The 142,700-nt window shown below is 32.4% G+C and overlaps 14 protein-coding genes, 1 long non-coding RNA gene and 2 pseudogenes across 34 annotated transcripts; 8 read left to right on the plus strand and 9 right to left on the minus strand.

Annotated features, from left to right (window-relative positions):
* Positions 1–8,359: 8,359 nt before the first annotated feature.
* On the plus strand, positions 8,360–12,432 carry LOC123225869. Its single transcript, XM_044650180.1, has 3 exons — positions 8,360–9,226; positions 10,407–11,179; positions 12,063–12,432. Exons 1-3 carry the CDS (start codon positions 8,516–8,518, stop codon positions 12,241–12,243), a joined length of 1,665 nt encoding a protein of 554 aa, XP_044506115.1. The 5' UTR covers positions 8,360–8,515; the 3' UTR covers positions 12,244–12,432.
* A 5,747-nt stretch (positions 12,433–18,179) lies between these two features.
* Positions 18,180–20,130, plus strand: LOC123226391 (vicilin-like seed storage protein At2g28490). The gene is made up of 5 exons (XM_044650903.1): positions 18,180–18,536; positions 18,644–18,825; positions 18,904–18,984; positions 19,079–19,474; positions 19,556–20,130. Exons 1-5 carry the CDS (start codon positions 18,182–18,184, stop codon positions 20,036–20,038), a joined length of 1,497 nt encoding a protein of 498 aa, XP_044506838.1. The 5' UTR covers positions 18,180–18,181; the 3' UTR covers positions 20,039–20,130.
* Positions 20,131–21,622: 1,492 nt separating this feature from the next.
* LOC123225906 (elongation factor 1-alpha-like) lies at positions 21,623–23,924 on the minus strand. The gene is made up of 3 exons (XM_044650266.1): positions 23,773–23,924; positions 22,858–23,332; positions 21,623–22,773 (listed from the first exon to the last, which is right to left on the minus strand). Exons 2-3 carry the CDS (start codon positions 23,317–23,319, stop codon positions 21,892–21,894), a joined length of 1,344 nt encoding a protein of 447 aa, XP_044506201.1. The 5' UTR covers positions 23,320–23,332; positions 23,773–23,924; the 3' UTR covers positions 21,623–21,891.
* Positions 23,925–25,333: 1,409 nt separating this feature from the next.
* On the plus strand, positions 25,334–28,907 carry LOC123225909 (protein disulfide-isomerase 5-1-like). The gene is made up of 5 exons (XM_044650268.1): positions 25,334–25,597; positions 25,973–26,031; positions 26,134–26,309; positions 28,276–28,381; positions 28,602–28,907. The coding sequence occupies exons 1-4, from the start codon at positions 25,472–25,474 to the stop codon at positions 28,368–28,370; spliced, it is 456 nt and encodes a 151-aa protein (XP_044506203.1). The 5' UTR covers positions 25,334–25,471; the 3' UTR covers positions 28,371–28,381; positions 28,602–28,907.
* A 297-nt stretch (positions 28,908–29,204) lies between these two features.
* Positions 29,205–31,609, minus strand: LOC123225907 (elongation factor 1-alpha-like). The gene is made up of 3 exons (XM_044650267.1): positions 31,455–31,609; positions 30,444–30,926; positions 29,205–30,323 (listed from the first exon to the last, which is right to left on the minus strand). Exons 2-3 carry the CDS (start codon positions 30,903–30,905, stop codon positions 29,442–29,444), a joined length of 1,344 nt encoding a protein of 447 aa, XP_044506202.1. The 5' UTR covers positions 30,906–30,926; positions 31,455–31,609; the 3' UTR covers positions 29,205–29,441.
* A 2,403-nt stretch (positions 31,610–34,012) lies between these two features.
* Positions 34,013–37,626, minus strand: LOC123226295 (annotated as a pseudogene).
* LOC123225546 (elongation factor 1-alpha) lies at positions 37,323–39,963 on the plus strand. Its single transcript, XM_044649557.1, has 3 exons — positions 37,323–37,456; positions 38,154–38,634; positions 38,756–39,963. Exons 2-3 carry the CDS (start codon positions 38,173–38,175, stop codon positions 39,635–39,637), a joined length of 1,344 nt encoding a protein of 447 aa, XP_044505492.1. The 5' UTR covers positions 37,323–37,456; positions 38,154–38,172; the 3' UTR covers positions 39,638–39,963.
* A 1,523-nt stretch (positions 39,964–41,486) lies between these two features.
* Positions 41,487–42,196, minus strand: LOC123225371 (bromodomain-containing protein 7-like). Its single transcript, XM_044649304.1, has 2 exons — positions 41,906–42,196; positions 41,487–41,807 (listed from the first exon to the last, which is right to left on the minus strand). Exons 1-2 carry the CDS (start codon positions 41,986–41,988, stop codon positions 41,600–41,602), a joined length of 291 nt encoding a protein of 96 aa, XP_044505239.1. The 5' UTR covers positions 41,989–42,196; the 3' UTR covers positions 41,487–41,599.
* A 6,082-nt stretch (positions 42,197–48,278) lies between these two features.
* Positions 48,279–51,608, minus strand: LOC123224878 (proteasome subunit beta type-4-like). Its single transcript, XM_044648624.1, has 7 exons — positions 51,456–51,608; positions 51,295–51,359; positions 51,093–51,169; positions 49,430–49,559; positions 49,167–49,326; positions 48,879–49,064; positions 48,279–48,631 (listed from the first exon to the last, which is right to left on the minus strand). Exons 2-7 carry the CDS (start codon positions 51,354–51,356, stop codon positions 48,518–48,520), a joined length of 729 nt encoding a protein of 242 aa, XP_044504559.1. The 5' UTR covers positions 51,357–51,359; positions 51,456–51,608; the 3' UTR covers positions 48,279–48,517.
* Positions 51,609–56,694: 5,086 nt separating this feature from the next.
* On the plus strand, positions 56,695–68,844 carry LOC123225040 (E3 SUMO-protein ligase SIZ1-like). 5 transcript variants are annotated; one of them, XR_006504095.1, is made up of 19 exons: positions 56,851–57,003; positions 57,094–57,237; positions 57,888–57,896; positions 58,199–58,279; positions 58,487–58,529; positions 59,713–59,785; positions 60,027–60,186; positions 60,402–60,532; positions 61,465–61,533; positions 62,200–62,287; positions 62,378–62,453; positions 62,748–62,821; positions 63,078–63,185; positions 63,677–63,838; positions 66,202–66,306; positions 66,394–66,474; positions 66,559–67,786; positions 68,192–68,509; positions 68,642–68,844. XR_006504095.1 is itself a non-coding variant. In XM_044648888.1 (18 exons), the coding sequence occupies exons 2-18, from the start codon at positions 57,214–57,216 to the stop codon at positions 68,329–68,331; spliced, it is 2,652 nt and encodes an 883-aa protein (XP_044504823.1). In that variant the 5' UTR covers positions 56,695–56,843; positions 57,094–57,213; the 3' UTR covers positions 68,332–68,844. The 5 variants fall into 5 exon arrangements, 4 of the variants coding, with proteins under 4 accessions (XP_044504823.1, XP_044504822.1, XP_044504821.1 ...); XM_044648888.1 differs by lacking the exon at positions 56,851–57,003 and adding an exon at positions 56,695–56,843 and having other exon boundaries at positions 68,192–68,844; XM_044648887.1 differs by having other exon boundaries at positions 56,759–56,902; positions 68,192–68,844.
* A 1,951-nt stretch (positions 68,845–70,795) lies between these two features.
* On the minus strand, positions 70,796–74,474 carry LOC123226550 (general transcription factor IIH subunit 2). Of its 2 annotated transcripts, none has more exons than XM_044651082.1 (4): positions 74,098–74,474; positions 73,122–73,583; positions 72,468–72,843; positions 70,796–71,064 (listed from the first exon to the last, which is right to left on the minus strand). In XM_044651082.1, the coding sequence occupies exons 1-4, from the start codon at positions 74,383–74,385 to the stop codon at positions 70,949–70,951; spliced, it is 1,242 nt and encodes a 413-aa protein (XP_044507017.1). In that variant the 5' UTR covers positions 74,386–74,474; the 3' UTR covers positions 70,796–70,948. The 2 variants fall into 2 exon arrangements, with proteins under 2 accessions (XP_044507017.1, XP_044507016.1); XM_044651081.1 differs by lacking the exon at positions 70,796–71,064 and adding an exon at positions 71,192–71,638 and having other exon boundaries at positions 74,098–74,471.
* A 535-nt stretch (positions 74,475–75,009) lies between these two features.
* On the minus strand, positions 75,010–79,113 carry LOC123226296 (annotated as a pseudogene).
* Positions 79,114–80,309: 1,196 nt separating this feature from the next.
* LOC123226195 (auxin response factor 4-like) lies at positions 80,310–88,100 on the minus strand. Of its 3 annotated transcripts, none has more exons than XM_044650716.1 (12): positions 87,157–88,100; positions 86,969–87,025; positions 86,597–86,782; positions 86,410–86,494; positions 86,243–86,333; positions 85,683–85,847; positions 83,802–83,918; positions 83,643–83,718; positions 83,254–83,416; positions 81,920–82,662; positions 81,638–81,828; positions 80,310–80,726 (listed from the first exon to the last, which is right to left on the minus strand). In XM_044650716.1, the coding sequence occupies exons 1-12, from the start codon at positions 87,505–87,507 to the stop codon at positions 80,546–80,548; spliced, it is 2,406 nt and encodes an 801-aa protein (XP_044506651.1). In that variant the 5' UTR covers positions 87,508–88,100; the 3' UTR covers positions 80,310–80,545. The 3 variants fall into 3 exon arrangements, with proteins under 3 accessions (XP_044506651.1, XP_044506653.1, XP_044506654.1); XM_044650718.1 differs by having other exon boundaries at positions 83,290–83,416; positions 87,157–88,099; XM_044650719.1 differs by lacking the exon at positions 86,969–87,025.
* A 21,010-nt stretch (positions 88,101–109,110) lies between these two features.
* Positions 109,111–114,085, plus strand: LOC123224736 (MLO-like protein 6). Its single transcript, XM_044648436.1, has 15 exons — positions 109,111–109,460; positions 109,543–109,600; positions 109,705–109,958; positions 110,072–110,188; positions 110,281–110,341; positions 110,557–110,645; positions 111,094–111,168; positions 111,773–111,867; positions 112,099–112,148; positions 112,547–112,587; positions 112,678–112,851; positions 112,955–112,990; positions 113,068–113,135; positions 113,216–113,276; positions 113,361–114,085. Exons 1-15 carry the CDS (start codon positions 109,338–109,340, stop codon positions 113,811–113,813), a joined length of 1,755 nt encoding a protein of 584 aa, XP_044504371.1. The 5' UTR covers positions 109,111–109,337; the 3' UTR covers positions 113,814–114,085.
* Positions 114,086–116,499: 2,414 nt separating this feature from the next.
* Positions 116,500–121,718, plus strand: LOC123226109. 12 transcript variants are annotated; one of them, XR_006504287.1, is made up of 5 exons: positions 116,503–116,880; positions 117,070–117,195; positions 118,502–119,250; positions 120,067–120,138; positions 120,323–121,718. It is a non-coding gene; the product is annotated as an uncharacterized LOC123226109 (long non-coding RNA). The 12 variants fall into 12 exon arrangements; XR_006504281.1 differs by having other exon boundaries at positions 116,500–116,880; positions 118,502–120,138; XR_006504283.1 differs by having other exon boundaries at positions 116,501–116,880; positions 118,502–119,745; positions 120,067–121,718.
* A 10,723-nt stretch (positions 121,719–132,441) lies between these two features.
* Positions 132,442–135,245, plus strand: LOC123224889 (zinc finger protein BALDIBIS-like). Of its 2 annotated transcripts, XM_044648643.1 has the most exons (4): positions 132,442–132,930; positions 133,045–133,441; positions 133,739–133,798; positions 133,892–135,245. In XM_044648643.1, exons 1-4 carry the CDS (start codon positions 132,801–132,803, stop codon positions 134,763–134,765), a joined length of 1,461 nt encoding a protein of 486 aa, XP_044504578.1. In that variant the 5' UTR covers positions 132,442–132,800; the 3' UTR covers positions 134,766–135,245. The 2 variants fall into 2 exon arrangements, with proteins under 2 accessions (XP_044504578.1, XP_044504577.1); XM_044648642.1 differs by having other exon boundaries at positions 132,443–132,930; positions 133,739–135,245.
* A 4,343-nt stretch (positions 135,246–139,588) lies between these two features.
* LOC123225448 (fasciclin-like arabinogalactan protein 12) lies at positions 139,589–140,560 on the minus strand. Its single transcript, XM_044649392.1, has one exon. It carries the CDS (start codon positions 140,494–140,496, stop codon positions 139,765–139,767), a length of 732 nt encoding a protein of 243 aa, XP_044505327.1. The 5' UTR covers positions 140,497–140,560; the 3' UTR covers positions 139,589–139,764.
* Positions 140,561–142,700: the final 2,140 nt, after the last annotated feature.

Consider the following 142,700-nt stretch of genomic DNA (forward strand, 5'->3'; position numbering starts at 1 on the left):
AGAATTTTCAAAACAAATAAAAGGTAAATCATGCCTAATTTTCTTCTAAATAGTAATTAATTAATATTTTTGCAAGAATAAGCATACAAAGTTGGCTAGCCATTTTGCCTTGTATAATGACCACCGTTTTGTTTTAACCATGCATGCATGTATTTTTCCTTCGTTTTGTACGGCGTCCAGAAGCCACCGAGAATTTTCACTCCTCAGTATACAATTCGGTCAAACGCTTCGTCTACTGGAATTTTAAAGTAAACGTAAATGCTTGCTCAAACTGGACTGAAATTCAAAGTTTATATATTAAAAAAGATGTCACTTTGAATATGTAAACTAAACTCAAGTATTTAAAACAACTCAAATTAATTATGAAAATAAGTTCAATTGTTTGTTCGAAATTAATTCATTTTATTCGAGCAACGAAACCAGTAAAATAAATCTAGAAAACGAGAGACTGCTTTCACTTGGTCGGCAAACAAGGACAAAGTCATATATATTTTTTCTAACGTATCTTGGGTAGAGAATATGAAAAATGCATGTGATGGCTAAAAAGATTTCTACAAAATCCAAGGCCGAAACCTAACAGTAAGAGATTCCTCAAATGGTCAACTTAGTGTAAGATAAGATTGATGTGGTGGCATTCGATCATAATTTAAAAACAATTTAACTTTATATTTGATTTAAATTAAATTTGAATAATTAAAATAATTTGAATTGTCTTGTTTATGAACATTAATTTAACCTTTGATTTGAACTCAATTCATCTTATTCGGATAAACGAAACCAGTAAAAGAATTCTACAAAAACTCGAGACTACTTTTGCTTAGTCGGTAAGCAAGGAAAAAGTCATACTTTTTTTTTTTTTTTTTGTGTGTTTTGGTAGAGGACGTGAGAAATATGAAAAATGCATGTGATGGGTAAAGAGATTTCTACAAAATTCAACGTGGAAATCTAACAGTAAGCGAATCTTCAAGATAGTCAACTTAGTCTAAGCAAAATTTGCCATGTTTGTTTGTTTTTACCGTTAATGTTAAAGCAATTTGGTGGGCGACAAAGTGTTAGAAAACTTGCACCGAATCAATCACCTTTACGTTCAATTTTGGTCTGCCAAATGACAGAACATGAACTTGGAGAATCCATGAAAAGTTTTTCCTTGAAGAGTTTGAAAGTGAAAACTCAGAAGTTGTAAAGAAGATGAAGAAAATTTGTGTTTTTCTTCTGAAACCCAGTTTTGTTTGGAGGTGTATTTGTTTTCGGTTGGATTAATCGTGGCAATATAATCAAGATTTTAGGCGTTTTAGATAGAGAATTCAAAGAGGATCGAGCTTTGTTTTTATACGCTTTAGTCTCTAATTGCCTAATTTCTCTCCTCTAGATGACATATATAACTTGAGAATGGTTTACTCTCTGTCTTTACGTGCTTTTGTATGTAAAGACATAACGGTTTGAGAATGGTAGTTTAGAATCGTGTAAGCTCAGCAACTTCTCTCAATGGTCATGCAAAAGGAAAAACAACTTGAATGAAATTGCCCATAATCAGTGAATGACATGAAAGTAAATATAAACTATAATAATCAAAGGCAGAACACTTATTTTTCACTCGTTTGTTTTTTTCACCGAGTTGTCATTTTACCACCTTCAAATTTTGAAAACGATATTTTTCTACCTTCCGTCAAGTTACTAAAATATCCTCGATAGTTGAATTTTGAAGTTTAAATATTAATATGACAAGTTTAATTACTTTTACGCTTTTATAATAATGAAATTATCTTCTTCTTTTTTTATGACATATTGCCACTATTATCATATAAAATCTCGTACTATTAATGCCTTATACCAACCCAGACATGTCAATGGGCCATCAGGCTCATGGGTCAGATTGGGCCTTAGGTCTATACAATAATGATCTTTCAATTGGGTTGGTCTATGGATTTTTGATAGGGTCAGGCCAGCCCATTTAAACTTTTTTTAATTTTAATTAAAACTTTTAAATACAAATTATGTTTCAATTATTAAAATGAAGATAGTATTTCAAATATTTTATTTATAATCTCTCACTTGTGACAGAAAAATATTGTGATTACATGATAAAAAAATATTATAAGTTTATAACATAGTACAAATAAATTAATTTACATACTATATAATTACAAACATAAATAAAATATATATACCATACTATTTATCTATTCGTTCTCAACATCCAAATTTCTAAATTTATTTGACATTGGATCTATTTGACATTGAATCCATTTTTAATATTTTGTAATAATAAAATTGAAATGAAAATGAAATTATAAAAAAAAAAATTATTATTTACAAATTCAAACAGTTTCAAAATAGAGTATGAGAGAAAATGATATTGAAAATATAATAAAATAATTAAGATTAAGAGATTTATAAATAAAATTGAAAATAAAAAATATTTGAATTGGGTTATGTAGAAAAAATTAAAAATTAAACAAGGCTTCTACGTAGAAGCCTTGTTTCTGATTTTTTATTTTTAAATTTATAAATAGTATCAGGTTGGACCAGATCAACCCATGACCTAATATTAAAGCTTATAACCTAGTTTGGAAGGCCCATGGGTCAAGCTCATAATATTATAGTGCCAACCTCAATTGACATGGCTATGCCAACCTTAATTTCTAATCATAATTGATCTCATTACTAAAAATCTATTTCTAACACAACATTATCATTCACTTTTAACTCCATTACATTAGTATGATATCCATTAACTCCTTAGTTTGGGTAAAATAAAGATTAGACTACTAGGTTTACTTGGAACTCATTCCATTATTTTTTCTTTAATTTATTTTAAGTTTAAGTTCTCTTCTTAAAAATAGAGTTTTCATTTAAAATTTTTTCTACTTTTGGAGTGTAACAATAATCGAGGAACTTCCTGTATTCTTAAAAGCATTACTCCATTAATTGCTTGAAAAACTTAGGTTTTTCAAGTTTCGAGCCAACTTAGGGCTTTTTAAGTGTTTGACTTAAAGAGATTTATTGAAATTGAAACAAAATTTGAAGTGGAGGGTTTTTTTTTGTTGAAGAAGAATGAAAGGTTGGCGAATGAATGAAGAGTGATGGGTATGAGAGGGTTTACTGATCCAGTTTTTATAGACATTAAAGTTGATTGAAGCCATTGATGAATGAAAGATACTAACAGAACTGTGAAAAATGGAGTGAGATAAGAGCTATGAACTTGTGATGATCATATGTGTGGGTGAAGGGGTTAGGTATATGATTAGAGTGCTAAGAGAATTTGTGATGTTGATAGCAAAGATGAGGGAAGTGGAATATAATAATTAAAATTAAAATTTTAAATTAATAAAAAAAAATCTAAAGGTCACTAAAACATGGTCGTAAAATGAGAAAATATATTTTTTAAAACTAAAAATAGGAGAGTGTCATTCAAACCAAAAAAAAAAAAAGAGTGGAAAATAGTCATTCCCCCATAATCTAAATAATTGCTTTGTAAATTTTAAAATGCTAGATTAGACATTGCATTACAAAAGACTATTATTGAATATTTGAACTCAATTGAATATTATTTCTCATAATAGTGAACCCAAAGTCATAACATTAGATTGGCCATCAAGTCTCAATCGAACAAGTGCCCAGGAGTAGTAACTTTTTCGAACTTCAAAAGGAATGTTAGCTGTCTAAAATGGATGATTGGGTGCATAATTAGAGCATCATCGAAACATACGCTTAGAAGAGGAACCCAAGTCGAGCTCAATATTGTGGGCCTCTGTACAGAATGAGCAAAACTTAAAATCAGGTTCAATATCGTGGGCTTTATACAGAGTGAGCATACTGCATCGTGGGGCTCTGTATGAGCATAGAGTTTCTTTTTTATAGATTGTTAATAGCCTGTAAATTATCAGTTTTACTATTTAGTCCCGTTTGTTTTTATGACAGGTTCACTTAAAAGGATATAATCGTAAAAAATCTTCAAATATCATTATAATTTACGAAAATTAATTAAATTAACCAAATTTTGAGAGGCTAATAGATTTATAAGCACAATTCCTAATTTTTATACTCATATAAAGGGTTTTACTAAATTGCTCTTCACCCAATTTATCTTGTTTTCACACATTCAGTTCAATTTTGTAGACTTCATTTCTAGTTAACAATTAGCCAACAACCTACAAGACTCCTTTGCCACTATCAATATCTATACCGTTTCCCAATTTTCTTTGATTTTTTTTTTTTTTCATTTGTCTTCTTGTTCGCCGTTGTTTCTCTTGGGCACCATTCATATTTGCTGTTGTTTTTTTAATCAAATTTGGCTTGAGATTCACTCGACAATATGGGAAAAGACTATAATTTACTGTTACATTATTAGATTATAAAAGATTCGATGTTAAATTATTTTTTTATTGAAATATTTCATTATTTGAGGGGTTTTTATCCTATCTATGGTTTTGGGCTTAGCTTTGAATGCCATTTATTATTTTGATAATTGAATCATGATTCAGTTTTGAATATGATTAGAACTGGAGATAGTTAGAATCTATTTACATGAGATTAAATTAATTTTTAAGTTTATTCGAGAATTATTGTTGAAATACTTTTGCATTTTGTTACTTAGTGTAAGTTACTTGGTTGACATATATATATACATCAAATGGATAAACAATCAGGTATGAACTCATTTAGTATAATATCCCCAGCTACATTTCAGGGGTAATTATGTCTTTTGACCTTGTTTTGAGATTTTTCTCATTTTAAATATATATATGTATGGGTGTGTTTATATATATATATATATATATATATATATATATATATATATATATATATATATATACAAAAAGACAAAAAGGAAAAACAAAAAGAAAATGAGATAAAGAGAAAAAGAGAAAAACAAAAGACAAAACCAAGAAACCAAGACTTTTCCATCATTTCCGTCCATATTCCAGCAACCACCATTCGTCATACTTTTTCTTTGTTTTCTTGAAGAAAAATTAAGGATTTGAAGGAGTTTAGAAGAGAAGAAAGAAAATAAAAAGAAAATGAAACACTTGGAAGCTTTGGTAACCAAAGATCTCCTTCCTTCTTCTTTTATCTATGTTTATATGCATGTTATGTGAATATGTTAGTGTGTTTTGGTATTGATTTAAAGTGATTTTGGTGATAAAGAAAGCAAACCAAAGAGAAGAAAGCCAACTTGCATAGATTTAACTTGAAACAAGGTAATGGGTATTCTCCTTGATATGTTATATGTTTTAGGCTTTTGGTTCCTTGAATCTATGTTATAAATGATGATTTTGAAGTTGAGAAATGTTGTTTTGTCATTTGGGATGTCTATGTGTGTGATTTTGTGCATGGCAAAAAGTTGCATAATATTTACAGTTTTTACCACTGAGTTTGTCCCATGTTTTGGCTATCTTATCTGATGAATTATGAGTGCTATTATATCTTGTTGGAAAGCTTTTTGAATCCTCTTTTCAGTAATATATAGCTTGTATGAATTAGAGATCATTTAAATTGTTAAATATTGTATGAACCAAAATGACTGTTTTACCAAATAAACAGAGGAGGCAGTTTTGCCACTAAATTCATCTCATGTTTTGACTGTCTTATCTAAGGAGTTATGAGTGATATTATATCTTGTTGGAAAGCTCTTTGAATCCTCTTTCCAATGATATATAGCTTGTTGAATTGGGGATCATTTGGATTGTTAAATATTACATAAACCACAAGGACTATTTTACCAAATAAACAGGGGAGGCAGTTTTTGCCATTGACTTTATATCACATTTTAACTATCTTATCTATTAAATTATGAGTGCTATTATAACTTGTTGGAAAGATCTTTGAATCTTTTTTTCAACGATATATAGCTTGTATAAATTAGAAACCGTTTGGGCTATTAAATTATATGAAAAGAAAGACTGCCCTGCTAAATGACTGTTCTGTGAACAATATTTCGTAGTTTTGGGCAGGAAAGAAAGAAAGAAAGAAAGGAAGAAGAAAGAAAAGAAAGTAAAGAAAGGAAAGGAAAGAAAGAAAGAAAAAAAAAGAAGAAAAGAAAATGAAAGAAAAGTAAGAAAAGGAATTTGCGGCTCAAGATTTAAGGGTCGTCCCAAGAGTAATATCTGATGAGTTATGAATAAATTTAAATGGAAGCAAAATTAGTAAGATATAAAACTCACATGCATGCTATAAATTATGAGGGGGCACTTTGCACTACACCGCTCGCAGTAGGACACATCCATAGTAGGACATAAACCCCTAGTAGGGTTCGCTCGTAGTAGAGCATGCTCGCAATAGAGCTCAATTCAGATTCAGAAATAGTATAGTGAAAGAAAGAAAGAGAGCTCGAGCTTAGAAAAGTGTAAAATCCCTATAGTTAGCTTCCAGAAAGTATCAAATAGATATCAGATGAGACAAAGTATGACCCAAATAATAAAAAATGAACTAAATTACCCCCTCAATCTCTTATAGAGGTTAGGATATGAGGTTGAGTCCCGAACGTGAGTTAGAATAGAAAAAGAGATAGTTTACTTGATTCTTTTCCCTTATTGAGTGTTCTTATCACTCACTCCCTTTTCTTTCCTGATTGCAGGTACAAATGATCGAGGTAGCTGCGAGGCAGGGTTAGGTCAACGTAGGTAGATCCGACTGGAGCAAGTTATCTCTGGTTTATATTACATGCATACAGTGACATGTTCTTATCGACTTTTGACTTTTTGAGATTATGATACAGTTATATATGATTACTCCTTGTTTTCAGATGCTTTCAGATGAGTTTTCATATGAGTATATACGTCTTTTGTTCGCTTCCAAATTTTTCGGTTTTCTTACAGTAATTTCTAAACACTTTTAGTGATACGTTTATTTTAAAGTATTTTAAAAGAAAAAAATATATAGATGCCCGGATATTAATTCGTAACATTTCTCCTTCGGTGGGTAGTACTTCTAGGGAGGGGTGTTACATTTAGCTTACGTTAGGGGTGTAAGAGCAAGAATTTAAAGATTTAGGGGTTGAAAAATTTGACACTTGGCACATTGATACATCAACTGTGTAAAGTCTCAAATTTAGAACTTAAATGAATTATTATGGTATAATTATAAACATTTCACATCAAATGGAGGCAAAATAAAAGGGTCAATTGAATTATTTCAAAACATGGAGGGGAATAAAATGTTACCAATAAAACAAGCATTTAGCAAAAGATATGCCAATTGCAATGAAATCTTTGGTATAAAATTGGTTCGGTGTGATGGGAGGAAATCGTAAATATTTCAAATAAGGGGTCAAGTGTAGTAATTTCAAAAAAATGGAGCAAAGATGTGCTAAGATAACAAGGACTTGGAACAAAATGCAAAAGAAAATCTTGGGTTTTGAAAAAATTAGCACATTGAGGGATCATGATATATATCTCTAGTCAAGTCAAGAGAATGTGTCATAGTGTAAGAAAGTGATGCTTAGGGCGTTATGGTAATTTTCCATCCACTTGGTGTTCCGGTCTCTCTTTTTTTTTTCCAATGTGCATACAACATTTTGTTTCTTTTTTATATCCATGATCGAATGTAAAGGTATTGGTTTAGTGGTACGGGTTGATGATACGGGTATATGGTAAAACGGGTGCATTTAGTTTATTTTTTATACCTATCAATCTGTTTAAAATATTTAAAATACAAATTTATACTCATTATTTATATCTATAATATTACTCATACAAAAGCAAACCCCTTTCCATGATAACATCCTCAAGCAATCTCGACCATGAAATCCAAATTCTTCCCTTTTTCTTTATTTTGCGAGGAAGTAAAATTTTGGGTAACAAGTGATGGAAACCATTACAATTTGAGTTTATCTTCTTCCTCTTCAACATCAAATTTACCATACACTCAGTATAAATTTCACATATTTTTCTTTTTTGATATAAAATGAACTAAAATCTTCAATAAAATTAAAAAAGTTATTGTATTGAAAATAAATTTAAAGAATATAAATACTAAACATTTATTATAAATATTTATTATATGTTTAATACTAAAATTTTTAATATTTATAAAAAAATATTTTTATAATTTGAAATAAAATTTTGGCTTTTTTCATAAAATTTTTATGAATTTAAAAGGAAAATATTAAAAACTAATACATAAATACATTAAAATAATATAAACAAAAAAATTAATATTAGTAAATAATTCACGATCAATCCGCATCTATAATAATGGGTTATGATTTTATAAATTATTATTATTTATATAACTCCAGTCCTTTTCAATATACATTAGTTATACGTATATACATACTGATCAGATACACTCCAACCCAATCCACCCGTTTGCCCGATCTGTTTGTATCGGATAAATCAAAATTTCATTTCATGAACGTAATAAAACTTGAAGTTCTATTGCTCTACAGCGGCCCTTTAATTTTGACTTCCGCGACACTCCAAAGCATCAATTTTCGCGTTTCCCTCTCGTTGTCTCCACTCTTCCTCACCGTCCATTTAACCTTTGCGCGTCAGCTTCCACTGCTTGAAAATCAATGGCAACTGCCAAAGACACAGATGACCTTCCTTCTTTACTCGCAGAACAGCGCGTGGAGCTCATGGCTGCTCAATCCCTAGAATCCGACCTCGATTATGCCTTCCGTCTCCAACTTGAAGAAGCAATCTCTGCTTCTCTCACTCTTGCCCCCTCCACCTCAGCCTCCACGTCATCAGCACTGCCGCAACTACCCCTAGACGATGTCGGTTCTACCATCGCCTCGCTCCAGTCCGAAGAACTCGAGAAGATGGAGCGAGAACTCGGCGATTACGAACGAGCGAAACTGGAGATACGCAAAACAAGTGAAGCTATTCGTCGTGCTGCTCACGATCAGAAATTCGCTATGGAACTTTCCAGGATGCCGGAGGACGAGTGGCAAAATTGGGGCGATAATTTCGAGAAACCGTTCGGCGAAGGATGTTCAGGAAGTCAGGCTGCACGTGACGATAATATATTTAGCCTTTATTTTAAGGGATTGGTGAGTGAAGAGAGGATGGATGACAAAAAAGTTGTGTTATGTGGGATTGGTATAGAGATATGCGATCCTTCGGGTCATGTGATTTTCCCGTTTCAGAAGCCTGTGATTGGTGGCGTGATGAGCAAGAATGCTGCTGAAGCCAAGGCTTTGATTGAAGGACTTAATTTTGCTATATCTTTAGAGCTCGACCGTGTTCGTATCTACTGTGATTGTTATCCTTTGTATCAATTTGTAAGTCATTCATTTCTTTCTTATTGAATTTTATTGCATTACAAAATTGATCATATAATTCTCCCTGCTTCGGTGTAGAAAATACAAAAGGAAAAAAAACGGATGTTAGTTGGGGCACGATTACAGAATTTTCAATATACTTGTATCTAATCCTAATAACGAACCAATTGCTGTTGTGTTTCTGGGGTTTGATAATGAGAGGAGAATCAAGATTTCTGTGGGGTGGTTGAGACTACCGTTCAGATTTTGTGGGGTTACTTATTAACTATTTACTTGTTTAAAGCTGTAGTTTGGTGTCTTGTTGATATTTGGTGTGTTTGAAAGTGTGAAATAAAGCAATTTATTCAAAGATCAGAACTTTTGAACGGCTATTAATGTGGGAAATTTGGTACAACTATGTCTTAGACTGATGTGTAGCCCAGTTCGGACTGGAGTTGAAAAGCATGTACCTAGTTGTTAGTGATCTGCAATATGTTCAACAATTATTGTTGCTTACTAAAGAGATGAAAACACTTGGCTTGGCATGGTAACTGGATTTCTTATTCTCACATTGCTTCCACTTCCAGTGCGGTGTCAAAATTTTATCTTTAATTAATTTAGGTTTATAGTTCTTTTGTCCAATTTGTTTTGCAATTTTTATATTTAGCACTTCTTTATGTAAAAGAAATTACAAAACGGAAGTATTGAGCTAGTTGGTCAATGAAGAAGCTTCTCTGAAGTCAATGGGTTACCTTTTTTAATCAATAAATTAAAATTGAAATAATTTCACATTTATGCACCATGTTGCCTTTTGGTTTGAGCCTTGTAATTTTGATTTTATCAGTTCATATATTATATCTAGTCAACTAATTAGGGTATTATGACAAGTAAGCTGATGTTAAAATTATCATGATACTGTGAAATGTGTTTTGTTGAACTCTGATGTTTCTATTTTTTTTCTTCATTTATATAATTCTTGAGTTTGCATGTTTGATCATTATATTGATAATGAAGATTCCGCAAAAAAGATTGTGATCTGTAATTAGATATAATCTAATAATTTTTTCAAAGTTCTTTGGTATTTTGTTATTTATTACCTCAATATATAGGTATTGTTATTAGATTTTAGAATCGTGGCTCTACATGTTGCTTTTCAATTACCCTGAGATAGATGTTGTTAGTATTTCATTTTGTAGTGCAGGTAACAGGAAGATGGTCACCAAAGCAACGGAAGGTTGCTGCGTTAGTCAATGAAGTGGCCTCTCTTCAAACAAAATTTAGGTACTGCAACACCTTTTATGTGGCACGTAATACTATGACAGGTGTCTTCAAACTTGCAAGAGCTGCGATAGATTCTCAAATCACAAGGCCTGTGGAGTTGAGCCGTGGCAAAACTGTTGATGAAACATGTGTTATCTGTTTGGAAGATACTGATGTTGGTCAAATGTTTTCCATTGAAGGATGCTTGCACCGGTACTGCTTTTCTTGTATGAAACAGCATGTGGAAGCAAAGTTGCGTCATGGAATGGTGCCTAAATGTCCTCATGAAGGTTGTAAATCTGAACTTAAAGTTGATAGCTGTAGAGAATTCTTGACACCTAAGTTACTTGAAATGCTGAATCAACGTATAAAAGAAGCTTCAATTCCTGCTACAGAGAAAGTTTATTGCCCAAATCCTAGGTGCTCAACATTAATGAGAAAAAGTGAGGTTTCAGAATATGCTAAAAATGCCTTTCGTGGTTCCAATCTGTTTGGAGCTGCAAAATGTGTGAAATGCGATGGCCTTTTCTGCATAAATTGCAAGGTTCCTTGGCATCGTAATATGAGTTGCACTGTTTACAAAAGGTTTAATCCCAATCCCCCTGTGGAGGATGTGAAGTTAAAGTCTCTTGCATCAAAAAATCTGTGGCGCCAATGTGTGAAGTGCAACCATATGATAGAACTTTCTGAAGGTTGTTACCATATGACTTGCAGGTACATTATTTATACTTACATGTTATCAATTACCATGCTTTTTAAGTAGAATTTATTTCTGACCAAAATTGAAAGAGGTTGCATACAAGGTGCCAAAGTTTCAAACTTAATGCATTAACGTTAAGTTTGTTCTATCATAAATATTGAATATCTTAACTTAGAGAATGAATGTTGTCTTTTTTCCTGTTGTGTGATATAACTTGCAAACTTGCATGTTGCTTATAAGCCCAAGGGTTTTTTTTATCTCTTATCTTTCTTTTTAAATTCCTGTTGTAACTTAACGTAAGGTAGATGAGATTGGATAAATTGTTGTCTGCATATTAAGCGGACAAGAGGAGAGAATCTTGACTCCTATCTGATGGATGCAGAATTATTATTTTAAAGGGGGTGTGAATGGGAATGTTGATTTTTCGTGAATGCTGGCCATTTCAGAACATACTCATTAATATTTTTGGCTTAAATGAAGATGTCCGGTTTGTTATTGAGAGCATGGCAAGATCTAGGTTTTCAGGATTCTGTTTACTATTTATGAAGACCCAATTTTAAGTATGCAAGAACAAAATGGTTAAGCAAGAATGCTGATCAAGTTGGAAAGGATCTAATTACTATTTACTTAGATGGAAGTGATGGTTCAAAATGGAGTTGAATGGCTAAAGGATAACATTTAGCCAAATATTCTTTTGGACCATATTTTGTGTAGCATATGGGCAGTCGTAAAATAAAGTATTTATAGATATGTGTTTTCTTTAGACTTTATCATGTTATATGTCTGCAACTTAGTTTTTGTTACTAACTTCCCATTTGATTGGAAGTTGAGAAATCAAGTTCTTTTGTATCTTTTTTAGGTATAATTTTACTTGTTCAATTTGCTTTGATTTTGCAGATGTGGATATGAGTTTTGTTATAACTGTGGAGCGGAGTGGAAGAACAAAAAGGCAACTTGTTCTTGTCCTCTTTGGGATGAGGATAATATCTTGTTTGATGACAGCGATGAAGAGTCTTTTGAAGAAGAGGAAGATGAAGATTATGAGTCATCCCTTGATTCTGATACAGACTGGTATTGAATGAAAAATAGCAAATGTCTTCTCTTCCTATCTTATGTTGTGATATCTCCCTTAAATTTTTTAGTACGAAGTCTAAAAGGTCGTTACTCGTTAAGATTGAACTTTAGTACCTCTTAGCTTGGGACTTTTTGCATGACATCTGCAATTCTCTCCTTTAACGTGTTAATAGTAATAGTCTCTTCTTTTGTATATTAGGTCACAGGATCAGAACCAAGCACTTTCTCTAGATCTAGCAGTTCGTGTTATCAGATTTTATTTGTGTCGTGTCAATTCGGGTATGGATGAGACCTTTAATCCTAATCTGATTTAAATTAAAATTTTATCAAAATTTCACAGTTTTTATCCAATTTGAACTATATTAAGTTTGACCTGACATGTCTCAAAATTGGGATTTCAATTGAGATGGTTAGTGTTTGGAAATGGTTATTTTGAGACATGTAAATTCTAAAATTTGGTGAATTTGTATTGAACTTGAACAGAGTTAGATAGAATTTAATCTGCTTACAGGTTTGTTGAATTTTTCAATAAATAAAAATGGGGTGTTGCCTGGACTGGAGTTCACTGGTAACTAGGAATCATGCAAATTACTGTTCCATTATTCACCAGAATTCAAAACAAGCATGTATTCATAGCTTGTTGGTTCACTGGAATTGGTTAACCGCTTGTCGGGAAGAAAATTTGTTTAAGTAATGTTGCTCATTTAATATGAGACTGAGTCTCATTATGACTTCTTGTTTGACAGGATGGATAAAACCAATGTTTTAAAAAAAGAATTGGGTTCAATTGTGAATTAATTTACAATCTAATTTGATTTATATATAAATATTAATTAATTTGAAATTTGATCAAATATAATAAATGTTTGATTTTTTTTAATTCATATAATAAAGTAATAACTATTTAATTAATATATTTAAAATTATGTTTTTCTCACTTTGTCTGTCCATTTCATGCAACGGAACGGAAGACACTCTTAAGGATTAAAATAAAAAAACAATAATAGGTGTAACACTATAACCTAGGGACAAAAAACACAGCTTTATGTGGGTTGGTCCACAAATTGATTGATCCACGCAATTTTTTATGAATCTTTTGTCTTGTGCGGTTTTTTCTGAGTTAGAGTGCAGCAAAAGAAATAACTGTTGATAAATAATAATAAATGTGCTTCTTCTATTCATGACTATTTTACTTTGACGTCGTCTATCTAATTCTGATATAAATTAGTCTACCCACCTCTTTCAACTACTAGGTTCATCCTTTTAAGTTGTAAGTATATTTTTTTCTTTGTGAAGAATATTTTAATCTTAATTTTTCTTTTAACATTGTAAATACATTCTCAATCAAAAAGGCAAACACAAAACATATTCTCTAGTTGCTATTTAACCACGGAAGGAGATCATTCTCCAAAGAGAACCTTTGAAAAGTCAAGAATGTCTACAATCTCAAACTCATGCTTAAACTCATAATAAAGCTTGACTCCTTTTACTTCTTTCTCTCTCTCTCTTTGGATAACATTTTCTTATTAAAAGGATAGTCTTTCACCTATTTACAAATTAGCCTTTCTTAATCTATGCAACACTTCTAGTTTAATAGGTTCTCTACTCTCTCTATCCCTCCTTTAACTACCCAAAAATACTTTAATTTTTCACACTGATTCCTCATTCCAAAGACCTTTCAAAAGCAACGATAGACCCTCGTTACAAAAACAAAGATACATAACATCATCTTCACCCACACACAAAATACATATTTAAATAAAGACAAAAAAATCAAAATAAATACAATTACATAAATATATAATTATATGTAATATATAAGAATTTATAATAACGTGATAAACATTTTTTCTCCTGAGTTATCATCTTTGATTAGTATTCTAATGATGAAAACGGTAGAAATATGAAATCTTAAAAACATATCATGTCATAGTTTAGATTGAAGTTGTAAAACTGTTTTAGTAATTATGATTGTCTTTTCTTAAAGAAATCAAGATGAGTATTTAATTGCACAAGAGCATAAGATGTTGTTGACGAATATCATGCATAATCAATTATGTAATAAAAAACAATGTGCCAAAAAGAATTGATTTAAAAATGCAAAGACACAAAGTTTAATGATTTCTAATTTTAGGTCGAAAAACTATGTTTCAAGTTAATTATCTTAATTTTAACGTTTTAGAGTTTTAAATATACAAAATGTGATAAAAAGTATTGGTATATATAAAACTTATCTTTATTATTTTTAAAATGGTCGAAACTAAATTAGTAACAAGATTATCTAGAAACACACTCGTAAACACCTCGATAGTTTTAGAATTGATCAAACTAGTTGAGTATATAAATTGCTTCCATAAAGGCAATTTGTTGCCACTTTCAATTGATGATACTTGTTCATTAACATTTTTATAGTTCATTCTGAATAAATTATTTTGTAATAACATTTTTTCAAATATTCGGATCAATTTAGATTATTTTTACGATCTGATTTAGTTTAGAATTATGTTTGTGTTGTCTCAACCTAGATGTTGCGTAAAAAAACTCAATTATAATCTTAATTTTTTCTATGGTATCATATCTTATGTATCAAATTAATGGAAAATTGCAAGGCTTGTGCCAATGCCACCAAAATTGAACGCCACCCAACTGTAGCAACGAAAAGGCCGTCGTCAGAGTGAGCAGCACTATTTCTAGCCAAACCTTTTCTTGTCGACCTTTTTCTTCTTGTTTTGTACACATCCTAGACTTATCAACCTTGCGTTATAGTCAAGTCAAGTCACCACTCCGCCACACAATCAATTTTAGTTTTATTGTAATATCTATAACACTTAAAATTTGATGATATTGTTTCTTTTTAGACAATTGCAAGCTCACTCTCTCGATGAAATTCTGTTGACACAGTAATCGAGATTCTACTATTGCTATTACTATTTCTATTACTATATGATGGGATCGAATGGAGATCACTGTCAATATCAGAATGCAAATTTTGTGGGCGACTCTGGAATGGCTAACCGTTACAGAAGAAACGAGAGCTTTTTGGATCATGCAACGGAGTTTGGGAAGGCTGTAATGGAGATGAGTGTGGAATTTGGGAAAGGGTGTAGGGATATTCTGTCGCAGAGTCTAGGAAGAGAAGATACGTATCTTGGAGGAAGATTCAGGAGAATTAAAGGGCCTTTGGCAAAATGTATTCTACAGGAAGCAACATCTCTGATCCATCCTTGGCCTAACTTGCAGGTGCAGCCATGTTTGCTCCGATGGTTAATCCCTATGATTCAATGATGACAAAGGAAGAGTAACGAGGAACCTGGGAGAAGTGGACGTGAAAACGTAAACTGATGTACTTTCTGGCTCGGAGGTTTCCTAGATTTCTTGTTTATTTCTACCACCAAACCTTCCTATCTGGAAAGCATGCTCGGATTGACAAGTGGCTGTCATTGTCCCTAGGAAAAAGGGTGAGTAACTTTTACAATAACCTGTGAATGAAGATTAGTGTTTTCTTGGTTTAATTGGATTCTAGAAGATGTTGGTCAACTAGAAACAATTTTTCGGCTGCTTTTCTTAGTCTAATATTACGATTTCTTGAAGCATCTGTGAAGCAGCCTTCTAAATTATTCGTTATATTTTTCATCTTTCTAGGATAGAGCTATGATAGAGGACCCAATCTATGAAGAATTCTAGCAAAGGGATGTGGAAGAATCAGTTCGGCAGGGAAATGCAAAACCCTTTGTGGAGGAAGCTGTACTGCAGGTGTCGAATTGTGGTTTCAGACTCGCAGATCTCAAACTGCAGAAGAAACAGTGAGGGAGAGGTATCCTGAATTGGCTTAAGTTTATGCTTAATGGAGATTTGGGGGAGTATACAGGTTTCCTTGGCCCAATACACATATGGCAGGTCTGTGTATCTTCTTTCTTTAGTTCCTCTTTCAGCTTCTAAATACTTTCCATAATTCAGCTTTTATTTCAGCTACTAGAGACCTTAGCTTCCTGGGCCTCAATTTTCCTACTACTTATAGTTGTATACTTGCTAATCTTTTAGGCTCCATCAGTTCCCTAAAATAAATGATGGTTGCTTTTGCATTTACCTTCTTTGTCACATTTCAAGGTGATGGCATCAATCATTTCTAGAAAATTAAAAATATGGTGCTTAATTAGGGCACTAATAATGATTGTTGAAGCAACCACTGATGAAATTGTTCCGATGGAGTTTTAGAATTGTACATAATAGGAGTACAGCTGATTGTTGTTTTTGGCGAACTTAAGACTTATGAAATAATTTTTTGGCCTGGAAATTACACTACATAGAGTCTCTATGTAATAGTTTTCTTATTTGGAACTTATTGATTACTGTCAATGAAAGATTAAATTAATAGATCTATAATTTCTCCAATGATATGCAGGGGATGGATGATAGGGTGGTTCCTCCTTTGATGACTGATTTTGTACACCGGATTCTACCAGGGGCTGCTGTGCATAAGCTCCCATACGAGGGCCATTTCACTTATTTCTATTTTTGTGATGAATGCCACAGACAAATATTCACTACACTTTTTGGAACCCCGCAAGGTCCAATTAACAATACCACAGAAACCATAGAAGCAGATCAAACTCTTACCGAAGTTGATAGAGAGGAACTGCAAGAGGTGAACCTTGCTGATTCTACCACAGACTGAAGTCATCTCTTTTCTTTTGTGTGATAGAAATTATGTTGTATATACCACAGGTCTGCTCCCTTACTCCTATAGCAGAAATATACACACGTGGGTAGGTGCGTATGCTGACACTTCTGCTGGAGATGATATCCAAATTAGAAATCAATAAATCTATATGTATTTGTATTCATTTGATACACAAATGATTTATCATCATATGATGAATGATTTTAAATAAAAAATAAAATAACACTCAATCATATAATGATACATCATCTGTGTGTCTAATTATGTATTCAAAAGTGTGTACACATAATATTGTTCATTAGAAATATATTATAAAAGTTGGTTATTTTGGTTCTCAATAGTTCACCATCAAGTTAGTGGCTTTTCATAACTGCATATCACATTCTTGTTCCAACATACAAGGCTTCATTTTCCTATGTTCATTCTAGCAGTCTTTCAGTTGATGTTCATCCATATTAATGGTTTTGAAAGAATATCACATTCTTTATTAATAATCTTTGATTGTTGAAAAACACCACTGGACTTCCGCCTTTTTTTTAATTCGCATCAATTTTTAGAAGGCAAGATTTTGCACTTGCTTTCATGACATTAAAATATTCTACCCGTTATTACTTGGATCATAAAGAATTCCAGGAAACAAACAGAAAAAAATGCTGCAACATCAAACACTTTGTTCCTTTGCAATTGAGGATCACTTCTTCCACTTAACCCTTCAAGCAAACCGAATTGATGACCAAGATTATTCCTCCCATGCAAATTTAAGACCAACTTCAACGTCTTCATCGACAGCCCTGAATTTTGGCAACATAGAATGAAGGCATTGGCTGATCGAAAATGGTCTGATAGGCGGTTTCAAATTAGTGACTGGGCTTATGTTAAGCTGCAAACATGCACCATGGAAACCAAAAATTGCAGACTAAATATTTTGGTCCTTTTCAGGTACAGGATATTAAATTAATTAATTTCTCTTAATAAAATTCATTATTAATTTTTTAATCAATTCCTACTTATTTTAGGACTTAAACAGATTATGAAGGCAATGACTAAAACTGTAGGATAATTCAAAGGAAGAGAAAATGATGGATCTTGTAGCAAGACTTTGTCACACACTGATCGCATATTTCTCACCAGATACTCAACTGTGTATCTGCATGAAACACACTTGTCACTTTCAACTCTTCTCCTCCCTTCTTTATAAACACCTACCACCTTTACATTCCCACTGCACTAAACGCAATTTCATCAAAATAACTGTTAAGCAATGAGAAATCTGCTCACTCTTTTGCTGCTGGTGCTGGTTTTCAGTTATGGACTGACCCTGACAATAGGATATAGAGACGAAGATGAAGACTGGAAACTAGAAAGGGAATGGGAGAGAGAGGAGAGGGGTGGTGATGAAGATGAAGATGAAAGATTAGGTCGTGGAGAGGAAAGTTTCTTGTTGCAAGACGCCAAGCAAGTGGTGAAGACTGAGGCAGGAGATGTGCGTGTGGTAAGAAGTATTGGAGGAAGGATTGTGGACAGGCCGATGCACATTGGGTTCATTTCTATGGAGCCTAAGAGTCTCTTCATTCCTCAGTATATTGACTCCAGTTTGATCCTTTTCGTTCGCAGAGGTATACATTCTTTATATACCTTCCTTTTCAGCCAAGAAATGGTTGGCCAAATGTACAAAGTAAAGGCTGCTGATGAGAAATTTATATATATGTGAAACTTGTTGCAGGAGAAGCCAGAATTGGATGGGTCCACAAAGACGAGCTGGTGGAAAAGACCTTGAAGGTTGGTGACCTGTACCGGATTCGGGCCGGTTCAGCATTCTATTTGATGAACACAGAGGAAGGACAGAAGCTTCATATCATTTGCAGCATTGACCCATCTGAGAGCTTAGGATTGAGAGCTTTCCAGGTACAAAAAATTACTTAAAATAAGCTCATTAATCACATAACACTATAATCTCTCTGATACATTTTGTTTGATCTGCAGTCTTTCTTCATTGGTGGAGGATCAAATCCCACATCAATTCTAGCTGGATTCGGCCATGAAACACTTTCAAATGCTTTTAATGTAAGCCAATAAATTTTTTTCGTAGCAACTATTTCACTTATTTGGGGTAACTTCTATTCTTAAATGAGATTAAATGTGCCGAATTTCATCACAGGTCACCGCCGACGAAGTGGAGGATATATTAAACCGGCAACAAGAGGGTCCAATCGTGTACATATCCGATTCTCATGCACCAAGCATGTGGTCAAAATTCTTGCAACTGAAAGAGCAAGAGAGACTACATCACCTAAAGAGATTGGCAGAGTCACAGCAAGAGCCACAACAAGAAGACCAAAAAACATGGTCGTGGAGGAAACTCTTGAACTCGGTATTCAGAGCCGAAGATAGGAAGGAAACCAGAGCAACTAATGGACATAAAGGCGCATACAACATCTATAACAGACGCCCCCATTTCAAGAACAACTATGGATGGAGTATTGCTCTGGATGAATCTGATTATAAACCCCTTAAACATTCTGGCATCGGCGTTTATCTTGTTAATCTCACAGCGGTAATCAGTTTCTCTCATTATTGAGAAATTCAGGTAGCATGGTAATGAATATTACAGTTTAATTGATTCTTTCTATTGCAGGGATCGATGATGGCACCACATGTGAATCCAACTGCTACTGAATATGGGGTTGTACTTAGAGGAATGGGAAGAATTCAAATAGTGTATCCAAACGGAAGCTCAGCTTTGGACGCAAAAGTGAAAGAAGGCGATGTGTTTTGGGTGCCGAGGTACTTTGCATTCTGTCAGATAGCATTAACGGGGCCGTTTGAGTTCTTTGGATTCACAACCTCAGCCCGGAAGAACAGGCCACAATTCCTCGTAGGTGCAAGCTCACTTCTTCGGACGCTGCCCAACCCTGAGCTTGCGGCATCTTTCGGCGTGAGCGAGGATCGGATTAAACAGTTCACCAATGCACAACGTGAAGCTGTTATATTGCCTACGGCAGCTGCAGCAGCACCGGAGAAGACGGATAAGTATGAAAATAAAATGGCGGGCAAGTTTGAGAAGGTGCCACATGTGATCAGGAGCTTCGGTAATGACTTGATCCTGGGGTTTGATTAAGGAAGTTGAAGGTGAATAAGATGATCATCGGCTTCTTCTGTAGTTGATCTTGAATTTCCAATTGTGAATAAAGTGGAGTACTTTTTTTTCCCTATATTTCTGTTTTTATTTAAGTATACAGATAATATGATATTTTGTGATTAAATTATTTTAAATTAAAGATAAATTAATGGTAATCACATAATAATATATAATTTATATACTTAAATTATATATTAAAAATAAATACATATAATATTATTTATTTGATAACGTATATTCCCAGCCATGGAATAAGAAAAAATGTCACAAAAATCTAAAACCCTTTTGCCCTGGATGCTCCTTTTTCCATATCCTTCCTGCTATTATTGCTATTAGGAAAAAGATTTCTAGGACCCGGAAAATTAAAAAATTATATGTTGTACCAGAAGTAGATGTTTTTACTGTTGTAATACTTGCCAGGCCATGGATATGAGGGACTCTTTGCAGCACAGTTCATTTATGAAGAGAGAAAATATGCATACACAAAGGACTACCCAGTAATAAAAGGGCAACTTATACCTCATGTGGTTGACTTGTGACTTTTATTTGTCACTGTGATGTAGCCGTGTGGCTTCAGTGTAACTTTTCTTCACCTTATTTACTTCAACATGCCACCAAAGGGTGGAAGATGCTCCAGCGTAGAACCGCTGGGTACTGTTGAAAGATGGTAATGTCAGTAAACTGAACTGATAGATCCCCAAGATTTTATCAAAGAAAATTGGGGAAATTTAAAAGAGAATTAGAATTGAAGAAGGAATTGAACATTTTGAGGAGGTCAACTTCAAAATTGGCTAAAACCTTTTAATTATATTTTCATTACTTGATTGAAAAATAACTAAAACACATTCAATAAAATTATATATATACACTTTTAATACACAAATATATACACACATAGATATAATATTGTGTAATTAAATGATTATAAATTAATAATAAAATAATACCTAATCATATAATATCAAATCTATATGTATGCATATTTATGTACAAAAAATGAATACAAAATATTATTCAAAGACATTATGGTCAATTAGCATTTGTATTGCTTAGTTAATTTGAAATTATAATAAAAGAAATAAACAATAAAAGAAAATATAATAATTCTATTATAATCAAAATAAATCAAATTAATCCGTAATCAAATTAGAAAATCTTAACAATAGAATTCAAATCCCTAAAATTAAGAAACACCCCGTGGACAGAAATTATGCAGGAGACAGATTGTCAGGAGGATGCTACGCCCATTCATGCCGTGGTTGTAGTAAAATTATATAACAGAAATCCCCTGTGAAAAGCCCAGTTATGAGCTCAGAAAGAGCAGGATAATGCATACTTTTACTAAGATCCAGTTTGGAGCGCTAATTAGATGATTAAAATGTCATTAAACTAGTCCATCCATCACTGTCAGTTATCGAGGACTGATTTACGAACAAAGCAGAAGCACCTTATCAAAAGATAGGTGTACCCCACCAGCTTTTACAGCCATAGGCAGATAATGAATTTGGACAAGCTTCGAGGACTCCAGCTCCTGCCTATAACAAAACTAACTACATTTAGACATGCATAACATTAACTATTCAATTGAATCCATAAGGTTTTCACATGGGGGATTGATGACTAACTCATTTTAAAGATATAGAAACGAATCAAGAAACAGGAAAAACCCGACTAACATTCCATCACTGCCAGCGGAGCGCCCAGATAATGACCAACTGCTCAACTTTAGCGGTATTGTAATGGATGCATATAAAAGCTGTCCAGCGTCCACATAAATAAGAAATCAAACATCACAGAAAATAAGCCTAGCTACGGTAGACCTCCAAAACACCTCACTTCTTCTTGACAGCAGACTTGGTGACCTTGGCACCTGTCGGGTCTTTCTTGTCAACACTTTTAATGACACCAACAGCAACCGTCTGTCGCATGTCCCTAACAGCAAAACGACCAAGGGGTGGGTACCCCGAGAAAGTTTCAACAACCATGGGCTTGGTGGGAATCATCTTAACAAATCCAGCATCACCATTTTTCAAGAACTTGGGCTCCTTCTCAAGCTCCTTGCCAGATCGTCTGTCAATCTTGGTCAATATCTCAGCAAACTTGACAGCAATGTGAGAAGTGTGGCAGTCAAGCACTGGGGCATATCCATTACCAATCTGGCCAGGGTGGTTCATGATGATGACCTGAGAGGTGAAGTTAGCAGCCTCCTTCGCAGGATCATCCTTGGAGTTAGATGCAACGAAACCACGCTTGAGATCCTTGACAGCAACATTCTTTACATTGAAACCAACATTGTCTCCAGGAAGAGCCTCCTGGAGAGCTTCGTGGTGCATCTCAACAGACTTAACTTCAGTGGTCAGTCCAGATGGGCCAAATGTAACAACCATACCGGGCTTGAGGACACCAGTTTCCACACGACCCACAGGAACAGTTCCAATACCACCAATCTTGTACACATCCTGAAGTGGCAGACGGAGAGGCTTGTCTGAGGGCCTCTTGGGCTCATTGATTTGATCAAGAGCCTCAAGCAGGGTTGGTCCCTTGTACCAGTCGAGGTTGGTAGACCTCTCAATCATGTTGTCACCCTCAAAGCCAGAGATGGGGACAAAGGGGATCTTCTCAGGGTTGTATCCAACCTTCTTGAGGTAGGAAGACACTTCCTTCACGATTTCATCATACCTTGCCTTGGAGTACTTGGGGGTCGTGGCATCCATCTAAAAACAAATAGCACCAAGTCAGCCTTAGTTCTAACCCAGACTAACATTTAGAGAGTAGCACAGATTAAGAATACAGTTAACCTTGTTACAGCAGCAAATCATCTGCTTGACACCAAGGGTAAAAGCAAGCAACGCATGCTCACGAGTCTGACCGTCCTTTGAAATACCGGCTTCAAAACCACCAGTGGTGGAGTCAATGATAAGGACAGCACAGTCAGCCTGTGAGGTGCCAGTGATCATGTTCTTGATAAAGTCACGATGACCAGGAGCATCAATGACAGTGCAGTAGTACTTGGTGGTCTCAAACTTCCATAGGGCAATATCAATGGTGATACCACGCTCACGCTCAGCCTTGAGCTTGTCAAGCACCCAGGCATACTTGAATGACCTCTTGTTCATCTCAGCAGCCTCCTTCTCAAACCTCTCAATGACACGCTTGTCAATACCTCCAAGCTTGTAGATCAAGTGCCCAGTAGTGGTTGACTTTCCAGAATCGACATGGCCAATGACCACAATGTTGATGTGAACCTTCTCCTTACCCATTTTATAACAAAAGCTGAAACAAAATACAAGCCATCAATACGTGGTTTCTAATAAGAAATAAAACATGCAAATAACCAAATAACAAATAAAAATTCTAAAAGTTAACCAATAGCGAAGAATAGTTCATTTAATTTTATTCGACAACATCTTATCAAACCATTAAGAGACACAGATATATCAATATCTCAATACCAAACAACAGTTTAGCACCTAAAATAAAATTAAGTTAAACGCGATATACATTTGAATACAGATTCCAGCAAGTTATAGTTGAATCACGAAGCAGAATTAACCACAAGAAACAAAACTAACATATATGGAAATTCTAAGATATTAACTCGTTTTTAGATACCATAGATATTCAAATCGAAAGCTAGATTTGATTATAATAAAAACGCCACATGTAAAAGATCAGAACTATAATATAAACGAAGGTAATAAGAAGATCTAAACCTCAGAATGAAAGTTGCAAAGGATCTCTCTCGCCGCCTAAATCTTGACGAATCGGACAGACAGTGCAGAAGGGCCGAATGCAATGAAGAGTTCGATTTTTATAGCGAGATTGGGCAGAGTGATGTAAGGAATTTAGGGTTTTACTCTGCGCCGTTGGATTTTTGAGATACGATCGAACGGTTCAAAATATCTGGCTGCCGTGTAACTCTGCATTTGTACTCTTGAAGGAGAGTTTAATTTTATTATTCCCACCGAGGTTTGTTGTAAACCAATGGTATCTGTTAATTTTTTTAAACTATAAACTTGTATCTATAAGATATTAAAATTAATTAAAATAATTAAATTTAAAAAAAAAATTATTTTTTAATTAATTATATATTAAAAAATAAAATATTTTTTAATTCAGAAAATTAATAATTTTTTTAGTATTAAATATTAAAAAATTATATTTTTTCTCTTAAATTTTTTTTTTTTCTCATCTCTTCTTCGATTGAATTCTCTCTCCCTCTCCTTTTTCTAACTTCTCTCCCTATTATTCCCTTTCTCAACACTAAAAATCATAAATCTCTAGACAAAACAAGAGACAAATCTCTTTCTTTGTCTAGAGATGAATATTATTTTTAAACGAACGTCATCTTTAGAGACAACCTTGTTTTCATCCAAAGATCAACGATTTTTTACATTGAGAAGGGAAAGGAAAGGGAGAGAGAAGCCAAAATAAGGGAAGAAAAGGGGAGAAAGAGAGAATCCGATTGAAGATAACATTGGAGAAAGGGAGAAAGCAAAGAAAGAAACTCTATTGGGGAAATATGATTTTCAAAATTTAATCTTGAAAAAATTATTAGTTTTTTAATTTTAAATAAAATATATATAATATTTTATTATTTTTAATATATTACTAGTTAAATAACGTTTTTACCTCTGAGACTAGCTATTTCAGTTAATTTTAACTATTTATAAGTAGGATTTAAAATTTTTAAAAATTAACGGATACCAATTTAGGTTTACAACAAACCAGATCGGAATAAGTCTTTTGGCTTTATTAATATTATTAAACTACACATATTGAATTGTTTGGCACGCGTATTTTTTATGATTATAACATACGATATAATATATTCCAAGCAAATTACCCAATTCAAATTTCCTTAATAAATACAAATTATTTTTTAAAAAAATCTTAAAATTGTATATTCAAAACTCGAAAGTTAAGCAACATTTCATAGTTCCCACAACATTTTTCTCATCCCACCTAAATGTTGATGAAACCGAGATTTGTAATCTTTTAAATTTAAAAAAGTTTATTTAATTACTTATTATCGATTTTTATTAATTTCCTAATAATGATTAATTAGTCATTTCAACAAAATTATAAAAGATCGGGAGGTGGCGGTTGATAGAGAGGAAAAGGAGAAGAAAAAGAAAAATAGAGTATTTATGGTAATTTTAATAAAAATAAGGATGTATTAGAATTAATATTTGTATTAAATTTAATGTGGTAAAAAGTCACGTGCAATGCACGTGTACAACAGGGTTTGGAGGGTTGGTCGGGTTTGCAACATTCTGAAACCGGGTTGAACGAGTCTAAACTCAGTAGATAGTGACTCGTATAGCATTGTTTAGGTTCAAGCTGAAGATCGAAGGTCTGTATTACACAGCCGACAATACGATCATTACAGAAGCCTCAAACCATCAAATTATGAGAACCCATAACAATCTATGTCTTAGTCTTACAGTTCTTATTCTTTTTCTTTCCCTTACATTAGCTATAAATCAAGCGGAATGCGAAGTTATAACGTTAACTCCTGACACTTTCTCTGACAAGGTAACAACTTGCTAGATCCGTTGTACCGTCTTTACCTTATTATTCTGATTGCTTTTTTCTTTTTCCATTATATTTAGATGGGAATATTTTTGTTTGGTTGTAAACGTTTTTGTATAGAAATGCTTTTAAGGTCTTCGAAAACGGTGATTTTTGATAATAGATTTTACGATAGTTCGTTAATGATACCATAGTTGTATGATGATTGTGCAATCAAAGACAATGGGGAAAATAAAGGTGATTCAGATAGAGATCTAACAAAGAGAAAAGGGAAGTGGGAAGGATTGTTTTAGTGGGTGATAAACAATATAAATATGTGGTTTAATACTTAATTGAAAAGTTTTTACATTTATTTTTAATTTTTCTGTCTCTGTGCAGGTGAAGGAAAAAGACACTGCATGGTTCGTGAAATTTTGTGTTCCTTGGTGTAAGCATTGGTAACTAGTCTCAACTTTGTGAATCTGTGATTAATTTAGGACTGATTTTGATGTGTGCCTTAATGTTTTCTGTGTACCAACAACTATGACAATGGGTTTCAGTAAGAATCTGGGGTCTTTATGGGAGGACTTGGGGAAGGCAATGGAAGGGAATGATGAAATAGAGGTTGGAGAAGTTGACTGTGGTGCAAGCAAATCTGTATGCACCAAAGTTGACATTCATTCCTATCCTACGTTCAAGGTCTTTTATGATGGAGAAGAAGTTGCAAAATACCAAGGTAAAGTTTAGGTTTCATTCATTGTTTGATGGTTTACTTATTTCATGGTATCCATAATTCATATTCACCATTCACTCTGATACATATTGTGAAATTGAACCTTTAGTTGTGGATGATCGTTAGTTGAATCTTTATTTGCATATGGTAGCTTTGTTTCTATTTAGATTACCTGGTTCTACAACTTATTTAAACCTGAGGTTATTTTAGGATCATTGCATTAGGTTTTAATAAAATGTTTGTGGTTTTAGTATCTGATTTGGATTGAAAATAAGGGTATTAAGAAGATCAAGTGATCTGACTCCAAAAAGTGACAATATAGCGTCCTGAGGGCCTGGAAGGAGAAGAGACTTTGAGGGATTAGAATACTTGTAATGTAGTCTAGAAAATCCTTTCTTAACATTGGATGATTATGGTTTGGTATTGCTAAAGAAACTTTACATTGGTGGATTATGTAAACCTTTTTGATCTTCTTTGTGAAAGCAGTTTGAGCCCCAAAGCTTATCTGCAAAAGCATTGTGAGTGCTTATATGCCATTTCAGTTTCATAAAAGCACAATAGATAGATGCACTAACTAGGGCACTTATAAAGGACACAACTGCTGTTTCTGTAACTGTTCTGTCAGCTAACTTGCACCCTTTTAAATCCATGATAGTGACAACTATATAGTTTGATAAATAAAAAGACTAAGACAGGTAAATTACCTTATTAAAAGACTCTTGCAACAGCAAAATTATTTGAGCATGAACCCAGGTGAAACAAATGCTAGGCTTCAGAAGCTGTCTCACCGTTGAGCTATGACTGACCTTTTGACGCCCCATTAGTTTGTTAATTCTGGTATGGTCTTGTTCTGTTTGGCTAAGCTATAATAAATTTCAAATTAAATGACCAGATAGAGTCAACTTGCACAAAGAACTCTCTCTCTCCATCTCTCCCTTTTTTTTCAAAGGAAGTGAAATGCCATCTTGAATATATATGAATAGATTGAGATACTTGACTTTGCTGGTGTTTCTTGTCTCATAGTGCATTTTGAAGAAACAATTATGCCCACTGCCATGTTGAATGCCACAGTGAAAAGTAGTTTATTTTTTAAAATTTTTTTTCATGTTACTTTATTCCGTCAAATTTTGTATTGTAGTTTATACTCCCTCTGAGAACATGTCAGCACATGTGATGGGAAAGGAAAAACTATTCTCTTTGTTTAAACTTCTCAAAAAAATTACACATAATTTAATTAGAACATAAAGAATCAGAGAACAATTAATGCAATGTTGGAAGAGGAGAGGTAGAGGTAGGGAAGTAACATAATGGAGTATGAAGTATGAAGTATGATATCTACTGGTTGCTGTTGATTTGGTAAAATTTTTAATTTTCCAGAACTGTTAATTGATGGTCAAGTAAAGAGGGATAATCTTTGTTTATAGTTGAAGAAAGGGTAGAATATAAAATTTCAATTATTTTCAACTCTTATGAATTAACAAAGTGGTCATCTTATCAATGATCTTAGATTTTGCTGAGTAGACAATCTGAGCTTTATCATTGCTTATATGTGGATGCTGCTCTGTTGTAGCAGTTAATTAAAAGGCAGATACACTACATTGCATGTATATCAACACAAATTGCTTTGATGGTGATTAAGACTATTTGATATCTCATCTGTTAATTGATAAGCATCTAATCTTTATAATCAATATCAGTATTAGTCTAAAAGATTTGGTTATCTATACTTTCTTTGGTTGCAATGCGAACATTATTAGATTATTATCTTGAATATGTGTCTGGAATTCATGTGCAGAAACTTTATATGAAAATCTTGTAGTTCTCCTTGTGTTATTTAAAATAGGAATAGCTAGGGATAACTTTCAAAGTATTTGTACAGGGAACTGCTGTGGTTAAACACTATTGTATGGATAAAATTGTGGAATATCATGGCTGAATAATCTTCATTTTCCCTTCTGCAAATGTTCAGGTCCAAGGGATGTTGAATCATTGAAAACATTTGTTCTGGAGGAAGCAGAGAAGGCTGCAATGAAAGCAGAGGTTGATAGTGATGCGGAGTTGTGATCATTTTTAAGGTATAAAGCAGCATTTCTTAATTTGCATTACCACTTGCAGCATAATGGAAGGTTAAAAGAAAATCTCTCTGAAGACTGAAAATTTTCTGTCTCAGTTTGCCTTCTTTCCATAATCTTTTCATTATTTATAGACCTTACTCTGGCACAGTGATTTCTCCGACCAAAAAGAATTTTAACCATCTGTTGTTGGATAATTCGGTGCTTTTTATTTTTGTTGCAGTTGTGGTACTTCGTAGTGAGACCAAGATACAGAGTAGCTCTCTCTAGCACAGCTCATAGACTCATTTTCCATGTCGTAGCTGGGTCATGAAGTCGTTAGTTATTGCAGGTCTCAGCAAAGTTGTTTGTGTTCACACCTTTTCAGACATTTTTATTTAATAGAATGGATGTAGTATAAAACTTAAAATTCATATTAGAAGAATGATCTTCTAATATAGGGTAATATGAAATTTATATAGATTCAGACTCTTAAATTGTGATTCTTCAAAAGTTTTTATTATTTGATATCAAAATTATCATTATATCATTTACTATCATTTAATATCAGAGTGATCATCATCATCATATTTTTCACTCATCATTTAATATCAGAGTGATCGTTATATTTTACATCGAAAGTGCTGATATCAACATTACAATGTTCACTTGTGGATGTTGATATATTAAGATCTTAAATATAAAATATAAAATTTTAATTTTACATTGAAAAATACAAACTTTCAATATAGAGAGGCTCCTATAGTAGAGAAATATTTTTTTAAGGAAAAGGGGTCAATAATTTAAAATATGAAGCATTATAAAATAAAATATAACACCATTTCCGGCATCCAAAATTAAAGTTTAAATTCAAAACCACTTTAAAAGTATCATAGAAAATCAAAGAAAAAAGGGAAAACGCCGACTTCCATCACACCAAATTGAGCACCCGGATAAAATCCAACTGCTCAAAGTGTAATGGAAGCATATGAACACTGTCCACAAAAACAACGTAATTAAACAAAACAGGTACATTAACAAAATTCAGAACATAAGCCTAGCTACAGTGGATCTTTAAAACACCTCACTTCTTCTTGGCAGCAGACTTGGTGACCTTGGCACCGGTTGGGTCCTTCTTCTCAACATTCTTGATGACACCAACAGCCACAGTCTGCCTCATATCCCTAACAGCAAAACGACCAAGAGGTGGGTACTCCGAGAAAGTCTCAACAACCATGGGCTTGGTGGGAATCATCTTAATCATTCCTGCATCACCATTCTTCAAAAACTTGGGCTCCTTCTCAAGCTCCTTGCCAGATCGTCTGTCAATCTTGGTCAAGATCTCAGCAAACTTGACAGCAATGTGGGAAGTGTGGCAGTCAAGCACTGGGGCATATCCGTTACCAATCTGGCCAGGGTGGTTCATGATGATGACCTGAGAGGTGAAGTTAGCAGCCTCCTTCGCAGGATCATCCTTGGAGTTAGATGCAACGAAACCACGCTTGAGATCCTTGACAGCAACATTCTTGACATTGAAACCAACATTGTCTCCAGGAAGAGCCTCCTGGAGAGCTTCGTGGTGCATCTCAACAGACTTAACTTCAGTGGACAGTCCAGATGGGCCAAATGTAACAACCATACCGGGCTTGAGGACACCAGTTTCCACACGACCCACAGGGACAGTTCCGATACCACCAATCTTGTACACATCCTGAAGTGGCAGACGAAGGGGCTTATCTGAGGGTCTCTTGGGCTCATTGATTTGATCAAGAGCCTCAAGTAGGGTTGGTCCCTTGTACCAGTCAAGGTTGGTGGACCTCTCAATCATGTTGTCACCCTCAAAACCAGAGATGGGGACAAAGGGGATCTTCTCAGGGTTGTAACCAACCTTCTTGAGGTAGGAAGACACTTCCTTCACAATTTCATCGTACCTTGCCTTGGAGTACTTCGGGGTTGTGGCATCCATCTAAGAACAAATAGCACCAAATCACCATTAGTTCCAACCCAGACTAACATTTAAAAAGTAACATAGATTAAGCAGAAAACAGTTTACAACCACATTGATTTAAACTCAAGTAAAGCTAACCTTGTTACAGCAGCATATCATCTGCTTGACACCAAGGGTAAAAGCAAGCAGGGCATGCTCACGAGTTTGACCATCCTTTGAAATACCAGCTTCAAAACCTCCAGTAGTGGAATCAATGATGAGGACAGCACAGTCAGCCTGTGAGGTACCAGTGATCATGTTCTTGATAAAGTCACGATGTCCAGGAGCATCAATAACAGTGCAGTAGTACTTCGTGGTCTCAAACTTCCACAGGGCAATATCAATGGTAATACCACGCTCACGCTCAGCCTTGAGCTTGTCAAGCACCCAGGCATACTTGAATGACCTCTTGTTCATTTCAGCAGCCTCCTTCTCAAACCTCTCAATAACACGCTTGTCAATACCTCCAAGCTTGTAGATCAAGTGCCCTGTGGTGGTCGACTTTCCAGAGTCGACATGACCAATGACCACAATGTTGATGTGAACCTTCTCCTTACCCATATTAAAGATTTGTAACAATAACTGTATCAACAGAACAAAAATACAAGTTCAAAAGTCAGAAAGTAACCCCTCAATCCAACCAATAACTGAAGAAGAAATCAAATCATACTAAAAATTAACCACATGATTAATGAAACAATTGGAATCCACTATTTCAATACCGATAATCCATGACAGGAATTTATTAGACTATGCCTTTTCATCGTATAAAGAGGATAACTAAATCAAAATCTCAATAGATAAGCCTTACGCATACAGATTCGAGCAAATTATATTTAAATAAACAAAAATTAAATTAATAACATATAATACGAAGGAAACACAAATAAAAAACACGCAATAAAAGACCACTAATCAAGAATGAAGATTATAAGATCTATATTCTAAGATACGAACTCACTTTTAGACAATAGACATCCAAATCCAAAACTAAAAGCACACATACAAAGTTGAATATACATCTACTAAATTTTACAACAAAACGAAGTGGCACTAACAAAAGATAAAAACTTCAATACAAGCTAAAGGAGGAGAGAGATAGATTTGCACCTTTCAGGAAAATAAATGAAATTGCTGTGAATCTCCCTCGCCGCCCTGACCTTAAGCAAGCAGAAAGAGAGCAGGCTTCGAAGAAGGGAAGGATGTGGCTTTATAAAGAGAGTGGCCAGAGTTCAGTATGGCCATTAGGGTTTTACTCTTCACCGTTGGATAACATAAACAAGATCCAACGGTTCAAAATATCAGCCTGCCGTCTGGGATAGATAGATAGTTGTCTTCTTACGAGTAGTTTGATTTGATTTGTAGATAAATCTCTTATTACCCACAAACATGGGATGGATAGATGTCCTATTATGAGTAAGCTTTTGAATTGTAGCCAATCTCTTATCATCTTCAATTAATGACAATTTTGATTTCAACGAGGACGATTTAACAAAAATGAAGAGTGCGTTAACAATTAGTTTTTTCCACAATGTTATATATGTATTTGTTGTGTCTATATCTGTGCAAAATTCATAATTATATATGTGTATATATATGTTTAGATAGATAGATTAACATCATAAATTCTCAATATAGTATCATCATCGGACAATAATGTTTTAGTAGAATTATAAAATATTCATTTTATAAAGAATTTTTCAACGCACCTCATGTGCTATCATAAGATGTCCACACACTTTCATGTATCTAAGATCTCTCCTTTGTGCTCTCCCGTGTGGACAAACGCTTTCCACATGGAACACTCGCCATCAGAACTAGGGTTGGATTCGAGTCGAACCGAACTCAGGTAAGACCGACTCGTTTCGAGCTTGAGTTCGGCTTAGCTCATTTTTTGTTATCAAAATAACATCGTTTTTAATATATATTGATCAAAACGATATCGTTTTGTATAAAAAATTTTAAAAAAATTACCAAGCCAGCTCGAGTTCGGCCAAGCCCAACTCGTTTCGGGCGCTCGAACTGGCTCAGCTCGAGTCTAGCCCTAATCAGAATGGTCGCACGCACAACAAGAGGGCATCCACACTTTTTTATGCGTCTCTACTATTGTGCACACACTTTCACATGCTCTCTTTAATCTTCATGCAATTCATGTGCCGACACTATCATTGTTCTCATCATTTTTTTACGTGAGAACACACACAATGCTCAATCAAACTCTTAGATTGGGTAACTCATTTGTTTTATTAATTAATTGTCTTAGTTTAACTTTGAACAAACTATTTATATTTACTTACCTTGTAATTTAGTTTTTTTTTTAATATTTTTAATTCAATCACAACCGTGATAACCTTAAACCCTAATGTAAAATTATTTGACTACAATGACGAAATTCACATGTTCCTTTCATCTATTTGGTTCTAAGCAAAAGATAAATGAATTTACAACTTACTTAGGTGACTTCAAAGGTAATTTCGATGCTAGAATTTTTGCTGAAAGTTGCTGACAAAAGGAGGAACTTCCTCAACAACGACGAGTGCTTTCTTCCTAATTCCAGCATCTATTGGTCGTTCCAATCGTCTTTTGAAGTGCATTAAGGTAGAATCACGTGGGCAATAAAAATCATTACATGAAGGTTGTTGCATGTGGTGGCTTATAATGTCCAATTTCGGCAGAAAAACAAACCTTAAATATTGAAATAAGATGTTCTAGATCGAAATAAAATGCTCCAAATCGAAATTTGTCCCTCAAAACATTGGATCAGGGATTTTCAAACTCTAATTTCAGAGTTTTATTCATCACTTTAGAACCCTAATTTTAAAATTGAAATAAACTCTAATACCCTAATTTTGAATTTTCAATCTTTAATTCAAAATGATGGAACCATAATTTCTGATTCTATAATCTTGATTTTAATTTCAAGATCATAATTTTTAAGTATAGTATACTTATCTTTATTGATAACTTAAATCCAATTGTAATTATTATTAAATTATTCAAATGTCTGATTTTATTAAATCAAAATTATAATTAATATTAACTCACATCAATAATTTTTCTGACAAATTAAATTACCTAATTGTCATTAAACTATTTAGTTACTTAAATTTATTAAATTATAATTATAATTAGTGTTAAACCACATTTCAATTTTATTTTTTTTTGACAGAATAAGCACAAACTGAATTACTTGTCGTTTTGTTGTATGGAGGTTAATAATTAAAAGTATATTACAATTTCACTGCTTTTTACATGGAAACTATGTCAAATAAGCCGATATAAAATTGTTATGATATGAAGAAATTGTAGTTCCCTCCAAGAGCCTTCCATCACTAAAGTTCTTCTAAAATGATTGGGTATTGACATTAATGCTACTTTCTGAGGTCAGTTACCAATTAAGCAACACATTATCTGAAACATATTGGAAGATCAAAGGGTCAACTGAGATCGGTTACCAATTGACCATTTGCCTTTTCAGTCCATCCTAGATTGTATCTGTTCTTAATCTAGTTATCTGCTTTTCTGGATGATATTTTTCAACAGGCAAAAGAGAATTCTCAAGAGAGTTTGTGTGTTTTGAATGAACAAGGACATCAGCATGTTAAGCAATCTCACCTAATTTCTTGGAACTACAAATTGCAAGAAAAATTCTGCAAAGGGAAAAGATAAAATAAAGAAACTCCATGAATTCCTTGTCATTCTTAGAGTTTTCATTAAACTGGAAGTGCATAGTCAGTCAAGAAAATCCAAATATATCATCATGAACAAATACAGCATTGTAATACATATATATTAAGAACCACATCCTGTACCTTTTTGATGAAGAATTGGATAGTCTCAGTCCTCTTCACCCTTACTGAAAGATATCTTTCATGATCCCAAATATTTCATGATCGCCAAACTCAAAAGAAGTCAACTTATTTCTTTAACTTAACTATCACCATTCAGTAAACACAACTTCAAAGCCATGTTTATCTGCAAGAAGAATTAAACTATATTATTATAATCTAATTTTTATAAGATATTTGAATATAATTTATACTATCAGTTTGAGCATCATATGATTGTAATTTTTCGCAATACAATCAAAGAGATGGAAATTTTTTGTCACAGTAATGTAAAACCATGAAATATTTAAAATTCAAGTATTTGTACACATGTTATTTGAAGTGGTTTCCCCTGTTTGAATCTCCAAGCAAAGATTGAAGCTTTGAGTAAGTATGCCAATCCACAATGTCTTTGTCTTGCAACTCCTTCAACAAGTTTATGGCTTCCCCATCCCTTTATCGTCCGCAGATCTCATCCATGACTGTCCTATATGTAATTAAGCAACAGACCTCTGCTTCTCAATCATCTCCCACAGAGAGTTCACTGCCTCCTCAACCTCCTTGTTAAGAGCCGATGCATTCACAAGTGAGTTATATAATCTATCGCTCAGAACAAACACCTTTTTCTTCATCCCATCACACAACTCCATAGCACTCTTTGTTTGACTTTGGGCACATAGCCCCTAGATCAGATACTCATAAAGGAAAATGAGATGGGCTCACATTTATAAACCACATTCATCTGATGAAATATCCTAAGAGCATCAGTAGCATGATTTGAAAGTGCATACCTTTTTATCATAGAATTTAACCAAAAAAATATTTGGTTCAATCTCTTCATTGACCATCTGCTTGAATAAACACCTAATCGTCTCTATACACTGATATAAACCTTAGTAAAACCATACCTCAAAAGTTAACTATTGAGATAGGAGATCCTAAGGTCATATAAACACCACACTTTGTAGCCCTGGTGCCTATGCAGACTGATTGTGCACTAATTCTCTACTAGCGCCGGGCAAACACTGCAATGCTAGCGCTATCACTTATACAGTACAATTGTAACTGAGAGACGTAGTGATAATGCTGATACCAAATGATATGAACCTTACAAAAACCACATCTCAAAAGCGAACTATTAAGATGAGAGAGTCAAAGATCATGTAAACCTCACACTAGTTACCTGACTTTTCAATGTGGGATCCAAGTCTCATACCTTCTACTTTGGATTATAACATATACATATTATTTATATGGGAATCTCTCCCCTACTAAAAAATGATGTGAATAGACTATTCTAGGTCCTTATTGAAGGCATGCATTCCAAGTTCCTGCCATTCTTCATAGGCCAAAGGACTATGTCCCATCCAAGTTTAAGTGCATTTTCAAAGTCACACCCTTAAGGTTTAAAAGCTAAAAATCTCACTCATCCATTAAAAATATCAGTTAGGGTTAAGGGTAAAACTATCATATAACTAAAAAAACTAAATTTTTGTTCTTTTACCTCCCTCAGTTTGAAAATATCATAATTCCCCTCACCTAAAGTTTGAAAAATCAAAATTTTCCCTCTAGGGTTTGCACTGCGTTGGCTCTCCCTCTCAGCTTAATTTTCCCTGTCGATCATATCTCAACCATCAGCGAACCCTATTTCCTCCAACGAAGACTAGTCGGATTGTTTTTGTCTTGGACAAAGACAATTTTGTCTTCGTTTGAGACGAAGACAACCTTTGGAGGTCTTAGACTACCACGTCATCTTCGTCTGAAATGAGACGAAGACGTCTTCGTCATCGTCAGAGGAAATAGGTTTCACCAGTAGTTAGGATGTGATTGATAGGGAGATTTAAACCGAGAGAGAGAGTCAACACGGCCGGAGACTGTTGTCTCTGGTGACAGTTTGCAAACTCTAGAGGGAGAATTTTGATTTTTCAAACTTCAGGTGAGGAGAATTATAAGATTTTAAAACTGAAGGGGGCAAAGAATAAAACTTCAGTTTTTTAAAATTTTTTATTAAATAACAATTTTACCTCTACCAATAACTCAGATTTTAAACGGATGGATGAGATTTTTGGCTTTTCAAACCCTACGGGTGTAACTTTGAAAACGCATATAAACTTGGGTGGGAAATAGTCCTTTGGCCTTCTTCATAAGCTTAAATATATTTACAGCTCTAGTAAACTTCCTAGCTTCTGTGAAAAAAAAAAGAGATTATTGTATTGTAAATAGTCTCAGAACCAATGTAAGGAACCGCAAGTACCTGATTAACTACAGCATTCATTTGTTGGTACATTTTAGCAGCACCAACCTTCTTTACCGTGATGTTATAAGTGGACACATCATGTCTAAGCCTGGGATGCTGTGATGCCCATGTGAATAGCTCCAATCAGACTAAAGGATTCTCCTGAGAGACTGCCGCCAACCGAAATTGAGCTTCATCAAGGGTGCGTTTGTTGTTCGATTTTGATCTTTTTCTAATACTTCTTCTCAAGGACCTTAAAGGCCCTTTAGTTGAGTGAAAACAACATACAGTAGCATTGAAAGAAATTGTAGAATGTGGATTAACCTGGGTTCGGCCTAAAAATTTTACAGGCTTCAATGTTAATCTCATGAGATTCCATAAAAAAAAAAAGAAAAAAAAGAAAAAAGAAAGACATAACATGGTATTGAATCGGTGAGGTAAAAGCTGGAAATGCATTATAACCAGAAAGATTTTTTAGAGTAATGGAAATATTGCTGATAGGATTGATTGATAGAAGGTAATAGTTTGTTAAATTTCCTAGTACAGCAGATATGCCTCAACTGATCTCTACATCAACAATCATCTGCAAGTTGTCAAACAATCAATACAACACACAATCTGTATTTGGTCACTCACAGATATGAAAAATTAGGATTAATTTTACGTCCAAATTGCTGATTACCCTGGGGCTCGACAGATATCAAAAGTTGATTAAAGCTGTTCGTTAAGAAACTGAAATGAACTGGACGAGTTAAAGATCAGACCTTCATCTTCATGGGTGTAGTTTTACGATGAATCACGCGAAATGGAGAGACTGCTGCCTGGACAGTGTGGATTTGCTAGATGAAAGTCAAAACGAAATATGAAATTTCACAAATCGTCAAAGCGAGGGTAAGGAGAAGGACATTAATGTAATTACACATTGTAGCCCTAGTTTGGTCACGTGATACTCCTCTATAAATCCCCAGCAAACCCTCGTTGTGTGTTCACTCTTCGCTCATTTTGCTGCGGCTAAGTTAGGCTAGCTCTGCTTCTCTTGTATTCATAAGGTACGATCTTTTATTGTTATCTTTCTTATATATGTTTGATGCTTCTAGTGGATTAGTAGTTTATCCTCTTAAGGTTGTATGTTGAAGCTTTGTATCTGTTTGTTTACCCGTAAACTGGCAGTAACATAATTCATTTTTATATTTTCTATTGGATTTTCATTTGGATTCATGTTCGTTTATGGAGTTTGGTTATATATATAAATTGGAAATAAATTGATCTGAAATTGTAAAAATTTGGACGTTCTTTGTGTTTTCAGCTCATTGGCTCTGTTATACAGAAATTAATGGCCTGATAATAATTTTTTTTTGTTTCTTATATTAGATCATAAGTTTTTGGGTTTTAGCAGACGTTTTAATCTAATTTGGCTCAAAAAAATTTATTAGAATGATTTAGTTTAGTAGACCTTTTCCCTTGCTTATGGTCTATGCTACTTGATGCAACGTGTCAATTGTTGTGGACTGCATAGAGTTTGTGGTTGTGCCTTGTAGTATAGTTATTCATCTATTTTATTATGTCTATAGTGCTTCTGTAAAGAAAAGGAATATCAGAAACTCTCTTAAAAAGGTTAATAACCACTGCAAAGCATACCTTAGACTGATATGTGTTTTGAAATTATATTTTTGTTTTATCTTTTAATGTCATTTTTTCCTTGCTGAAGGTTCTCATGAGTATTTTCCTGACTTATAACTTCTGCAGTTCCAACTAGTATTCTGCCATGGGTAAGGAGAAGGTTCACATCAACATTGTGGTCATTGGCCATGTCGACTCTGGAAAGTCAACCACCACCGGACACTTGATCTACAAGCTTGGAGGTATTGACAAGCGTGTCATCGAGAGGTTCGAGAAGGAGGCAGCTGAGATGAACAAGAGGTCATTCAAGTATGCCTGGGTGCTTGATAAGCTCAAGGCTGAGCGTGAGCGTGGTATCACCATTGATATTGCCCTGTGGAAGTTTGAGACCACCAAGTACTACTGCACTGTCATTGATGCTCCTGGACATCGTGATTTTATCAAGAACATGATCACTGGTACCTCACAGGCTGACTGTGCTGTCCTCATCATTGACTCCACCACTGGTGGTTTTGAAGCTGGTATTTCAAAGGACGGTCAGACTCGTGAGCATGCCCTGCTTGCTTTTACCCTTGGTGTCAAGCAGATGATTTGCTGCTGTAACAAGGTTAGCTTAACTTGAGTTTAAATCAATGTTGTTGTAAACTGTTTTCTGCTTAATCTATGTTGCTTTTATAAATGTTAATCTGGGGTGGAACTAATGTTGACTTGGTTCTATTTGTTTTTAGATGGATGCCACAACCCCCAAGTACTCCAAGGCAAGATACGATGAAATTGTGAAGGAAGTGTCTTCCTACCTCAAGAAGGTTGGATACAACCCTGAGAAGATCCCCTTTGTCCCCATCTCTGGTTTTGAGGGTGACAACATGATTGAGAGGTCTACCAACCTGGACTGGTACAAGGGACCAACCCTGCTTGAGGCTCTTGATCAAATCAATGAGCCCAAGAGGCCCTCGGACAAGCCTCTCCGTCTGCCACTTCAGGATGTGTACAAGATTGGTGGTATTGGAACTGTCCCTGTGGGTCGTGTGGAAACTGGTGTCCTCAAGCCTGGTATGGTTGTTACATTTGGCCCATCTGGACTGAGCACTGAAGTTAAGTCTGTTGAGATGCACCACGAAGCTCTCCAGGAGGCTCTTCCTGGAGACAATGTTGGTTTCAATGTCAAGAATGTTGCTGTTAAGGATCTCAAGCGTGGTTATGTTGCATCTAACTCCAAGGATGATCCTGCAAAAGAGGCTGCTAACTTCACCTCTCAGGTCATCATCATGAACCACCCCGGCCAGATTGGTAACGGATATGCCCCAGTGCTTGACTGCCACACTTCCCACATTGCTGTCAAGTTCGCTGAGATCTTGACCAAGATTGACAGACGTTCTGGCAAGGAGCTTGAGAAGGAGCCAAAGTTCTTGAAGAATGGTGATGCAGGAATGATTAAGATGGTTCCTACCAAGCCCATGGTTGTTGAGACTTTCTCTGAGTACCCACCTCTTGGTCGTTTTGCTGTTAGAGACATGAGGCAAACTGTGGCTGTTGGTGTCATCAAGAATGTTGAGAAGAAGGACCCAACAGGTGCCAAGGTCACCAAGTCTGCAGCCAAGAAGAAGTGAACTGGGCTAGCCTATGTTACTCCATCCGCAGATAGAGTCTTTTCAAATTACAGAAATTACAAAAACTTGGTTATTTTGGGTATTCTTATAGTTGGAAATTTGGTTTATTTTGTACTTTGTAGTGTGTTGCCTTCAATTCTGGGTGGTCTCTGCCAGAATTGGGTGCTTGACAGGCGGTGGCTCATTTATACTGCAGGGTCTTTGTTTTTATAGTTTGTATGTTATTTTGCTTGTATTGTCATGGATTGAGGTGGTTTGGTTCTACGAATCGGCTCAGAAGTTTTGTGTTGTTTCTGCGGAATCTAGTATCTTTTTCGTATTTTGAATTTTGGACTATTTATGGTTGTGTTTGATTTTTCTATTTTACATTTGTTATCTATAGGAAGAAATCATTCAATGGCCTTGGATCTAACACTCCAGGTTTGGTTTCTTCTTCCTAAGTTCTTAGTGCACTATAAAATTTTCGTTCAGAGGTTTGGTCAGATTCAAAATTTTGTTCAAAACCGCATTTTTTCAGAAGAATCGGGGTGGACAAACCAAATAAAGCCCACTGAGGCTTGAATAAGGGCTCGATTGACAGCCTACGTGAATGATGAAGAAGAGAAATTGATCTCAGTAATTATTCCTATCATCTGAATGGGAAGCTTTCCTTAATTACTTCAATTTCATGGAATCATGAAAGAGACATTGCTTTCCTTGATTATTCTTATCCACATTATTGTGCAATCTGAATGGGAAGCTTCAACTAGGGGGTGGATTCGAATGAGACTGTGTCCAACACCTCTTGGCTCAAATTTAGTTCGGATAAAAAATAGTTTGATTTAAATTATATTCGAGTTTGTCGAATCAAAATTAAGTTCGGTTTGAGTTTAATTCAGATGAAAAATAGTTCAATTCGATTTGATTGGACTTTAACTCGATTTCATAACTTGAATTAATAATTTGAATTCGTAGTTCAGTTTGATTTGGATTTATGGTTTCAATTCGTGATTCATTAACAAAACGATATCGTATTATTTAAATAATATTTAAAAAATTTTATTCAAATCACGAATTTGAACTGTCAATTCTAACTATTGAATTTGAGCTAATTTGAATCATGAATTTAAATTGAATCAAATCATAATTTGAACTAATAATTCAAAATGGATTTAAACTGAATCAAATCGAACACTTTTTAACTCAAATTCAATTTGAATTAAAAAACGAGTCAAATCTTTTAGTTCGAATTCAATTCAAATTTTAATTAATCAAATTTGAATCGAATTAAATCAAATTGAATCAATTTTTGAAACTGAACCAATTCAAATCATATCCTAACCTACCCAAGTTTTCAACTATTAACGAACTGATCGGGCACAGGGAGTTATAGAATTCGTACAGATATTTCGGCTTATTCATACGAAGCTGAATATATTTAAGAATGACCTTTCATATTTTTACAAATTGTCATGGAATATGGAAAATTACAACAAGGTCTTCCATGTTTGATTTCTGGCAAGGCTGCGTCGAATGCAGGATAGGGGAAAGCAAGCGACGGCGAGGGAGAAGAGGAGAAAGAAGAAAGTAAAAATATTTTTTTATCTTAATTTTCTAAAATTATTATTAAGATTTAAAATTATAAAAAAAATACATTAATACTCTTATGCAATTAAAGATAATGGAAAGTTTTGAAAAAAAAGAAAGGAGAAAATAATTGTTACAGCTTTTTATATGTAATGATGTCAATTTCAGTGACAAATATGATTACAAAACGAATCAAACATTCATTTAACTTCTATAGGAGATTAAAAAACATCTGGGATTTTTAACAGTAAATGCATATCTCACAGGAGAAGAAAATCAACAATAAAGAAGAAGATCAAACCAAATATTGACATAAACCAAATAGGGAGAAGTCCCAAGGATCAAAAGAACATTTTCAGGCTAAAGCTCGCATTTTTAATGATTTCAATCAACAATCTAAGCAGCTTTTGCTGTACAAGACGAACAAATGTTGGACGGATCCAGCAAAACACAAGCTAGATCTCCATCAACCTCACCTTCTTTGATCTCTCCAGCTTCTCTCACACGGTTTCTTTCAATACCCATCTCTTGATTTGCATGTTGACATCGTGATCTTGATCTTTGCTTCTTCATAGCTTCCCTTCTCCGATCATGATCCGCCATCCTGCATCAAAAACCATAACAAAAAAATCAAAACTTGATAGCATGATAATTCAACCCCACTCAAAGGAAGAAGAAAATAGAGAGAAAGAAAAAGAGTACTCTTTGGAGAGAGTTGAATGATGAGATTTAGTGATCCCAGAAACACATAGTGGAAGGCCATGAAGGTTCATCATGGACTGCATTTTTTTTCGGACTGAGAAGAACAGAAAGAAAATTAAAGAAATGGTATCGTTTTTCTGCTTGTTTGATATGTGATTCCTTTTGGTTTGGAATCTGGACAGAGAGTTTTGTGGACTGCAGTTTTCTCCACACTTCTCAAGGCATTCAAAGCTAAAGGGGTTTTATGTTTATTGTATCTGTAGAACTAAGAAAATCAATAGTAGTGGATAGAGACGCCACGTTAGGCTTTTCCTCCGCTCACCCCGGTATAAATGCGGTAATTAGATTCTACTTCTTGGTTTTTTCACCGAGGTTATTTGGCTACAAAAGGAATAAAAACATGGCCAAAGGACTAGTTCCCACCCAAACTATGTTGAACTCTTAAAATTCTTTTTGTTAATTTTAAAAATTTCATTTATCCATCTATAACTATTTAAATTTGTTAATTTTAAAAATAAAATCATCATTTTATATTTGATATTAAAAATAAACTTAAATATAATTTCATTCTCTTCCCTAAATTTAAAAAACTAATTTTTCTCCCTTTAAATCAAGTTTGAAAAAAAATCACATTACCCCTTTAAGGTTTAGTTTCAAAACTCGTTCACTTTCTTCGGCACCATTGCCAGTCGTCTCTCCCTCCTGACGGTTTTTCTTCCTTCAATGGTCCGCCTCAACTCCACCCCAACCCATTCGGCACTAAGAGACATCGTCTAGAAAGAGAAATCATCTTCTCAAAAGACAAAGACGAGATCGATCAATCTTTTCAAACTTGACTTAGGGGATAAAATATTAGTTTTTAAACTTTTAGGAGGAAAATGAGATTAAATTTTTAAGGGTTAGGGTTCCGTTAAATTTAACCGATCATGAATAGATAAATGATATTTTCAAAATTAACAAGAAAAACTTTGAGAATTTAGCATAATTTGGATGAGAAATAATCCTTTGGCCTATCAATAGATAAATTCAATTTAATCAAGAGTAACTTAACTTGAGTAGCTAAGGTAAAGGTATTTAATTAATAAAAAGAGTATAAGGGGTCTCTCCAAGAGATAGTTTAAATGATAACAAAATAATTTACATCACATTAAAAAAGTATGCTTTAAGCTTAATTACATTAGGTAAATGTAATCCAACGGTATTACACTTTTTTAGGTGTAAATTTGTCAAATTCATACTCGAAGAAATGATATCGCCTGATCACATTTATTAAATATAATATTACAACTAATTCCCACTATTTTGGGTTTGATTTAATTGTATTTATAAAATTACCCTCCTTTCTAGTTAAATTCGGATGAGGATTTATTTAGATTCTTAGGAATTTGTCTTTTTAATGTCAAAAACCTTTTTTAGTTGGAAATTTGTAATGTATGAAATCATGGGATGGACAGTAGTTTTCCCAATGCTTAAAGAGTAATTTATTCTTTAATCAATCAATTATGCTTGAAATTAATGAAAATTGGAATTTACAGGGTGATGGATGTGGATTTTAAGAGTAAATATGCAAATCCCACCAACATTGTAGTAAGTAGAAAAAAAAAAAGCAATTCAAGGTCAACTCTTAATACATAGCTACATACAATGAACAGTGATTAATACTTGAGTTGAAGGCATCAAAGATTTGGATAGTAATAATCAATCATCAATAGAAAACGGTTAAGTAATTTTGAATTTAAAGAAAATTCTATATCAACTATAAGAGAAAAGTCTTATATCAGGTAAAATCCATATTTTTATAAATTTACCATTACTTAAAAGGTTTAAAAACTTTGCAGTTTAGCCCATTAAGTATAACTACTTTTACCACACCTACCTTCACTTATATTACTCTCATCCAAGGTTTTTTCTAGTTTTGTATAAATTTTAACTCAAAATCACAATAATTTACCGTACAAAATATCGAAACGAAGTAAATAAAAGATTAAATATCATATTTATAACTAAGACTCGTTGAAAAAAAATAAAGAATTGACGAAAAAGTGAGTTATGAGTCATTATTCATACCTTATAAATAGTATAATCATTTACTCTTATTTTACTTTTAGCCAAGGCTTCTTCACATTTTGCATAAATTCTAATTTTAAATCGTATGAACAAGGTTAACAATATACTTGTAACTTAGATTCACTATGATATTTGAGAATTGATAAAGAACAAATAGAGTAGGTGCAATCACATCTACCATCACTTGTATCTACGATTTCTTTTTATTTTTTATCAAATTTCAAGCAAAACTGAATAAACAAACATGATATCATACTCCTAACTCAAATGTGATGAAGAATTTATGAAAGAATGAAATTAAAATTGAAGTTATTTAAATTAGAAGCAAATCACGTCTATCCTGATACATTCAAATTTTGGATTCAATTCTTGAAAAATATAAGAAGTAATGTAATCAAATGCTTACTTATTTGAATTTAGATGAGTTTGTTGCTAGATCTTATTGATTTTTAAGTGAAATCTGGATGAAGAAGAGCTAGTGCAGCTAAGGTTTACTTAAAGTTATAGATGAGAATAAAACGTATATTATTTTTTCTCATACCATATTTGTATAATTCCTAGAGTATTGACTAATATTGTTTAAACTCAAAAAAAAAAAAAAAATCTTTTCATTGGAGTATTGGCATCAAATGTTCAAATTGAATATGATTTTAAAGTGGCGATTCATCTGAAACATTTTACATATTAGAGCAAAAGTCGTTTAGTTAAACTTTTCAATGTCATCAATAATGTATGTCATAGGAATTGACAAGAAAGATTTGTGCATATATTTCAAAAAGTAAATAAAATTGTTCATTGAATATCCAAATTTATTTTAGATTTGTCTAATAAGTTGACATTCTATCAATATCTACCAATGGGATTGTAAAAGATTCTTCTTACAGAAAGCATTGAAACTTTAAATTTAGATTAATATCTCTATTTCTGTGTCAATTTGTTTGATCCTTTGACCCTAATCTTGTAAAAAAAAAAAGAAGCTATTTTAATTAATCATCCTTACTTTAATTGGCTGCCAAACAATTTCAAATAGGGTTAATAAGGAAAAATCAATTAGGGGCATATGGTCTACACTTACTAGTTGATTGTTGAAACCCACTTTTCAAGAAATTTAGTTATGTTAGGTCTCCCTCACAATGTTTCCCTTGGAATTGTCTCAATCTTTGGGTAAAATGGCCAAACAAGGCGAAAATTTTTGCTCTTGAAGGGGATGATACTTGTCGCTTTATAATTCTGGGCATTAAATTATTTATTTAGAATCATAGTAGAGTTATTTTTTTGAAGTTTAATAGGCTCCACATGTAAATGTTTGGCTACCTCTCACCTTCTTGGTATCATCAAGCTTCCCTTGCCCATCAATATTTCCATCATTTAGGTAGCAGTCTACATCCTCATTCAATTATTTATAATTATCCTTTTTTATTATAACATTCTCCAACTCTTTTCTATAAATTGTCTAGCTTTCTTCAATTGAAAAAATAATTTGTAATGCTATTCAAAACAGAATTACATTTGGGTTTCAAGAAAATTAATTTAATGAAAAAAGTACATGATTTATTTTTTAAAAAAATTTGATGTAACCAAGATTAGGTGAAACCTATAATACCCAATGAATCTCAAAGATTTGTAATTAAAAAAAAAACAAATGGAGAGAATTTATTGAGTCATACTTTGGGTACGAGTTCTCTGTTTCACTACCATATTTCAAGTTATTAAATTATTCAATTTAATAATTATGAGACTAATCACTTCAGATTTTATTTTGTCAATATGATTAGTTTGATCGTAAAAGAATAATCTAATTTGAATAAGTTTTTTGTTAAAATAAAAAAGATTACAAAAAGAGCCCAAACAGGTATTGTAAAATAGACTACTAAATTGGTCCATTATTTCATTTGTAATCCTTGAAATTTATGTGTTTATACTTAGTTATGTCTGTCAAGTTGAGCATGTCAAATACAAGTACTCAGTGCTAAACCTTAACATTTATGAACAGGCCCACCTCTCATAATCATCAGTCAGACATGAACGCCAGTAATAGCCAATTACAATTCCCCAGCCATTTATGGGGATGTGTGGTAAACAATGTTATACGATAAGATTCTCGAAGCGTTAGTTTGTCTAGTTAAAGTGTCAAATCTAGGAGACTTGGGTTCGAGACCTATTAGTACCAGATTAAGATGAGATTTTTAATTTTTCAGTGTAACAAGATTTTATTTATTTGATATAATTGATTCAATCTAAAAAAGATAATCTAATCCGAATAAAATTTCTTGTTCTCTAAAAACAAATATCATAGGATAAGCCTTTGAAACAGAACCCATATAGCCAGTTAAGTCAGCATCATCCAAGGTATGGAACATATTCATCTTGGCAATCCCACCGAGGGAATTATTGCTTCCCGGGCACTCTGGGGTCTGTAAATATCCTGTTTGAAACTGGATTGGAAACTGGTGAGCTGCAGAATTTTACCAAGTTCAGCTTGTCATAGTTAGTATTGACATGAAAATAAAGTGAGATATATTTGTGATGACTAGTTGATATTATCTCTTCATAATCTATTTTAGAAAAAGAAAAAAGCTGGGGCTGGCCAATGATGAAACAGCAATGTCTGCTCTTCTAGAAAAAGCAGTGATGCAGTGACAGGATCAGCAAAACATGTGGAGCTTTGAAAAAGTGTGTCGAGACAATGATAAGCTGATGGCAGCCATTTCTCTCACAATCATACACAGAACAAGAGATACCACAGTATAATTGGGGCAAATATATCATGGAAACTAACCAACAAGGCGAAGGTCTGATGGCACGGGGCACAAAATAATTGCGATATCAGGGCAAACAGAAAGCTGTTCTTCTCCCTAGTGATCATAAGATTTCCTTTAATGCACTGAAGATCCATCTCTTGATAGTTATCAAAGCAAAAAGTGTCAAAAGACGATCAGGAATTCTATTCCCTAGGTGAAAAAAGTGAGGTGAATACATCACTTTTTACTTAGGTTGATGAAAAAATTTCTTTAAAGATTTGCCAATTTCCATTAAATTTATAAGAATTTGTTGCTAAATTGACAGTAATAAATGGTCTAAAAACTTGCAATCTCAAATCAAAATATCAAAACAACCATCGATTATTATATTTAAACTCTTTGACACCCATTTATAAAGAATCAATGACCTTAAATCTTTTTAACAATTTATTTAGTAGTTTTAGAACTCTAGAATACCTTAAAAATTTTTAAATTTATTGTTGATCTCTTAATAATATTAAAACTTAAATCTCATCAAATATTTCAAAAATTGTTAATAATTTTTATATTTGATAAAAAATTATCATAACCTATCAACAAACTTGAAACTGTCTTAAAAAGGGTTTAGAATTTGCCAATGACTCTCAAATCCTAGTCAAATATAGCTTAGATGAAAACGTGGAGAGACCGCTAAAGACAGTCTCCTTTGAACCACTTATGGCCTTGACCATACTCCCCAACTATGCTCCTGGCGAACATGTGTCTGAATGACATTTCAATTGAAATGAAAATAGTCAATAGCCAGCTGAGTTCAGTACAAGCTGACGTACAAGAGCTGACCTCACATTTGTCTCTACATTGGTATACAGTAGCCTAATCGCCAATGCTGGCCACATATAAAAATATGCAAAACAAAAGTAAGTTACGTCTAATATAAGTCTCTTGGGGGGCCTTCATTGTTTCATGATTATATAGTCTTACATGAGTGCAGCCAGTCTGATGAAGTGAATAATGATCTGAGGGCAAAAGGAAACCACTTTCCTTCAAGTTCCATGTGAAGTAATTTAAAGTATCAGCTTTAAGAGAAGAGATGTAGATGATAATTAGCACCTAAATGTTTGCTGTGCAGGAGAGATGGCACCGTCACCCATGCAACCATGTGCTCATCTTTTGAACGGAGCTTGGATGCCGGAACCATTTCTTCAGCATAGAAAACTCTGTGCTGTGCATACCAAAACAAGTTTTTAAGAGAAGACGATGGTTTTTTATGCGGTGAGGTTGGTTCCGGTATCCTTCTTCTGGTTTTTCATTTTGTTACGAAATTGTTTTTCTTTTGTTTCCCTTTGCAGGGAAGATGGGAAAAGCGAGGAATCGCCAATTTCCCCCTGAAACGGGTGATAAATGGGCATTATTTATTTATATAGAGTCAAGATTTACTCTTTGTTGTTTCTATTGTTATTAACCACCAAGTATATCTTAAATCTTATATTTGTTTTAAAAGATATCTTGATATCACTTGTATGGGCATTATTTGTTTATATATACAATGCCTGTTGTATGCATAATGAAGCCAAAGCCAAGAAGAATAGCTGGGCATTAATGTTTCAAAAGATATCATGATATCCCTTGTTCTCACAAAGCCAGGATTCCACGATCAGAGGGGCTCTGTTTTGTCGCAGGACATATAGCAGCTTACAAGTATCACTTACAACAAAAGCAAAGATGCATAATTCCTAATAATGTTTAGTTCAACTCCATCATCAATTCGGGGAAAGAAATTTTAAAGGAGCTTATCCCAAGTCGGTTACCATGATCCTTCAGCACCCACAGTTGGATTCTCAAAAGCTGAGAATCCCCAGAAGGTCTTCAGTGAATAGGGCTGGGATATTGTCACACCTTCATCAGTGATCTTAGCAATCTGAAAATGTTCAAACAAATCAAGTCAATATCTAGAAACATTTTGCTCAGATAACAATTTAATATAAATAGTAAAACAAGGAATCTAAAGGTTGAGGGAGGTGGTTTCAAACAGATTATCAGCGCACCCAGAGATACCACAAAAAGATTCAATTAAAACATTAAAAGCAATATTTGATTGATTTATGGGAATATCATTGCACAAACCATCGGTTATAACAAAAGAATGAAAGAATAAACAAACAAACCTGCAACTTATTGACAGCAGATCTATCTCGATAAAGGAGCACACGCATGCACTTTTCAAGTAACTTGACACCATCTTCAAAGCTCAAGTTTTCATGCCACTCATCACGAAGGATTGGTCTCGCAAGGTGATTCCCAAAACCAGTTGCTACATGGTTATCCTCGAAGTTGACCCCAATCATCGAGACCTAGAAAGTCACATTAACAAAGAAAAGTGTCATTGTCAAACCATTAAAAAATACAGAATTTTTATTGTTGATTATTAGCATTTGGTTATAACAATGACTCACCATCCCAAGATACTTCTGTCCATTTTTCACTCCACCAAGCACAAGTGAGTTCCAAAGAGGATCAAACTTGTTACGCCTGCTATACATTACCCTGGTTAGATAGCTGTGCACTTCTTTGGGCCCCAAAGAGTTCCCATCATCCCACATATTGTCATACAGGCTGCAAACATCCAAACCAAAAATCAGATAGTTATGCATTTCAAACAGAACAAGTAAGAATGAAGCCAGTTTTTCATTTCTCTAAATGAGCCAACACTACTTACATAAGCTCATCAAGATAATGCAAAATCTCCTGGAAATCACTTATCTCTCCACTTGCACCAAGAAGAGAATGCTTTCCAACTGGCTTCAACCGCTCCACAGTCTTGTATCGCAATGTGGACCCATAGGAGCCTGCATTTTACATTATTATACATGTGCATAAGTCCTTTATACTCAACACAATGAGAAATGAAACTGATATAAGATAAAAGGATCCTAAATACTCTGAACTTCAAATAATTCTGTAGAAGCAGAAACCAATGTTGAGGAAGTTATAGCAAACTAATAAAGAAAATATAAATCATAACAATTTGTTATTAGGAGATAAATAAGATCCAGTTAGCCAGTAACCTTTCCACACAACACAAAATAGATATGCTGACATTGATGTAGACAGAAAAGGAATTCATAAGTTCCGAAGGGATGTGGAAAAAACATAAAAGAAAAATAAGGGCACAGCTCAGAGATAAGCTATAACAATAAATAATATAAAGAAACAACACAAGCAACCAAAGATAAGATGATAAAGAATCTTTTACAGAAAAATAATAATAATACTGTAGCAACGATGAAAGCTTGTTGAGGCTAACATATAGGAATAGTATTTCACAGACTAGAACAGGTAGAAAAAACATTGACATGGCAAAAAGCACACAGAATATGCTTGTGTACTAAATCAAGGGATTGAGAACAAGAATGTGTATACTAAAAGTTTTTGAATTGATTTTTATTTTGCTAAAAATTTAATAAAAGGGAGAGAAGTCGTAGATGTTGACATTTCCTAGTACAAATCCTTCATGCATAACATGTAACATTTTAGACACCCTGCATTTTTTCCTAAGTTTCCCTATTTTGGCTCCATCCATGACAAGAATCATTTCTAATGATAACACAGAAACTAAAATTTGATATATGGATAAAAGAAGCATTTTGACTATTTTTCATATGAAAATATTTTACCAGTATTAATAAGTTAAGGAATAATCTTTTGCTTCTTCTTTGGCCGAAACTCAGTAGCATGACAAACTTTCCAAAGCTTATGCAGCTAAGCAGAACATTTCATATTCACAATTTTAAGAAATTTGATCAAACATTTACAGAGAGAAAGTCGATGAAATCCAAATCTTAAGGCTTAAGCCCTACCAAAGATGAGATTAGAAAAAAAAAAAAAAAAAAACCTTCAATCAACTTGTAGCTTCAACAAATTTGCTCATTCTATGATAAACATATTCAATCCATTAAAAAATTCCACCAAAAATTTTGCAACTAGCAAGTGCTTCTCATTCTAATGAAAGCTGCATTAACTAGCTTAAGAGTCAGTATCATAAACGAGAAGCAGTAGAGACAATTCAACTAAATTAGATAACAACTGTAAAACTTCGCCGGGTCTGGAGTCTAACCCTATGAAATTTTGAATATCAAGAAATATTATGATTATTCTCTCTAGGTTACAACCCTCGAAAATTTAAGTGGGAACACTCAAGCTGACCCACACTCAGTTCATTATCACTAATTGTCCCCAGTAAACCAAATAAACAGCGAATAATAAATTGAGGAAAAACATTACTTCAAACCCCAAACAAATATACAACACAATGGAAAATTTAAGTACAATTAATCAAAATATTAAAAAATTAAATGTGGATGATGAGTATATGAACCGACCTCCCATGTCAGCAGCCATCAAAATCCCATCTTTGTATTTCAAAGCCACTACAGATGTACCGGTGACATATGGGTCCCTGAAAAATTTTCACAAAAGTTAATGCTTCCCATGTGATGCTCAATCCTAGATATTTCACTCCTAAAACCCTAGCTCTAAAGACACATATCAATAAATAACGATAGAATGAAAATGAAATAGTACTGAGTTCTTTGAATGTTGTCGTTAGAGCCCATAAGGCCCTGTGGAGCTTGGTTCGATTCCATTATCTGCATAAACAACATTGCAAAATACTGTTATGAGTGAGAGATCTAAATAGGAGACATTTTGAGACAGATGATGATGAAACGTGAGAACGAACTTACGCTAATTCGAGATTGGATTCACAGTTATTGAGGGTTAATTGAGAGCAGAGTCGAGTCTACCGATCTGAGGGCTTCTGATTTTAGAAGAAGAAACGAGTTTTCCTTTTTGATTAAGAAAAGTTATGGCCAAATTATTTACCACGCAAGGTTTGATAAAAGTCCATTCTCATCCTTAAACTTTAAAAAACCTAAATTTCTACCCATCATCTTATTTCCATAATGATTAGTGAAATATTTGATTTTCCGAGAAATTATTATTTTGCCTTTTCATTAAAATTACAAAATTATCATTAATATTTAATATTAATATAAAAATATTAATATATTTTTATCAATTTAAATATTTATATTTAATTAATAAAAAAATTAAAACTATAATCTATTTAAAAATATTTATTTTGTGGATTATTCAAAAGAGTATTTATTAATTTGGAAACTATTGAAATGTGTATTAAAGACACCACTAACGTTTTTTTGGATTTCTCAAATCTCTTAAAAACATTTTGACACCCTTAATATTTAAAAAAAGTTTGTTTGCTCCCCACACTTTTAAAAGGAAAAAAAAATAAAAAAGTGAAGAAAGAAAGGAGAAAATAATAAGGGTGAATGAAAATTAAAAAATATATGCAAACAATCCCTTAATGCCCTTATACCTAAATGAATTCATTAATAAAAATAGATAATAGGTGGTGATTTAACTTTTTCGGTTTTTTTAACTTAAAGGGTAGTCATTTTGCCAAATATTTTTTGCAAACGTCCCCAAATATTTTACAAGATTCCATAAACCCAACACTTTGAAAATTATAAAAGGTCTACCCTGGATTGTTGGTTCCTGCTAAAAAGCAACTACTTGACTAAATAAAAAGTACTTGTTTTACTGAGAATGTAAATACACAATATATTCTTGCTACGAGAGTTAAAATCGGATATTGATTAAAATAATTATTTATTTTACCCTTTATATATATATATATATATATATATATATATATATATATATATATATATATAACTATCTTTTTTTTAATTATATATATATAGTTACTTTTTAAATTAATTTTGCTTTTGAAAAAAAATTATGAGATTTGAGGTAAATTAGATTAAAAATAAATTAATTGACTAACCAATTTTTTTAAAATAAATTTGTTAGTTAAGTATTTGACCAACTAATCAACCTTCTCACCATCAAAGTCATCAAAAATTTTTATATTTTTATCTCATTTTATAATATATTTTAGTTTTCATTTTATGAGTGAGTAAATTTTATATCTTAATTGAGTGAGTCTTGGTTGGGTGAATATAATGTTTAAAGATATTTTAAATATTTTATATTTTATGTTATATATGTATAATAAGAAAAAAATGGTTATATATGTATATAAAAATAAATAAATTATTTTAATCAATATCCCGTTAAAATCATCTATCATTTGGGAAAAAATTCAAACCTAATATTTTTAAGTTCAATAAAATTGTGTATATTTAATTAAATATTTAGATTATATGTTATCATAATTTAATAATTTTAAATAAAAATAAAATAATACTTAATTATATAATAAAATATTATTTATATACTTAATTAAATGCGACAGCATTGTTTTTATATGTTTTCAATTATAATTGGAATAAAATTAGGCTTACTATTTTAACTGAATGTGTGATCTAACTATTTTAATCCCTAGTAATTGTTGTGTAGCCTCTAAATTTGTGATTTAACTGAATGTGTTTTTTTTCTTATACGAGAATCATCCAATAATATGTTATTATTTTAATTTATATAAATAAATTAATAAAAATTATTTATATATTTAATATTAGTCCAATTATTATTCTAAACTTAGAATGTTTAGTGTAGACAGAGAATTTAAAATAATAAAATTATGTACATAAATAATATATATAATTTTATATACATATAATAATATATCATTAAATAATTAAATATTATTTTATTTTTAATTTAAAATTATTCAATTATATATGAGATATTATTATTTATGTATATATAATAATATATTATTATATAATTAAATAATTTTAAATTAGGTAAACAAAATGTGCACATGTTATGATTATTTTTTTCAATTTGACTGAGCAGAGATGTCCAAGTTGTTCTCAACTCCACGGTTCTCTTTGAATAAGCTCACTCACATCTCTTTGCAATCATCCCTTAAAGAAAACTCATAACTTAATGAAATCACAAAGGAGTCTCTTCAATTCGTGATTTGGCATCTGAACGGAATCTCGAAGTCACCACTGGCTACCAGATCTTCATCTTCCGCATCTCAATTACCGCCCTCTGATTGTCGTGTCCTTTACTCTTCCAGAAAAGAGAATCATCGTGGCAATCTTGTATTTGAGATATGATTGACTTCTATGCTTTGTTCAGACTTTAAATGCTCTAATGCTGAGCTGCACCTCCAGAAAGTCGTGAAGGATTTGATTGCTAAAGGAAGAGTTATCTTTCCGATTATGGAACCATGTCGATCACCCTTGGATTATTGGGAGCTCAGATTTAAATCTTAAAAAAGGCCAAAGGACTATTTCTCACTCTAGATATGCTACATCCTCAAATTTTTTTTTTTTTAATTTGAATAATATCAAATATCAATTTATAAACAGTTTAAATTAACGATAGTAAGGATAAAATCATTATTTTTTCTATAATATTAAAAATAAATTAAAATATAATCTCTTTTTGTCTCCTTAAATTTTAAAAACTAAAACTTTCTTCCAACCTAAATTTTAAAAAATAGCAGTTTTACCCTAAGATTTTATTTTGAAATCTCCGACGTCATCTCCGGCTCTATTGCCGACGGCCTCTCCCTCCCGAAATATCCTCTCTGTCTGGTGCCTTCCTTGACGAAGATGACAACTTCGTCTTCGTCTTCCACTGTTTTTTCAACGTCAATCAGAAGTCCAAATGAGAGGAGAAAGACCACCAGAGGGAGATGATACTTTGAGAGGGAGAGGCCGCTAGTAATGGAGTGGGAGATGACATCGTAGATTTCAAAACGAAATCATAAAGTGAAACTACCATTTTTTAAAACTTAAACTGAAGGAAAATTTTAGTTTTTAAAGTTTAAATAGGCAAAAAGAGATAAAATTTTAAGAGGTTAAGGTTCCGTTAATTTTAACTGTTTATAAATGAGTATTTAATATTATCAAAATTAAAGAGAAAAAATTTGAGAATGCAACAAACCTTGAATGGGAAATAGTCCTTTGGCCCTACAAAAAAGGGGGATGCAGATGCCCAGAGATGATCCTCGTCCATTGATGGATTATTGATTTTTATTTTCCTTTTTCACTGTAGCCCTTGGAGCCAATACCCTTGATTTATTTTAGCTTATTAACGTGCGTATTTTTAAGTATATAATTTTATATATAAAAAATATATAATCAGTTAATTATATAATAATATATTATTTATATAAATTATTATATATCTAAAAGTATATATATATATACATATATATATATATAAATCTATTTTGAATATATAAATAAATACATATTTATATATATCATCATATAATTGAATAATTTTTAATTAAAAATAAAATAATATTCAATCACATGATAATATATATGAGTATTTATTTATTTATATACTTAAAAATGAGTACACATAATATAATTTATTTTAAATAATTAGAATATAGAGTTTAGGGTCTGAGATTATATTATTTATAAAAACTCAATTTTAGTTAAAATCCATCAAAATTTATTTTCTAAAGATTTGGTTCTTTAAATTCTCATAGTCTAGTTAAGAAATAAACTTTATTTATAGAATTTTAGATTTGTTTTTAAAAAATTCAATGCAACTTACGTAGTCTCAATTTGATAGTAAATAATAGTTTTCTCATATAACAACGGAAAAAAATAGAAAAATAATCTTATAGACGATGAGAGACGTTGCCTTGAGAAATTTTTTTTTTTTTAACTATTTTGCGTATGAGATTTACTAACGCTTTTAGACGATTGATGGTCAAGAGACACGATTAGTCATATATGTAGTTAGTTGTTAATCGCAACTTACTAGGTGTTGTAAATACATAATATGATAAAAGAGGAATTTCATTGTATAACACAAGTGTAATAGTAATTTGATAAAAGGGTATATATGGATTTTTGCTTTGGTTATCGATTTATTTATTTTTTAAACATTTGTTAACTGAACTAAATCGATAAAAAAAATTGAAGAAAAAATTAGTAATGTATTAAACTTATTTTTAAAAAATTTGGAAAAAATAAAATAGAATAATTATTTAAAATTTATTCAAAATCGGTTAAACAAAAATTCAATTCGGTTTAAAATCAGTTATCCTTAAATTAGATTGATTTCAATTTATAATTTTATTCCAACCAAAAATTTAGTTTGATTTGAAATATTATTAAATCGGTTTAATTAATCAATTTTAAACACCTCAAATGAAAGCTACAAATTCACACCTTATAATACCTAAATTACAAATTTCCACAAAAAAAAGTTAACTTAGTCAAATAATAATAGAAAGACAAAACAATGATTTCACAAAAAAAAAAATTGATGTTGCATCAATAAAATTATAATGCGATTAAGCAAAGTTAACCAAAAAATCATAGTGTGATCTTATCAAATTTGATAACAATGATAATCAGATTTTGGATTGTCTTTCTGTCAAAATTTAGTTAATACTATATTTGTCAAGATAAAACCTTAGGGTGCGATCTAATAATGACAACTTAGAAATGACGTTTAAATCTTACTAGATTTAGTGACAAAGTTGTCAGATTTTGTTTGTTATAGTAACATATAGATATTATTTATTGATTGTTATCGTTAAATGTGTTAAAATTCGATCGTGATTTAGTAGTGTCAACCAAGGAATTGCATCTAGCTCGTGATAGAACTAACAACGATGATCAAGGAAATGCGATATGACAAGAGTGTATTGTTGTCTTTGTTAGATTCAATACAATTATATTTTGATTGATTTGATTTAAATTGAATCGGTTAATTCATGGCTAAAAATTTTAAAAATATAATATCATAATTTTAAAAGTGATAGAACGAGAGGTAATTCTATACTTTAATTTTTAGATATTGTATTTATGTTAGAATTCTTTTCTACTGATAAAGTTAAATTTTGTGTGAAAATGTATGATTGAGGCATTGTAGGGATGGAAATAGTTTCTCCAAACCTTGGTGGGAAAAATATTTTAGTCAAATTATAAGAATAAAAGTCAACAACGTAAGGGCGTGCATCACTAAACTCACGCATCAATTGCAGTGAAACTAAACCCGGACGTATACCGTTAATAAACCGGATTTGATAATCGGAGATAGGTCCGGGACTTTTGTGAAAAGTTTGGTGGATTTTGCTTGCTTAGTTCCTTGTTCTGGTTGGTTTTTTATTTATATCGGTCAAAAAAGCGAGTCGGTGTTTCGTTTGACATTTCTTGTAAACCCTAATTTCATCGATTCTTCATACCCCTCTCTTGAATTCATCTTAATTTTTTGTAACTCACACCTTAAGCTCTCTGCTTAATACGGTTTTGATATGTAATTATCTATATTAGTCGGTGATTTCGTGTTGTTTGGACTGCAATCAAATTCGATTAATTCTATTTGCTTGTTTGGTTGTTTTGTTAGATCGGGGGCTATTTGAAGACTGTGTGGGCTGATGTGGTTGATTATTGATCTTTGTGGCTGGTAAATTAATGCTGATCGAGGCTTCATTTTTGTTGAAAATATAAACTAATAAAGAGAGAGATGGATTTGGTTGCTAGCTGCAAGGTACTTGAATTTACTGATTGTTTGTATGTTAAGTTTTTCTTTGAGTTTAACTTAACTGTTACTAAAATGGTTTTTTTTTTTTCCTTCTTGCTTATCAATTGTAGTTTTGTTAGTGTGGTTTAGTGAATTCTTTTTGAGTTGTAAATTGGAATATAATTAAAAGTTAGTTTGCGGATTGCAAATTCGAGTTATTGGAATTAGTGACATGTTAATTCTCCAGTTATGAGGTGATGAATGAATTTTCTTATGATTTTGTAGTCTAGTTGGGTGGAGCAATATGTAAATATAACATGTTTAGCGTGTGCTCATGCGCATACAAATTTGGGTTCTTTTATTGATTGCGTACTGTGCTCATATGCTTACACCGGGTGTCATTTTACTATCTCTTTATATTTTGATAATGCAGCTATATAAAAAATAACTTTTTAAATAGTTACGATCTTATATGTTGTTGAATTTATTTGATATTTGATATAATTATTTTAAACAAATCATCCTGAATTTATTTGTTTGAATGAATAAAATAATATGCTTTTACTTGATGTACAATGCACAACAAGTTTTGAACAGTATTTTTATCTCCTTTCTCTGTGCATGTGTCTGCCTGTTGCTGCACATGCAAATTTGGAAATGTTACTTTTGAATCCAAGACTTGGGAGGTATGCTTAATGGAGTCTTTTGCTAATATGCTTTTATAGGTGATTTTGGGTTCTCCATATGCATTCAATTTTATAAAGAAGAAAGAACCTAACACTGCATGGATTATTTCATTATATTACCTTAGAAAGTAAAAAGTAGAAATGGAATGATGAGTTTGTCATGCTGCCTCCTCACCCCTCTTTAAGCTTTTGATGCTGCTAGTATGTGTGACTTAATTTCTAAGATTAGTGGTCTTTTTTCTCCTGTTCTCTTAAGTGTGTGATGTGTGAAGAGTTTTTGATGCTGGCATTTTCTGTTGTAGGACAAATTGGCATATTTCCGAATCAAGGAGCTCAAAGATGTACTCACTCAATTAGGTCTGTCAAAGCAGGGAAAGAAACAGGTTAGATGTCTGACTTAATGCTTATTGAGCTCATCAACTTGTAATTGTGTGTTTATAGTAAGTGTTCAAAAAGTGCCCAATTGTAAGGCCATTCGTTATATTTCCCTTTATTCCTTCCAAATAAGAAGGCTCAATGCCAACTAGCCTTATTTGGTGATTGTTGGATGTCACTAATGTATTGTATTTGATTTTTTCTTGGATGTGCAGGATCTTGTTGATCGGATAATAGCCATTCTATCTGATGATCAAGGTGATTGTTCTATTTCCCATTTTCTTCTTCCACATTTAGAAGAGTTTCATTGTTATTCTCAGCAATTGGTTATTGCATCTTTTAGTCTGTACTAAAGCTGTTTGTAATGTTATAATTTTTTGTTGTCATGTTTTATTAAGATTTATATATTTATACTAATTTATATGCCATGCTCAGTTCCTTGTAATTTAAGGTTTAGTGCTTTGATTGAAGCTGGGGCATTACTGAATATTTTCCCTCATTTTATTTATGTTTCTACATATCTTTTTACATGCTTCTGTCTTTGCATATGAATAAGCTTTTGAGTGAGTGAATGAATTTGAAATCACAAGCTGTCGCTTTTAATATGTGCTTTCGATGTGGAAGCTTGGGAGACTTAATGGCTTATATTTTGGTTGTCTTCTCTGTGTGTTTGTGTGGTGCACACATGTTAAAGAGAGAGATTCTGATTTGAAAAAGGATTCCTTAGATATTGGGAGAAGTTATTAATTGCTGCATGTTTTTCTAATGCAGAGATGCTTGTAAAGTTACAGATTCATGTTTCATTATTATTGGTGTCTATGCATAAGTAACTTGGCTTTGCTTGTTTGGAGTTAGTGTTAGTTGTGGTGGTTATTATGAAGATGATGGTGACAATCGAATGTTTCAAGAAAATTTTCAATAGAATTGATAGAACATATTGAACTTTTATAGCGGAAGATATAATCTCTTGTTTTTGAGTTCTCAAAGAATTAGAGGGAAATAATTGAATTCCTTAGTCAATTTGGAGGATCTTTGGCGAAAAGATCAGAATCTTAAATAATTGTGTTTGATTTGCTGATTTCTGAGTGTTAATTGCATTTGTGCAAAATAAAAAACTAGTCGCTTTTGACCTTCCAATAGTTCTTACACTCCCAAATTGGCCTCTGAACACATCCGTTTGTCTAAGGTGTAATTCAATTTGAATGAGTAGTCCGTTTTTGTGTGTGCTTGTGGTTTTACTTTTTATATAGTTAATATATATTTTTTGTGGGATAGAGGGGGTTTGACGTGTATCATTCTTTTATGGTCTTAATGGCAGTTTTTGTATTGCTTTTGAACATCCCCTTAGCAATGTTTGTTTTTGAGATTACTTATGGTGGAAATTATGTAATCTTTGTCACTTATATGTGTTTTGCTCTTTTTTTTTTCCCTTCTATCATAGTTTCCAAGTTGTGGGCAAAGAAGAGTGCTGTGAGTAAGGAAGATGTGGCCAAACTGGTGGATGATACATTCAGGTTGCTTTCTTAGTCCTTTTTCACTTTATTTTATGATTTAATTTACAGTACTTATTAAGGGCTTATTGTTTTCCTTCCCTTGGTAGCAAATTGTGAATAGTTTTTTCTGCAGACGTTGATTTGTTCTTTGATATTTTGTGGTCTTAGTTACAATAATTTTATGCTTTGTAGTGCCCTCTATATGTGAATGCTTCATTATTTTTGTATCTCCCTCTGACAGGCTTATGCCTCTTATTCTCAGAAAATTGCAGGTCTCTGTGGCCCCTGACTTGGCATCAAAGGGACAGGGTGTTTCAAATAGCAGTAACATGAAAATTAAAGAGGTGGATGACCACATTCAACCAGATACTAAAATTCGCTGTCCTTGTGGGAATTCACTGGGATCTGAGACAATGATCAAGGTTATACGGTCTATGTAGTATTTGTGTTCACTATTTATATGGTACAACTGTGTTGTGCTAGATTTATGACCCTGACTTGCTAATGTTTGATTAATGTGTTGAAATTATGTTTCTTCTATATATCAGAACCATGCAACTGTTGCTCGTGTTTCCATTATTTTACTTACCATGAATTGCTGATATTTTCTACTTTGCCTTTATTTTTTACTTGGCAGTGTGAGGATCCCAGATGCCATGTTTGGCAGCACATGAGTTGTGTTATAATCCCAGAGAAACCTATGGAGGGAATTCCACCCATTCCTGACAAGTTTTATTGTGAAATCTGTAGACTCAGCCGAGCCGACCCGTATGTATCACCTCAAATTCTTTTTCCCCCCCTGTGAACTGTAATGTGTTTGGTTTGCTAATGTTGTTGCTTTGCCTTAAATTGGAGAGTTACTTAACCTTTAATATAGCCCCCACCAAATCTGTTTAATTAACTGTAAAATCTTTTCATGATCTGCATTTTTTTATGACTGCTTTCCTCTGCACTTGTCTATTTCTTTCATCATAGGTGTTAATATGAGGTCTGTTTTTCTTTTACTTCTTTCCATTACAATTGGACAGACAGAGAAGATCATAAGACTAATTGCCAATATGCACATATTCTGTGCTGTCTTGGATGGATATTTTCATGGTGATCATAACAACTATGAACTATGGTGCTTCTTGATGATTATTCTTGCATAGCGTTTGATGCATCGAACATGATGGCTGTCAGATGTTATAATTATACTGTAGGAATTGTTAACAAATAAAGTAGTTATTTTGCTTTACAGATGTACCTGTGTTATGCTATTATTTGGTCTTAAGTTTATGCCACACAATTAAATGTCTGAGTAGGTTATACCTGATAATCATGGTTTCTTTTACCTTTTATTTTTTTTTTAGACTTTTGAAAGTCCTTTTTATTTGCATTGTTTATTGGTTGGATTAAAGATTCTGTGGTTCTGCTCAGTTGAGTATGCTGATCTGAAATTAGAAATATTTAACTTGACAGATTAGTTTGCATGCAACATTTTTGTATGAATTAGCTTGAAGCATTTCAGTTTACGTTTCTTTGGAAGTATCCCTCTAGGCTTAACACTGTTGAGTGAAGTTGGACTCTGCCTACAATGAATAGTTATTTGCTTCAGTTATTTCTTGGTGTTCCATTGAAGATATTTATTTGCATGTTGTTGATTCTTTGTTTCATCATTATTATTATTATAATTTGTTAATATGGTTCTATGTTTACAGTTTTTGGGTTACAATTACAAATCCTTTATACCCTGTGAAGTTGTCAACTACAAATATTCAGACAGATGGGTGAGTTTATTATTTTGCATTCCTCTTTAGACATTTTTGAGATTTTAAATGTGCAATTTACTACAATTGTTCTATAGTAAGGTAGTATGCGACCTAAAATTTGCAAGGCACAAATATCGGATTGGCACTTGGGTCTTGACTTAAACCTTTATAGCATTCTACTAATACCCTCTTATTGATGGTATATTTCTGGTTATTGACTAAATTAGGAACAGTGAGACCAAACCTTCGTGGTCTTTAGCTATCTGATATAAGTCGTCTATCGATTGTTGGAGGATCCCTTTTTATTGTTCTGGTATCGATTTCCATGGCCAACATTTATTGGCTTTTGATGATGATTATGTGCTGTGATAAAGTGGATGTATTCTCAATTGGATTTAATACGTTGTTTTAGTGTTTGGATTTTATTGTGTGGGGTAAACAACATGGTGTCATATGCTTTGGTGTGATATATGAATAGCATGATGTAGCCTCTTTAGTTGGATTTTTATGGACAGTTTTTGTTTAACTTGCTCTTATTAAATAATTCCTATTTTAATTATTTTACCGAGAAATGTGTATTTGGTAATAGTCTTTCTATTGATTAAATTTCATTTATTCCTGCTATATGGGTTTTGTATGTGTCATGATCTTTGATGATATATATTCCGTGTACAATGTTTCCAGTACAAACCCTGTGCAGAGTGTGGAGAAAACATTTCAACTCACAAGGGCAGACAAGGACTTACTTTCAAAGCAAGAGTATGATGTTCAGGTTGGTTTGCACACAAAATTACCTTGTAATTCAATAGCGTTTATTATTTAAACATGTGCTGATGCTCTTTTTTTTAATCTTATCATTCAGGCATGGTGTATGCTTTTGAATGACAAAGTTCCATTTAGAATGCAATGGCCACAGTATGCTGATCTACAGGTCAATGGTACAGTGATTTCTTTGAATGATTTGACAATATAGTGCTTGCTTTTATTTTTCCTCTAAACCAGAAAATGCAGTGCTTAAATTTGCTGGGATTTCTCTTTTCTCAACATAGTCATCTTTTACACAATTGTAAAATTATTTTTGACTAGCTAATAAAATGAGATGTTAAGGTTGAGGGAATCTTGGTATAAAAAAATAAAAATTAGAAAAAAAAATCGTTTTAGCAATTAATCAGTGGTTGTTTCCTTTGGCAACATATGGCTTATGATATATTTGTGCATGAATGATTGTACAGGGTTACCTGTTCGTACTATTAATAGACCTGGCTCACAACTACTTGGTGCTAATGGTCGTGATGATGCTCCAATTGTGAGTGTCCTTTCTACAAAGACTTGGACTTTCTAATTCTCAGTTTCTTTCTCATATGCCTATCTCTATATGCTTCATTTGTCTGTGGCTTTTTTTCCATCACTTGTTTTGATGGTGCACATTATGTGTGTTTGTGTATGAGTCGGTGACTCTGTGATTGATTTGTATTCTATCACCATATTTTTCTTTACCAGTCAAACATTTCTCCTGTGGTTTATTTCCTTTTGTGACAACTTATTTTCCATTCTGTTGTCAGATTACGCAATGCACAAATGATGGAGTTAATAGAATTGTCTTAAATGGATGTGATGCCCGCATCTTCTGTTTAGGAGTAAGAATTGTAAAGCGGCGAACTGTTCAACAGGTAGTTTCTTCTTTTGAATGGCCTACTTTGGTTAAACTTTTGTGTCTTTTGGTCATCTCTCTCCTGTTTATTTGAGTTTCAGTTCTTGGGGTGGGTGAGGAAGGCTAGTATGTTTTTTTTTTCTTTCTGTTGTTGAGTAGATAGTTATAGTGATTTGCTAGCTCTTATTCCTTTATACCTCGATTGGAAATTATTCCTTATTGTCTTCTTTGTAACAGCTTCTGGTTATGGTATGGGATGGGATGGAAGAGGGTTTTGTTTTGGCAGGGTGGTGCAGTTTTCTGCTTCTCCAAACTTGTCCCTTTTCCATCTTCAGTTGCGTCTGCTGTGATAGTCCGTATTTTATCCTTGGTGCTGCACATTATGATTCATTGTGATTCAAGAAAGATCATATATTTTGTTTTCGTTCCTGGGATTGCACCTTCAATTTTTTCAACAATTTCTCATTTGATGGTAGGATATTATATGTTTACTTTTGCCTTATTGTCTAGATTCTCAACTTGATTCCTAAGGAGTTTGATGGTGAGCTTTTTGAAGATGCTCTTGCTCGTGTTTGTCGTTGCGTTGGTGGTGGGAATGCTGCAGATAATGCTGACAGTGACAGTGATTTGGAAGTTGTTGCTGACTCTATCACTGTCAATTTACGTTGTCCTGTAAGTTAAATATCTTTCATTGTGAAATGCAAATGGTCTCCTTATATTGTGTAGAGTTATTAATTTACGCTCTTAAATGGAAGACATCAATGATTTAGTTTTTGGAATGTGCTATTTCAAAAAATGGTTTATTGCATTGACGGAAGGAGAGGAATCAAAAGTGGGGCTGAGATTGCTTGTCTAAAGTAGTACAATATAAACAACAAAATAATTGTTAATAGTTAGAATTAAACATAAAAGAATATAGTTAATAGTTGAAGAAGGCCTGCGATGCCAGCTGCAGAAATAGCAACTACAGAACCAATAACCAACTCCTCTCTATATTGCTTGCTTCCAATAATTTTTTACATGAAGCTGATTAACGTTTAAAGTCAAATATTGTTTTTGCTTGTTTGGTAAACTATGAGAAGGCAAGCAAAAAAAAAAAAAAAAAAAGTCCATTTGGCATTTTGTGTGTTTTATTTAGGGATGCTTTACTTTTTTCCCTTTGATGCTGATTTAGGGATTTGGAGAGACCTAAATTTCCTTTTTTGGAGCTTTGATTATTTAAAACTTTGGCAACTAATTGTCTGTGATCCCAGTTGCTATTATGTTAGTCAACTAAACAGTAGTCAATTTCGGCCCCGTTTGAAGCATTTATGGTGATGTTAACTTTCCAACGATTGACCTTCTTTACCTTTTCCCCATGGAAAGCTAAGGTTAAAAAAAAAAAAAAAAATGTAGAAGTGCATGCAAACCCAAATGATCACTTGCGCTCTTAGTCTACAAGGCAAGTTTACATTTAACATGTAAGCTTTTTTAATTTTTTTAATGACCGGGGAACCTTGTTTGATTTCGTCGGACAAGTGAACTCTAGGGCATAGTGACTGGATCCACGACCACTGCAATGAGTAATTTAGGGTTTCACTTTGTTGCAGCATCTCACTATTCAGTCCCAAGTTAATCAATCCAGGTTTTTGCTTGAGAGGAAGATCATGTTTGTTGAATGTTAACCTTTCGCGAAGGGGTCCTTTCGTATAACCACTCAAGCTTACCCTTGGGGTCATTTCACATCTAAGTTAGTATTGTAGTTTTATGGTATTAACTTTATCTAGAGTATTATCATCTTGTCAATTGTTAAGAATGGAGATAGTTGTTTGTGACTTCATTCCCTTGGTGATGATTCTGCTATTCACCTGTGAATTAGCAGTTTGAAAGTGGACTTCCTGTTAAAACTTACATTAAATTATCTTTCCCTTGTCTCGGGGGTTGTTTTCATGTTAGATTGATATTATCCAGTTTAATGTATTTGATAGATTAAGAATAGCATGGTCTTCCTCTTGCTTTTACACGATCGGTGTAACGTATTCCTGCAAGGTTCTTGTGAGTAATTAGCTGTTTGCTCACTCCTGATTGTAATATGATTGACATATTTGGAATTTGTCTCTATGTCTCCTTCAGTTGTAGGGTTCAATAGAAGTTGTTTGGTAGTTTGACTAGGCTTAGGATGGGTCTACATTTGAAGCAAAAAAGTGGTGAAATTTTAAATAATAAGCTGTTAGACATTGCTTTATTTAATATTTTCTTTGTTAAGGCATGGATATGAATATGTATTTCTGGTTCTTCCAGACAACTATGAATAAAGGGTCTTATGGTTGATACTTGACACTAAACTGATCATTTTTAAAATGAAGGCAATTTGTGGTTCAAGGGTTTCATTGTAGGTACCATGCTTAAATTTAAGGTTGAACTTTCATAAAAATTTATGCTACATCGGTTTTTAGGCTTTTAACTATAGTATCATGCTTGATGAACACTTCATTTGAAGAGATTTTGGGAACCATAGTTCTGATTTCACTCCTACATATCGCTTAATGGAATTGTTATCTAGACTAACGAAGTATGATATGTGTGTCTCCATATTATAAGTTTTTGCTTTTGTAGTTTCTATTAGAAATTTAAAATCTTACTGACCAATATATTCTTTTAACTTTAAGCATGGATAGTTTTTCTGAAATTATCATAGGCAACATAAAGTTGAAGGAAAAAAAAAAAGAAAGAATTCTTTGTTGACTTTTGGGCGTGGATAAATATGTAGACAAAGTGTTTTACATGGCATGTTGTTTTCTCATTAACATTGTCACTTAGTTAATTGTTAACTATTTGTCCTAAATTAAAATTTGTACAGCTGCGATATTTCGTGTAATTCTTAATTTTTTCCATGTCCATTGAGTTTGGTTGCAGTTTTTCTTTAGTGCGTTACTGTGGATTAGACTCTGGTTATGTTGGGCAGTAAAAAGTATTTTGATTGAAAAGCTGCATCAATGCTGTTTTGAAATATACTAGTATATATATATATATATTATTCTTTTACGTGCATATAGATGAGTGGTTCAAGGATGAAGGTCGCTGGAAGATTTAAACCCTGTGCTCATATGGGCTGTTTTGATCTTGATGTTTTTGTGGAGCTCAACCAACGTTCTAGAAAGGCAAGTCAACTGAATCTGTTAAACCAGTTTCATGTCCTGTTTTAGTCATATTTGTAAATTTTGACAAGCATTGGTCTTTGATTTCAGTGGCAGTGCCCTATTTGTCTCAAGAACTACTCATTGGAAAATGTTATTATTGATCCTTATTTCAATCGGATTGCATCTAAGGTAATGCACTTTTTGGACCTTCTGTATTTATGTTTTGCTGAGATGCATCTATGTATAGACATGTGGTTCACTTTTATGGTCTAGATGAGGAATTGTGGAGAAGAGATAGCTGAAATTGAGGTGAAGCCTGATGGTTCCTGGCGTGTAAAAACAAAAAGTGAAAGTGAGCGTAGGGAAGTTGGGGATCTTGCACTATGGCACTTTCCAGATGGCTCTCTTTGTGCTCCTGTTGAGGAAGTTAAACCAAAGGTGGAAATATTGAAGCATGTTAAACAAGAAGTTGTTTCAGAAGGACAGATTGGTTTGAAACTTGGAATCAGAAAGAATAGTGATGGTTTGTGGGAAGTAAGCAAACCTGAAGATATAAACACCTTTTCTGGTAATAGATTGCAGGAAAAGTTTGAGACTCATGAGACAAAAGTTATCCCAATGAGCAGCAGTGGCACTGGAAGCGGAAGGGATGGTGAAGACCCAAGTGTAAACCAGGATGGTGGTGGGACCTTTGATTTTCCTAACAATGGAATTGAGCTTGATTCTACATCGTTGAATGTTGATCCAACTTATGGATTTGCTGACCAAAATCCTTCTGCACCAGTTGCAAATCCAGAAGTTATTTTTCTTAGTGATTCAGAAGATGAAAATGACCTACCAATATCATCTGGGAATGTATACAGGGACAATCAAACTGATGCTGGTGGGGTTGATTTTTCAATGGCCCCCACTGGAATTGTTGATAACTTTCATGAAACTTTGGGTACCATAGGTGCTGGTGAGAATTCTTGCTTGGGTTTTTTCACTCCCAATGACGATGACTTTGGGATGCCATCCCTCTGGTCATTACCTTCTGGAGTCCAAGGTCCACCAGGTTTTCAGCTATTTGCTTCGGATGCAGATGTCCCAGATGCCTTGGTGGATCTACAACATGGCCCCATCAACTGTCCGACACAGATGAATGGCTATACATTGGCTCCAGGCACTGCAGTGGGGTCTTCATCTTTGGTCCCAGATTCCTCTATTGATCAGCCCACTACTGACCTCGGTGACAGCTTAGTTGATAATCCCCTGGCGTTTGATAGGGAAGATCCGTCTCTTCAAATATTTCTTCCTACAAGGCCTTCAAATGCATCAGTGCAGTCTGATTTGAGAGATCAAGCCGATGTGTCAAATGGTGTTCGTCGTGAGGATTGGATCTCTCTTAGGCTTGGGGGTGGTGCTAGTGGCAGTCACAGTGAATCACCAGCTGCAAATGGCTTAAATGCGATGCAGACAGTGCAGTCTGGAGATGGTGCCATGGATTCTTTGGATGACACTGGTTTGTTCCCTTGTTCAAATAAAAGCTACAATTTTGTTTAAATTTTAGATACAATCATTAAATATTAAGCGAGGAAGCTTCTTGCTGGGTGTTTTCCACAAGCATGGGTGTATTTATTTAGGTTGTGGTACCATTCAGGGCTGAAACTTGGTCTGGGACAATTAGTTTGGTGTAAATGTGTTTGGTGTTACGAACTGAATTTTCAACCTCTTCCCTTTGTGTAATCATGATTCTCATTTTTGGGTTGGGATTCAGCTAGGAATTCATGCCGATTTGTGGCTGGGATTGTCCTGGTGTAGTTTGTCAAAGCATTCATAGGATTACTGCAGTCACTATACTGTATTGTTCCTATCCTGTGAATTTCTTTTTTCTTAACATTTGTCTGGCATGTTTCATTTTCTGCAGCTTCTTTGCTTCTCGGTATGAATGATGGAAGATCTGAGAAGACAAGCAGGCAAAGGTCAGATAGCCCTTTTGTGTTCCCTCGTCAAAAACGTTCTGTAAAACCACGATTGTATCTTTCTATTGACACAGACTCTGAATAGAAAATTTTTGTCCTTATATCCTATAAATTCATAGCATTCGTGTTTGAACCTTTCTGGGGGTAGAAGGCTCCTTCTGGGAGGTTTGTTGATCAGCCCTTAATGATTTGGAAGAAGTTAACAAATATATGGTCCTAGTAAGAGGCTCAATGCAACTGTGAGAAATACATAGCAGAACTAAGTACGTAAGAAAATTTTCTCTTAAAAATTTGTTGCCAGCTCCTTCTGATTTTTTTCTTTAATGGAGAGTTATAGGGCCTATCATCTGATGCTGTTTGTTTTAAAAGAAGTCATTCCCCTTTGTTGTTTTCAGGGAGCTTGAGGTCCATTGCTGGTAAGTTGTACAGAAGAGAATCGTTTAATCTAATGTTGATTTAATCTTTTGGTTTAAGTTTTCTCTGGGGGCCCCCCTCTTAGGTAAACACAAAGTGCTCCTTTTGTCTCTGGGAGCAAATAGCCTGTAAATGTTTACTCAGATTCAATTATTTATAGAGAAATAAATTTTCCCATTCTCTATTTTACTATTTTGCTTCTGGTGTCTCTCGCCACTGGGCTCTGATTGCTTCAGTCAATTTATTGGATAGAGTCGGCAATTATTCAGCGGTGATGATGTCTGTTTTCTTGTCTGATTCGGAGTTGTTGTGGAGTTAAAAGGTGATGATCTGGTACAAATATAACTTGTTTGTTTCTTGTAGCATATATTTTTCTCAATGTTGTGAAGTTGCCATCCCCATCTTGCTGGCTGTTATCACCTGCATCAAAGCTGATTTTTGGTATCTACTACTTATGCCAGGTTGAATAGTGGGTAAGCAGTTCTGATGTTTCTAAAATAAAAAATAAAATTTTGAGGGCCGAACAAGCATATCTTATCACCCATGGGGGATTCGGAATGAACTGAACAGAAATCCTAGATTGTCAAGGTGCCAGAAATCTGGAGATATTTCTGAAGCTTAGGATTGATGATTTTACAGAAATGTTCAGATTTTTGGCTTGCATAAAAAAAATGTTAATTGTTTTGGAGTAAGCTTTCTCCTGGCTCAATGAAAGCTGCGCACAGAACTGTTGACATCTCATTGAAATGTAGACACGGAAGTGTTGGCATTTGATTAGAAACGTACATTCGAATATGATGCATGCTATTGCTAGGGATAGCAATACAGTACGTGTAAAACGCACGGTTTTGCATTCGCTAAAAGGTGTTGCCTAATCCTTAATTAAGCGTGTATGATCTATAACGAGGGTATTTCTTATATGCAGTTTAGACCAAGAAGAGAATTGTCTTGTAATTTAATGACGGTAACGTCGCCATTCTTGTTGGGGACAGCCAATGCAGTGAAGGCGATCAGGTATTGCTTCACTTCTTTTCCCCCCTCAAATGGATCATTGTTCAAGGGAGCGAGACGAAAGAATAACTTTTCTATGTTTCCACTGTTAAGATGCGTGGGGAAATCCATACGGTAAGCTATACCTTACATAGGCGAAGCTTTATCTCTTAGAAACTCTTTTCATAGGAATCGGTCCGATAGAACAGAATCTTCTTTCTAGCGAGAGTTGTGGTGAGCGGTTTGCCTAACTTGGTAAAATCCTTCATGGATGTTCTATAGTATCCAACTAATCCTAGGAAAACCATCGCCTTGGCCTTTGCCAATCCAGTTTTAATTTTTGTATGGGCTCAAATTGAATACTGAATTTAAAGATGTTTTTTATATATTTCACAAAGATTTAAATTATTTATATTTTATATTTTTTTATTATTACACACCTTTTATATTTGAATATTTTAATTTTGTCACAAGAGAACACTTAAGAGAGTATCTGATTGAACGGGGTGATTTATTTTGAAGAAGAGACTTTTTGTGGAAAACATAAGAGTTTAAAAAAATATCGTCCGAATATATTTTTAAAATAATTCACTTGCTTGAGTAAAATATATATTTACTGTTATGTTATTATATTTTTTTTCCTGCAATGTATTCGGGAGAAACAATTACAAAGAGTGTTGTGTTTTTAATAGAGTAAGTTTATTAGATTATCAAGAGACTCTTGGAGAGAGTCTAAAGAATGTTTTTCAAAAGAATTCTCCAAGATTCAACCCAAAACAGAAGGATTCCTTGTTATTGTCTCAATATTGGTTTTTATGGCAAGTGAGGAGGGCATTGTCCCCATTCAAGGGCACGTGATGCTCAGAGGTATTGCTAAGCTTGCATATCCATCCAATTAAGGATATACATGTACAGCCAAGATCAATATATGTTGGGGATGGTTGCGTGTGGCATCACTATTTATATTTAATGCGATATATATTGTCTGAATGACTCCATCACTTTGCATCTAATGTATCATAAAAACGATAGTCACTTTGCATTAAATGTGATACAATTTGTCTAATCGGCATAGTGATTATTATAGCCAATTGCCTCATCCTATAATTTGAATATCTCATCTAGCAGTGAACACATGCTCACAATCAAATAACTTAGATTTCTTTTTACTTAAAAAGAGATTTACCATTCTTGCTACTCAAGGGTAAGAACCCATATATTTGTGTTAGGTAGCATGAGTCATCTACAACGTTACCGAGACAACTCTCCAAATCTGCACTTTATAGTAACTGTGTTTTTCATGTCGGAATCGAGTGATTCACTTCACTGTCTTTTCTATTAAGTTCTAGTGGGAAAAATATTGTACAGGGCCTCAACGATTGTGCAGGTGAATCCTCCCAGCTAAAGGCATCATCTGCGAGAAGATGAAAGATACTAAGCTATTTAACTCCTGGAGAAGGACCAGCCATTTTAATTCAGATATTTTTAATATAAATCAACACTACTGAAAAATAAAATAAACAGAACGAAACAATCTTGAATTCACCAACATCCAACTCATTTCTCAAAGGCCAGCATTATCTCACATTCAAAATTCTTTTCTCATGGTTCAGTCAAATACCCTGAGCCACAATAATTCTCATAAAATCCAACTTAATTCCTTTTGATTATAGCATTACAACAGATTAAGACATTAATGTCATTTCTCTTCACTTGCAGCTAATAATTATCTAGTTGTTTCAAAAGAATGCTAAGCACTTAGCTCGAGCCTAACTGAATTAGGAAGAAGCTTTGGTTTGGAAGAAATCTTGGAATGGTGGGACAAAATCCAATGCAAGTTTATCATCCTTCACCAGCAGTAACAGGCTTCAAGTGCCTAAAGCTCTCGCAACCTGGGCAGTTATGTAAGCTTTCATGAATATAAATGTCACACTCAAGGCAGAAGTACTTCTTGCATTTTGGACAAACAACACAAAGGCCAGGTTTTCCTGTGACAAAACCAAAAGGGTGGTTAGAGCACGAGAAGAATGAAATCTGTATTACATGGGTGTGGGCTTCCCCTCACTAACTACTGAAAAAAAAAAGAGAGAAAAAGATTTTCTCTGGTTCTCTCACTTGTATCCCCTGTTTTAAGAAAAACCAAAAGAAAAGGCTATGACTCAGTTGAAGGGTCCAATATGGTAATTCAGCAGTATACTGGAAAATGAGCACATCCAGAACACAAGCAGCAACCCAACTGAGTAAAAGGTCAACAAACTTTTCATTTAGCAACCATTCACATATCACATAGCCTGCTGCCACTGCATCTCTTCTATATAGCTCCCAGTCTTGTCATAGAGCTTACTCGTGACTGAAGGTTTGTTAGAATATCTGTTAATTTGTTCACTTAGTATAACATACATTACTGCCAATATATATGTTCTACCACATCAGGTTAGCATATTCTAAAGAGAATTTAACCTAGCTAGGAAGTTTGCTAAAAATTCTAGTCTTAATCTTGGTTTAACTTCAAGTTCAGAAAAAGCGAGTGTGAGAAAGTAAAGCTTGATTAGATGGCTCACTCTTCTCATCAACTTGCATTAAGCTTCAAGAAAGCACTGGCAGTATGCTCAGAAATGTCCAAACAAAAAGACTGAAAGAGAATAGGGTATTGTATGTATGTACACGTAGCTTTCTTTGAAAACATTATTTACCAACTTGTATAAATTTAAATCACCAAATGCAATGTTGTTATCGCTAACCAAATTCAATCAAATGCCAAGTGACTCAGGAATTACAAGACTTCATATATTCTTTTTCCACATAAATAGTGCTTACCAAGATTCAGAAGAGTTTGCTGACAACCAAAACAAATTTTTTGTGATCTGATATGTAGATCATTCAAACTTGATGGAGGCACCTCATCAAATGGTGCAATTGGAAATAGATGATGATAAGACCTTGCCAAATGGGGTGAGGAAACAAGTTGCAACCCACAAATCTGACATTCAGTAGGTAGTTCACAGACACGTGCTTTGCATCTTGGACAAGTGTACCCCACACCAATTTTAGCTTCTTTGTGACATGAACAGATTGAGGTAGAGCCCTCTGCTGCTCTTTGTGGGAAACCCATCTTGATCAAATTGGCAATTGCAAATTCTGCTATTGCAGGAGGTGGAGGTGCATGCTCCAGTATTAACTCCTTAAAGTGAGACTGCATATTAATGAAAATACAAATCAAACTAACATGAAAAATCATTTTTCTAGTAGCAAGTAAGAAGTGTTAAAACATGCGCTAATTGAGCAACTCTAACAAATTTTAAGCATACAAGACAATTATCTCCATTTGTGCTTTCTTATTTACATTATGTAATTCTCATGGTGGCAATTACATGTAGTTGGCCGAGATTATCTTCCAGTTCCTACACAGTATAAATTAAATTAATTCAATTTTTCTTGGTCTGTAGGCACCATGTAGTTTGTCAAACTCACCTCATCCAAGGCTACAGAGTATGATCCACCAGTTTCTCGGCAGAGATGTTTGCATATAAACATCTCTGCAGAGAGGCCAATAACTGAACATCTTATTTTAGATTTCTTACATTGCTGAATGGTCTCCATTATATTTCCTGGATCACAAGTACTGAGAGCCGAATATAAGATCAGAATTTCGCGATGTCCATATGATGGAATTTGATTGAGAAGTGCTTGCGTAAGATCCAAGGCATTTTGTAGGGAAGGATCACCTGAGCATTCCAACTTGCCCATCAAAGCTTTTATATGTGACTCAGGGCTGCCGCCAAGATCAGTTAAGCAATGAGCAACTCCATCCTTTATAGTCAACAGCCCAATTTGACTAAGAGGATTCTGGTCAAAAAACTCCCTAACAAAAGCCTCTACATTTTTTGCAACCACAGCCATTCGACTTGGTCGAAAATCCACCTCTGCAGCTGCCTAAAAGCATTAAAAGAAACAAAGGATTAGCAGTTCATGAATTGAACTACAACAACAGTATTAGTTTTTAACCGTCTCCTTCAATATCCATAAAAAATAATTTCAAAATAATTCAAATTTTGGCAGGGTCTAACTCAAAAAGTCCCAGGAAAACATGATGTATATTTGATGCGTACTCAGTCATTCATAGCTCGCAAAAACTTAACATACAAGTTCTTCAGAAACTACAACCACTCAGACTAAAGAGAAACATAAAATCCAAATTATCAGAAATCACCCCAAGAAATTAATAAAACATTTATGTGTCTCCACGAAGAACATTTGTTGCCTAAATTTTTTACTATCGTTCTTGAAAAAAAAAAAAAAAAGCCCTTAACCCCGTATGAAAACAACCCATAAAAAGCTTCTAACTTGAAGCCTATAAAGTACAAAAAAATAAAACTTATCAAAACGATAGAAAAATTCAAAACTGATACACATGTTATCAATTCAAGTTGAAGGGTAGAAAGCATACCCGAGAAAGATCGATGATAATGTAGAGATATCGAATGAGACCCTTTTGGATTCGAGAAGAGGTGGCAGAAAGAGAACGGGCACGAAGCCGGCGACGATACTGAGCATGGTAGACGGCTGAGTTGTCAATGGGTCGAAGCAGCCCCGACTCGTCCTCTTGAAGAGCCTCCCACGATCTGTCATCTGCGTAACTTCTTTCCCACGCTTCGAGCCCTCCATTAATTTCGTCCTCATCTTCATCATCTTCTTCTGCATCTCCGTTCAATCGCCTTCCCTCGCTGTTCTTCATCTTCGCCTAAAGCCAACTGCTTGACTCACTTCAGTATGTACAACTTTTCAAATTTAACCTATTTAGTCTCTGAAAGACCTAAATGCCACTAAATGCTCGACACTACTAATATTTATTAATAATGGACTTAATTTTACTTTCATCAAATTATATATTTATTTTGAATATATATATTAATATATATTATAATATAATGTATAAATATATACTTATTTAACCAAAAAAGAAAAAAACTTTTTTATATTTATTATGAATTTATATTGCATTTTAAGAACTTTTAAAAACAAATTTATATTTAACAAAATTTTCTACCAACCGAGCTAAACGGGCTTCCATGAGAGTTAAGCCAAACAATTTCTTTGTCGATGACTTGTGCGTTTTATGTTCCATGTTTTTCAAAGCAATCAACGGAAACCTTGAAGCCATTCAATTCAGTTAAAACGGAGAGAAGCTTGACCCCGAAGCAACTTTTGCTCAAATGTTTTTGCAACAATGTTGATTATTGTTTTCACTTTCATGCCAATGATGTAATGTAACCTACAAAATAGACCTTAATGAGAGCAAAAGCCTTTTCCCCTTCAATGTGTATAAATGCACCATACTTCTGAGATAACCAAACAATACTAAACCCGGCCATGTATGCAAAACAATGGCAAAAATTTTAATTAACTCAATGTCTTTCCTTTGGGAAAATTAGACATGAAAATATAGAAATGAAATAAAATGCTACCAAAAATTTTCCTAATTTTCTTTCCTTACTAATAATCTAGTTTACACCTATTCTTTCATTACTAGAGCCCCCCAACACAAGTAATCTTATCTTGGACCTACCAGAATTTTTGAACACTCCTCTCAAATTAAACAGGTTTCAACTGGTCCAGAAAATTATGTTCAGGCAGCTTGACAGGATTAGCATGAAAGAGTTAGTGAATCTTGCCAGATGTACTCAATCTTCATTTTCTGATTCCAGAATTGGGAGGATGCTTAGGGCTGATGAACCAAGATGCATGCCTCGAAATATGCTTCTGTATCCAACCTTAATCCTGTGACTCAGAAGCAATATAGAATCCCATAGTGCTGTTCCTCCCTGAAAAGGACCAGAAATGCTGGTTATTTCAGTCTACCATTCCCATGGACCATGTGACACATTGACAAAACAAAGTCCAATCATGTGTGTGCAAAGGCACATTATGTATAGACAAAGTATTATGATTATACAAGTAGTGAGAATGAGATATCACTATTAATTTGCTCAAATGAACAACATACAAGAAAGCACACAACTAATGAAGTCGATACGGTGTTAAATGTGATTTTCGTCATTCTTGTTATTTAAGATTCATCTTTATTAATATAAGGTTGGCTACGGTTTGCTTGAATCTCATCCTGTTACTTCCAACATTCATTCACTCAGTGCTTGTTATGTGTGCAAATCAGGTCCAATGCCCTCTTTGTCATTGACTGAATGATATTGTCACAGATTGTTCAGTCACAGGAATATATCACTTTAGTCCCCTTGTTTTATTACCTACTGGTTCTTTTTTAGTCTCCGTTTAATGCAACTTTTGTTCTCTCCTTCTCATGTCATAATTCTTTAATAAACATATCCCATAAACAACGGACCTGAAGAGGAAACTGCAGCTTCTGATCCCAGTACAAGGCAAAGATTGGTGAGCTTTGCCTTCCAACAACCAACACACAAGCTCCTGGGTGAAGAGTAGAAGGAACACCAGATACCACAGCAATGTACAGGGAACCTTTCTTTTGGAGGCAGAACCCGCAAGAAAAGTGGATTCCTGCTCGACTGTGCTCCAGCATAAGAGGTAGGATCCACATGTAGCATCCACTTTGGCTGCTCTAAGAACGCACAAAATAGATACAGGAGCAAGTGAGAGTCAGTTGGAAGCTCAAGAGTCCACTTCTTGTTCTTTTTGTCATAGACCTCCCCACTTCCAAGATACTCATAATTCTTCTAGCAGGTTCCTTCAGCAAGCTCTGTAAATTTCAACAACAACAAACAGAAAGCTCAAGGTTAAAATTCTAATGGCATAAATTGGTGATCATAACTTCAATGATAGATGATCTATGAATGTCACAAGAGGTGATCAGTATAAGGTAAAAATTTAAAAGTACCTCGAATCTTTTGCACTGTATAGTCAGCTTGAATACTACTTTGTGGAAGCAAACCTTTAACCCACTTCTTTCATCAATGCGTGAAGCCTTTGATGTTCAGTGATGGCATCCACACATTCCTGCATGACAGGGATCATATGATTTTGCCGAGGAGACTGCTGCAGACTGGCTAAAGGAAACTTCGCTGCATGTGATAACAGTAACAAAAAGAATCTTCAACAAACTTCCACAACCAACTTGATCAGCAAACGTAAATTAGAGAAGTAGTATAGGAGCAATTTACACATGGAAGCATCATGAGCCTGTACAAGACTAGCTCGTAACTGATGAAGAAGGCTACCCTCATCAAGAGTGAATGCAGGTTGCCATTCCTTAGTCCTATCAATTGGAGAGACCGTAGCGGGACTTCCACTCATTGGCAAATCACTTCCAACAGGATTAATTGTGATGGAAGTCCCAAGTTTAGCAGCTGCATTCATAACGTATAAACATGGAAGCAGAAAACAATTAGACACTTAATAGTAAACAATATGTGGAAGTGAATGCCAATGATAATATCAATATGAAGAGATTTCCTACAACAAGAAGCACTGAAGAACAAGCATGAAAGTTTGAAAACAATCAGGAAGGGCTAAGAACATGCATAAAATTTTGAAAAAAATTCTTTTTTTAAGAATTTTGAATTTTGATTAAGTTCAAAACCATATAAACTTACAAATTTACATGTCTGAAAAACAACATCGAGGAGGCTTCAAAGAGAGTTTCAGTTGAAAACATAGCCAAGACATTCAATAGTATGAAGATAAGATGACAGTGACAAGTTAACAAACCTTAATATGACTGGTTTCAAGTTTGTTGAGCAGATGATTTAACAAAAATGAGGAAAACCATTGCCTGAGGCGGTCACGCCACAGCTCAATTTCAGGGTAAATGCCCAAATTCTCAAAAGCTTCAATAGTCTCTTCAATGGACATGGGAGGAGGAAAATCCCCTTCTCCTTTCTTTGGAGTAGTAAATTTCTGCAATCTGGGAGACATCTGCACAGGTATCAAGGGTGTGCTTCTCGTAGTTCCTGATGTGTTAGCTGAACTTGCAACAGTGGGACTGGCTATGCCAAAACCATTCACATTGGGAGGTGGAGTTGCCAATTTGCCAGCTGATTCGGTGATTTTCCCACTTACCTCCACCAGGAAATTTTCAAGTTCTTCTTCTGTTGTTATCTCCCTCGCGTAGGAGGGTTGTTTGCTTAACCAAGGGGCTGAAAGCACTTGGTCCCAAGCTGGAGAGGTTTGAACAGTAGGTAATGGAGAACTAGCAGCAGGGACAAGACATAAAGAAGATGAAGAACTCTGTAATTTGGATGTAGAGTTGAAAGAATTCTTCCAATTCCCACCACTGGTGTTTGATTTATCAGAACTGAGTAACGATTTCCGATTTGAACTGGAAATTGGCTGATGAAGTGGAACAAGGACATCTGGAGATGACAAGTAGGATCTGGACTTGGTTTCTTTGAAGATTCAGATACAACTTGTTCAACCTTCGGATTTATTCCCAAACCAAAAGTCCTAATTGCTGGTTTGTTAGATTTGGGTGATCCTTGGTTACTTTTCTTGCTCTACGCAGAGAGATGAACTTGAGAAAGGCAGATAAACTTCCAATGAAAGCAAAACCAATCATAGTTTGTACTGCTTTTGCAAAGAAATCTGGAAAAGAAGTAAAGAACTTTCAGATTCAGCCACAAAAATCAAAGAAGCTCATTCAAAGAAACTATGAAATTCCATTAAAGATAGATGACTTACAAGCTGCATCTTGGGATAATTCCCAAACCTCAGTTTTTCAATCAACTCATTTTCCCTTAAATTATTTGAAACAACGTATTAGTTAAACTAGTTGAATTCAGATAAACGCAACCTTAATCAATAGATACATACATACAACTTCAATTTTATCTACAAAAAAGGAACAATTCAACTTCAAGTTCTCTATAAACCAGAAAATATAAAATGCACAATTAAAATCTAATATTTTCTTTGGTCCTGAAAACCAAACAGCAGAGCACAAATCTTATTGTTTTGAAAGCGTCAGTTGAAGAGAATCAATGTCTTGCATGATCGTGAACATTATAAATCCTATAATATATGTACAATGAAAGTTACACGTATAGCACCTTAATCAAGCACTTAGACGCCTCAAAGTTCTAATTCTTCTCCTTTTCTTTATGGTTTTCATATAAGCCAACTAAGTGCAAAAACACTAAAACCTTCAGTAAAAACCTCAGAAAGCTCAAATTAACTTCTCAAATAACATTACGAGCATATCATTACAACATGAAGCTCAAAGAAACCCAAAAAACCCAGTTTCCAAAATCCAACTAAATTTAATACATACATATATTGAATAAAGACATGAGTACCTGGAGATAATGGAGAGAAGAGAGAATGCGGAGGCGGAGGAGAAAGCGAAGATACACACAAGAGTTGAGCTTGAGGGATGAAGGCTTTTGGCAGTTAGGGCGACGGAGAGGGCTGGGTTCTGGTACACGGTGAACTTGCTGGGCTTTTGTGGCGGAGATGATTCCGTCGTGCAAACAAAAAATTAAACGAAAATAAGAAGAAATAATTAACTGAGATAGAACTACAAAACCTAATTACACAAGTAAATCTAATACTAAAAAAACTAGAAAAAATTTTTAAAATTTGTGAAGAGTATGACAAGTCCTATCAAACATGTAAATAAGATTTCTACTAAAATTGATAACAAATGTGATTTCCTGCAGCAGTATTTGTGAAATTTTCTTGGAATACATATACAGAAGCTCCATTGTGCCTCAGTTTTGGAGCTCCCGAATTCAAGAAGTGTGATCATGTGGGCAAGTCTCAAACTCAAAGACAATGTTTTTTGAGATTATCCAAATTTATGTAGAATGGTCACTTTATATTGTTTTAATAAAAAAAAAAAACCACCCATGTCTGGAACTTCGAGAGGTAAACACACATTTCCCAAGTTACTCCCTTGATGTTTAGGACTCAATTCCAGCTGCGCATCCCTACCCTCGAGTTCGAATAAGTTTGAAATGAACTAAGTTCAAACGATTTTGAATTTAAAGGTTAAATTTTTTAAACTCAAATTTAAATTCAATTTAATCTAAATCCAAACCTACTCCGTTTGCTATAATTTTTCACCCAACTTCGGGCTAATCACTTCCACAACTTACAAAAGAGTAAATTATTACATTGCCAGGGACTGTGAGAAAGGAAAAGTTGTTCCCAAGGTGTCCTGAGAATCGAAGTCTTTTCTTCTTTTCTCTTCGTTTTTTTGTTTTTTTGTTTTTCTACGGCTAAAGTAGAAGATGAAAATTCTTCCCTTCTGTGAATACAATTTTCAGGACTGTGCTGGAGTGATTCTTTATGCAACTTAAAGAGCCACCAAAGTTGCTTTAGAGGTGACAAAACCTGATATTGTAACTTGATCCATCACTCACTGAAAAAACATAGAAGAATTCAGATTTTAAATGCATTCTATTGGAGTCGGTTGAAGAAATATTGTACCTTGATCCATCACTCACTGAAAAAACATAGAAGAATTCAGATGTTAAATGCATTCTATTGGAGTCGGTTGAAGAAATATCAATGTGTAATGGAGTGTTAGTTCTGTCATATTATAACACATCACTTATGTATCTAATTATGTACTCAAAAGTATGTATACATAATTTTATTTCTCTGAAAAAGCCTGCTGTGCTCACAAGAAAATAAAGGTAACCCCACATGCAACACAGAATTACAATTTGGTAGGGGACAAAATCAACGTTTTTCACAACCATTTACCCGATTGTGACTGAGATTGTAGATCATCTAAAACATAATACAGAGACTTGATTATTGATGTCACCACACATACATTTACAACTATTATGTAGTGTTGTTAATGGAATAGTATTGGAGATGCAGACTCAAGCAAATACAAACATTCAACTAGGTTCAGGTTTTATAACTTGTTCACAAGCATATAAACACAATGCCATACTTCAGACCCTTATTACTGTAGAAGAAGAATCTGGCTGGCCCACCGACGAAGATTTTGAAGCTTCCATTATCACAGGTGCTTGATCCAAACAGCTTTGAGTATCATCAGTCATCATTCCAATCGTCATCTTCTCCACTTCTTTGGTATATATATGGATCTTGGACACCACATTACAGAAGTCACTGATACCAGGGAAAGTGTAAATTATTAATCAAATGCTAGTCCCAAAAAAAAAAAAAAAAATCATCACAACTTCCTGGGTCCATGGAGTAATTTTCATCTAAATAGTGGGGAATAGTGCAACTTGACCCACAGTCGATATATTATGCATTCATATGCATCCCCCTTGATTTCCAAGGATGAAATCCTAGTTTCAAATCAAGAGAAACGTGCATAAATACACCATATCTTGGCAGTGATCGGGGTTGTTAAAAAATATTTATCATTTCAATATTGCATCAAGTTTCTTTCAAAACAGCATAAGCTATTAACATCAGAAAATATCCAGAATCTAACTAGACGTTGCTAATAACAGGACTTACAGATCTACATTCCTAAAATAAAATTCTCCAGAACAGAACTAGGAAAGTTACAGTGATTTTGCATTATCTATTCCCTTCCATTCTTCTCTTTGCATCTATTTTAAGCATTCACTTTTTTTTGTATCGTCTATTGATTGCTTCTCACACAGAAGAAACATATCATTCTTGGTCATCTGTATGATTTACAGAATGCATATCCATTATCTTTAACAATTAAAATAAGGTTAGGCTTCATACAACAGATACTCATTTCTCTATTCTTGAACATACTTTCCATCACCGCCTCTCTCCCTATTCACAACTACCATAACCTATAAACTCGGGCATTCAATATATATGTATACATATAAAAGAAATTCCAAGAAGATTTTTTTTTTCCAGATATGCAAGTCTTGGTATAGACAAAAAACTGATTACTGGATAAAAGTAAAACATAAAGGAATTGATTCTAATGCAGATGCTTTGGAAAAAGATATTGATATTGGATACAATTAGTATCAGAGATTGAACAGGACAGATGATAATAGACAGTTAATGTTAGAGATACTTACTGCCAAGGGTCATCCCCAACCACCATCATGTCATTTTCACTGTCAGTGTACAAGATCTGCCATCCCTTATCAGGATCTCGCAGAAGGCCTTCCATATTAAATAGTTGTTCTAGTTCACTTAGCAGGTCACCATAGCCATTGAGTCTTGAGAGATCAATAGCTCTTCCAACCATGCTTCCCTGTTTGTGAACCTTAACCCAGTTTTATAAGATCAGTAGCAGACAGTAGAAAAAAAAAATGATAGTAGCAAATTTTGTTCTGACTTGATACTAATATACTTACCTTCGTACAACTCCTCTTACTAAGACTTTGTAAGCTTGGAGAGGGTGTTTCTGCAGTCAGAGAGAACCCAAAAAGTTTACATCCAGGCACTGTTCCATTAAAGCCGCCATCTTTCTTTCTTCTCAGATTAGTGTTAAAAGTAGAAGGCATAGGTAGACTTTCAGGTGGTTTATAATTGTTCATTAGATTTGGCTTTCTAATCTCTTCGCAAATGAGCCCTCTCTGGATGGAAGAGTTGATTTGGATGGTTTCTTTCTGAAAGTTAGTACCATAAGCCGGAATTATAGGATTTTTGCCTGTTTTGTGCATTTCACCATAAGAAAAATACATGTTTTGAAGACTTTCTGATGGTAATGCATAGAAATTGGACTTGGCTGCTTGATACATATTGAAAGAATTGCAACCAAGATTGGGTTTATCCCATGCACTTAGATTGGGATCAAATTTTCCAGTCAGGGATCTCAATGGGCATATTTCTTGACCTTGCAAGACCTTTGGAAACCTATTGGATTCCATTAAGCCTGTGAAAGTGGTGGGGTATGCCCTCAGAAACTCATTAGCATTATCTTTTCCTTTTCCAGTTAATGCAAGATTTTGATGAGCAGGAGTTCGCACCTCAAAATCCTGCAGGTGTTTAACAGTATCACACCCATATAACGGTGATACAAAACCTACATTTTCTTGACCTTGCAAGACCCCAGAGGATCTAACAGACTCCTCAAAGTCCAAAAATCCACCCCCTCCTGCAGCATAAAATTTGTGATTATAATAATGTGTAACTAATATGATGCCAATTTTGTTATATAAAATGGTAGAGGTGTGCACAGTCCGATTTAGTACGGTTTGAGAATTTTTTCAAACCAAACTTAAAAAAACAGCTTGGAAAATTTTTAAAGCAAACCAAACTGAAAAAATACGGTTTGGATTATGATTTCAACCTATTAAAATCATTCACTTCTAAATATATATTATTTAATAAAATTAATTGAATTATAGTTTTACAAAATATAATATAAACATTTAAAATAAATATAAAATATATATAATATACATATAAAGAAAATGATAAAATAAATATGAAAAAAACAAGTTGTATACCTAATTGAATACTAAAAAATTATGTCAAATATTTTAAAAAAATATGATTTACGGTTTGGTTCGGTTTGAAAATCACTTAAACCGCAACCTAAACTGAAAATTGTTTTTTAAAAATTTATCAACGCAATATCAAACCATTTTACGAACCAAACCAAGCTATAATATTTACGCAGTTCAATCCAGTTTTACATTTTAAACCAAACTATGCACACCCCTATAAAATGAAATAATTTTACCAGTGACAGGGTAGTCGTAAGGAGTAGCCTGCAAACCTGCCCGCAGTTTTTTCATCCTTGGGGAGGACTGAAGGCTCAGGTGTGGGACAGAAACAGAAGGATCAATTTCCCAAGGGGAGACTCTTTCTTGATTATCGCTCCCAATATTTTCATTCCATCGGACCTGTCCAGATATATAAAGATTATAGTACAGACCTTGAAAAGTTATGCATCCATATCAGGTAGCAATTTTTTTGGGTTGGAATAAGAAATAGAAAGCATGAAGACAGATTTGGAAAAATAAAATAAAAGTTAAAAAGGATGTAAAATCACCCAAGTAAATGGTAGCACAATATAAGAACATTGGGATGTTGCAATCCTTGATACTGGAAGCACAACTACAAGCTCACCATTAAGCATCTCCATTTTGAGTTTGGCCAACGATACGGATCCAAGTCGCCCATTCCAATCACGAAACCATTACACCTACAAGAAACAAGAAATTATACCATATTCTATACCAGTAAAAATATATCGTAGCCATGATATTTTATAAATTTGCACCAGACCTTTTCCGTGATTCATCCACTTCAGATCTCATTTTGAATCTTGTTCCTATGCATATTGGATTTGTGATGCTCTTCATATACTTTTGATAGGGTATGACAAACTCAGCATGACTGGCCCTGAATTCAACATCACAAAAACTTAAATTTTCTAGTTAACAAAGCGTATAGTTTTCTGTTCAGTTTTTTTTAACCCAGAAGAAAGTTTTTTTTTTTTTTTTTCCAACAGTTCTTTACTTCTATCATTCGGGGAGGAGTGGAAGTGTATATAGTTTTAATTATTCAGTAAATTTGCTGTGATCATCTTTCAACTCCATTTATCTTAGTCATTAGCCCTAGAATACCAATATTCCTCATTTTTTTTCAGAGTTAGAGGAAATTGATGATTAAAGCTGCATAAGAAAGTTCTAGAAGAATTATTGAAGAAGCGTCAAAGAGATGTGATATGACCAATTGAGAAGCAACTGAAATTATGTTTGATATACTTGGAAAGTGTATAGAAAAGTGAAAATGCAATACAAAATCACTGAGATAGCATAAGCATGCAGCACATAATGAAATTTGTATGAGATCCAACATTAGATCTTGAGAAAATTTATTGAAAGTGAAATTGACAGAAGTTATTAAGCTAGATTGAGAAACTGAGCAGTTGGTTTGAGGTAACATGCCCTACTTTTCTTCTCAAGAAAAACTTGCCTGAAAGACTCTTAAAAAGATAAGGTACAAGCCATAAACAGTGAGCAAGATAAACAGAGAGACCAGACTAACAAATGGAGAGGAGCTCAAAAATATCTGTTTTCATTTTAACTTCTTACAACTAATTCCAGTGGTTGTCGGGTCAAAAGGGTTGCAATAGCTGTTTCTGTATCACTGAGATTCAAAAACAAACTCCGCAACCCATTTGACAGAGAGAAGGTGGCAAAAACCGTTATTATTCTTGCTATTGATTCTCTATTCTTTTTCATTGTAATACAAAATCATTGAGATAGCATAAGCATGCAGCACATAATGAAATTTGTACGAGATCCAACGTCAGATCTTGAGAAAATTTATTGAAAGCGAAATTGACAGAAGTTATTAAGCTAGATTTAGAAACTGAGCAGTTGGTTTGAGGTACCATGCCCTACTTTTCTTCTCAAGAAAAACTTGCCTGAAAGACTCTTGAAAAGATAAGGTACAAGCCAAAAACAGTGAGCAAGATAAACAGAGAGACCAGACTAACAAATGGAGAGGAGCTCAAAGATATCTGTTTTCATTGTAACTTACAACTAATTCCAGTGGTTGTCGGGTCAAAAGGGTTGCAATAGCTGTTTCTGTATCACTGAGATTCAAAAACAAACTCCGCAACCCATTTTACAGAGAGAAGGTGGCAAAAACCTTTATTATTATTGCTATTGATTCTCTATTCTTTTTTTCATCTCCAACAAACACTTAGAACAAAGAATTCAACTGAAACATTTCTCTATGTTACATGAACAATTAAAAATTATTACCAGCAGATATATCTTCAAACATCCACTTCATCAATCAATAAGAGTTCCTCTAGAACAAGAGAACCACTTTTTTTTATACACAAGTTTGCTGGTTTTTTTTTTTTTTTTTTGAGCCATCAGATCTATATGCTTTGAATGATTGAGATTCCATGCAATTTGTACATTTAATACACTCTGGCATCAACACAACTTAAATAGAATCTCAACTATACAAATGAGTCAAATTAGAAATCAAAGCTTGAGAGTGAATTAAAATAATCCATCGGACACTGACTGCTCCTAGGAACTGTTTACAGTCATCAAGCTGAAATGAAAATACCACAACATAACCAAAAGAGTAAAAGTGTCACCACCAACATCTTCCTTTATTTAACCAGACAACTTCAATTACCTTGGACTGTAGAAAACATGAAATAAGCTCTTGGTTGATACTGCAATAGCCACTTGAGAAAGAATATTTGGGTAGGACTTTTGCTCTACAAGAATTGAATCAGGAAGGCCATTACTAGGTCGAACAGCTCTCCTGATTCCTAATCTCAGCTCTCCATCTTTGCCCCTACAAAGAACACGGTAAAAAGATTGCTCAGATTTAAGTTAATGGATGGTGGAAACACAAATAAATTTGGAGATTGCTAGTAAATAGAACTTTTCAAATCCGCTTGGGAGCAATGGAATTTGTTTTTGCTTCATTTTTCACTTGGATACACTTAACATTTTTCCACTGCTTCCAATGCATTAAAATTTTTTTGAGATTTTGAGAAGGCATGAAGTGTTTCCGTCCAGTGCATTGTGTTTCAAGGAGTGATAATTATCTCCTAGTACAAGTTCTTTTCCCTTACTCTTCAAATTTAGAAAGATAATAGTGCCTTCAACTTGAATTAAGAAGAAAAAAAAATGAGACAAATATAGTGTGATGTTTTATGCTAATTATTAGAATATTAATTATTTAACCTCAAAAAGAGCACAGCATCCCCTGAAACAAGATTTTTTTGGCTCACAAAGATACTCCATCCTGTAGTGAGCAGATGTCGCAGTGGCTGACCTAAAAGGTCATAAACAATGAATCGAATCAATTTCTCGTTCAGTTGGTCCAAATCTCACATTTTTATCAATATTACCTCTGTATATGTGTCGAAATTTCCATTCCACGCCATGCAAGTCCTTTGCAAGAAGCTCTTGAGACGGCCTCTGCTGTTTATAGTCCTGAAGAAAAGGAAATACCATCATCTTCACAAGAATCTCAACTGCATCTAATCATCTAAATTACCAAAAATACAGCAAAGAACATAAAAGCATGCATCACACCAGGGGGGGGAAACAATCTTCGGCAGCTCTTCGAGGAACAGAGAACCCTCCATGGGTACTAGTATCAGAAGCTGTAAGTGTTTTGCAGAACATATGAGGGGTTGATCTTGTAGGCGATCCACCATCCCCCTCCTCATCCACACTTAACTCTTCATGCTCTTTGCCCTTTACATTCCTTCCTACCAACTAAAGAACACTCAAAATTGACATCACAAAATAAATATCAAGCAACACAAGTTTAAGTTCAGCATAATAGAATCTAAGAAATCACATAAGATAACTGTCATTTACTAAGAGCTTGGAAATTTAAATCCAAAATATGACAGTCACAGAATACTAGCACTAGCTTATTACGAAGATGAAGTACTATACCTCCTGTTGAGGAAGCAAAGTAACCTGTGAATAAACCTCATCATTCTCCTTATTAGCCTGTTTTAAGATATTCTAATCAGGGAATCCAATTTTAAAAGAAGGAAAAAGCGGGAAATTTTGTGACTTTCTGATAAAGACTAATATGAGAATGCACAGTACAATCTTTTTGGAGAAAACCTAGCACTTACAAGTAGTTTGACATCCACAACTTTGCAAAAGATTTGAGCTTGGAGATCAAAAGTGGGAACTTCACTAGGTGAAGAATGAGAACATGAAGCAACTTGTTCCAAGTGACCTTGAGGGAAGTAAACAACTACATTTCCTTTCTTGGGCAGTGAAGTGAGAGGACCAGCACAAGCATGCCACAGCTCAAACCAAATTGAAGAAGTCAAAGGCGATGAACCTAAATTTGAGGAGCATGACGAAGAATATGAAGAGCACAAACAATGAGCACATCCACTGTCCTTCTCACAGTTGTCATTGCAGAATGCAACTTTTTCCACCTCAGTACTAGCTGCATGGTTCAGATCAATTTCCATCAACACTCCAAGTATAGAGTATTCTTCTCTCTGTTTCTCTCTCAATAGAAATACAACCACATAACCAACCCACCAAAGGAAATATCTGATAACTGAAAATAAATAAATAAAAAGAGAAAAAGAAAGAGATAAGAGTAATCAAGTGGTGTTAACAAGAGTATCCACAAAGCTAAAAAAATATAGAAAATGTGAAATGAGGTCAAAGCAGGGTAGAAAGTTCATATATTTTGAAGGGTACCATAAAGCTAATAAAAACAGGAGAAGGGTTGCAAGAAGATGAACAGAAAACAACAAGAAAGTCATGTATAGGCTAAAAAGATAGAGAAGAAAATGAAAGAGAAAGAGAAGGGTATCAAATAATAACAAGGAATTCAAAGTATGATTCCTCTCCCATTTGGAGGTACTGAGAAGAGAAAGCAGCAGACATAGACAACCGCATATAGAACAAACAGAAACAAAAGGCAAAAATGCCAGTCTTGGTGGTGGCTTTTTGGACTTAAGACTGATATGAGAAAGAGAAAGAGATATTGTATTGAGTGGGGAGGGAGGGGACAGGCCAAGACACTACAGAACCCCCACTTCCCCCCTCTCTCTCCCCCATTTGCTTTCTTTTCCTTTTAACTTTTTTTCCCTCTCCCTTTAACAGTTTTACTTTACATTTTTTCGCTGATGAATGAGGTGATGAGCCCCTCCATCCACCAGGACAAAAGGGGTGTTTTGATTGCATACAACAACAAAATCTAATATCTAATTTCTCTTTACAACTTTCTCCATATTCCCCACTCAACAATGACGTAATATCAACCCAAAAAAAAAAAACTTTGTCGCTCAAGACATGCTCCACAGTCTACAGCAATATCTTAATAAGATATAACAATATATGAGTAAAAATTGAAAATTTTGCAGTATAAAACGTTAGGTTGAGTGTAATTAAAACCAAAAGATTTTATGTAAAAATTGGTAAAATATAATAAAAATTACTGGTCCACAATGAATAGACCAAGTGATGCTTTTTCAGCAATCTTAATGGTCTTGAAGGTGTTTGAATTGAAAGAAAGACGAAGTTGATGACAGGGTGTTAAATAAATATGGGGCCAAGAGCTGTATGTTTTGCAGCAAGTATCGTGGGCGGAGATGACGTTAGTTGCCTCTCCCACTCCCTTTTTTTTTTTTCTCAGCGCCTCTCCCACTCTTTTGCTATCTCTTTGTCTAATCACGTTTTCTTCCTTTATGTTCATGTGTTCACGTATCGGTGAGGGCGCGTGAGTGGTACACTAACAATTATTTTAGTAAGGCCAAAACACTTGCACCCCCCCCCCCCCCCCCCCCCTCTCCCGTTGTTTTCTCAAATTTTTTTTTTTAATTTTAAAAATCTCCAATGTTTATTTATAATCGATTAACTGAGTGGAGAGACCACCGAAAGAAAAAAAAACTTCAAGAGAGAGAGATCATCGAAAATGATACCGAAGATCTAGAAGTTAAACTCTAGAGAAGAATTATCATTTTTTAAAATTTAAGTTAAGAAAAAAATTTTAGTTTTTGAACTTTGGAGGGGGGAGAGATAAAACTTTAAAAAATTAGAGCTCTATTAATTTTAATCTCTCCTAAGTGGATAAATAAAAATTTCAAAGTTAAAGAATACAAACTTTAGGTTAGAAGATACTTTGGACGGGAAATAGTCCTTTGGCCTTTCATTAAATAGGGATAGGGTTGGATTGAATAATCTTATTTGCTCAAAAATAATAAATAATATTATATTAGTATTTTATTAAATATTTTTAAATATAATTATATTAAAATATTTTTATATTATTTATTAAATTAATTAAAACATAATATTTTTATTTTTAAAATTAATAAATAAAAATATAATTATATTAATCTTAATAATATTTTATATTACCTTTCGATATGGTTGGATTTGTAGTAAGTTTATTAAAATTCAAAATAAGTTTTGTTTAAATGAACTCAAATACGAATATGAAATGAACGAATATAAACATGATACAAGTTGAGAAGTAGTAAAAAAACGAATCTAAACAAAGTTGGATCACAAATCGAGCACGACTCGCATATTTAAAAAAATTAAAAGGAGCAATGTTATTTAAGAGAGTCAAGCCGAACATCTCGTACGAACTCCAATCAAATCTATCTCATCCACATGAATTTAAGATTGGTGTGAGTTGATTATAAACTTTTAAATCAAAAAAACTAGTTGAACATAAATTTATTTTTTTATATATTTGACGAACTTGAATAAAAAATAATTTTCATGCTATTCAAATTTGTTTTAATTTGAATTTAACTTTATTTGCAATATTCTCATTAATAATATTTTTTTATTACATGATAAATAAATTAAATTAAATTAATAATAAAAAATAAATTATCCTAATAATATCTTATTCCACTTCACTAAAACTACCAAAGCATTATTAACTGTAGCTTACTAATAATATTTTTTTTTTTTTGTTAATCGCTTTTTTATTTTGTAAATATCAATCAAAAAAATTTTTTATATCAAGAGAGATTTTTTAAAATTATATGTAAAATTTTTCCATTTAAGTATCAAGTGCCCCGTCTGCGTGCATTCTTCTCTGTCACGTTGAAAATTATCGACCCAATTTAACCTCTTGTTTTTACCTATTTAATTAAACCACCCTTATCCTCTCGATAAAACGAAGAGCAGAGGATGAGTTGGGTTGGGACGCTCTTGGGAGTGCGAGTGGGGAAGAAAAGCAAATGGTTTTAGATATAGTGAGATGTCACACCAACAATTGTCGTCACCAAAAACAAAAGTCCGAAGGATTATCTCCCACCCAAATTATGCTGAAATCTCAAAATTTTTTTTATTAATTTTAAAAATTTTATTTATTCATCTATAATTATTATTTTATATTTAATATTAAAAATAAATTTAAATATAATTTTATTTTTTTTTATAAGTTTAAAAAATTAATTTTTCTCCCCTAAACCAAGTTTAAAAAAATCATATTATCCCTTAAGGTTTAGTTTCAAAATTCATTCATTTTTTTTTATATCATCACTAGTCGTCTCTTTCTCTCGATAGTTTCTCTTTTTCCAACGATTTATCTCAATTCCATTCTAACCTATTCGGTATCGAGAGATATCATCTAGAAAGAGAAATCGTCTTCTTAGATGACGAAGGTGAAATCGATCTTTTTAAACTTGACTTAAGGGATAAAATATTAAATTTTAAACTTTTAAAGGGAAAATGATATTTAATTTATAAGAATTAAAATTTTGTTAAATTTAACCAATAAATAAATAATATTTTTAAAATTAATCAAGAAAACTTTAATAATTTAACATGGTTTTGGTGGTTCATAGTCCTTTGCCAAAAAAAAAGGAGAGAGCAAGTGGCGCGTGTTTAACAACACCGAAAAAAAAAAGGAAATGAAATGACAGATCACAATTAATAAATTAAAATCTTAAATAAAAAAATTAAAAGCCTCTGGAGGCTGATGCTACCTGTTGCTGCCACGCATTCATTGCACATCCACAGACAGGGATTGACAAACACAATATAAACCATCCCGTCAACATCTCTCTGTTTCTGTCAATTTGCTTTGCTCTGCTTCGCTTTTATCGTCAATGGCATTTTTCCTTTCTATTGTATTTTGTCTGATGGGTTGTCTTTGCTTTTCATTTCCCCCCGCATTCATCGTGCCGTCTATCATATGTCCATCTCTTTCCCTTTCTCTCTCTCTCTCTGGGTTCTCCACCATTCTTTTTCCTCCCCGTCAAGCTAGGCCCAATATGCCATTTTTCACTTCACGTGCTCATCATTAATTGCATTCTTTTATCAAGTGTCCATTTTCCCGATATTTTGTTGTTTCTTTTTGGTCCATTCAACTCATTAGTGCAATAGTTTAATAATAAATTATATTGTGTATTAAGAATTTATATCTTTAAAAAAATAAAATATTAATAAAAACTCAATTTTATATATATATATATATATATATATATATATATATATAAATATATTATCATATGATTTAGTATTACTTTATACTTAATTAAAAATCAATTAATCACATGATATGATAATGTATTATCTGTTTATCTATTTTGTATACTCAAAATAAATACATATAATTTTATTATTAATAAAATAATAAAAAAATGTTAATTGAAACACCATCATTTTCAAAAATATTATAAACATCTTTAAAATTTTAAAATTTATCATTGCACCTCTATTGCATCATCATTTTTTCTAAAATAATGTATTAGTCTGTATCGTATAATATATATCGTATTATAAAATATATTTATTGTATTATATTAACTTAATATACTTTATTATATATCTCGATTTTTATATGTATCATAATATATTATGATAAAATATATATAATATATCGTATAATACTAATAATTATGTTAATTAGGTGGTACAAACAGAATTTGAGGTGGGTAAATGAGAGATTTGATAAACTATAGGTAGGATGTGAAGTAATTAAACTTTCCTCCAAAATAAAATTGATAGAATAGATGGTTTGGTTAAATTTGGGTTGAGGTGAGTAGGAGGCAGTTTGGCCTCAAATCTTTGAACCAATTTGTGGGTCCAATTTAAGGGGACAAATGGTATCCCCATATATAACTATTAACGACCCTTCGATTGAGGCATTGCATAACAACCATAAATAAAAAAAGAAGGGAAGAATCTAAAAGAAACTATAAATAAACCAAAATGATGATGATAATAATAATAAAGAAGAATTGCTGGGTGCTTTTTAGATTTTAATATTTATCAACATTTGCTAGAAAAAAAAAAAAAAAAAAGCGTTAAGGGCTACAATGTCATCATTTTCCATGGATAATGCCAAATAATCATAGACGGGAGAGATCTTGTAATTTGGGGATAAGAATAAGATTTAGTCTTGCTTACCTAGCACCTTTTACACTGAGGGGTTCTTTTCAAAGAAAGGCTTTCAATAGTTTCTTAATTTTGTATTTTAGGTAGGTAGAGGCAAATGATATTTATTCTAATAAACAAATTGTAACTACCAAACTTCATTTGAGAGATAATGGGATCAATACAGTTCAAACCCAAAGTTTTTTTTTTTAGAAATCTTGTAACTTTATCATTTTTGTTAACTTTTTGTGTTACCATATCTTTCAACAAACTTCAAAAAAAATTTATTATGTACTTAAATTTTGATCATATAACCAAACAATTAGCCTTCAAGACTTGGATTTTGTATTTTAGGTAGGTAGAGGCAAGTGATATATATTTTAATAACCAAATTGTAATCACCTGACTTAATCGAAAAGGTAATGCGATCAATGTAATTCGAACTGAGAGTCTTTTTCGGAGGAATCTTGTAACTCTACCATTTTTGTTAATCTTTAATCATCGTATCTTTTTAGTTCCTTAAAGAAATTTTATTATATAGTTAGATTTTGATCATATAGCCAAACAATTAGCCTTCAAGACGTCCATTCACCTTACATTTGCTCAAGGGTTTAAACCCTCTTCATTCTTAGTGTTAAAAAGAATTTATAAATTATTAATTGGTTGAATCTATTATTTTTTATTGGGTTGTGTCAACCCATTGCATATCTCTTTTTTTTGGGATAAATGATAATATAATTGTTAGAAGAGGATGGTTAAGCTTGTGTGTGTGAAGAAGATTTAGATTCGGATTTGGGGTGGTTAGGGAGATGGATTGTTAAATGGTCAATTTGTGGTTGGAAAATTGGGGGGCAAATTAGGTTAAGTTGTAAGGGATGATGTTGGGGTAGTAAAGTTTTCATTGGACACCCAATTCCATCATAGTTAAGCCCAACAATTTTGTTTTTGTTATTTTTTTTGCTCCCTCACATGTTGCATTCATCTTTCAAAAAAAATTTGTTCTGTCATTGCTTCCCAACAATGTCATGAAGATGTGCCCACCATGCTTGACAAATTGGAAACTGTGATCCCCTTTATCTGACTGAACCTTTTGTGCCAGGGATAATTATATATTAATATCTTCACCAAGATTTGCTTTTTCATTTTTTATTACTTAATATTTAATTTTTTTCATAAGAGTAATTCTCTTAGTCTCACCTCATTTCTGTTCCATCTACCTTTGATATCATAATTAATAATAATACTATTTACTTTATTGCCTTTGTCACCTTACAAACCAAGAGTAATTTCAGATAAGTGTAAGGGGATGTTTAGTTTGAGGAGTATTTTATTATAAAAATTAGAAAATTATTTTGAGAATTATTAAATATAAATTATTACTATATTTGATAAATTTTGATAAAATAGGTAAATATAAATAATTATTGTGTTTGATTAAAAGTAATAAAAAAATATTTGTATATTATTTTACTTAAATACTCTTAAGTATAATTATTCTAAAATATTTTTTATGTTATTTGTTATATTAATTGAAAATGAGATTCTTTTTGTTTTAAAAAATTAAAAAATAAAGATATAATTATAATAAAATCAAAATTATTATGATAATCTTTTAATATTTAAAATAAAGATGGTAATAAGATAATCTCTTATATTACTTGAAACATTATTATTGATAACAAAAAATTACTGAAATATTTTATTACTTATAAACTAAATAAAATAATACAAATAATAAAATATAAATTATTAGAATAATTTTTAATCTTCCTTAAATCAAACACTCCTAAAAAGTATTTTAATGTGGCAGATAGTTGAAGTTAGATCAATTAGTGGTCCAAAGGCAAGCTTGTGAATGGACCTAGAAAAAACAGACTGCAGCCCAAGCTCAGCCCAAGGATTCAGAGGAAAAAGAAGCCGTGGCATTTTTTTTTTTTGGGGTGAGTTCCATTGCTGTTGGTATAGGTGTTTAACCAATAAGCAGCCTCAATGGCATAAGGATTTCGTTATAGCTTAGGGAAGAAGGTGATGGGTGAGTTGGTTAGCCGTGTATTGGTGCTTCTATTTTGCAGAAGGGTGCTTCTATTTTGCAGAAGGGTGCTTCTAATACAGGGATTGGTGCAAGTCGATTGCAGTCTGCCCATCCCACAGCCATCTTCGGTGAAAAAAACTGCGCCCCGAGCTTTAAGCATCCTCAGCCTACATCAAAGAATTCGTTGGTAATTTTTTAATTTCTAAGTGAGAAATGGTAATCAGATTATCTCATTTATTAGTTATCATATAACCCTAAGTAATTAAGATTATTAAATTCTTTTATATCCATAAATCAAACACCCTCTAAGAGTGTGCAAGAATACTTGTCTAATTACCATGTATGTTAGTAGGTCAAATATTATGTACTCCACTTCTCCACTAGCCGGCCTTTTACAACACTTGCCAACTTCTTTCAAAGTGTGGGAGGAAGTAACAATGGCCTCGTGTTTGGCCTAACTTCACTCTTGTGTCAACCTTAGCTACAAATAGTGTTTTTAGAACTAATATAAATCTTGATTAGTTGGATTGACAATCAGATTAATGTTAAATTAAATAAAAATTATAAAAATATATAACTAAATAAACTTTTGATTTAGTGCTCTATGATATATATATTTCTTACTAGATCAAATTAATTTGAGTCCCTGCAATATAACCAAATTGAGTTTTTGTCACAACCTATTACTTTGAAACAAAAGAAAAAAATTGAATTAGGGCTGATTTTTTTATACGAAACCAATTCAAATTGATAACTAATAATATAAACATGTTGGATACAATTATATATCATATCACGATGATGTAAAAATTCACTTATAACTTTTTTCTCATTTCAATAAAATAATTACTCATCTCTAAAGACTTTTCATTTTAATTTGCATAAGGGTGATTGAAATTGAACGAGACAATTAGTAAAATAAAAGTTAAGTAAAAAGTTTATTATAAATTATGGGGAATTTTGAATTTGTTTTTTTTTTAAATTTCAATAAAAAATATTTAAAATAAAAAATAAATTGCCCTAACCATTCTAAAGAAAAAATTAAGATTTTCTTAATATCACGTCATTTATAGAAATTTAGAACCATCGATTGCATAAAATGATCTTTGCAATAAGTCAAAGTACTTACCAACAAAAATAATAATGTCATAATCATCTTTGAAAATATGAAAAATAACTTAAAAAAGTCAAAATATAACATAATGCCAATTATAACCTTTTAATAAAGATAGATTACTTGAATTTATAAATTTTAACCTTTTAATTTTTCTCAACATGAAATTTATGTTACCGGAACTTTGTTATAAATTTATACATATTTTAAATACATAAATAAATAAATATATATATATATATATTTATATATTTAAATACATAAATATATATATATATATTTATATATATTATTATATAATTAAATAATTTTTAATAAATGATAAAGTCATATCCGATTATATGATGACATATATATATATATATATATATATATATATATATATGTGTGTGTGTGTGTGTGTGTGTGTGTGTGTATGTGTATGTGTATATATATAATTTTTTGAGATATATCAATCGAATTGTACTAATTTTAATATATTAATATATATATTATTTTTATTAATGTCTCAGCATATTTTATAATATATATATTGTGTCTCATGTACCATGAATAACCATGAGTACAGTGTGTGAAATTGAGGTCCATGTTCTGATATAGGTCAATATGAAAGGATATTAGGTCTTTTGAAAAAATTTTCTGGGCACATGGATTTGGACCAATTAGTTAATAAAAATAGCAGATGAAAAATGTCCAAAAAAAAAAAAAAGCTCTTAAATGCACCGAATAATTGACTTAAAAGCTGGTCGATTTGGAAGGGAGACATTAGACAAATGTTGCACGTAAGCCCAAACAAATCGTGGGGGACGTAAATAACATTTAATCAAGAGATATTATAATTAATATTAAAATTAAAATTTACTATAATTATATATAATATTATTTGTTTTATTACACAAATATACTTAATTTGTAGGGGTTTGTAAACACTGATTGAGTACGATTTAATAACTTTTTAAATTAAATTAAAAAATAATTTAAAATTTTTTTAAACTAAATTAAATCATTTTAAGTTTCAAATCAATTCAATTAAACTAAAAAATACAATTTAGTTTGATTTGAATATATTAAAATTATTTACTTTTTAAATTATAGTTTTTTAGGACATAATATAAACATATAAAATATACATACAATATATATGCAAAAAAATATGAAAAAATAATTATATATCTAATTATTTATTAAAAAATTATGTCAAATATAATTATGTAATTTGGTTCAATTTAAAAATCGCTCAAACTATAACCGAAATTGAAGATTATTTTTTAAAAATTTATCAACCTAAATCAAATAATTTTATAAATCAAACCAAATTATAATTTTTAATCAGTTCGATTGAATTTTATTATTTAAAACAAATTATACACACTCTTATTAATTTGAGTTGGTTCACAAATATATTTAAATTTGGCTAACCAACCTTTTAAATCTCGATCAACTAATACTTTATAATGTAAAATCATACAAAATTCTTACTATAAGTCTATAACTCAATCCCAAAAACTGAATAACAAGCTTAACTTATTTTTATAACATAAAATTATTTGAATATATTTTTTATATATAATTTGAATATATATATATATATATATATATATATATATATATATATATATATATATATATCATTAATCATATAATAATAAATTATTTGTATATTCTCATTATATATTAAAAATATAAACATATAATATTACTATTTTTATAAAGGCTTTGCAAATTTAGTATAAAAAACGTGAGGCAACATAAATACGATCTAAACATAATTGAATGCTAACAATTTCTCCTTTGACCTTCCAGAAAATCGCAGCTCAAATTTGGCATCATGCGGAGTCCCGGCTGCGGCAACAATTTCTTGGACCCTAATGAATGAAATATGTACAAGTGCTGATGTGGATCGCACTGCTTAAAGCTATGACATTGGCTCCCCACCTGGGATTTGGAACAACGAAACGCATAATGGATTTTTATGGCTGCCGCATCCATCTACGTGTTTCTCATGGACGATGGAATTATGAAGACCCTGTCTTCTCTGCATGGTTTTGAAAAATGGGTACGTGGATTTTGTTGAGTCAAGAAAGTAATATTAATATACAATGTAATAAAGGTGTGGCCTTTCCTCTAGATGTTGCTGCTTACAACTGACAGTTTCTCAAACTTCGAGCTAACTCTTGTTTCATTTAGCAATAGAGCTTTAACTTAAGGCCGAAAGACCTATCTTTAAACCAGTTTTATTTCATTCCTAAACCTAGTGCGGTTTTTCAAAAAACTTCAAGCGCCTATTAGTTATTCAATTTATAATAAAATTTATTGTAAATTATAAAGAAAAAATTATTATTTTATAAATAATATTAAAATAAATAAAATTTTATCTTATTTTCTCACTTTACTTTAAAAAACTCATAATTTCTCATATCTTAAAGTAAAAAAAAAAAAAAAAACATTTTTTCTTTAGAGTTTATTTTTTAAATCCATTTTTTTCCGATTGTTAGAACTATATTTACTGACCCTCTTCAGCCCACTGAATTCTCCCTCTCAATATCCTCTCTCCCCTATCAGAATCTCTTTAATATGATTTTATTATGCATAAAGACAATGAGTTAATTTCCTTACTTTACTTTTAAAAATTCATAATTTCTCATGTCCTAAGTTAAACAAAATTATATTTTCCTTTTAGAATTTATTTTTCAAACCCAATTTTTTTTAATCAATGGAACTATTTTTGATCGTCCTTTTCAGTCCATCGAACTCTCTTGATGTGATTTCATCGCACATAAAGACGTAAAATTGATTCGTCTTCATACACTAGGAGCTAATGAATTTGACTTAGTAATCGAGCTTTAATTTAAACATGTTTTAGCGTGACAACCTTAGATCTAATTTTTTGTTTTCATATTCTAGATCTTATGAATATGAAAATAGATTATCCAACTTAATCTGTTGTGAAATACAGCATCCATCATAAGATGCTACGTTGAAAATGATTTTAGGCATGATGACAATCCCATAGTCTGAATTTCTGATTGCTAAATAACTTGTATATCAAGTTGTTTCTTCACCTAACAGTGAAGAAAGTTTTGCAATTACTTAATTATTTTATTTATATTATTAATCATATGATGTGCACCATTAAATACATTAAGAGATTATTGTCACGTGTTAAAATTTCTGACCATCCTGTACAACATTCCCATTCCTGTTTTTTCAAGAACAAGTTATGTATGCACTCATATTATAATTTAAGGGAAGTTTAATTTAAATAATATTTTATTATAAAAAATAAAATATTATCTTAAAAATTATTAGAATAAATAATTATTATATTGAATAAAAATTAATAAAAATTGATAGATATAAATAATGATTGTATTTAGTTAGAGGTAATAAAATAATATTAAAATATCTTTACGTATAATTATTTTAAAATATATTTTATATTACTTGTTATATTAATTAAAAGTGAGAGTATTTTAATTTTAAATGATTAATAAATAAAAATAAAATTATAATAAAATTAATACTACCTTGATAATATTTTAATATCTAAAATAAATATAATAATCAAATTATCACCTATATTATCTATCATATCATCATTGATAATATAAAAGTACTGTAATATTTTATTACTGAGAACCAAATTAATATAATATAAGTAATAAAAGATGGATTATCAAAATAATCTTTATATATCACAAATTAAACAACCTCTTAAAGTTATTGTTCTTGTTCTGTCTTGGATTTATTATTAAAAGAACGACTTTAAATATTGATTAATTTGTGCAAAAATTATTTAGTATTCTTTTGACACATTCTCCATCTACATTTTATATATTCTATGACTAAAGCACCCTAGCAAATAATAATATTCTCACAAAACCAATAATTATATACATTCATTTTTAAGTATGCTAATAGACTTAGGGAAGACAACAGAGAGTAAAGATAAGGAGATCTCAATCCCAATCCTCATCCCTGTTACAGGGATAAAAATGATTTTTCATCCTCTCCTTGCGAAGAAAAACCTCTTTTCTATCCTTTCCATAAACTTGCAAGAAAAAATGTTCTTCTTATACTCTCTAAACACAATATAAATATATTAAATAATAAAATTAAGTAAAATTAAAACCAACATACTATTTCAAATATAATATATTACCTATTTAAATATGTACAATAAAAATCTAAATAATTTAAAATTATAAATTTATATTAATATTTTAAATAAATATATTAATATAAAAAGACAGAGGTAAGAGTGAGGCAAGAAAAATGTTAAACAAAGAGAAAATATATGTATTTTCGTCTTTGATTGAGAAAATTTTTTTATCTCAATCACTTTCTCTGTTTTCATGGACAAACTTTTTTATTAAAATTAAAAAAAATCAAAATCTTTAAAATCAAATTGAAATTACCTTCTCCAAATACACTTGCCCACCTTGAATCATAATATTATTCACTGGATCGTACCATTTATGTCACGTTTACTAATTTTTAGCTGTGATATTTTACACTGGGCCGTACCGTTTGTGCATCACATGAAAAAATTAATTGTGGCAGAAAGAAGTCATGGGAACCAAGGGTTCAAATAATAATAACATTTGATTAAAAACGGCGACGCAAGCATTGAAAATGACGAATTCCCATTTATTACTTTTCCGTTAGAAGAAGAAAATTCCTTAGGTAGGTAGGTAAGCAGGTAGGCCGTGAATATTTTTTAAGACGATTGAAAGCCATCGTCCAAGACCACCTGCGTCCCTTCTCAGGATTAAACTATTGACATTAAGGGTACGTTTGGTTGACGGTTTTTAAAATTATTTTAGTAATTTATTTTTTATTTTCTTGTTTGATTGTCAGTAATAAAATATTACAGTAATCTTCTATTACCAATACTGATGTGACAGGTAATATAGGTGGTAATCTGATTACCACCTTCACCTTAGGTATTTAGTAATCTTGAGTTTATTATAAAAAAATTATTATGTATTAATTTTTTGAGATCAAAATAAATTTATTTTTAATTAATATGACAAATAATATAAAAAATATTTAAAAATAATTATATTCAATGGTATTTAAGTAAAATAATTTACTAGTAATCTTTTATTACCTTTAACCAAACACAATAATTATTTATATCTATCAAATTTTATCAAACATAGTAATCATTTATACCCAGTAATCTTCTAAATAATCTATTTTCAAGGTAATCTTTCTATTTTAGTAATCAAACATTACCCAAACCAAACGCCCCCTAAATAAAATGGCCAAAGAATATTTGACCCTAATTTTGTACGCGCTCTTAAAGTTATATTTCTAAATTTTAAAAAATTTAAAATCTCTTTCATAAATTATTTGAGATTAAAATTTTTTTGATTAAAAATTAGAGTAAAATTATTAGTTTATTAATAATATTAAAAATATAAAATTTATTAATTTTTTTAAGTTTTAAAAACTAATAATTTTATCATTCTTTAAAGTTTTTTAAATTTGAAAGTTACGTTCTCTCTCTCCAAACTTAGATTTTTTTCTTCTCCTCTTTGATCATTATTTCTGACATTGGCGACTTTTCTTCTCCACACTAAAAAGTAGGTTATCGTCTCCCTTCTTTATATTTCTTCGTCTCAACGAAGAGATGAAGAGATTTAGAGAAAAGAGGTCGTTATATCCCACTGTGTATCAACAACGTTTTAGGGTAGAAAATAGAGATTTTACACAACAAAGAAGGTGGTCAAAGAGATGAAGGAAAAAACCTTAGATTTAAGAGAGAAATTATGACTTTTCAAAGTTAGAAAACTTTAGGTATAAGTGAAGTATTGATTTTTAAAATTTAGAAAAAAAATATAATGAATTTTATATATTTTAAATATTATTAGTAAAATAATGATTTTACTTTTATCCCTAATAAAAAATTTTAACAACAACTGACCTATAAGTGAGATTTTAAATTTTTTAAATCTTGTAAGTATAACTTTAGAAGCGTATCAAAACTTGGGGGTTGAATAAGTCATTTGGCCAAATCAGTATAATTTGATAAATCTCACGCGGTACAAAGACTATTTCTCACTTAAATTGAAAAATAATATTTTCTCACCCTTGATGGCAAGATTTCATTAAATGAACATGAAGCAATAATTTATTAAAAAACGTGTGAAATGTGTATAAATACAGTACCAGAATACAAAGTGTCTCGTAAAGTATGAAATGTGCATAAAAGTTAACTCGTGATACATATTACATAATCATTGTAATATAACATAGTTATACTCAAGATATCTCCTCTTCCATACAAACACAATTGAGTCTCTCTCCTCTACAAGCCTTGGTAGATTCATCTATTATATAATACCCTTCTTTAAAAATATATTCGTATAAAGATTACGGATCTAAAGAAACGTGCGAGTAAACTTTTATCATAACCATAAAATAATATATAAAATAACAAAACAAACATGATATATATAAATTTGAAAAGCTAACTTAATATTAAGCTAAATAAAACTTTATCATTTTTCAATATAAAATCATACTGAAATATGAAAATACATAATCACTTACATAATTCATAATATGGAAACCAAATATACAATAAATGAAGTTTGAAAGTTAAATGTCACAACATAAAATTGGTATCATAGAATAAACCCTCCTCATGCAATCTCAATTAGTTAAACCGTTGAATCTTTCACATGTACAACTACTGACCTCTTAAACTTATAAAATAACATAAACAAAATGTATAAGTGTCATGATACTTAGTATGTAAGTGATTGATCGAGGTATCATATTAATAGTGAAACTCATCTTGATGTTCCACTGCTATAATTGCGTTATCAACATTTAATGTTTACTCTAGAATATTTTTTGACATCCCTAATACCTATCTAAATTGAACTACAACATTTTTTTATGTCTCTTCTAAGATGATACTATTATCTTAAATGTCTAGTCATCATCTTATGATATCAATCTGATAGTTATCACCTGATTTTATACCTCTCGAATATCTCTTAAAAATATAACTTGAATCAATATCTTAGATGTTTGACCATTAATGGTACACACAATATATTGCCAGTTGGGCTTTGACTGACTAAACATCGAGATCAGAGCCATACAAAGAACTCGGTTGCAACCCTTTTGGTTAGGTTCATTCCAAGCAGCCTACTATGACCAATATTTATTTCAGGAATATATAGTCAAGATAAGCTGATGAAAATCAGTGGTCAAAATTTAAGCAAAGTTCCAGTTATTTATGTTTGATCATTAACATATTAATTAAACTAAAATTTGTATATTTCATAGAAGAATTTTCTCAAATTCAGGTATAAAGAGACGTACGTGACCAAGTATATTAAACAAAGACCAAATATGAAATGATGTCAGCGACATTTGATTGACTTTCAAAAATGATTAACTCTTCTAACTTATGTCTAATCATTGTCATACTTTTCCTAAACATTGCGTTAAATATGAACCGGGCAAAGAGGTTTCAAAGGCTTCTTTTTCCGTAATACAATAAACGACGTCTCTTAAAAAGGGCTCGACTTGCAAACCTGTAGAAATAAACCTTCTTAATTACTTTCTAAGCTAACGTGATTTAGCTTTCCTTTCTTTTATGTAATTTAGGGTTTACTGTGATGCTCTCTTTTGGGTTCACATTACATGTGTACTTACTTTATATATATAAATAATACATATTATATATATATCATTAAGTGATTGAATATTTTAAATTATAGATAAAATTATACTTAATTATATGATAACATATCATATATTCTTCCGCTATTCCTCAATATTACACATTTTTCCTCCTCCATTTTCTCATATTCTCATTACCTTCTCTTTCTTTCTATTTTCCACTCTTTTCTTTTACATCTTCCTTATTTTTCTTCTACTTCAATTTCAACAGTGTGGCTCTTCATTAAACCAACAACAACCACCCATCCTCTCCCCGTTCAACCAATTACATCAACAATAATCACTTATCCTTGTCGTGTCTATAAACCTCCTCAAATGTCACACAACTCTAATTCTAAGCTTCCAACTATCTAATTATCATCAATTACGATTTATTGGTTGCCGATGATCCACAAAAATTTTAAATTATTGAAAAATAATCTTCCACTCATGTTTTTTAAGAGAGATGCACCTAATTTTGAAGCGTATGTTATTATTTATAAGGATTTTATAAAAATAAAAAATAAAAAGGTTAGACAATTGATTAACCTTAGGTGTTTAGGATGAGTTTTTTGGCTATGATGTGGACATGAGTCTACACTTTAACCGGTGTCATCGCCCTTAAACCATGAAACTTTGTATTTTGTTGGAGAAAAATGAGGAAGGTTGGGTGAATGAACGGAGATTGACAAGTGAGAAGGGGTTTGAGGGTTTGAGATGGTAATGTGACGAGTATGAGAGACAACACATGATGGAGGAGGGAGTCATATAAAAAGTAGAGGGTTGAGACAGGTGAGTTTGATATAGAGAAAAACACAAAAAGTCAAAGTTTTGTTGAAAAAATAACATTAAAGGTTGGTGGTGTACAATGAAGATGACGTAAGGAGAAAAAAAAATTCAAAGGGAAAAATAAATAAAAAGTATTAAAAAAATTAATATACAATAAAACTATATATATATATATATATTTGATACATAAATAATATATCATTATGTGACTAAATGATTTTAAATTAAAAATAAAATAATATCTAATATGATGACACATAATTTATATATAAAAAATATATACACGTAATATTACTTTATATAATAATTGGACAAATGAATAAATTAAGCATTATTTGGGGACAAGTTGACCAACTAAATCTCCATCTTTTTTATGGGCATTTTTATAAATTTAATAAAATTAATGACACATTGGTAAATGACTTTTTTGTTAAAAGGGTGAAGAATGTTATTTCATCATAGTTTGGGTGGGAAACGCATTTGGCCAATCTTTAATTTCCACTTTAAACTATTCGATCATGTCTCGGGCACATACTTGTCCAAGGATAAAATAATCAGGCTAAGAATATTATCAATGTTATTTTATACGTATGTAATCAATTATTCTGTCTAGAATATGACCAAATAAATAGATGAAACTTGACCTCCTAACAAATTAAACATAAGAAAAGTTAAAAAAAAGATTACATATCATATGGGCTTCTAAAAGCTTAGTTATGTCAACTTTGAACGATTCATATCACTATAATTAGTCTTCATGAAAATTTATAGTTTATATGATATGGAATGGAAACATAGAGACGACCATACCTCCTTGAATGTTAGAGAACAAAATTAAAGACATATACAAAATTTATATTTTCTTCAACCTCAATTTCAATACTGTGACTCTCCGTTAAACCAAGAATAACCAACCATCCTCTCCGTTCGACCAATTACATCAACAACAATAGCCTATCTTTGCCATGCCTATAAACCTCCTGGATGTTGCACAATTCCAATTCTAAGCTTCCAACGATCTAATTATGGGAGAAAAATGAGTTTTTTGTTGCTGTCAAAATATATTAGATCTATAAATATGAAGATTGAAATTTATATTATATAAAACTTAATTAGTTTGTGTTAATATTCAATCTTCCATACTTATATAACACTCACTGTATTGTATATATTAGATGTGAAACTTTAATCTCTAACACATTCCCTTAAGTGTAACCACCATAGATTGTTAGACCGTTATTTGACTCAGTCGATTTTTGGTTGGGTGCGTTATCACTTGTATCTAGAAACACTTTAGGGTGTTAGACCCGCGCGTTTGACTTGTACTCTGATACAATGTCAAAAATATATTAAATTTACAAGTATAAAGATTAAAACTTATATTACATAAAATCAATTGGTTTATGTTAAAGTCCAATCTCTCACGGTTATATATCACTAAGTTATATTGTATTTATTAAATGTGATATTTTAATCGCTAACATCTTTTTTCAAGTGCAACCATCATAAGCCGTTTGGATGAGTCCGTTTTTAGACAAGTGCGTTGTCACTTGTATTCAAGAATACTTTAGGCTGTTAACTACCGTTTAACTCGTGTTTTAATAGTATGTTAGAAATATATATTAGATCTATAAGTGTAAAGACTGAAACCTATATTATACAAAAATTAATTGATTTTATATAATATAAATTTCGATCTCTATATTTATAGACCTGACAACTACAATGTGGATATGAATCCACGCTTTAGCTAGTGTCATCACCATGACCAAACCATGAAGATCTATTTTTTGATAGAGAAAAATGGGGAAATTTGGATGAATGAACGAAGATTGACGATTGAGAAAGGGTTTGAGAGACGTGACATGGTGAGTATGAGAGGCTACACATGATAGAGGAGAGAGTTATAGGAGAAATCGAGGGTTGAGAAGAGTGAGTTCAACAAAAAAAAAAACATAAAAGTAAAAGTTTTGCTGAAAAAGGTCGTTGATGGCTGGTGGTGTATGGTGAAGATGATATAAGAAGAAGAGGACATTGGAGCGGAAAAAATAAACTAAAAAAATTAAAAAATTGAAAATTAATATATCATAAAATAATTGGACAGATTCATAAATTAAACATTATTTGGGAACAAGTTGGTCAACTAAATCTTTTTTTTTTGATAGGGGCATTTTCATAATTTTAATAAAATTAATGACAACTCACAATTGACTTTTTTAATTAAATAATTATATTAACAAATGATAAAATAATAATTTACACTTATACCAAATGAATTTCATTAACATAAATAGATTACAAGTGGATAAATAGATTTCTTAAACTTAAAAGGTGTGGAATGTTATTTTATCATAGTTTGGGTGGGAAATAATCACTTGATTAATCTTTAATCAATAAAATTATATATATTTATTTTAAATATATAAATATATATAAATATATACGTATTTATATATACAAAATAAATAAATATTATATTATTTATCTTTAATTTCCATTTTAAAGTATTCAAATCATGTACCAGACACATCCTTGTTCAAGGATAAAATAAGCCGGCTAAGAATATAATTAGTGTTATTTTATGTACGTAATCTATTATTGTATCAAGAATATGACCAATTAAATAGAGGAAACTTGACCTCCCAACAAATTAAACAGAAGAAAAGTGAAAAAAAGATTACATACGATAGGATGCTTTAAATTATAATATAGGCCAAAATCTTGTTCCCACGCAAGGTATAATGAGTTCACAAGTCTCACCCATCAACTTTAAAAAACCCAAACACCCATCCATAATCAAATTTTTGTTAAAAATTTTAATTAACGTTAGGGGTAAATTTGTTATTTAGCTAAAAATTAAAGTTTTATCACATTTATCTCTCATATTTAAAAACTTACATTTTCTCCTAAACCCAATGTTTGAAAAGTCCAAAAGCCCCCCTAAAGTTTGTTTCTCTTCCTCCAACGTTAATTTCTCCTTCTCGGCCGTTGATCGTCCTCCCTTTCTCTCTTATCTCTCCTCCGTCTCTCTCTATAGCCTCTCTGGCCGTCTTCGATTGAAAACGAAGATGAAATCGAGTGTTCTTTTATATACGTAGTTTATTATTGTATCAAGAATATGACCAATTAAATAGAGGAAGCTTGACCTCCCAACAAATTAAACAGAAGAAAAGTAAAAAAAAAAGATTACATACCATATGATGTTTTAAATTATAATATATATGCCAACTTTGGACGATTAATATCATCACAATTAGCCTTCATGAAAATTTATATTTATATGATATGGAATGGAGACATAGAAACGACCGTACCAAGTCAGACAATTGCATATAATTCCCGAAAAATTCGTATACATTTTGAATGTCACGATTGCTTAAACTTATCAGGGAGTTTATTATTCCTTTTACATTACTTATATACCATTAGATGACCGCTCATCAAATGAAGTTTCTAAAAACGTTAGATAATAAAAACGCTAGAAGACTTATTTACACCCAAGGTTTGTTGAAATCTCAAACTGAATCTTGTTAAGATGTTATTTTGTTAATAAGTCATGAATTCAAATTATAAACTTGAGTCATAAATTTAAATTAAACTCGAACTAAACCATTTTCATTTGAATTAAATTCGAAGTATCTTTAATATTGACTCTACGAATTAGAGTCAAGGGGTGTTCAAACTTGGTTCGGTTCATATTCACCCTTAATTAAACTCTCATTCATATATTGTTAAAATTAATAGGATAAATTAGCTTTAAAAGTAAAATCATTATTTAACTATAATATATTAAAAATAATAAAATTTTATCTTATTCTCCCATAAATTTAAAAAAATAATATTTTTTCTTAAAATTGAACTTTGAAAAATTATTTTTCCTTTTTAGGGTTTTATTTTCAACATTAGGGGGTTGTTAGTTTAATTTTTGAGAGAAATTATTAGTTTTCTAAATTAAGAGGATAAATAAAATAAATTTTTATTATTATATTATGGTTTTACCTTTAAAACTAATTGATTTTGTTAATTTTAATAATCTATGAATAGAAGTTTAGATTTTTAATGCTTAATTAGTATCAATTTGAGATTGTAACAAACCTTGGGTGGGAAAAACTCATTTGCCTAATAAAAAACAATATTTTGTAGAGTAATTAACGGTGATTAATTAATGATAATAATTTGAATGAGGGCATTGAATACATCTATTAGTTTGTGTTTCAATGGTCAAACAAATAAAATTAAGCTTAAATTAAACTCGAAGCCAAACTTTTAATATTGATCGAAGTACCCTTAATATTGACTTTACAAATTCGAGTCAAGGGGTATTTAAACTCAGTTCGATTCATATTCAACCCTAATTAAAAACCCAAACTTTCATTCATATATTGTTAAAAATTAATAGAATAAGTTATTTTTAAAGGTAATATTATTATTTAATCATAATATATTAAAAATAATTTTTTTTATCTAATTCTCCCCTTAATTTAAAAAATTAATAATTTTCCTTAAAATTAAACTTTGAAAAGTTATTTTTCCGTTTTAGGATTTTATTTTCAAGCTTTCATAGGGTTGTTAGTTTAGTTTTTGAGAGAAATTGTTAGTTTTCTAAACTAAGGGGATAAATAAGATAAATTTTTATTATTATATTATGGTTAAATAATGACTTCACTTTTGAAACTAATTGATTTTGTTAATTTTAATAATTTATGAGTAAAAGTTTAGATTTTTAATACTTGATGGTATCAATTTGATAGTTTAACAAACCTTGGGTGGGACTAAGTTATTTGCCTAATAAAAAACAATATTTTGTAGAGTAATTAACGGTGATTAATTAATGATAATAATTTGAATGAGGGCACCGAATACATCTATTAGCCACCTGTGGCTGTGGCTGCGTTTCAATGGTCAAACAAATAAAATTAAGCTTAAATTATTTGGAAAAAATCAAATAGCCTTTATGTATCGCAAAATCTCAGTCTTATTTCTCTTTATTTATTTCTTTCACGCGTCTAAAAGTCAAAGTCTCCACTTACCCATCGGTTCTTCCATCTCCACTTTCAAAGTCCTGACTTTATTCATATATTATCAACAGCTTTTGCCATGAAGCACAGGCAAAGACTTATATTTGTATATATTCCCTCAATTGTTCTATTGTTATCAAATCAAATTATTGTCTCGCTCTGAGTTTGAAGCTTCGTAACTCAGAGAAATACACATAAACAGTGATATCGAGCTTTGATACAGAGACGCTGATTCTATTTTTCTTGATGATCAAGTTTTTCTGAGAGTTAATTTGCTGGCTTTTGAAAAAGAAGAAAGTTTAAACTATGGCAGGAGGAAGCGAAGGGAGATCTTTAGAAGAAACACCCACCTGGGCGGTGGCTGTGGTTTGTTTTATTTTGGTTCTGATATCAATTTTCATCGAACACATAATTCATCTTATTGGTTCGGTAAGTATCGGCTAGTTGAATCGCAAAAATTATAATTGATTTTTTTATGCAAATATTGAAGTTAATAATTCTATATGTTCAGTGGTTGAAAAAGAAACACAAGAGAGCTCTTTATGAATCACTCGAAAAGATCAAATCAGGTGCACCATTTTTTCTTTTTAATCACCATGCCTATATGTATAATCAATATTCATAAGCCTGTAATCTATACTTACCATGTATATATTTTTTGTTTCTTGTGTAGAGCTTATGTTGCTGGGGTTCATATCGTTGCTGCTAACAGTAGGGCAAAGTCTAATAGCGAATATATGCATATCAGAGAGTGTCGCAAGTACATGGCATCCATGTAGTAAGGAGCAAGATGAGCAAATGACGGAGGAAACAGAAGAAGAAACAGATTCTGAAAACCGCCGAAAACTTCTCTCTGTGATCGCCTCCGGTGGAACCTTTCGACGATCTTTGGCCACCGCAGCCTCAACTGATAAATGTGCAGAAGAGGTGTGTGAGTGTGTGTGTATTATCTGTATTTTATGTACTTTAATGATCTTTTCTTTTTATAAGAGTTAGATAGATGTCTCAATCAAGTGCACTTAAAATTACAATATTTGCAGGGAAAAGTTCCATTTATATCATCGGATGGTATTCATCAACTCCACATTTTCATCTTCGTGTTAGCCGTTTCCCACGTTCTTTACTGTGTTCTAACCATGGCGTTGGGAAGAGCCAAGGTAACTAAAATCATTTATTTTCATATATATATATATATAGTTACTTTCTCTCTTTCACTATCTGATGGGGTTTGGCCAATTGTTGTTTCCAGATGAAAAGATGGAAGCACTGGGAGAAAGAAACAAGAACAGCAGAGTATCAGTTCTCGCACGGTTAGTCCTCTAAATATCGAGATACATACATTCTGATTTATATACACTTAAAGATATTGCAATATTCCTTGTCAAATCTCCATGTTGGTAAGATTTATGAAGATAAATGAAACCATTTCCTCGAAATTTTTGGTACTCTATATATATATATATATATATATATATATATATATATCTAGCATTGACATGGCATATTGTATTTGATTTTGTAACAGATCCTGAGAGGTTCAGGTTTGCAAGAGAGACATCGTTTGGCAGAAGGCATTTGAGCTTCTGGACCAAGACACCTGGCCTCATTTGGATTGTAAGCTGTTTAACTTTCTACTGCATCAATTTCAACTCTCCTTTCCAGCATTTATTATTAGAAACAGATTGATTTGAAACTAGTTAATCAATACTTGACGAACATTCAACGAAATTTGGAAGATCAGATAGCTTCAATTTCCTTGCATGGCAGCCGACAATATTTACCCGTTGGAGACTTTGGACTTGTTTACTGTTTTACTTATTTACGGAATTGGAAATAGTTGAACTTCAAAAAAATGAAGCTTTCCAAAAGAAAGTCCTCATGCATGAATGAATAAGGATAAAGTTGTTGACCGTCTTCAACATATAATGCCGCCGCTATTCAGAGAACCTGCACTGCCGTCCATTTTCCGTCAAACATAAAGTCCCACCATTTTTATGATTTTGATTTTCTTCATGATATAATTTCTTTGACTGGTTTATTCCATTTCTGACTTGTTTTGCAGATTTGTTTCTTCAGGCAATTTGTTCGCTCAGTTCCCAAAGTCGATTATTTAACTTTACGACATGGATTTATTATGGTAATTTTCAACATTTAGAAAGTTGTTAAATAATTTGGAAATATTATTATTATTTATAATTTTAGAAGAAATTTTTTATACAGAAAAAAAAAAATACATTCTAGATGATATATAAATCGGTCTTGAGGTTTTGATTGATAGTTTGTTTGGGCATGTATTACTTTTCAAATCGGCCTAGTCTTGTCACTAAGCCAAATTTGTTTTGACTTTGAATATTCAACATCTGCTATTATCTATGTTGTCAAATTCTTATTTGTTTTAATGATGGAAAAATCCTGTTTTTATAAAAATATATTATATTTATAAATATAAAGATTAAAATTTATATTATATAAAATTAATTAATTTGTATTAATATTTAATTTTTTATATTTATATATTATTTATTTTATTTATTTAGTTCATTGATCATATATAGTTAGAGTTTAATTTTTATATTTATAAGATTAATATATTTTAATACTTTTTAATTTTATTAGACACATAAATCTTAAGATCAGTAACTAAATTTATAATTACTGTATCAAATAAACCAAATATAATTAATGTTGTCAAATTTAGTTCTTTAAGTAGAAGTCAATTTAATTGTTAAATTTATTTTCAGGCACATTTGGGTCCCCAAAGCCACACCAAATTTGACTTCCAAAAATACATCAATAGGTCACTGGAAGAGGATTTCAAGGTGGTTGTGGGAATAAGGTTAGTAGTTCTACATTTTAGAATGAGTTAACTTGTGTACACATTTTTAAATATACAATTAACTATATTATAATATATTATCATATGATTGAATTTTATTTTATTTTAAATTTAAAATTATTCAATTAAATAATAATACATCATTATATCTAATTGTATATTTAAAAATATGTACATATAATTTTATCGTAACTGTTAACTTATAATTTTGTTTGTCTTATCGATTTTCAGTCCACCAATCTGGTTCATTGCTGTGATTTTCCTACTCTTCAACACTCACGGTGAGTCAATTACATTTCAAAGTACTGTATTAATAGAGGTGTCAAAGGTGTGGGTTGGCCCGGCTCCGTATAATTTGGCACGATCCACATTGATTTGATACACAAAAAAGCGGGTTGTACCAAAGGTCATGAGATTAGGCCTGTTGGTCGATCTGATATAACCTGCTAAGGACTCATGAGAGCCATGGGGTAGTATCCCAAATATTGAGTTTTTATCGATTGGCTCAGAATAAAAACCTATCAAGTGATGGGTTTTGACCCAATCCGGCACGTGGGTCTAATGAGCAACACCTCAGATTAACACAGTCCAATTTGGCCCACTAACACATCTACACCATGATCGACAACTTCCAATCCCACATTTATTTTAAGTTGACTAACTAATTTGCGTTATTCAGGCTGGCATTCTTACCTATGGCTCCCGTTTATTCCACTCATTGTAAGCAAGATCGTGATCTGTCTTTCTCTATCTCCCTAGCTATTCAATAATATTTGATTAATCAGCAGCTGATAATTTCCATCTCTTCAGGTGATACTGCTTGTGGGAACAAAGCTGCAGGTGATTATAACCAAAATGGGACTGAGAATTATGGAGAGAGGAGAAGTTGTAAAGGGTGTGCCTGTGGTTGAGCCTGGCGATAACCTGTTTTGGTTCAACCGTCCTCAGCTTATTCTTTATCTCATCAATTTCGTTCTCTTTCAGGTATTTCCTTATTTATTAATTACCTCCTTCCATTCACTACCCAATCAACATATATGTGATTTTACTCAGTATATTTTTTTTCTCTTCCACTTCACCATTGCAGAATGCCTTTCAGCTTGCTTTCCTAGCATGGACCTGGGTAAGTTCCTTTTTAACATAAAATTGAAGATGACTGTAAATGGGTTGAAATTGATGAAACTTTTGTTCTTTTTTCAGTTTGAGTTTGGATTGAAATCGTGCTTCCTTGAGAATACGGAGGATGTGGTCATCAGAGTTACAATGGGGTACTTAATTTTCACAAATCAAAGATCCTCTTATAGATTAATCTTGTTAATTTTCACTAAATTTGTGGTGAATTTTTCAGGGTTATCATTCAAATTCTTTGCAGCTATGTTACTCTCCCTCTATATGCCCTTGTAACACAGGTACACATACATCTAATTAATATTTCCTAATTACTCCATAATCAGTTTTAATATGTTAATTATCTTATTATATGTGATTAACAGATGGGATCAAACATGAAACCAACCGTATTCAACGAAAAAGTAGCAACAGCCCTCAGGAATTGGCATCACACTGCTAAGAAACACGTTAAACAGAACAAGGGCTCCCTTTCTACCACCCCTTTCTCTAGCAGACCAACCACCCCTTCTCACCACGCGTCTCCGGTGCACCTCCTCCGCTACCACCAGAGCGAAATGGACAGCTCCCACACCTCACCTAGAATGTCCAATTTCGATATCGAGCTATCTGAAGCCGACTCTCCGTCAACTTCGTATCATCACTACCGGGGTGATGGTTCATCATCATCAGCTAACAATAATGTTACTGATCAACAAAATTACTATCTGGAGTATGATCCGGAAGTCAATGAGCCGGATCAACAACAGCCTGTGCCCGATCAACACCGGATTGATATCTCCAAAGATTTTTCATTCGATAAAAGGACAAGAATATAAGCATTAATAAGGATTTAATTAATTTTATAATTAAAGATGCATACTGTGGATTTACTACGTAAACTGCGACTAAACGGACGATGACATAAGAATTCTATTGGCCTTTAGGTTCATTAAGGCCTTTGATTTTGCATGAACTTGTATAGTATGGTTCTTTGTTCTTTCCACGATAGTCCACGCACATATTTGAAGAAAACTGTATTCAGTTTTCACTGCCTTTTGTTTGTGTAAAGTAATTTTCTGGATCTGCAATTAATTATCAATTTTTTTCATTTTTGCTCTGTGAAGTTATGAAAATTAAGAACGTTGGGCCGTGTAGGCGCACTGCCGAGCGGGCATCTATCGGCTGGTGACATCTTGCATGCAATGCAAGTCATAACAAGTATGCTGGTAATGGTTTCAACAAAAAAATTATCAGTTTGCGCTTTGTTTCGCACTGCCGAGCGGGCATCTATCGGCTGGTGACATATTGCATGCAATGCAAGTCATAACAAGTATGCTGGTAATGGTTTCAACAAAAAAATTATCAATTTGCGCTTTGTTTCTGCAACAAAACGACAATCCTTGCAAAACTTTTACTTCACTTTCCACCATCTCCCCTGCCCCCTGTTTCATTCATTTCTTCTCTCCAAACCCAAAACCGTGTGCCCCCTTTCTTCTTTATATACCGAAAAATAAAAAACTTATATCCAGAGATAAGTAGAGAGATATGTAGACGGTGCAAGGATTGTTGAGGAAGCTGGGTCGACAGTGTTATGCTGTGTCGTGTTTGGGTGTGATTCTTGTGTGTGTAACAATATCTCACTATGTTTGTGATGTAAAAGCAAATGATCCTCCGGGACGCACGAAAACTAGTCGTCGTCTTCGTGGTTAATTTTGAGGGTATCGAACTTCATATCTCTGTAAATCTTGGCTTCCGAAAGAACTGGCATGGCTTCTCTGTTCTTATTTTCCATAATTAATGTAACAAAATAATGAAGTTACCTTGAGAGAGAAACTGATACATAAATAAACCGGATTTCCTCTGGAGGCGGATCCGGCTCTGGGAGGAGCAGCAGCCAGCTCTACTATGCTCTGTTTCTACACCGAAGATGCTCCGGGACTCAAGATCTCGCCCACCGTCGTCCTCGTCATGAGCCTCTGCTTCATCGGCTTCGTCACCGCTCTCCACGTCTTCGGAAAGCTTTACCGCGCCAAAGCTGCAGCCTGAGGATCGTGTATTTCTCGAAACGCAATATTACTTAACTTCTGCTTGGTGTCTGCTTGTAAATGATCGCAGGGTTGCAGTTTTTATCAGATAAATGCGGATTTTGTTTGAATATTTTACTTTCGAGAAAAGAATGAGGTTTTGGTGCATAATTTGCATAATTCATATATTTTAGGGTTAATTTCATTCTATTTTCAGAACTATCTTCCTTTGATATGTCATTAGAGTTTTCAGAAACCTTCATTTCTTTCCTTTCATTTTTCTGTTTGAATTTAAGCAACATGAGTTCAACAACTTCCAACTATGGCAAAGTATAAATAATGGGAAAAGGTTGTATTTTCTTGGTTAGACATAAATCCGATTCCTCCAGAATTATGAGTTTATTTGTGGGAAATATCTGATCTTCCTTATTTGCTAGTTAGTTTGTCTAACATTATCTATGATTTCTAGATAACAACATCAGTTTCATGTCTAGGCAGGGACTTAAGATGCATTGGGAGATGCGGCTTTTCTTTTTGTACTAATTTTTTTCCCGGAAATGTTTGCAGTAGAAATAAAGAGTTTTGAATCATTACTAGGATTCCTTCATGTATTGGTGTTCAGTATTCAATGTGGGTTTGGTCACATATCAAACACTTATTTGATCTTTAGGCCAGAACCAATCGTTTTGTGCATAGCAACTGAGCTATGACTGAAACTGGACACATTCCTTTTCAGGTTGATTAAGGCAGGTTGCAGATGCAACAATGAACTATTTGAAGGAAATTTTAGCTTATGTTTCGCTAAAATCTTATAAAAAATTGTTTTTGTTTTAGACTTTCTTCTCATGAATGCTGCCGTCTCTTGACATGAGGTGCTTCACAGAATTTATGGAGAAGCTCTTGTTAATGTGGACAGGGGGAGACAGAACTATTGACTGGCTGCCATTGTAGGAGCCACATGTTTGGTGCTTGAAAAGTTAAATTATTATGGGTAAATTTTGTTACAGATGGGTGTGCAATTCATCCTCTACAATTTCTTGCAGGAATAATGCAAAAGTGGATTTTCCATATCTGGGAGAATACATTTCTGATTTTGCACGGAGCTTAAATGTTGTTTTGGACCTTTAATCTTAAACTATTGTGTGTGTTCTGATAAACATTTTACCTTAAGAAATAAAATTTCGGATACTCTGTTTCAAGCTTGCACTATTGTGAAAATTCCATCTTAGAAACACTGAAATTCGAATCAAACTATAGAAATAAATAAATTATATAAATTTATTTATAATTAATTTATGATTTGATACTGTAATTACTTATTTTTTTCACACATTTCAAAATGATTAAACGGGATATAAAGAAATCGGGGGACGGGTGATGCTTGAAGAAATGTAAGCACAGCTCGTGCCCTATTTATTAGTGAGGATTGTCATACAGTAGTGCAAAATATAAACGCCTTGTCGTTCTCCTGTAAAGTATGTGGATGATATAAATATGACCGTTCTGAACGTTTTGACCCCCTCTAAGGGATAGAGAATAGAGACCGTTAAAAGAGTCGATACTGTCATCTCCTTTCTCTTCACTTAAAGTTAAGGCTTGTTTTTTCACTCCCAAAATAGAAAAGAGCAAAACAATGATGCGAAATCAGAGAAATAAAAAGAAAAAAAAAAAAAAACTCCATTTCTCTTCTGCACAGAGAAATCACGGGATAGAGAAAAAGAAGAATGAGCGTGATCCACATCCTCTTCAGAGTCGACGACATTTGCAAGAAATACGAGAAGTGTGATCTCGACAAGCGACGCGATCCGAATTCCCAAAGTGACGAAGCCTTTGCTCGCTTTATACTGCTGTTGAAACCGAAATCCAGAAAGCTCTTCATGTTTGAATTTCTCCTTCTTGGCCTTCTTTATCTTAATTGTGTTTGTTTGCTGATAATTTTTTTTAAGTGAAATTAAAATCACATGAATATACGTTTGGTAAATTAAATACGTTTAATAAGCAATTACTAAATATGCACGCTTGAGAGTTTGATTAAATTCATTTGCTAAAGAGCTGTTAAATTGTGCAGAAAGCAGAAGCGGCCTCGAGAGAGAAAAATAAGGCGGCTTCTGTTTCCATGATCGCAGAGGTTCGTCGGACCAAGGCTCGATTAAAGGAGGAATTCCCTATGCTGCAGAAATTGGCTCGCAAAAAGGTGATTATTGTTATTATTAACAATCAATTAACGATTTGAATTATACTTGCTAAACGAAAAGTTTAGGAGCATTTCAGGATTGGGTACATATTTAATTATTAATGAAAATGCAAGTTTTGTCTTTGGACGGGAGTTAGTTGGTAAGATCTTTTTTTAGGCCAGGGTCTGGATTCTGGAATGGTAGTAAAATCTAAATTCGACTTTCTTTTTCAGTAAATAAGTTGTTTATGTTTAGCTTCGAGAAATTATTTCAACTGTTGGTTAATTTTTCTCTTTCTTCTAATTCATGATGATTTGATATTCTGATAATGGCTGCGTATGTTATGGAAATTGTATCACATAGTTTAGCTTGTTACTGGAGTTTAAAAATGTATTGGTAATTGCTTCTAGAAGACGTCAAACTTAGAAATTATTTCAACTATTTACTTTTTCTTTCATGTAATTCATGTTGTAACATTCTGATAATGACTGTACAAATGATTCAAAATTGTATCACATAGTTTAGCTTTGTAGAAGAGTTAAACAGATTGGTAATTGCTCCTGGATGATGTCAAAGATGGATGCTTACCCATTATCCTAACGAGTGAGACATGAGTGTGAGACAAATAAGCGAATAGCCATGACTGAGAAAACATAGTACTATTTTATGATCTTCGAATTAAATCAGACTGAAACTAAAAGTCTCACCAAGATTAGATGTAAAAGACTAAAAAGGCACTCTGAAGCATGGAGACCTGGTGTTGGAGACAAAAAGCAACCTCGTTTCACCACTTTGCATTAGTTGAATAACTTTACTGTAGTAAATATATCTTATTAACAGGAAAAAAGAACAGAAGACAATGAAAAAAGAAAGTTTTATATTAATTTGTTGACTCTTGAATTGGAGTTAATTACTGGAAAATGGATCAACCCTAAAAGAGGGCAATCTGTTTATAGAAAGACAGGGTGGATTGATTAAACTCTACAATTTCAAATTGAAAAGCATTTTAATTTCAGAATGAAATACAGAGTTTATGATGGAGATTTTTTGGCAGTGTTCTTAGTGAAACTGATGAATGTGCAAATTTTAACTTATGTGGCTTGGCTTGTATAGTCTCTCTTTTTGTCCTTTTTTACCAGTATTGCATCTTTGTATAAAAAAGGCTCTGTGAATAGACCTTAATTTTGGTGCCTCATCCTTGGGTTAGTCGTGGTGTTTTCTTCTTGTTTCTAGCATAATATATACACAAAAGGATCCTTTTTTTAACACATCTAGATTGTTACAGCTGACATATCTGCAGTGACACTGACCTATCTCTAATTCAAGGTAGGTGCAAATTTCTTGTGTATGATGGCCACAATCTTGCCACCTTAACATTAAGAGGGCTGAAGGGCCAAAATAAATATAACACCTATGATGGTGGTTGCACCAGTGTGTCTATTTCCCTCTTTATGGGGTATTCCTTTTGTGACAGATCAAGAGCCCTATCACAGAATTGCAACATCTACCAGAACATTATTCTTAGAAAATTTCCAGAAGATACTGCAGCATCAGATGCTGACCTTGATGTGAGATTGAGACTCCATAGACAAGATTATAGATGTGAGGTATACCCCTAGTTATTTTCTTGTTAAACTTATGGTGGAGCTTAAGGAAACATACTATATAAGTGTCTTTTTATATTTTTAAATATCAATTGGAGGAGCATTGCATTGAATATTCTTCCCAAAGATATGAATGGCTATCATGGCCATGATATTAGTCTTAAAAATTAGCCCAAATTAGTTATAATCTCTGATTGTTGTTTTGAATGCACTTGAAAGGTTTTAACTTCTTCTGATCAATCATGCAGAGATGACTTTAGCAAAGTTTCATAGAACTTTAATCTTAATATTTTTTTCTATACGTGCGGGTTAAAGAGCTTACAAAAGAAGAACAAGAAACTCGTTATGATCTGGTCCTTGCACTTTCAGACGGGATTGATGCAATGCCAGACGTCACCACAACTGCAGTTATTGCAACTAGGGGACGGGGAACTTCACCATCTAATAAAAATATAGTGTTTGACTCATCAGGTGTTTACTATTGTTGTGCTCTTCATTTCATTACAATTCTTTTGAATTTTTTCTTTTCAATTCAATGCCAATGTTTAAAAAATGCATAATTGATTACTGGGAACAAATCATCAGATGGGAACTTTAGCAGTGATTTCTTCAAACAAACCAAAGAGTCAAATCAATTTAGTCAAGAATATGAAATGCGGAAAATGAAACAGGCATGTAAGACTCCTAATCATTTCAGGAAATTTGCATACATACATGTAGATACACATAAATGTGTGTCTACCCTGTAAATCTGAAGGTAAGAACTAGGTAAATCTGATTCAATGATATCTATACAGGATCAATGTCTTGATATTATTTCAGAGGCTTTCAACATCTTTGTTCATCTCTATCGGCTTGGCATGGTTTTGCCACTGCAATTAAATTGTATTCGAGGAGTTCCTATTGGTTCATTGTTACTCTCACTGCAATCACCAATTTCTAAAGCAAAAAGATCAAGTTCAAGATGTAAATGATACTAAAATTATATTACAATGCTTTCATCTGCCAATATTGCTTTTCAATTCGGTTAATCCATGAGCAGAAGATTAAGATGCTTTTTAGTTATTTAATTTCAGTATTGAATTTATAGATAGCCATATTTCTGTTCATATTACAAACGTTGTAAAGCTAGGAAGCTCTAAATAATGGAAAGCATAACACTTCACACACGCATATACAACTAACCACAAATTATGAGTACAGACTTGTATTTAGTTGCAATTATCTCCCAATACTTGGATTCTTATGTAATTTAGTGTCCTCATATACATTTTATGCTGTGTACAGTCTGACCATTGGCTCCAAGCTGGCCACCTAAAAGAGTAACTCCATGCTGCCTTTCTGAAGAGATTTATTACTGTAAGTATTTACCTGTGAAAGTAAATTCATTAAGCTCCTGGAAATAATTGATTGGATCGGACATATTAGGGTAGATGCCTTCATGACATTGCATATAATAGTTTAGGTCATTGTTGCATAGTGTCTTGTTATGTGGAAGTTCCTCAAGATCCATGTTATCACTGTTTGGCTTCCTGTTGGACAGGAGAATATTTTCATATCTGTTTTCCTGAGCACTAGGTTTCCTCTTCTGTGGATCTAAATAAGTCTCCAAAGAAGAAGCTGTTAATGGGGATTTTCCAATATTGTCAGAATGGCCACCGCCCTCATAGCCTGAGGGAATACTTTTGCCGTTGTTGCTACTGGAAATAGTTTGAATGGGAAGTAGAGGTTGATTAGCAAGTACAACACAGTTTTTGTATAGACAATCAGTGATAATGTCAGTGTTGTAGTCCATGTATGTAGGGCTTCCCTCGTCAATCTTGGGCAAGTATCGCGCCATTAATTCTGCCTTCTGATTGCCATGAACTTCGCTTGCACTCTTCAGCATGCTGCCTTTTAGTCGAACCCGGCATAGAACCCAGTCATCCAACTGTCAAAATCAAGCAACAATTTATTTTTCATGCACTTGGTAGTTTATGATGAGTAAAGGTGATTGCACTTACTCTCATGGATCCTTTTAACCTGGAAGGTTTAATCATGGAGTCAAGCAATCTATACTCGTTCATTGTCCAGTCAGTCTTGATTCCTTTGGGAGGACGACCAGTGTAAAAGACGAGAGCTTTCTTGACTCCAAGATTCTTTGATCCATAAGAACTGAAAATAGGTTTGTCAGTACCAGTAGCCTTCCAATAACCTGAACCAGCAGCCCTGTTTGGCCTTTCTCCATTAGGGTACTTCCTATCTCTTGGACTGAAGAAAAACCATTCATCTTCACCAAACAAAGCCTTCTCTGCACAAATAAACAATCACACAAGGTCATTTTAGGGTTTATCGAAATTCATTGAATAAATGAAATAATATCAGTGAAATGAGGTTCATGAAGAACTGACTTGGTAGCTCCCAAGGGTTATACTTGTACAAATCTATTTCAGCAATTACTGATGCTGGAATTGGACGTGAAGTCACTTTGTTTTGTAAGTAATGAACGATGAGTTCTTCATCAGAAGGATGAAACCTAAAACCAGGAGGAAAGTGGAAACCTGGTGAACTGGGTTGCCCCTCCATGAACAAATGTCTTCGTTGTGAACGCAGTGGGAAAAGAAAGATGGAATCAAGCGTAACGATGATAACAAGACCATGCAAGAACTGGGACGAGGGGCAGAATATATATATTGTTCAACGCCATGCAGATACGGATACTATTTAACATAAAAATACAACAAACAACCATTATACGTACGACTTCATACATTTGAACTCAAAATTGACATTCCATTCGCCTAAAAAGTAGCACTTGTTCTTATATTTTAGTACCTTTTTTTCTGGTAATATTGATGCTTTTTAACTAGAGATGATAATGTGATCTGTAAAATTGGGTTTTCAACCCATCTCTCCTTGAATAAAGAGGGGATTTACTAATAAAAACAAAAACGAGAATAGCTAAAATTCCTGTAATTAGAGATGAAATAGAGATAGAGATAAATATATCTTTAATTTGTTTTTTTTTTTGGCTTGTCTTCTCCCTTACATATTTTTTAAACATTTATATATTAAATTACCTTAAAAAGTTTTGAATAATAACAGATCTGCATTGAAATCTTCTAAAAATTCTATTATTTTTTTAGTAAGAATAGGGAGAGGATGGTATGAAAATTTTTTTCCATCAAGATGAGAAAGGAAGGGAGAGAAATTTTTTCATTATTCTCATATCAAGGATGGAATGGAAATAGAAAAAGCTTTTCTTTATGGAAATAAAATAAAGGTTAAGGCATTCGACCTTTATCCATTTCCGTTGCCATATTTAGCTTTCGCTATAATAAGTTGGTAATAAATGTTAATATATTTCAACCTTTGTTATTGGAGGAAATTAATTATTATTATTGAAAGAAATAATACTACACAAATAGATTATTTGATAAAATTGGCTTGGGATTAAAAAATTGTTGACTTTTAATAATATGAAAGCCTATTAAAACTAGAGAGACAATCGTGCATGCATTATTGGTCCTAGAAAATGGCTGTATTCTGTGAGGAGTCTGAAGTCAAAGTCTGACTTAGGTCATTAATTGTATTAGAATAACCGACTCTGTGTTCCCCATGCATCAAGTACGACGTTAATATGGCAAAACACATTTACCATGTTATCTTGTAATAATAATATGCTGCTTTTGGCTGTCTTAATCTCTAAATACATAGTGTTCTCCAAGCCAAACTCTTTGGAGGAGAGAAGCCATAGTAATGCCAACATATGACATCCCACATTTCACTTCCTCCAAACCTTTCCTACTTTGAACTTAATGTTGCTTTCGCCTCTTTTCTCTAACTTTTTCCATAAACTTTAGATTATGTTTTATTGTATTATAAATTTGGTCATCAGATTCATGGGATACCCTGTGGAGAGAATCAGCTGAATTTAAAATTCTACATGTAGATGCACTTGTTGCCTCGAAAGAATTGAGATATATAGCATCTTCGAATGAAAACAAACCGATGTTACCAAGGATAGGATTTGTTTTGTAATAAATTAAAATTTAAAAGAAGAGACAGCAACAGGTTTAGATTTTGGACCCTTTCTGGTGCTGAACTTTTGCTATCACGGGTTCAACCTTGTTTAAATCGACTCAATTTGTCTTTTTATGTGCAAGAAAATACGAATCCAATGTGGGGATTTTTGTCTTCTTTTTGTGTAACAACAAACTTCATTCATTTCTTCATCTTGTTATGAACGTGAATGGGACGTACGTTTGAAAAGCTTGCTGTATTGTTTATTTCAATTTAAACAAACCAATTCACATCTATCTGTAATTAAATTCAAAATGTAAAAGTTTAGAGGGTTAATATCAGCGTTTTACAGTCTTATGAATGGACAGGGAAAGTCATAAGTCCATCTCTTCATGTAATCCAAATTGATTGATTGGTTTCATATTTTCACAAAGTTGATAATTACTCATGAAAAATGTTAGAATTGAAAACATATTTTGTGTAAAATGTATTGAACTGGGTTATGTGAATTCTTCAGGAAATTTTTTTTTTTTTTTAATAATCGGGGCACTGCACTAGATGAGTTAGGATTAAACCCAATTTTTCTCTATGAAAGTTTGGACACTATTAATTTAATAAGCCTTGGGGTTGAAAAACATATTTCCTAAAGAATAGTTGTGGATGATTGTGTTATTATCAATAATTCGTAAAAGTTTGAGTACACTTTCTCATAGTTGAGGTTTTGACCTAGTAAAGTTAGGGTCCAATTGAGTAATACTAGATATACAAAAAAAATGTATAAATTTATCTGTACAAACTGAGGTGGTGTTATTGGATTGGGTGATTAAAATGAGAGAAAATGTAAACAATCATATTATCCAATCACAAATTACCAGTTCAGTTTGTACAGATAAATTGTACAATTTGTTTGTATGTATAATTTTTTTCGATCCAATTAATGTTGTAATTTTGACAATTAATAAGAAGCCTGTGAGATTTATATTATGTAGTGATGAAATTAGGGAGTTTGACATCATAAATTGATCATCACCATATATATATCTTTGCCTAAAAATGGAGAAAAGGAGATTGGTAAACATTATTGCTGTAAAGAAACTTTATTCCAATGCTTTGAAATATCATCATAATGACACTACAAGTAAGCCAAGCTTACAACTTCTTATAAACTGTTGATCGAAAATGAAAAGTCGATAAGAATTCTTTAATTGAAAACAACTTGGCACCAAACACTTTTCTTTTGTTAATGATCTTGGGCAATCACCTAGACATGCCGTCTTTTTTCCTACATACTTCCTCAAGAAAAGAATTAATAAGGTAGCACCGAAAGATGTGTATATTTTGATACCAAAGTGGAGGAAAAGAAGATGAGTCGTGTAAAATATGGCTAATGACTTTGTCTTGCATTAGCATGGCCAAGGCCAAGAATGATGATACTTCATTTGTACCATTACCTTATTTGTACAATTCTTTATTTTTTTTTTGGTTGGGTGATAAAGAACCCTACTTGAATTACATTTTTTTTTATAGAGTCAAACAAATCAGGCTAAATAAATAAAATTTTAGAGCCAATGAATCATTGCTTCAATTAAAATAAAAAATCTAATTTTCATAGAGTATTAATAAGTCTCAAACTCAAACCTTTTCGCTCGAAGACTCCACATCTTCTATTATACAAACTTATGTGGCGGAATTCTTGATTATTATTTGATATTGCCATGTTTGATAGCTGATAATGTGGATAAATTTTGCTAGCTAGGTAGGCCTAGTTAAATCTATGGAAACTTGTCAATCAAAATGACCTATTCCAAGTCTAACAGCCAGCACTGAATTCCACCCATGTTACTTCTCAGTTTTGTCTTTGAGTTACGCATTCACATCACCTATAATTAAATAATAAATTTATATTTTTCTTGAGTGTCTGAGAGAGAGAGGGGAACGTAAGCCTACCATATAATTAATTTTCAGATTTATGAAGAACTTAATATATTATTTGCCATCAATGACTTTGCATACTCACCCTTCTTTATGGTGGTTATACAAGAAAACAACTTCTTGTGCAATACATATTCAGCTACTTATTTTAATGAATGACATACGAACCATTTTTTTCCTTCCAGCTCTTGCAATATATTCATGGTAGAAATTACACTTTCCATTGATGAGATTTGATATGTTATTCAAAAGATTGATGATATCGATAAGATTAATATTCAAATTTTTTATCTTAAAAGATATTGATTTAACCTTTAATAATATCAACATCTCATAACATTTGCCGTTATAAATTGAATCTCCTATACTTTTTATTGTATAGCCTAACTATTTCATAGCAACTGAAAAAAGATTCTTTAATCAAAAATAATTTAGTTTAGATGTGAGAAACTTATTAATAAGTTTTCGCAACTCAATAATATATGATGAAATCATGAAAGATTTGATATTTTTTAGCTCGATCACTATGAAAAAGGGTTGGTATAAGAAATGTTCAATTTTTCACGCTCTTGCTATGGTGGTTAAGCACAAAGAAGCTTTTAGGAAAGTATCTAGATTAACACAATATTAATACTTAAATTTATTTATTTTCAGCTTGCTTGGACCAATAAAATGAAGTATTCATTTAAAAAACCCAATTGATTATTACTTGTATCGTAAATGATTCGATTTTGTAAAATAGTAATTATTTCAAATTATTAACCAATCATAGAAGATAAATATGACTACATCGAATATTTAACATTTAACAAAATACACAAAGAAATAAATTGAAACAAAAAGGGATATAAAAAACAAAAAAGTGGTACAGGGGTCACTTATCCCGTGTGTACACATCAAAATTGAGAAAATTCTTACTTGGAATTGAGCATAAATTAAAAACATTGAAAAAGTTCTTGGGGAAACAAAAACCTAAGTTAATGGAAAATAATTTTGACTCATACCATCCAAACTGAACTTAAATTTAAGTTCGCTCAAATTCAATTGAGCTCAAAGGAGCTTAAACTCGGTTTAAATTTACGAGTGTCAAAACAAAAGCTTGAGCTTGATATGAAAAGTCAAGCTCAAACCATTGTTTTAGTAAAAGTAAATTTATTTATTAAATTTATACTTATTTATATATTTTAATTAAAAAAAGAAAAAAAAAAAGTTAAAATGTGATGAAGAATAAATTGAGAAAGACTATTTATAATAGGTGGATTGAATAGTTCATATCACCTAAACCTATGTGAGATAATAGAAGAGTAATACTATTTATACACATATTTGATATATATATATATATATATATATATATATATATATATATATATATATATATATATATATGATATATCATCATATTATTGGATATTATTTTATTTTTAATTCAAAATTATTCAATTAATTAATAACACATAATTTATGTATTTAAATTATATAAAAAAATGCATATCTATAATTTATTTGATAATAGAATTAGATGAATTGTCTGTTAACAGAAGATGTAATGGATGGTTAATTATGCACCTTTTCAATCCTCATTAATTGTTCACATTTGACACATCTTACTCCAAAGCACATGATTTCGCATTGGGGAGGGATAATGTAAGTAAACAAATAAATAAATAATAGGTAAAAATTCTTCACATGACCAACAGAAACTGGTTCTGGGAGTTTGTGTGTACTTTGAGAGACCGAGAACAAAGTAAGAAGGCATCCTGTCCTGGGAAACAAACATCCGAAAGCTTAAAGCCAAACGGTGGTTGGCTAGAATACCATCAACAATATCATATTTTTCTTCATGAAAGCAATGTTAGATCATATCCCTGCTTCAATACTTCTTTAAATAACACAACACCATCCAACAAAATCACCAGACTCTTTTCTTTCGCTTGATTACTCAATTATTACCAGTAGACAGGGACCCTACAGAATTTTCCAATTATAACAATCTTTTACTTGTTTATTATAGTTCAACCAATCATTTTTGTAAATAATTATATATTCAAAAGTATATATACATAGTTTTATTGATATAATTAATATCTGGACAGATCTTCTTTTCGAAGTAATTGTTCATGAGTAGATGAGATGAGAACTTGGTGAGTAATACTTTCTTTGTGTCAAAGTGAGTAATACTTTTCATGTAAAGGCATACTTGATCAGGAGTTCCATCTCTAAAGATCTAAAAAAAAACTCAGTATGCCTTCCTCTTTTGAGTGCAAATAAGAAATGTGCATTAAAATTAGTACGATCATTTTCAATGGAAAGAAACATATCGAAATGAAAAGGCAAGATTCTTATAATACATTCTCAAGGTCCCGCATATATATTATTCTTATTTGCTTTCAGCATCATCCTCTATGAAAGATAAATACTAAATTAAGGGAGCAAACATGGACTTATGAGCTAATGTTCCCGGGGTAAATGCCCTATTTGTCTATATTATTCATCAGTAAGCCCAATGAGCAGCAATTTCATATTTAATTCCATAGAAATTACTGCAATTCTCCTCTGCTAGCACATGAACCATAACATGGCTCCACAAACTTGGCTATATTAAAATTATTATATATTAATAGACTATATTATATCATATTATATCGAATTAAGGGATTATATTAAAATTATCATGTCCAATATAAATTCTTAAGCATTTTATTAATACTAATACAAAAATATACTTGATTTCCGGAAAAACTGAGAATTTCTAGAGAAACGTGAGTGTGTGTGGTGGGCCAAAATAGAAGAACAAAGACAAAAGAAAGCAGTCATCTCATTTCATTTTCCACTTACAACTTTATCATCACCGCCAGTGTTATTGTGGGTCCTAAAAAACCCAATTCAGCCACTCAGCTCTCAGGGACGGCAATCCTTCCTATCTCTTTTTCGCTTCACCCTTCTTTTTTACAAGTATCAATTATAACATAATCATACCTACCTCTACGACTCCCCCTGCCCTCCCTCACTGTAAAGTTTACTTACAGTGTCTTTCTCTCTTCGCAATTTTGCATGGAAGCATATTATAATATTAAGTAATATTATGTGCATAGATTAAATACACCAAAATTTGTATTGATTAAATATGTTTAAATAAAAAATAAGTTTGATGTGATATTTCAGTAAAATGCTTGATGAAAAAAAAAATATATATATAAATGATAGCTTAATCGATGTAAATTTTAATGTATTTCATCAATTCTAATAACATCGCAGTATAATATTTACATTTTAGTATAGAGTAATTTACGTTTTTTTTCACACAAGATTTGAATTTAAAACACCTTTTTTCTGGTTTTATTGACATAAATAATAATTTTACTCCTAAAATCAAGTATAAATGATATTTTTTACTCAAAATTAAGTTTTATTACTGAAACAACAATAATATGAACTAAAATTATTATTTTATTCCTACTATTTTATTTTTGAAAATTTTCATATAACTCTGAATTTACAAAAATTAAAAATAACTTTTTCAATATCTACATTATATAAAAAAACTCTTATTTGCATTTTATTTCACCCTTGCCTTTTCTTCCTCTCTTCCTATAGATAGAGATGTTTTTGTCATAAAATTATATATTACAGGATAAATTGTAATTTTTAAAAATATTAGAGATCCTTTTAAAATTTTTTTGGAGTTATTGAAAATTTATGCCAATTAGAGGTGAAAAAGTATTTTTGTAGCAAACCTTGGATAAGAAAATGTTTTTCACTCTTTAGTATATTCGAGCTAGCTGATTAATAAAGTTTTAATTTGAAAAGACTGAATAACTTTTCCCACCTAGAGTTTGTCTAAACCACTTTTTTACCCATTAAAGCATAAATTATATTTTTCTCACCCAAAACTTAACCTTGTTATTAGGAATTAGGTTCTGACAAAGTACATAAATTGCAATTACCATATTACCCCCTATATTAAAGTCTCTCTCCCTTGTTTCTTACTCAATGTTCTTGTTTCTTTTCTCACCTTACTAGTCTCCTCTCTCACCTTTTCCCCTCTTCTTTTATCATTGTCACCACCACCACCACCACGACGTGAATCAAAGCCTCTCTTTCCCCTCATCATCTCCTTCCTCTCTCACTCCTTAAAACATTCCCTTCCGTTCACTTCTCCAAACCTTTCACTTTTTTCCTTCCCCACAAAATCAACGGAAACCTACCCATCTCCTCCATCACAATTGGCAAAAAGGTGTAAAAGAGACAACAATTACAAACTATGTGCTCTACACGAATTTTCATTGTTGACCTTCATTGAGGAAAAAAAGAGTGAAAGCGGTTGCCCTTCTTTACCAATAAGCAAAAGAAAGAGCCAAAGCAACTTTCCCTCCCTTTTCATGAGGTTCACCTATTCTTAGTTTTTGTTCAAATTTCATTGTTGGCAGTTTAATTGCTTTACTACCATGACATCATACTATTTGAATGAATTCCTAAGTATTACTATCAACTGGATGAAGGTGAAGAAGAAGCTTTCGATAGGTAGGTTAGTAAAGTCGATTCATCAAGCCCGACCATCCCTCCTTCAACTGAGCAAAAGGAGCAAGTTCATGATTTGGGTCGAGAAGTTTAAGAAAGAAGAGACATTGGAAGGATTAGAAATATATGTTTGGACTATGATGAGGAAGATAGACTAGGTTGCATGGCACAACATGACAAGACAATTAAATTGGCAGAGTTTTACAACAACATGGTTGTGGAGATAAGGAGAGACCATAGAGGGAGATGATGATTTTGGGGTTTCATGATCCTTAATCTAACAATATAGCAACAAAAATAGGTATAAAATAAAAATTTTGACCACAAAAACCATGTCCTCAAGATCTATAGGCTATCATACACATAAAAGGAGGGTTGTAAGAGTCAAACATGTGTTTGGAGGCTTGTTTGTGAAGAATTCTACCTCGGATTCGTTCTGAATACTTCCACAACTCCTAACTTATTAAGGTCTCTAACTGTCTATATGGAGACAACCATGAACATACAAGGGTATGAAGACTTGTTTGAAGCTCAAAGTATTGTTAAATCACCTAGAATTGTTGAATGAATCAAGGAAGTTTTGAGGGAAAATTCTCTCAATGAGAAGGGAGTGAGGGATTAGGGTTGTATTTTTTTTTTTTCACATATTTCATTACAAAAAACTAGCATTAGCGAGAGAAAAGTAACAAATAGATAAATACTATTTTTTTCATATAAATACTATTTTTATAATTTTCTCAATAAATTTATGATTTTATCGAAGGAAAATGGTTATTAAAAATTTATTTTTCATTGTTTAAAAGTTTAAACAACAAGAAAAATCTCATTATTGTCTATCGTTATAGTTTTTCTTATTAAAAGTATTAATGATAGAAATATTTTTAATAGTAAAAATTATAAAAACAAACGATAATGAAAATATTTTGTTGTTAAAACTTTTTAACAGCAGGAAATATACTTTTAACAACCATTTTTTCTCGTTAAAGTCATAAATTTATTTATTTTTAAAAATAGTATAAATAATTGGTCACTAAAATTATGAAAATAGTATTTATAATGACTGAATATATATCCGCACCATATTTTTTCTTGCTAATACCAGTTTTTTTGTAGTATTTTACGATAAATGTTTCTATTTATACAAGACAAATCATAACCCTAATTCACCTCTTTATATAGTCCACACATAGGGTTAGCTTAATTGTACTTTTAGCCCAATCTTTTATTATATTTTACTTAAGTCTTTTAAATATCTTAAATATATATTATTAAATATTAAGATACATTTTCAAGATCTAATCTTTAACCTATCAATCATGTCTATCAACTTCTTATTATGTATGACCCATATGTTTCTTATTGTGTTGACATTAAATAAATTTGTGATTAATTTACTATTAATTATTAATTTATTCACAAACTATGAGTAGCCTTTACCAAAACATTACAACTACCCAGTCAATAAAAAATTAGCGAAAGACTTATGTTTAACCTTTTAATGATACAATTATTATGTATTTAAATCTTTTCATCAATTGATATCACGTCAAAGCTAAGACATGAAAGTAGTGTCTATCTCAGGTTACCTTTTGGGGGTGTTCGATTTAGGTAATATTTTATTACCAAAATAGGAAGCTTACATTGAAGATAGATTACTTAGAAGATTACTGGATATAAACGATTACTATGTTTGATAAAATTTGGTAGATATAAATAATTAAAGTGTTTGGTTAAAGGTACTAAAAGAATATTAGTAAATTATTTTACTTAAATGCCCTTGAATATAATTATTTTTAAATTATTTATTATATTAATTAAAATAAATTTATTTTTATCTCAAAAAATTAATAAATAATAATATAATTATAATAAAATCAAGATTACTTTGGTAATTTTTTAATACTTAAGGTGAAAGTGGAAATCAGATTACTACATATATTACCTGTCATGTCAACATTGGTAATAGAAAATTATCATAATTTTTTATTGCTGACAAATCAAACAAGGTAATATAAATAATAAAAGATAGATTATCAAGGTAATCTTTAAATCTCTAAAACCAAACAACAACCCCCCCCCCCCCCCCTTCAATGTAATGTTTGGATAATCAAGTAACAAACACATCAACATTAGATCAAACACCAACTCGTTTCCACTATGGTCATAAATTTTAGTATGTTGTCATAACCAAATAGTACATTGAGACATCTACTCTTGTACCGAATAGTGATTAATCCTTTATAGATCCATTGTAACTTTTCTATACTTCTCGACAGAGCCAACCACGACTATATTGATAGTCCTCCCAAAAAAGCTACGTTAAGCTAGTGTCAAAGTAAGCCAATTGGTGTACGAAACATTTCGATGATTTCAAGTGTAAAGATCGCATACATCACCTCTATTAAAGAATTTATTCCACAAACATTACAATTACCATTTATATGGAATCTTCTTAGTGAGTTAGTCTAGTAGAAAATGTTATTGACATGCACTCATGTGTTGTATCATGTTGACACCAACAATTTTGACACATGAAATTTATCGTTATCTTTTAATAGAATTGTTCAATAATAAGATAGTCTTATCACATTATTTATGTCCTTCGTCAGGATAATACTAAAGCTATGAACGTTTTTAAATTGACTACCATATGTGCTCATAGAGACCTCAAAATTAAGCTACTGGTTGATCTCATCATTATAGTTCTATCAAACAAAGATATTTTTCAGTCATACAATATGTACTTACAAATAAAATGTGTCATTTAAATGTTCAAATATAACTTTTTATGAATTTATATTATCGAAAAGATTGACTTTAGAACACCTACTATAATAGATGACAATGCAACAATGGGGCTATTAAGATTAGGAGATTGGGTGATGCAAGTGGAGGAAAGGTATTATTTTATTTACCAAGAAAATTTACCACATTTTGCTTTTTTACCTTAGATTTTTTGTGAATGGTATTATATTTTGGGTGCAAAAGATATGATTTATACATTCAATGGATATAGAAATAATTTAGACAAAACCTAGGCGGGAAAATGCTAATCACTCGCTTGTAGACTGTTTCCACCGTGGGCACATAATTTTCTAATTAGCGGTGAATGAATCCTTCAATCACTTATATAATCTGTGATTAATTATGTGTGTGTGTGTATATATATATATATTTAACATAATATAAGATTGTGGTCCAGCTGAGTCGATGGCTGACTGACTTTGAGAGAAGTCGTGTAAGATAAGAAGTGAGCGACTAAGAAAGAGAGAGAATATTCTCCCTAGGTAGCTTTCTTTTTGGTGTTTTCTTCTGAGTTTCGGTACTTTTTCTTGCAAGGGGACTCTAATTTCTTGACTAAGATCCAAGTTTTTCAGTTAATTTTTTTTTTAATTTAAAGGGGTGGAGAAATTTGAAAAATTTTCTGAGAAAATTCTCAAGGTTATATTTTGCCAAGGAGCCTTTGTTTTTTATATTTTTTGGTAGGTTCTGGTTCGAGCTTCTCACTTAGTTTCTTCTAGTTTAGATAGTCTGGGACAAACCCAGCAGTTACTTTGTGTTTAAAAATGATTTCTCAAGATGGTCTTTCGGTTCCTTCTACAATTAAAGCCTTTGTTCAAGAACCCAACTCAAACCCTAACCCTAATCCTAATACAAGTCAGTTGAAGAGGAAGAGAAATTTACCGGGAAATCCAGGTAAGTAAATATATCTTCACACATATAATTCTTCTTTTTCTGCATGCTTGTTTATTTCTTTGTTTTGTTAATTTTCTACCTTTTGTTCTTGATGAGTTCTTTTGTTTAAATCAGATCCAGATGCAGAAGTTGTAGCTTTATCTCCAAAGTCTCTCATGGCCACCAACCGATTCATCTGTGAAATTTGCAACAAGGGTTTCCAAAGAGACCAGAACTTGCAGCTTCATCGAAGAGGCCACAATCTTCCATGGAAGCTAAAGCAAAGAACAAATAAAGAAGTTAAAAAGAAGGTGTATCTTTGCCCAGAAAAGACCTGCGTACACCATGACCCATCAAGAGCCCTAGGTGACCTTACAGGAATAAAGAAACACTATAGCAGAAAACATGGAGAAAAGAAGTGGAAGTGCGAGAAATGTTCAAAGAAGTATGCAGTTCAGTCAGATTGGAAAGCTCATAGTAAGATCTGTGGCACGAGAGAGTACAGATGTGACTGTGGCACACTCTTTTCCAGGTAAATAAATGTAATCAATATATATATATATATATATATATATATATATATATATATATATATATATATATATATATATATATATATATATATATATATATATATATATATATATATATCTGTTTTTGAAGCATCTTTATTGCTCTAAATTTATTCTTCACTTTATATGATTTGTTTGTTGAAGAATTAAATGCCCACCACGCACGTAGAGAGGCTTTCATTCTTATATATGAGCTTAACACTCTTCTAACGAAGTTGTTATTGTTTGTTCTTTTGTTTTCGTTCATTATCAAACAGGAAGGACAGCTTTATCACCCACAGAGCTTTTTGTGATGCTTTAGCTGAAGAAAGTGCGAGGTTCACTCCCATTTCGTCTACCAATCCAAATTTTAGAATCGACTTCGGAACAAGCAATAATCCTCAACTTCCTCAATTTTCATCTGTTTTTAGGCCGCAGTCTGCAGGACCGCAGCTCGTTGGCAATCTCGGTGTAGATGGCCAAAAGCCGAGGCGACCGCTATGGCTAGACCAAGCCAATTCTCAACTCAAGCCAACTGGGAATATCGCTAGTAATTCTAATTCTATTTTGACACCAAACTCTTCAAGCTTGCCCGAGTTGGCACAAATGACACCGTTGAGTATGTACCCCTTGTCCCAAATGCAGTGGTTCAACAAGTACCCTGAAGCATCATTTGCAGGAGCCAATCTCTCTATATCATCAGCATTGCCTCGGGGACCCAAAGAGGAAGAGGAATTCAAGGGTTCATATAACTTGTCTGAGTACATTTCGCCTTTGTATCCGAATAACCAGAGTCACCAACAAGCCCCAGCTCACATGTCAGCCACTGCGCTCTTGCAAAAAGCGGCACAAATGGGATCTACGAGAAGCAACCCGGCGATGAGCAGTAGCACTGGGTTTGGGTTAATGAGTTCTTTGTCTTCTTATGACCAGGACAAGAATAATGAAGTCAACAAGTTTTTAAAGCAACCGAATCAATCTGTTCAGAACTTGAACGAGTTAATGAATTCTTTATCTTCTTCCGCCATTGGAGTCGCTGGGGCGTCCTCGGGAGATCTAAATTCAAGCACTTTAATGATTAACACCAAGAACAATATAGATCATCTGTTAATGCCAACAAATGGAAGGCAAAGTCAAACAATTCCAACTGAAACTCTGAATGGAGGTAATTCAAATGAAGCTGAAAGAAGTTTAACAAGAGATTTTCTGGGTGTAGGAGGCCATCATGACCAGATCAGCAGGCCATTCTCTCAGCTAGAGCTCGCAAAGTTCATGGATTTGAGCCAGTACAGTGCACATCAGTGAAGTGATCAAAGAATCCCCAACCTAACAAGGTTAAGTTAGTAGTAGCACATACACTAAAAGACAGTCTTAAGAGAAGTAGAGAGAACTGAATTAGCTAGGACAATGATGAAAGCCTTTTCGAGAAGGTGCAGTTGCAGTCAGTGAAAGCAAGCGAGTCAACTCAGGGAAAACAGAGAGAGAAAGGTCTTGTGAGCTGTGAGGAAGGGCTAAAGGGGGCCAGTGCACGGTGAAAGAGAGTTAGCAGAAGGAGACATGGCAATCAGAAGGGAGTGGGTCCTAGCCTAGCCATGCATGTAGCTGCAATTTTTTTATTTTACTTTTAAATTTATTTAACGTTTTTATGAATCTATGGTGGTGACCAGTTGTTGTCTTGTCTCTCTTGCTTTTTCACACGCTGTGACTGGCGGCTGTGGATGAGTGGGACCGGCAGTGACCATTTCAAGTTTCAAATAAAAAAGGGCATCATGTACCCTTCAACTACGCAACGTGTGTTTCCATTTTCATTTCTTCCGATACCTTTCTATACTTATAAATGGACTTATAATTTTGGAAAATTTATTTCACATTCCTTCTCCACTTTGTTTATTTCAATCGGTGCTCTTTTTTCATTATTTATATTAACCATTCAAAATTTTCATAATCTAATCATTAAATTAACCTCCAAATGTAACGATAAAGAAAGTAAAAAATTTTATCTTTATATGTTAAGAAATTGAATCCAAACTTTAAGTAAAACTTCAAATATCTCAATGTGATAAAGTTACTTATACGCAAGGGTATACTATTCACAACTTTCAGATTGTCATGTTCATTGAAGATTTCACATATAAATTAGGATTTATATTCAATTGCATTCCACATGTTTGACCCCTTAGTTATTGAATTTTCTACTGTATAGTCTAAAAAATTAGTTTTTTTTTTTAATCGGGACCTTGTCTATATTATTTAGACAGATTAATTTAAAATATAATGATTAAACCTATAATTATTATACTAGATAAATCAAAATTTATTAAACGTAATAAAAGTTTAAACCCAAACTTTCGATCTTCTTAAAAATTTTAATGTTTTACTAATTTTACGAATATTTAAAACCTAAAAAACTAGTTTTCTTTATAAGAAAATTGGTGCTTGTTGTCCATCTTGTTCTTCAATAATTGTCGTGTCCCAAAGCCTTAGATTTGAATAATCCAAAAATGGATCTTTGGTTGTAATACAAAAACTTTTTAAATGACTCTTTACATAGAAGATATCAACCTAAAACATAACATTATATAAAAACAATAGCTAATTTTTTATTTTGTTCAAGTCCGAATCAATCTAAAATACTTAAATGGAGCATATCACCGCAAGATGCCAATATGCAGCTAAGTTGTAGGATTTTGTGTAACATAGATTCATTAAATTTTGTGAATAAATTTATACCTATTATAGAAAGTCTTGCATTTAAATCGGGAGCGATGAGACATTATTTTTGCTATATATATTTGTATGGCATATAATTGCCCACTTCCAATATTGCTTGCCACCGCAAGAGCGCGTTAAGCTTTCATTTTAATTGCCACCCACATATATGAAAAAATAAGTCAAACCAGGTACTAATTGGGACACTTTTCTCTTCCCTATACATAACATATGTTGAAAGTTTTTGGGATTTAGAATTCTCTACGCTTCATTGACTTCAATCTTCACGTCCACAATCAATAATTATGCCCTTGCTTGCGGCCCTTCTAAGTATTAATTGCCTTCCTTTTGAATGATCCAATAACTTGGACCAAAACGAGAAAAAATATAATTTCAACATTAAAAAAATATATAAAAAAGAAAGAAGAAATCATTTATGGCTAGCAAGACTGCTTATTTCATGTATAAGTTATAATTAATTTAGGTAATAATCATAAATAAATAAGAAAGGAGAAGTGAGAATTATTGGAATTTGTTGAACTTAATTTATCTTGATTAGAGAGAATTTGATAAGAACAACCATGAATTACTATAGAGAATATGTTCGCATATAAATTTAAAATAATATTATTCATATATAATTTGTGTATATAGATAATATATTATCATATGATTATATATTATTTTATTTTTAATTTAAAATTACTCAATCATATAATTATATATTATATATATTTAAAATATGTATCAAATAAACCATGATAATTTCCCCTAAAATATATACTCGGAACAAAAATTTCCCTATAGATGTCTAAAATGGGTAAAAAAAGAAAAAAAGCTTTTATTTATATCTTCAAATGGTTAGTTACTTAGTCACTTAGTGTTAATATTCATCCGTTATCCTCTAATTTATAAATATTTAACATTTCTCTTAAATTTTATTGAATTTTTATATGTAAAAGTGATAGTATACATATTTATTATGAGTATTAATCTTAATATTAATAATAATATTTTACTGTATAATTAAATAATTATAAATAAATGATAAGATAATACTTAATTATATGATAATATTTAAAACAACTTTCTAAAAGCCCTCCCTAAAATAGAAGGTAACCAAAATTCTTCTAAAATAGAAACTAAACAACATGACATAATGATAAGGTGACGATTATGCAATTTTCTAGAAGTGACGATGATGCAATTAAAGATCATACTCTATGCAGGATCGAAGTTGGCCAACACACTGAAATGTGGACCAATGCACTAGACTAATCTAACTTCAGCCGAGAGTCTTAACCAACCAGCAATCGAGTTTTTCAAGGCAAATACAGATTGTCATTTTCTTTAAAAAATCTAATCATCTACCCTAATTTTTGGTCTTGCAATATGCAGTTAGTATAAAATAAAATAAAATTAAGTTACAATTCAAAGATTTATGGACTTTATGAATAGACAAATGGTAGACATCTCATTTTTTAACAATAAAATTGAGTATACCATCAACTATTAAAATTCTTTTTCATCCTTATTATTGGTTAAAATTATTAAAGTTTTCAATGTTTTATAGTTATAATATCACCGATAATAAACTTAGAGATACAGTATGGAGAAATCAAATTGTATAAAAGTTAAAATATAAAAAACCAATTAACAAATAATGAAATCTAATATGCATCGGTGTGAGATTTTAAAGAGTATTTTAATATTTTTAATATATAATATTTTAATAATTAATTAAACTTAAAAAGACACCAAAATATTCATTTTTCATTGCTAAAGGGATATTTACAAATGTTCAAAACCTAATAGAGGTTAGGTAAGCCTTCTTAACTCTCCTTGGGTCCGCTATTGAATATAATTATGCATAAAATTATGATAAAATTTTGGCTTTAATATCAATGAAGGAGTTGTATGATTGGATCCCAATTAAGATTCCAACGAGGGATTTCATGATATCTTTAAATAATGTAGGGATGTGGGAAAAACCCTGTTAAAGTTTGATTAAAATTTGAGTTGAAGGAGCTTTCGTTGTCCCAAGCCAACTCAACTTTCAACACAACCATCATTTCAAGTGAAACTCTATATGCAACAACCACACAACACTTACATAATTATCGTGGATGTGATTACTTTTGAAAAAGACCCTTTATCAAATATTAATTACCTAGATCTTTTCTTGAGATTAAATCAATTATTTCAACATGGGCAAGCAAAATACTCTTTATAAATCAGACTCATCAGATACTTGATTTTTGTTATAATTCTTATACAAAACTGGTTTATCTTAAATAAGTTTCGATCCTAATTTTTGTTGAAGTGACCAATTTCAATTCTAACCCAATTCGACACCCTAAGAAATGGAAACTAACAAAGAACCGGATTCATATTTGAAGTAATAAAGATGGGCTTTATTATCACATGTATGGTCCCTTTAATTAAGATGAACTTTTCTTCTACTGAATTTAAAAAAAAAGAAAGAAAAAGAAAAAGAATAGTATCCTTGTATTCTAGATTTTTTTTTTTTTGAATCTTGGTCCAAAGTTGGTGCCAAAGGCTAAGGTTGCATCACCGGTCGTTTTATTTTGAATGGGGAGTCGGTTCAAATGTCTTTGTGATCAACAGATGGTATGATTGACATAGATGTTTATATGGGACAAGAAAACAACTCGACAATTATAGTATTCAAGCATGCCTGGCAAAAGGCCTAATTTATCAGCTATATATCGTTCTTTCTTGTATGGATTCATCATAGTGGACCATTTCGGTTTCGTTACACATTATTTACGGCCCACTTGCTAGTTCATTTGACTTTTGATCCCAAGTTCATATCATAATTCTATGTTATTTCGTATTTATCATTTACATTGAAAACTGAATTATAGGTATAGATGACAATTTAACTTGCGAAATTGGATCTTCGATCTATCTCTTCTCGAATAGAGAAAGAACTCTCTGATAAAGATGGGAACGGGACAAGGATGAAGATAAATATATCTTCGACCTATTCTCTATCTAATTCGTCCCCTTTCTTACATATTTTTTAAATTTTATTTTTAAAAAATTTTTAATTATTACAAATATATTTTAACACTTTATAGATATTTCCAAGTGGAGATTGGGTGGAAAAAATATGGGAAAATTTTTTCGTGGGAATGGGGAGAGAAAGGGAAGAAAAATTCTTTTAAATAGGAAGAGGTAGGGGATTCTCTGTTATTCTCGTATCGGAGACGAAGCGAAGATAGGGACTAAAGTATTCGTCCCTCCTCGCCCTGTTGTCATCTCTAATTACTGTTGAATATAGGAATTTGATATAAAATAAATGACAAACGTCCTTGACATATAAGCATTTACGAAACAAAATGCCATAATTCAAGAATTATATAAATCGCATATATAAAAAATAATAATAATAATAAAAGAAACTTCAAAACTCAACCTTATAAGAAATGACAAACAAGCAATATCATACAACATGAGATTGGAAAACAGAAAAAATAAAACAGAAGAACACTCACCATCTCGATTGATTTTCAATACCAACGCTCAATTTGAATAAATCACAGCTTAATTACTAAATTTTCTTTTATTGTCATAGAGAAAACATTGTTGCTGCAACCATAGCAAGCCCGAACAATACCACATTTTGCATGGCTACCTTGATACTCAAGTCACCAGAGGCGGCCAATGTAGTGTCATCAACATCATCAGCCTTTTTCTTTTTAGGATTTGCTGGTGCAGGTGCCGGTGCCGGAGGCTTAGCACCGAAAAGATCCCAAGGAAGAAGCACTTGGTCAACTTGATAAACAGCAAATTGGCCGTCAGTATATACGGTGCCAGACACGCTCGTGTTGGTAATACCTGTGGATATGTTCACACTATTGCCGTAAGAGGTGACATTAAGCGGGTATTTGTATCGGCTACTATCTCCGGCGTTTGTGCTGATTGGATTGCTCAAAGTTTGAAACTGAGAGAGCGAAATGTATGTGGGAATTACATGGAACTGAACCAATGCCATCTTTTGTTCATCGCTTAGGGAGTTGAGAGTGCCCGTGCTGAGGCTATTGAAGGCGTTATCACTGGGCGCAAAGAGGGTCATGCCATTGTTTGTGTCATTGAGTTGGTGATCGATCTGATCAGCAACTGCAGTGGCCTTCATGAGCCGGATGAGAAGCGAAAATTGGCCAGCTTTTTCGAGTATTTTTGTGACGTTTGTTGGGCCTGATGGTGCTGGAGCTGCAGCTGGCTGGGCAACAGTTGTGCTGAAATGTATAAAAAAGAGGATAATTAGTGATAAATAGAATAGAGGTTTCATCATGATCATCTTTGTAGTATTTAACTTTAATGGAAGAAGAATGGAATTTGAAAAAAGTTTGGATGAATTAATACTGACAACAGAGGGGGGCCTTTATTATGGAAGGAAGAGAATTAAGTTAGGTGAAACGTACCATTTTAGTTAAAAAATTTCAGCTGTTAAGCAGCTTTAATTTTCTATCGGTGGAAGGAATCAGTGAAAGAGGGATGATGAACACTGTTAGAGCGACTAGATTGCTTGAAATGGCAGGAAGAACAGGTGATTTCAAGTAGTTGCGTGGGCAAATAAAGATGAAAATGATAGCTCTTATTTGTAGTTGTATAAATAGTGAAAATGGGCTTAGATTGGTTGCCACAACCTTAAGAAAGAAGTTTCTTTTGTTCTACTTCAATTCTGGCAGGATCAGTAGTGTTTCATGAAGGTGGATGGAGATTTACAGCGGCCCAACTTCATGAATACAATTGTCTATCTTCATGAAAATTACGTTCTGGAATTGTCAACTGAGATGGCTCATCTGGGTCCCTAACTATTTAATCGGAGATGGTCCACTTAATTATTCCGGAAGTTGAAGTGTTCAGTCTTCAGTTCTTTCGACAGCTCATTCTGATTTCAGATAGATGGCAAAGGTACTTAGACAAAATTGATCAATTCTAGGGGTGTTACCAATGTAACCAAAACAAAATTTTAAACACTAAAGTACCCTCGTCACTTTTATATCAACCGCAATACTTTAAACAAACGAACACCACAATCAGATCCTACAAAGTTCAAAAATTCTTATTTTCGCACTCTCACTCAAATTTTAATATTATGATTTTGAAATAAAAATTTTTTTGTTACATCTAAATAATTATACGAATATTAACTTAATTTTTTATTTATTTGATGTATTGAACTGAGTTAATAAGTTTAAAGTTTATTTTGAAATCACAAATGAAAGAAAAGACTGATTTAATAATTTTCCTGTAGAACAACGAAGGGAGTTAAATGATATTTTACAATGGGAGTCAACTGATTTTTTGAATGTGCAGGGTTAATTGATAGTGTACATATTTTGGATTAATTAATATTTTAGATATATGGGTTAATGATATTTTATACCATGTGGGGTAAATTGATTTTTTTAAAAAAATTTGTGATAAATAAAAAAAATTTCAAAATATTTAGTTAAATGGAAAATTTCAAACAATCGATTTTTTTTAAGAATATATTTATTAAATAATTTACTTACAAATTTATATATTATTATTATAAGATTGATCGATATATTGAATATTATTATTGTTTTAATTCAATTATGAGGGGAATGGATGAGGATATAAGGTAATAAAATGAAATACTTTAGCCAATTACTCTCATATGAATAGCAACAAATGCAATCAAACAATCGATATTATGTATACATATTTTTTAATATACAATTAATTATATAAATAATGTATTATTATACGATCAAATATTATTTTATTATTAATTTAAAATTATTTATCTATATAATAATATATGATTTATATATCTAATTATATATTAAAAACATACACATATAATTTTATTGTAATAAAAAACAATATAAACACATGAGATTCATACTCATTGCTCAATAGACCCCAATTCCATGAAGGGCTTCTAAGACCTGCAGTCTTTTGTATGGAAAGATGAGATTTTATTCAACCTCCATCTCTTTCTTAAAACCTCTCAAACGTGATTAAATTAAGCACAAATCTGTAATTTGGGCGACAACCGAGCTATCTTTTTTTATTTAAAAAAGCTGAATGACGATCCAAAAAAAAAAAAAAACAAGCCAGTTTGGTTGTCGCCCAATGTTACATATGATTTGGGCCTTCTTTTCATGGTTTTTGCAGAGATCCAACAGTCATGTAGCCTCAGAAATTGTACTGGGCTTTCACATCATATGAGATGTGAGTATAAATATTATTTAAAATATATTTTCTATTCACAAGTAAGTGTTAACTTTTTATTTAAAAAAATTGTTTTTAAAAATATTTTAATTATTCATATATTATTTTAAAAATATTTTTAAAAAGAAAAAAGAAAGCACGGAATTCCTTTGCACAGTTGCAATTCACATAAGTGAAATTAGAAAAGAAAAAGAAAATTACAAGACAAGCAAGCAAGTATCAACCAAAAGCTCAGAAGTTCGATTGGAAAGCGCTCACCATGCCGATCAATTGTGAAAGAACTTTGGCCCCCAG

This window comes from Mangifera indica, chromosome 9, assembly GCF_011075055.1.
Source record: "Mangifera indica cultivar Alphonso chromosome 9, CATAS_Mindica_2.1, whole genome shotgun sequence".
NCBI classification, from domain to species: domain Eukaryota; kingdom Viridiplantae; phylum Streptophyta; class Magnoliopsida; order Sapindales; family Anacardiaceae; genus Mangifera; species Mangifera indica.

Coding starts and splice junctions, on each gene's coding strand:
- LOC123225906 (XM_044650266.1), bottom strand. CDS start 23,319: ATGGGTAAGGAGAAGGTTCACATCAACATTGTGGTCATTGGCCATGTC. Junction 22,774..22,857: donor TGATTTGCTGCTGTAACAAG/GTTAACTGTATT, acceptor ATTTGTTTTTAG/ATGGATGCCACGACCCCCAA.
- LOC123226391 (XM_044650903.1), top strand. CDS start 18,182: ATGAGAAATCTGCTCACTCTTTTGCTGCTGGTGCTGGTTTTCAGTTAT. Junction 18,537..18,643: donor GATCCTTTTCGTTCGCAGAG/GTATACATTCTT, acceptor AACTTGTTGCAG/GAGAAGCCAGAATTGGATGG. Junction 18,826..18,903: donor TAGGATTGAGAGCTTTCCAG/GTACAAAAAATT, acceptor TTTGATCTGCAG/TCTTTCTTCATTGGTGGAGG.
- LOC123225907 (XM_044650267.1), bottom strand. CDS start 30,905: ATGGGTAAGGAGAAGGTTCACATCAACATTGTGGTCATTGGTCATGTC. Junction 30,324..30,443: donor TGATATGCTGCTGTAACAAG/GTTAGCTTTACT, acceptor ATTTGTTCTTAG/ATGGATGCCACAACCCCGAA.
- LOC123224736 (XM_044648436.1), top strand. CDS start 109,338: ATGGCAGGAGGAAGCGAAGGGAGATCTTTAGAAGAAACACCCACCTGG. Junction 109,601..109,704: donor ACTCGAAAAGATCAAATCAG/GTGCACCATTTT, acceptor TTTCTTGTGTAG/AGCTTATGTTGCTGGGGTTC. Junction 110,342..110,556: donor AGAGTATCAGTTCTCGCACG/GTTAGTCCTCTA, acceptor ATTTTGTAACAG/ATCCTGAGAGGTTCAGGTTT.
- LOC123225371 (XM_044649304.1), bottom strand. CDS start 41,988: ATGCAGTCCATGATGAACCTTCATGGCCTTCCACTATGTGTTTCTGGG. Junction 41,808..41,905: donor CATTCAACTCTCTCCAAAGA/GTACTCTTTTTC, acceptor TTTTTGATGCAG/GATGGCGGATCATGATCGGA.
- LOC123224878 (XM_044648624.1), bottom strand. CDS start 51,356: ATGGAATCGAACCAAGCTCCACAGGGCCTTATGGGCTCTAACGACAAC. Junction 49,560..51,092: donor GATGGCTGCTGACATGGGAG/GTCGGTTCATAT, acceptor TGTAAAATGCAG/GCTCCTATGGGTCCACATTG. Junction 49,327..49,429: donor CATTATCTTGATGAGCTTAT/GTAAGTAGTGTT, acceptor GGATGTTTGCAG/CCTGTATGACAATATGTGGG.
- LOC123225546 (XM_044649557.1), top strand. CDS start 38,173: ATGGGTAAGGAGAAGGTTCACATCAACATTGTGGTCATTGGCCATGTC. Junction 38,635..38,755: donor TGATTTGCTGCTGTAACAAG/GTTAGCTTAACT, acceptor ATTTGTTTTTAG/ATGGATGCCACAACCCCCAA.
- LOC123225869 (XM_044650180.1), top strand. CDS start 8,516: ATGGCAACTGCCAAAGACACAGATGACCTTCCTTCTTTACTCGCAGAA. Junction 9,227..10,406: donor GTTATCCTTTGTATCAATTT/GTAAGTCATTCA, acceptor TTTGTAGTGCAG/GTAACAGGAAGATGGTCACC. Junction 11,180..12,062: donor TGTTACCATATGACTTGCAG/GTACATTATTTA, acceptor TTGATTTTGCAG/ATGTGGATATGAGTTTTGTT.
- LOC123225040 (XM_044648888.1), top strand. CDS start 57,214: ATGGATTTGGTTGCTAGCTGCAAG. Junction 61,534..62,199: donor ACAAATATTCAGACAGATGG/GTGAGTTTATTA, acceptor CAATGTTTCCAG/TACAAACCCTGTGCAGAGTG. Junction 63,839..66,201: donor CTGTCAATTTACGTTGTCCT/GTAAGTTAAATA, acceptor ACGTGCATATAG/ATGAGTGGTTCAAGGATGAA.
- LOC123225448 (XM_044649392.1), bottom strand. CDS start 140,496: ATGATCATGATGAAACCTCTATTCTATTTATCACTAATTATCCTCTTT.
- LOC123226195 (XM_044650716.1), bottom strand. CDS start 87,507: ATGGAAATTGATCTGAACCATGCAGCTAGTACTGAGGTGGAAAAAGTT. Junction 86,334..86,409: donor ATTTCGACACATATACAGAG/GTAATATTGATA, acceptor ATGACCTTTTAG/GTCAGCCACTGCGACATCTG. Junction 85,848..86,242: donor GATGCTGTGCTCTTTTTGAG/GTTAAATAATTA, acceptor TGTTCTTTGTAG/GGGCAAAGATGGAGAGCTGA.
- LOC123224889 (XM_044648642.1), top strand. CDS start 132,801: ATGATTTCTCAAGATGGTCTTTCGGTTCCTTCTACAATTAAAGCCTTT. Junction 132,931..133,044: donor AAATTTACCGGGAAATCCAG/GTAAGTAAATAT, acceptor TGTTTAAATCAG/ATCCAGATGCAGAAGTTGTA. Junction 133,442..133,738: donor TGTGGCACACTCTTTTCCAG/GTAAATAAATGT, acceptor ATTATCAAACAG/GAAGGACAGCTTTATCACCC.
- LOC123225909 (XM_044650268.1), top strand. CDS start 25,472: ATGAGAACCCATAACAATCTATGTCTTAGTCTTACAGTTCTTATTCTT. Junction 25,598..25,972: donor CTGACACTTTCTCTGACAAG/GTAACAACTTGC, acceptor GTCTCTGTGCAG/GTGAAGGAAAAAGACACTGC. Junction 26,032..26,133: donor GTTCCTTGGTGTAAGCATTG/GTAACTAGTCTC, acceptor AATGGGTTTCAG/TAAGAATCTGGGGTCTTTAT.
- LOC123226550 (XM_044651081.1), bottom strand. CDS start 74,385: ATGAAGAACAGCGAGGGAAGGCGATTGAACGGAGATGCAGAAGAAGAT. Junction 73,584..74,097: donor TTATCATCGATCTTTCTCGG/GTATGCTTTCTA, acceptor TAATGCTTTTAG/GCAGCTGCAGAGGTGGATTT. Junction 71,639..72,467: donor GCAAACTCTTCTGAATCTTG/GTAAGCACTATT, acceptor GTTTTGTCACAG/GAAAACCTGGCCTTTGTGTT.